At 39.8% G+C, this 144179-nt stretch overlaps 2 protein-coding genes across 9 annotated transcripts; one reads left to right on the top strand and one right to left on the bottom strand.

Annotated features, from left to right (window-relative positions):
- Positions 1-11759: 11759 nt before the first annotated feature.
- ENPP3 (ectonucleotide pyrophosphatase/phosphodiesterase 3) lies at positions 11760-53766 on the bottom strand. 2 transcript variants are annotated; one of them, XM_050894664.1, is made up of 25 exons: positions 53450-53766; positions 50522-50600; positions 47182-47304; positions 46033-46158; positions 44530-44590; positions 42092-42189; positions 39428-39507; positions 38736-38855; positions 37176-37285; positions 35745-35810; positions 34786-34858; positions 33304-33412; positions 33012-33140; positions 31579-31610; positions 28532-28659; positions 26615-26681; positions 24900-24987; positions 24057-24226; positions 23895-23946; positions 22983-23137; positions 18348-18483; positions 17777-17854; positions 16270-16402; positions 14434-14590; positions 11760-12869 (listed from the first exon to the last, which is right to left on the bottom strand). In XM_050894664.1, exons 1-25 carry the CDS (start codon positions 53603-53605, stop codon positions 12696-12698), a joined length of 2700 nt encoding a protein of 899 aa, XP_050750621.1. In that variant the 5' UTR covers positions 53606-53766; the 3' UTR covers positions 11760-12695. The 2 variants fall into 2 exon arrangements, with proteins under 2 accessions (XP_050750621.1, XP_050750622.1); XM_050894665.1 differs by lacking the exons at positions 11760-12869; positions 16270-16402 and having other exon boundaries at positions 14530-14590.
- Positions 53767-59920: 6154 nt separating this feature from the next.
- On the top strand, positions 59921-101917 carry MED23 (mediator complex subunit 23). Of its 7 annotated transcripts, none has more exons than XM_050893131.1 (30): positions 59921-59994; positions 63270-63301; positions 63411-63498; positions 64281-64405; positions 64551-64662; positions 66190-66288; positions 66855-66956; positions 67930-67999; positions 69633-69745; positions 70989-71084; positions 71657-71674; positions 78327-78527; positions 80005-80148; positions 81685-81830; positions 82391-82636; positions 82821-82963; positions 83569-83743; positions 85425-85588; positions 86714-86838; positions 87333-87538; positions 89103-89283; positions 90249-90419; positions 91677-91893; positions 92734-92970; positions 94378-94543; positions 95510-95582; positions 96683-96897; positions 97769-97889; positions 99934-100065; positions 100797-101917. In XM_050893131.1, exons 1-30 carry the CDS (start codon positions 59935-59937, stop codon positions 100968-100970), a joined length of 4152 nt encoding a protein of 1383 aa, XP_050749088.1. In that variant the 5' UTR covers positions 59921-59934; the 3' UTR covers positions 100971-101917. The 7 variants fall into 7 exon arrangements, with proteins under 7 accessions (XP_050749088.1, XP_050749092.1, XP_050749089.1 ...); XM_050893135.1 differs by having other exon boundaries at positions 78486-78527; XM_050893132.1 differs by lacking the exon at positions 71657-71674.
- Positions 101918-144179: the final 42262 nt, after the last annotated feature.

Below are 144179 nucleotides of genomic sequence, written 5' to 3' on the forward strand. Positions count from 1 at the left end.
TATTTTTTTTTCAACTACTCTGGAAGTCTGCAAATGATGAAACAGGCAGGTCTTTCCACTGTCCAGCATCCTAGGATAACAACAGCTGAGTAGTCTTCTGTCACTAATGAAATAATGATACTGATGAATAGTGATCAACAGCTGCATCCTGTATCCAAAACAATAAAGAGGCAGGGACCCAGCTATTATGATAGTCATGTAATAGTCACTCAGTCAATCAGCTCTCACATCTAGATAATTTAATACATTTCATTGCCTTTGGCCTCCTGCATTTCTTCTCCATCTTCTGACTGACTCTGCTCTCAGTGGATATAAATGGGAATGACCTGCAAGGCAACTTCCCTGCAATGGAAGCTTCTGAGCAGATCCAGTAACTTCCACATCCTCTGTCATGTGTCTGGGCTCTTTTTAGCCAGGCTGCCTTGCCCCAGTCTCTGTATATGTTCCAACTAAAATTCATGTATCTTTTTCTTATGAGGAGTTGGAATAGGATTTTGGCAAAGAAAGCAAGGACAACAGCATGAGTTTTGGATGTGCTGATGAGGAGAGTCATGGCAGAAATGCTGTGCTGGAAAAAATTTCCTGTCCTCGGGGAATTTTTAGGACTTCAGAAACTCTCATATTCTGCACCAGGTCAGAGCCATCTTTCAGATGGGGAGAGCAGTCAGACAGAAAGGCAACAAAACAACTAGCAGGTTGGTTGTTAAGGCACTCAGTCAAGTTGTACGAAATCCAGCATCAAGCTTGTGCCTGCAGGCTGCTCCAACTATGGATTTTATCAGCTCAGCCGGCCATGGAGCAATATGGCTGTCAGCCAGGACTCAATGAGTTCAGGTTGTTTGTCAGCTCGGGAGAAGCCTGAAAAAAAAGTCATGGAGATGATATGTTGGCATCTAACCTTGTTCTGAAAATTGTTTGGCTGACAAGGTTGTGTTGGGACACCACTGAAAGCAAATTCAGACTCTGCAAAATTATTTCATTTCAGTGAGCTGACTAATTCATACCAAAAAAAAACCCAAACCCCCAAAAAATTAAGTTTTATTAAACTTTTTCTGACCAACTCTATCCATGCCCTTTTTCCCCTAACTAGTCAAAGGCACTTTGTACAGACATTTTCTGGCTCAGCATGACATCTCTTGTCGTTACATTTCAGAGAGGCACTCTCTCACACGTTCTTGCAGATGTTGTGCAAAACAGTCAATAAAGTCAATGCAGGAAGGAGGTATTGATGAGTTGCATTACAACTCCACCCTTGGAATAAAGAACCCCTCCACTCCCCCACTGCCTTTTCCTTCAGTCATCCACACACATACTTCCCAACCTCACAAACACAGCTGGAAGTAAAGCAAGTAGGGAAGAGTTTTCCTTTCCAAGTGTTCCGGAAGATGATTCACAAGCAGTGAAAGCAGAGCAGGAGCTAGGACTGCTGAAATGGCAGCACAAGCAGTGCTCATACAAATCCTGGCAACACAGATACTTTTTATTTAAATTGCAGTAAACCCAGGTAAGTTTCTCAGGTTCCTGGCCATAAGGACTTCCAGTGTTAATCTCTGTTAAATATCCTTGAGCACTGTCTCAATCAAACAGATCTTGCATTACCTTTCTACAGTAAAAATGCCTTTTTTTGTCTTTCACTTAATCGTTATTCATTGAGGCAAAGAACACAGATCCAATTGACTCATTGAGGCAGTTGCCTGTTATCATGGTTAACTGTGTAATTCATAGGTTGACCAAGCTCTTTCTTAAAAGTATTTTTGTTTATCCCCTGCAATTTCCATTGAGTAGCTGTTCCAGAAGCTTACTGGTGAGAATCTGTCTTCCAATTTCCAGCTGGAATCTACTGCTAGCAAATTTATATATCATTCTAATGATTTGGTGCCAGCATTGTTCTATACCATAGATAGCTCTGATTTTCTTGCTCTGCTGTTCATCACTACTATCACTCCTAGCAATACAGCTAGAAAGAGTGGTTTATCTCCTCTCAGGTTCTGGGTTTGCTCTGCTAAACAAGACAAGCTTTTAAAATCTCTTATTGTTTGGGAAGAGATTAAAGTAGGTAAGAATATAGGGACTTAATTTTCCGTATCATAGCAGGAGCCTTCCTTCACTCCTGCTCCAAATTGAAATCACCTCTTCAGTAACTGGAATTACAATGTTTCCTTACAGTTTGAAGCCCCCTTCACATACTAAACAGCAACAAAAATGTATCATCAATGCGCATTAGCCAGCCTTACATCAGCTCTACTCTGTCTCTATCTACAACAGCTACCTCTGGAGACCATGTGGTCAACTATTTGACAAGCTGCTTAGCTACTGACAACTAGCAATCCAAGACGAGGAGGTGTCACCAGTGAGAGTCACACCCTTTTTCACTTTGAAGCAAGCTTTTGGTTAGGTAAGAGACTGCTGCAGCTCTGGGTGAACTCTGTACAGGTTTCAGAATGACTAAGACCACTTTCTTGGAAGTTTCACTGCCACTGATGGTCATTCCAGGTCTACAACACAATCCTTGTGCCATCTAGTCTGAGCTGGCCAAACCTGTAAGTAGCCATATGTGAAACCACTCAGAATTAATATCTAAAGAAGAAATTATGCAGTTCTTTGTTTCCTCTCCTCTACTTGGCCATTAGGGCATCACTGCAGTTGTTACTCAGTCCAGCCAAGCCCATGTGGCTATATAAACACCAATACGCATACATCTCATTTGTATTCAAAGTGATACATAGAAGTTGACAGCAGTTCACAAATGACATCAAGTAGTTAAAAAGCAGATGGATTATCAGAGACCAGGAGGAAATAACTGGTTTCTTCAGTTTAACCTCAAACCTCAGTAAACAATCCAAGATGTCACATAGGAAAATCCCTGAGCATAAACACCACACTGGTGCATCATGTCCCATATATCATTATCCCGTGCTATAGCTGTCCAGAATGCTGTGCAGCTTTGTTGGACAAGAAGTAGACTGTGGATTCAGTGATTCATAAAGCAGAAGCTTTAGCCAGAACATACAAAGTTTGTCAGTGGTGTTTTTCTCTGCAGTTACTCTGCACTAATCACAGTATAGAATCATATCACAGAAAGTAGAAAATCAGTTCCTATAAAGAAATATAATCTTTCTTACAGCAAGTTTAATGAAATTCCTGAGATATTCCAGAAATCAGTTGGACAACTTCCCTTTTGACTTTATGTCATTCATCACTTGTGTTTCACCAGGACCCGTTTTTTACAGCAGTCAATCAGCAAATTTGTCAAGCAATATTACAGCAATCTGTCCATGGTTGTATTAGGTTGTTCATGACTGGAAAAGAGGGAGCTTTCTATAACTGCACTAACAGCAGGTATCAATTTCTGCCTGCTACTTTGAAATATACACTGCTTGTCTTTGTGCGAGATGATACAAAAGTCTTTTATTCTATTTTTATTTCTATTTCTAGAAAGCTTTCACATTGCTTTTATGCACATCTTTTAACATTTGGTAGCCTTTAATAACTAGAACATTTGGTAGTACCACTGACAACATTTCCACTAGATTATTTCTCTTAAACATTTTGCATGTGAGGAAGATATTGAAAGAAAGACTATATATACTTCTGTAACCCATACAGTTTTACAGCATTTCTCATACAATGATGTTTACTTAGAAGTTCTCACAAGTCATTCAGACCAACAGAAATTTTCTATCTAAGGGTCTTTACACCAGCACATTAAATGAAATCAGTACCTCAAGAGAACAGTTATAATGACATACATGTTATCATAAAATGTTAAAGTCTTTTGTTATTGAAAATGCTTATTTCTGGACTTCTCATAGCTCATCCTATTCCTTTGGCAGAAGCCATGTGATTTTAATGACTAAATTCATCACTTCTACACTAAGCTTTCTGGAAGTCCTGAGTTGCAGAAGCAGCATGATTTCTAGTCTGAGAAAGTACGGGTGGCAGTGATCACAGTCACAAAGTCCAAGCAGGGAGCTAGTTTACATACTGGTTTTATTCCAAATTAATTGTTTAGGGAGTAAGGTTGGCACATGAATAGTTGGGCCAAATGCTAAGGGCCAAGTTGGAGAAAGGAATGGGGACTCTTTTCATTGCAAGTGGCAACAGCTGGAGAAGCCAAAGACCACATTGAGCCACAGGTGCTGGGGAGAAACATGACTGGGGCTGGGAAGAGAAAGACACACATTAGAGTAAGAGAAATTATAAGCAGGAACCATGGGAAAAGGAAGATGCTGGACAGCAGATACAGCCAGTGACACACTACACAAAAAATAGAAACTGATGTCATTGCTTCTTATACCCAATGTTGTGGGTCAACTACAAAGAGGGGTCACTGGCCAGTCCTTGTGTCCTCCACAGACCACGGTCTCCTAAGGAAACATTACCAGTCCTTTTTGAAACATGCCTCACTGCCATCTCCTTCTCTTTTCTCATTCCTCTGCTTTGCTACCAGACAGTGTCCTGTTTGCTGTCACTCCATCTGACTGTGCCTTTAGGAACCAGGATTATAGGGAATTATTTGCTGCCAAACCACCAGAAGCATGTTTGATACACCAAACAAAGCCTGAAAGTTGTTGGCAATGTTCATAAATAAAAATTTACTAAAACAAATACAAGATCATATCATGTGTGTTTCCTAAGCCTATGCAGCTAAACTGTTTCCAAAACTATGTACTACTTATAAGATTAAGTTATATACCACATAAAATGTGATCTAACTCATAACTTAGGAAAGGAAATGAGGCAAGATTTCTCGTTCTGTGGAAAGAATTAGAGTAAGCAACAGTTTGAACTCACCTTTCCCATGGGTCTGCAGTTAAGCTTTTAAAAATGCCAAGGAACAAAAACTTCAATATTCTATTTTTTCTGCATTCAGACAGTGCTTTTTTTCTGCCCTTCTTCCTCCTTGTAACTGAAGACTGATCTGAAATGCTTAACGGTGCTAGGGAGATATGCAGCATCTGTAATCTCAACAAAAAATTTAGAAGAATATAAACTGGTGAGATGAAAAGATGTGGACAATGCCCCTTAGGGAAGACTGGAAAGGAGGGCTGCAAACTAATCTCTTTGGAATTTGCTGCTGCATGAAAATGTGCACGCAGATACAGAAAAGGCATCCTTTTGCCTAAAATGGAGGAGAAATTCATAAGGAGAAATTAAAACCAACTATCATTTCTGAAGCACGTTTTGCATTCTTGGCTGATGGGAATATCCTTCAAATGTTCTAGAGATGATAGAAATGGTATTCACAGCTGTAGTTTTGGTAGTTAGACACAAATCTATCAGCTTTTCTCCTGAAAACAAATAGCAATGGGAAAAAAAAAAATCCAAACCAGAACAGCTGAATAGATGGAAATTACATTCACTGGCTTGCCTGCAAAGCAAAAGGAGCATTCCTTTCCAAAATGCTTTTTCTCAGCCATTCCCCGTCAGTCCTCTTTCTTCCCCTGGAGAGCTGGTTACTCCTGAGATTCGAGAGAGAATTCTGTGGCATGTCCTGCATATGATAATAACAGAAGGACAGAAAGATTGTTAGTTCCCATAGTTACTACGAAAAGTTTTTTTGGTTGATCAAATTGAGTGTTTTATATTTATAGCTGACTGATTCAGCTTCCATCTGTGCTGATGAGTGTTAAGCTGCTCATACAAAAAAGTCTGGCATATCTGAAATGCAGGACTTTGAGAAAACTCTTTTATCCTGCCTACAGAATAACAGGCTTGTATTCTGCCACTAAGAAAATTTCATAACAATAAATAAAACCGCTGGCTTCAAAAAGCATTCCTGAAAAAGCACAATGATTAGCCTTGCAACCTTTGCGGCATTCCCATTGCTGAGTAGTCACTAGCAGTCTGTACCGGGTCCAATAGTGTTCAACAACTTTATTAATCATCTGGATGATGAGGCAGAGTGAGCCCTCAGCAAGTTTGCTGATGACACCAAACTGGGAAGAGTAGCAGCCAGAGGGTCGTGCTGCCATCCAGAGGGACCTCAACAGGCTGGAGAAAGGGGCTGACAGGAACCTTCAACAAGGGGAAGTGCAAAGTTCTGCACCTGGGGACCAGGACATGCTACGTGTTGGCCGGCTGGAAAACAGCTTGGCAAAAAAGGACCTGGGGGTCCTGGCAGACGACAAGCTGAACATAAGCCAGCAATGTGCCCTTGTGACAAAGGTGGCCAATGGTATCCTGGGCTGCACTAGGAGGACTGTTGCCAGCAGGTGGAGGGAGGTGATCCTTCCCCTCTATACGGCACTTGTGAGGCCACACCTGGACTGCTGGGTCCGGTTCTGGGCCCCCAGTACAAGAGAGACATGGACATACTGGAGCCAGTCCAGTGAAGGGCCACAAAGATAATTAAGTGACTGGAGCATCTCTTCTACGAGGAACGGCTGAGAGAGCTGGGACTGATCAGCCTGGAGAAGAGAAGTCTCAGGGGGATCTTATCAATGTGTACACATATCTGAAGGGAGGGTGCAAAGAGAAGGGAGCGAGGCTCTTCTCAGTGGTGGCCAGAGACAGGACAAGAGGCAATGGGCATGAACTGAAACACAGGAAATTCAACTTAAATATAAGAAAAAACTTCTTTGGTGTATTAAGATCCACTACGTTTGCAATGATCTAGAAAAAGCATCTAGACTAACCTTCAAGTTACGAGTCTTTTCAGGTTTTTCCTCCATCTTACTCTATAAGTGTTCCTTGTAGGCACTCAGAGATCCTCCTGAATTACTGTGGATATCCTGCCTTGACCCTGCTTAGAAGAACATAGGTTGCTAAAGGGCAGAATTAGGGAAAAAAAAGCTGGGGGTTTTGTTTTTAAGGAAATGAAAGAACTTAACTTTGGCTTATCATGCCCCTGTCAAAGTGTGCAGCCTAACCAATAGCTCATTTCTCTTTCAGCTACACGGCACTACAGACAGTCATGCAAATGATTAAGAAGCCCTCAGCTGCCTTTTCTGTATGCCTTGCAAGCCCAGCTGGAGTTGGTGTGGTTGGCATATCTGTTTGTGAACTGTTGATCTCACTGAAGTCACAATGTGGTCAAAATCCACTTGTCCAGTCATGGCTCTCCTAAGAGAGTGGTTTCTAAACCATCTCCTGCTGTCATTGTAACTGTGAACAACATCTCTTGTTGAGGTACAACCAGCCAGAGAAATGACTTCCTTACTGCCAAATATCAGATTAGTTGAGCCTCTTCTTTGGTAGGAAGGAAAAACTGTGCCCACCATCTGCCCAGATGAGACCACTCTGCCTCTTAGCTTGTAACACCACTCTCTACAGTCCCTAATCTTACGCAAAACTACAGATGCCTTTGGTGAGTTGTTCCGTCTTTTGGGCAGCAGTCTGACTCAGTGATAAAAGGCAAGCTAGACAGCAAACAAAACTCTGCAAGTTTGCCTGTCCTTGGAGAGCCTCTGGAAAACCGGAGTCCTCTTCTCCCCAGCCACGTTTCTCTCACATGGAGTAAGACCTGGAGATCTGCCCTGCCTTGCAGCCAGTCTTGGGAAGCACTTGATCTCCTTCCAACTTCCAAGCATTACAGGCAAAGCAGGCTGCGGCTGAGCTTCCTGGACAGTGGGCAGTTTGGTTTATGTGCCACATCAGTTGCCAGGTCTCCTTAATATACATTCATAAGTAATTTGGGTCCTTGGCAAAAGACTCCTCCCACTTCATGTCTGGTTGATCTCAAACCCAAAGCTGTCCTAAGCCCTGACCCTGGCTGATACCAAATCACATTCCACCCACCACTTTTCGTCCTTCTGAGGACACTCCTGTTCTTTGGTTCCTGCTCCAGGGACTGGGAGGGATTCAAATTTCCTGCTACTTCCAGACTACGGGAAAGAAAGTCATTCCAGTAGTCTTCACTTCCCCCTCCCCAGGGGAAATGTGATGGGGCAGGGAAGTGCTGCTTGATTAAGAGGACCTTCTGAACCTCCACTTTTGCCAAGACATCAGGTCCAGAGGCATGACAGATTTGCCTGCCTCCTTATTGACAGCTCTTCACCCAGGGGCAGGAACTCCCCACACTGCACAGAAATGGCACAGTTAGGGTAGAAAAAATCTGTGTTTATAAACACAATTGCACATTTTGCATATGAAAAATCCCATCATCCTATGTACAAACATAGCAGGACCAGTGTGGGAGGTAATTTGAAAAAACAGCCCTTTCTGTATCCATTAATACTATTTTCCTTAAGGAAGAATGTTCAAGGTAGGAGTCAAGGGTATTCCGTGCCATTTAAATGTCTGCACTCAACTTTGAAGGTAGCCTTCAGTGAGGTACTGAGAAAAAGCCAGTGGTCTCTATAATAAATATTAAGCAAAAAAAAATGTTTGTTTTATATGGTGACAGTCTCACGGAGCCAGGGTGTGGTGTTAGGGAAACAGTAGCACTTGTTAAAAAAAAAATCAGTTAAGCTTTTCCTTGCTCTGGCTGTAGGATTTTCTGGAGCAGGGTAGGCTGCGTTTCCCTTGCCTGCTCTCTTTTGTTATTACTCTGCCTTGATACAGAGACAAGACTAGCTATAGGTAGTGCCAAATTTCTATATTTGCTTACAGGTTTGGTTCTAATACTCTAAAAGTCAAAAAAACCCCAAGCATAAGAGAGGGAAACAGCCAGATCCTCCCGAGTTCAGATTTTCAATGGCTACAGGAGTGCTGTTTCTCAGCTTCAATAGTGGTGTATGGAAAATCATGTTTTACAGAATTTACCTTTTTAATTCTCACACATAAGGTGGGTACGAGAGCTGGGACTCGGCAACATCTGCTTTTACAGTCAGCAGATTGATTTACGCCTGTTCCACTCCAGCTTCATACTTAGGGGTCCCAAAACTGGCTGAAAACCACAGAAACAAAGGGCTTGCCTTTTTTGGGAAGTTAGACCCATATCCCCTAGGAAATAGGAGAATTTTGAAACTGTCAGAAACAGCGTTATTTCTTAGTTCTCAGGACAAAGCAGAGTGTTATCAAAGGAGGAGTATGTTTTTAAATTAAATATTTGCCATATGCTGGTTTTACTATGTGTCATTGTCTATTTATTGTTACTTTTACTGTTTCTTTATTTTAACTTCTGAATTTCTCAGCATTTCTGAGTAAAAAAAGTAATCAATTTTATACATTCAGTCAACTGTTCTTTTGTCCTGCTTTTCTGTAGTAAGGAACGTGTCCCAAGTAGACTTCTTACAATGTCTCATACAGTTTCATTGCCTTTGAACTGCAAGATAGAACTTATTCCCCTCCTACTCTCCTCTACATACCAGAACTTCCGTATATTTGATAACTGTAATGAAGAATAAGTATTCTTTGCTTTTGAAATGCAAACCAGGACAACCAGTTGAGAGTCTTGAAACATAAGTGGCCGAAATGTTCCAGGTCAATGTTATTTGAATAATTTTTTTACATTCTCAGAATGACTGTGCTGTAGTTTGTAGCTTTGGTGGCACATGAATTCTGTTTGAGGCAGCTGTTCATTTCCATCTCTGTGCAAATTGCAGAAGTTACTCTATTTCAAAAAGGAAAAGATCTGTACAAATGTCTTAGGGAACTGCGTAAGTTTCAGGCTATATCTCTACTGGTAATGCAACCATATGTACACAGTATTGAGTGTTTTCTTATGAACTGGCAAGATTTTTTTATTTTTTTATTTCTATAAATGGATAAGGCATTATATTTATTTTCAAATTTAAACAAAAATGCCTGTGCAAGCCTATGAACCTGTCAAAAATTTTAGATAAGGTCACCAAAGCGCAAACACTAATGAATTTCCCTTGCATAAATCTCCAGGGTTTGAAAGCTGCACTTCCTCCCATAGGCAGCTTTAATTATGTGATACAAGGGTGCTACACAGAGCCAAATCTGTCCCCTAATCATTCTATCAATCAACTTCACTAATCATTCTCCCAATCTCCAATGCAGGCACTGGCTCGTGTAACTAGGGAAGGCAAAGCAAGAAAACTTGGTCCACAGTTTTCCACCAAATCAGTCAGAAATCCAGACGCGTTCTAAAGCAGCCGATGACCAGGCTCCCTGGTTGAACTTAGTAGTGATGGGGGAAAGAAAACTGCTCGTCATTGTTCCTGTAAGTAAGAAAAACTGCAACAGGTTTAAGGAGGCCTGTGAAACCACAAGATCAACTAACAGATGGACATTACAGCCTCTGGGGAGAAGGAAAGGGAACACAATGCTGCCAGAAGCAGTTTATGGCAGAGTTCATGTCACGGGGTGTGACAGAAGCTGTATGATACTGCATAGAGAATTGGCACTGAGAAAGCTGGAGACCCTGCAACATGAAGAGAGTACCCAGGCATCAGTGCCATGGGAAGAATAAAGGGCTAAGAACCAAGTCCTTTACTCACAGAAAATTTTCAGTTAGATATTCCTATGCAATCTCCATACTTCTATCTGTAAATGACCCACTACACTTTTGAGCGCTAGATATTATGACAGCTGAACGAATAGTAGGGGAAATAAACATGACTATAGCAAAAACACTTCATATTTGCTTTCTTAGAGTAACTGCAACTTCAGACTCCATTACCACAAAAGTTTTGTGTAAAACCTAAATATGTGATCAAGATCCTCTTGTGTTAGATGCTATACAAATACTGAACGAGAAATACAGTTTTTGTCAGCCAGATGGGCAGGGATCTTTACGCAGAAGGGCCAACTTTTATCAGCAGGGTGGGGTGCTTTTGTGGGGGGAGGCTCGACATTTTGATAAAGAAGAATATTAAAGAATATTGTGAAGGAGGACAGCGAATTAATTTTGCTGCTATTTAAGTCCAGTACCTGTCGTGTGTGAGAACAGGGATGAAATTAATTTTCAGAAGTCTGAGCACACTTCAAAGACATTATTTCATCATGCAGGTACCCAGAGATATATATAATTCAAGCATGAATGTAACTGTTCACAAAGGCATATCTACACCAGATAAGCAGAAGAAATTTGCTTTCATAATTGAACTAGAGTATTGGCCTGAAGCTTGTATTGCTGCCATGGTTGGTGATACAGGGGTTAATTCAAATTTAAATATATAAAGTCAAAACAACATCACATCAGTCAAGCTAGTTCTACTTTAAATTGCTAATGTGGACATACCAAATATTATACACTTAAGAAACTGTTTCTTCTTATCTCTGAAATTAATTTTCTGATTCTAGACTAGTTAATTTACATGCTTAAATTAGTATGTGTTATGTAGATTCATTGACTAGAGTTAGGGTATGATTTACTATGCAGTGAAAAATCAGTTGTATTCTTAATTGAGGCAGTTTAGCAGAAGTCTCCAGATGGTCTGGAGTCTTTAGATGGACAGACTTAGATGCCGCAGTGTTGCAGGGTGAAATACAATTCCGTGTTCAAGAGGATGGTGTAATGGCTTAACCAAAGATATAAATCTTGACATTCAGCTTGGTCCCACATCTTGATGTAAGATAAATATTGCTAAGCTGTGTTTGGAGTGTATGTGCATACACTGATCATCTAAGACGTGGGGAAAAAAATGTCCTGTGGTGGTTTTGTTTTTTTGTATAGGCTTTTAAAGTTTCCTTTTTTAAACAGACATATCTCCTTCAGTCCACAGTTAGTTACAGGTTGAAACACTCTTTGACATGTTTCTTTAAAACTCCCCCGCTGTGCCTATAAATCAGACAAATGGTCAATTGTCTGCTGTTATTCATACGTGTGCTTAGCAGCATTTTCAGTGGAGAAAATCAGCTCAACACTCAATTAATGCATGACATTTCTGTAATAGCAGAATCTGGGGATTTCCACTGCCTTGTCCCACTTACCTGCCCTCAGAAGTAATTTGTGTACAGCACAGTGTGAGTTAGAGAGTATCTGTATATAAAATCACTACGGAAAGGAACACTGACTATTTTTCAGATGTCACCATTAATTTTGTGCTCTAATCTCAGGTTTAACTATTTAAAAATAGACACAAACATTTAGGTATTGCCAGGCATTTGGAAATCGTTGCAAATACAGGTAAATATCCAGACAAAATTCTTCTGGCTAGAGTGTTTCTTTTACCTCTTCATGTTCAGAATGCTTTAAGATTTCTGAAGGGTACCGAATATAGCTCATTTACTCTAACTTCACTTCACTTGTTAATAGCGTAATGAATTAACCCGAGTAGAAAACACAGGGGATGACCATAGAAGACACTTCTGCTATATACAAACTTTTTGCGAGTCTGAATGTTTTTTAAATATATAGCAGTTTCCATATGAATTAATAGGTGAGAAAGAGAAATTCAGAACATTTCAGGACATACTAGTATTAGATAACCATAACCTCTCTGATAAACACAAGGGAAAAAACACACACACTCCTCTCAAACTGTTTCACTTTCCAGCTCCATTATAGAAATATTTTCTACACAGTTTACAATTCTGGGGTCTCTCTACTATGAAACTTGTTCCTTTTGCAGGTTTTTTTCAAACCACTAATAATAAAACATTCTTTATTTTGAAAGCCTGCCTTAGCAATGATGATTTCATTTACGTTAGGTGATTTTTATTCAGTTGGCACAAAACACTTGACCAAAGAACATGACTTTGAAAAAAGAAATTAGCTCCTCTAAGTGTGTTTTCCTATAGAAGAGCTGTAGTAATGTTTCTTACATACTTTAGCGAGGAAAAAAGTTAAATCACTTTTAAATTTGCTTTCTTCCAAGCACTGACACTTTTTTAACAGATACTTAGTTAATTTCAGTCTCAAATATTGGCAAAAATGTCTTTAGCTGTAAGATCTCGGAGATGGGTTCCTTTCTTTCCTGGTAAAAGTCAAGCCCAGTTAGTAGCTCCACATCCCGAACACGTGCAGAATGAGCCTGAACTCTTTCTTCAACCCATTCGGAAAGTGTTTTATTTTCCTGCCAAAACAAACAAGAACAATGTTCAAACACATAAAAGGCACTCTGTTGTTTGGTGGTGGTGTTAGACAACAACTACTGTTTGAACTGGTTTGACAGACTAAAGGCCTCCAGTTGGTAGAACTTCTTTCAGGTTTTCCTAGACATCTTTACAGCCTTGCATTTAGGGATCTCATTTAAACAGAATCAAATGGATGTCCCCTCTCCCCATCTCCAAAGTAACAGAGAAGCAAAATTATGCTGAAATGGCAAGTGTGACTTTTAACTACAAAGTACAGTTGAGTTGTGTGTACTTACACACAAGTAAGGATAGTTTTAGTTACAGTATAAATTAGCTGCAGTGCTCAGGCTAGCCAAACAACAGGCACCTGACAACCTGAACAAAGTCCTTACAGCAGCTCAGTCTTGATTGTTGGACAGCAATAATAATTGCTAGATAGACAGGGAAAACAATGGAAATGTAAGCACTAATCAATCAAAAATGTTATTGTTCGATTCTTTTACTAAAAAGTTTTTTTGCAAACAGATGGTAATTTGCTTTTCCGTTAACAATATCTGCTTCTGACACAGATGGTTCACTAAATTTACGTCACTGCAAGACACAACGAATATAAAGTGCAACAATATTTGGGGTTTGTTGCTAAACTTTAGAAATAATAGATGTTAATTTCTAAAGTATAAAGACTAATTCATTCAAATTATTTATTTTGTATATTTAGTCAACTCTCAACTACCAGAAAAATCACTGGGCAGTTGTGGATTATCCACACCACAAATGAGGAGACACCCAAGTTGTTTCTAAGCAGCGCAAGCTTGCACCTGTCTGGAGTTATGAGTTCAAAGTTATGAATAAACTAAATAAACACAATTGTATTGCTTTGAGGGCCAGTTCAAGTCTGTGCAGCTATACTTGTGGGTGGGGAGACTCTGTAATACGCACACTGAGCTAAGGAACCTTCTGCATCCCAGAGGTTATGGAATAGACACTCAGCTGGCTCAACAATACATATTACACTCAGCTAATTTATTTTGTTTGCTACAAAACATGAGATTTACACTGTTAGTGGTAAGCATAGATTTTATTTAATTCAAGTATGAATTTCAACTGCAGAACCACCCACCTAAGTGCCTACTGTCTAATTTCTGATAAAGGTGGAACCAAGGATTGAAGTAATTCTTCTAGCTACACTGAAGGGAGTAACAGTCAAAGTCCTCTGATATCTCTGGAGTAAGTTTATCCTGCAGCCTTCCATAAAGCTATCTTATCACCCTGTTGGCTGTGCTGCTGTTCTCAGCCCTTCTCAGGTGACAGCATTTCCAAGTCCTCTTATCAAACCCTCCTTTCTTCTTCTTCCTTGCTTCCTATCAACTCATTCGTTTCCAGCTACCACTCCTGGAGCTTCTTGCTCTCCTAGTCATCGCTTTAGCTCTCAACTCACTCTCAACTCATGGGAAATGAATTAATTAAGCACTTAGACTTCTAAAGATTCTCCAGATGACTGGATCCCACTGGGAATGAGTTCACAAAGCTCATTGGCACGCAGGAACATAGAACTATACTTACAGCACAGCTTTCAGTGTTGTCAGGTCGATGAGGAATGATAAAAGACAAAGCATCCAAGGAGCCTGAACAGTTCAGTGGAGTATAGGACTTGTTCTTGCAGCTAGTCAGAACCACAAAGTAATGGGTTGGGACAGGGATCTCTGTATTGTTTACATGCCTACAAAACAAACATTAATTATGGGATTTATCTAGATGTCAAGTATTAAAACCACTCATGCCATTAGTAATTTATAGAACTTATCTCAGCATAGATCTTTCACTACTATATGACTTTTATTTATTTTATAATTGAAATAAATACCTGATGGGATAGACAGCCTCACTATCTGTTTCATGAACAGCCAAACACACATGGATTAGTCCTTTTGCTACAAGCAATCACACTGAAACCAACAGGATTGCTTACATGGTCAACACTATTTTGCCAAAGCCAAAAATCTCTACATCTGGAAGAGGCAGGATAGAGCATCTTATTTGACCTTCATTACATTAAGAATTTCAACCACATGAAACTGAATTGGAGAAGAGTAACAAGAAAATTAGCTTCTGGTTCCTTGCCAGCAAGAAATGCCAGAATGATGACTCGTGGCCATGTGCTATAGAAACCAGTTTAGGATACCTGATTGAAAATGCCTTTGCCTCCCTTTTCTGGCTATTCTGTGAACATGGTCACTTCTGTGTATAAACTTATGAGGAGCTGAATGCTTCCCAAATTTGCTGTACATTTTCAGTATTCAACACACCACCATCACTGAAATCATTATACTGCTTCATATGACTGACTAACCATGCTGAATAAAACATGCTTATTGCAAACTGTAGACAACATTATGTGGTCAACTGGATATTACAGCATTCTGCTTGGAAGGAAGTTCTAGTCTCTCCTCCCTTCCACCCTCCTACTTCGTGGCAGAGCTGATTTTCCCATTCTCAAACCATTTTTGACAGATGTGGTATTAAGTCTAGCCTTGAATAAAACATCTCCAGTGACAGATTCAGCTGTGCAGATTTCCCAGCACTTTTCTGCTACAGAAGTGTTCTTACCGTCACAAGGCATTTTCCCTATATATTGAACCATCTAAGTTGTTTGTTCTCATTCTGTTTTTTCCTCCTTCTGTCCTCATTCACTAACATAAATAATTGGTCTTTATCTTTTATAATTCTCTTTTACAGAATTTTTTTTATGTAAGTCTTCTCTTATTCCTGTTTCTACACACAGTGAATTTTAAATGTATTTTGTCATGCTACCAGAGCTCACTAAAATGTCCCTAGAACTTGTCAGACCTTCAAGTGACCCGTGTAAGCCATAGCTCTGCAAAGGTACCACTCAGGAACGTTACATTTTACATTCCCAGTTACATGATTCCGTGAAGGCAAACACAGAAATCTGATCTTTGATAAAACACATCAGTTTGAGACAACAGGGAGAAACAACAAACGAGTGAGCGCAACATGAAAGTGAGAAAATTCTGCTTAAGCACATCTTCTGCATATTTAGATGTCATATATTCTCCCAGTATTTCTGTTGCAGAGGCCCAAAAATCTAGGCATAAGCTTGGGAAACAAATTACTGGTCTGTATCTGTGCAAGTGTACATAGATACACATGTAGCTGCAAAGCTTTTTTCTCTTTACTGGAACTTCAACTTCTACAGTACTGTATCTGTTTGCAAGAGTATTTGCTGTTGTATGAGTAACAGCGGATGTAGTATTATAAAGGGAATGCTCCATTCTCTGTGATACTTGTTTCTTGTTCTTTTTGAATGGAAGTTTGTCTGTGTGGAAATACAGTGGGAAATAATCTGGAATTTGACTTCTGGCTTTTACATGTACTTACTGCTTAATTTCATCAGGAGTATCAAAATGGCCATCATAATTGTAATCAAACACTGGTCCACTGATAACATTTACTCCATTCCTTTCTCTAGCATACTCCTGAAGAAGCACATTATGGAAATAGTCCCATATGTCTGTCATTAAAAGAAAATATAAGCATATTTAACATAAATTTGAAGTTATTTCACCACTAAAGAAAAAGAACATATTTCCCTTTTCACTATAGATGAATAAAAAAAAGTTCCAAACTAAACTGCCTGTAAAATCAGGCCTCTGCAAGGGCCATTGCACTCCTGGCGATAATGTGTTTGATCTGAAGCTGAAACTACAATTCTAGAACTGAGAAGTCATTCATTTCTGGCCTATCTGCTAGCACCTGCAACTGTGCCAATCAGTAGGAACTGAGATAATGGCTTTGTGAGAGGAATATTCACCACCTGAGTTAGTCTAACTCTACAGAACTCATGTCAAATATCACTAGACAATTTGGCTTATTTCACAGATGTTATCTGAGAAAATACAATTTGTAAGATATAAGCTAGTGAGACTATTCGAATTATTTACAGCTATCATGGCAAAAAAAAACCCCAGATGGGTTTGGGGGTTGAGGGCATCCCCTACTGATTTATCTCTTGCTTATGGTCTAGAGTAACTTCTTGTAAGTTTAAATCTCTTGTACAGTTTTCCTCGGAAAACAGGATTTTTCATAATGTCTTTGATTTACTTGGAAGATTAAAGCCACTTAAGTTTTCTGGATCTCTGTTTTTTATATGACATGAGTGAATGAATAAATGAGGTCTGAATGCATTAGAAAGGTAGTTACCTCATTGCTTTTCCTCCAGCTTTTTCCTTACGCAATTCCTCTTTCTATCCTTTGTCTAAGAAAATGAGCCTAGGTCTAAGAGTAAAACAGGACAATATGCAGTTGTGGAAAATTTCTTATCAATGATTATGAACAAATGTGAGTCAGGCTGGATGGAAAGAGTTAATGTAGCTTACTGCACTTGTATAATAGAAATATCTGCGTGAAATAAATATTCCAAGATCAGTATTGTCTGGTTTGAGTTTCTGCTTGATGAAACAGGCACTGTATCAGGGCATTGTTTACAAACTTCGTCCTGTCTTACCTTGAGACCTTGCAAAAGGAAAGAAAAAGTGCCATTTTCATTCACCTTGAGCATTTCCCCAAGGGCATATTTTCATGAGAGTTTCATAGCTAGCATTTCATGTTAGGACCGCACACAGGAGATGAAGAGAAAATTCAAAAGTGAACAGGTACACCTAAGCAGAGGTCAGACAGGACTATACACAGAAAAAAATTTAACTTGCATAAGTGCATTTTAAAATTTCAAACATCTACTTATAAAAAGTTTTAAATACCTTTGCATAAGATCTGGATATACTGCAGGCCATGCATTAATGTTTTTAAGTCCTTGTCATAGCTTTATCAAATCCAGAACCATAATTATAGAAAATTAATCAAAATTAATCAAAACTTTGCAACCTACCTCTGAAAGCACTATACATGGGAACAATATTGCTGGTGAGTAAGGCATCATACTGTTCAAGAGCAGATGAATTGAAGTCTGTATAAAAGAACAAAGTATAAATTAATGAAATAGTATACAAAGATGAATAAATTGCAGGTACATGTAATTCAATTACATTTTACATTTGAGCGTGAGTGTATGATCCTACTGCAAATGTATCTCCAAATTTGTTTGTACAATCTGTTCAATAAAGTAATTATCAAATTTGACAATAGGAAATGAATATTCATACAGAGGAAGTGGGACAGCCCTTCACTCCAACTCTTTACATCTTTCCAACCAGTTTTCATCACATTCAAGTTGTTCCATTTTTTAAAGAAAAACTTAAATGTTCTAAACTGAAAATATTTAGATACAAGTAGCAGTTGCCCTGCTTTTGGTCAGTCTACAAACACTGGAAACCTTTTTCTGCCCAACGTGCTGATCCGAAGAAGTTTGGTTTGGTGTTTGGGCATATGTTTAAACATAAACCCACATCCAGCTGATTAAGCCTTTCTAAGCTCTAGCTATAAAAAGAACCATTGCTCACTGGGAGGATAGAGGAAACTGCGGGTGAAGGTCAGTCCTTCTGGGTAGTTGGAACAATTTTGGCTCCGAGCAACAGGGATTCTAACATCAGCCCGCAGACAGTCTGAAACAGTGGGAGGAAGAGGAGATGTGTTTTCCTATGAAAAGGGAAAAAAAAAAATATTACACCCACAGCTGTGGCAAACCCAATGCTTTGTATGGTTTTAACTTTCTAGAACAGACCTCATTGAATCTTCTCCTATTTTCATAGTGAATCAGGTCAATGCAAGTAATGGACACTGATGTTTTCTGCCTAGTGTTTTTCCTCTACTTCTGTTTTTAGGTAATTCAGGGAAATCCTTATGCAGCATGTAAAATTGTAGTAGCAAGATAAGGTTATACCTTAGGCAAAAACAGGTGACAAGTTTGGCTCATTCGTCACTTTTACATATTTCTGGAAACACAAACTTGATGTCACATCCTCCTGGAAAGCAGCTAGTATATAAAGATGACACTATCCTCAGCATCTGAGGATGCTATCTCCATAATAAGAGTCAGTGCTGCTGAAGAGTTAAAGCTAAATAAATTCATAGTAAATTCAGTACATTTTACTGGCTATCTTCACTAACTTCACTGAGACATGTTAACATGCAGACTAGCTAAGATCTAGCCAAAAGTGATTCTCATGAGTATAATTGTTTCTATAACCTTTACTTTATTTTCTAAAACCTCTTCTATAACCTTTATTGTAATTTTACAATAGCATTAACTAAAACATCAGAATATGCTTTTCTGTGTTTAACTGCATTTTTTTTTCATACTCATTTATATGTAATTTATTTTCATTTTGGTAAGAATGGAACATATTTATTTGCTTTATACCTTTATAAATGGTAGTTAAACAACTAAATTGATTTTCAGTACATTGTTTATTTTGATTGGTTAAAACCAAGCAGAAATAAACTGGAATGTTCTTCTTGTGCCTCTTTGTACTCCTTGATTTAATTTCCTTACTTACTTTTATGAGAATTCCTGTAGATGCCCATATTATGGTCAGGCTGTATACTAATGGAAAATATGTATACCACATGGAGTGAAATATAAAAGACAAAAGACTGCCTTTGCCACCTGAGCAGATAAGCTGTCATTGTCAAGCAGATGTAAATCCCAATACAAAACTGACAACCAATTCATTTGAGCAATTTGTCCTTTTTAGTATCCAAATCAATAAGGCAGGGTTAATGGATCAGGGTCACTGAATAAACCAATATTTTAAACTTAATAATTGAGCTGTGATACTCAACAATGGCTTCAACTTCTTTATGGTTTCTGAAAGGAAACCTGAATCAAAGTAACAAAGATCTGAGTAAACATGCCAAGGCCTGTCCTGAAGAGAACTTCATTCTTCTCACTAAATACAGTGGTCACACCTAATGTTATCCAAATACAGCAGGGAATCTACTTTTGACCTACATCATGAATCTGGGTTATTAATAGCATTCACATTTTATTCAACTTGAAGCGATGAGGAAACCACTCAACTCTCTTCTCATTATTTCACATTTCTTGAAGCTAACTATATGACCTATGAGCTCTAATCCAAGTGCCAAGGCAGGAGGACAGTGTTTTAGAGCTGCCTGTCCATCACACATGTAATACACCATATAACCTGTATTTTCACGAACACTCCCATACATTTAGGAGATGAAGGCTGCTCATGGCTATTTCCATTGGACATCACAGGAGAAAATTCTCCAAGGGAAGAAATGAGAATTCATAATGAACCTACAAACTCTCAAAATACTAAAAAAGCAACCACTCAAGAATATTTCAGCTTGTTTTTTCAAGGATCTACAAGTCAGCAAGTAAACAATATCAAAAGCTGTTGAAAGATGAGAATGGCTATGTCTGTGTCACCTTTTAGTACGAGATCAACAGTTAATGCAACCCCAGATTGCAAGCTGTATTGCTAATGCTCTGTGAACTAATACACTCACTCTGCTACAACCTCTCTTCATTTCTTTTCCTCAAAATAGAGGGATAAGCTATTTTTAAACAGATTGTCTATCAATAAGAATAGAATGATTCTCAAAGAAGCTGTTGAAAGTGCTCATTTATTAAGAAATGAGAACTTGACAGTGATAGCCACTGCCTCAAAACTTCAGAATCAGAAAAAAACGTTCATCACCAATTCAACAGCTGTAGCCCTTTGGCTCCTTGTCTTTCAGGTCAAAGAACCATAACGTCTTCTGAATAAAACAGTTACAACTAAAAAATGGCCTTGCCTATCATATTATGCATTAACTTTTCTGATGCAGGTTATTGTCTTTTGACGAGCTAGTAATTAATGTTGAGAAGCATGAGTTATTTGCATTACATGACAGACTTTAAGCATCTGCTGTGGTCTGTCATGTCAACTTCAGCCACCTCCAGGAATCTTTTTTCAGTAGTCAAGAAGAAAAAATACTAAACCGCAAAACCCAACACTCCCATAATCCGCAGCGCACTGAACTTTAGTTGCAAAAATCCCAGTGATTTATACAAGTCTCATTGCTGTTTTCATCCCATTGCAGGATAGATAAGATTGTTATACATTTTAATATATTTTTATAGTAAACTTCAGTGATTCTACATAGCAAAGCTATTTAAATTCCACAGGTGTGTGCAGGCAGGTGGAGGGACTATCTTTTTGCAAGAAAATCTGCCTTCCTCCCTGGCAGATGAGTATAAAATCGCAAGAAAATAAATGTCCTTCAATCTTAAATTTTCCTTTGACTGAGAATACTAAGTAACCAAAACTCTATCTGACACCCTTTATTTAAGATCTGTAACTATATATTATTCATAATATCCCTGATTCTGATATCACATGCAGGTGCAATAATACTGTGCAGGCTCGATCAGCCAGTCCAGTTTCAAAACTTCCAAATCACACAAAACCAGCAAAACTCCAGCCTGCATCATCTATTTTACTGTTTAAGCCCTTCTTTATAGCTACCTAATGTCAAGAAATGCCCCACCTTACAAATTGCTGAAATTACTGCACAGGTTTTATCCACAACATAAATAACCTAGGATGTAATAAAAATTCTGTAGAAATTGCAATTTTCTGTTGTTCCCAGGTATTGTAGCCAAAGCTTACAGTCAAAGGCATTAGCTCTATCCCTCTGTCCTTCCACTGCTGTTATAATTTATAAAGCTTTTTTCTCTTGACTAGTACATGTAATAAAAAATCATGATGTCAGCTTACTGTGTAAGGTAAGTCAGTGAGTGAGCTCTTACACTTACAGCCTTTCACCATTGTGTCTCTGAGAGTATTACAGAGGAAATTTATTCTTTCCTATTCTTTCTGTAGAAAACATACATCATTGTATTAGAGTCTGCTGTGAACCATACTCTCCAATACTTCTGTCTCAATCATTTGCTGCTTCCCACAATGTTGCATAAACCACTATAAGAAACTCCCACAAATATGTATTTCTGTTGATTTAGATGTTATATTGGGCAAGAACTTTCTTTATACACTTCTTTTCCAACTGAGCACTTGGTTTTCAACAAAGGAAAATGTCTGAAAAGTTATTTGCTTTTTTTGAGCTTTTTGCTGCTGGTGCTGAAACATTAAAAAGACTCCAGCTCTGGTGGGACTTTTTAATCGTTTTAAAGCAAAATCAGAAAAAAAATCTGCCCACAATTAACTGGTTTTCATCAGGGTAATGCACTTTCATAGTAAGGTATAAAAGCAGATCTTCAAATATGATGAAGTAAAAACAATCTTTGTTGAAATGCACATTTGTTTCACTAGACTTTAAGCCTTCTTAGGGTTGGATTTGTGATCCTTCACCCAGATTGTGAAAAATCAGTAGAAAGTATGGAGGAAAACTTTCTGAAATATTAACATTCTAGCAATGTATATTTGATTAAAATAATTTCTCCATATTTGTACTGATAAAATAGGAAATCACGTAGACATCAATAACAGTTCTCTTCAGACAGAAAAATCAGTGTAAAAGTTATTTCCTCAGGGCAACTGAGAAAAAGAGTCAAATTATAGGGGGAATTAAGCCCATGAATGTCCACTAGCTTACTGACCCTGAAAACTCAAACAATTTATTCCAGAGCCACATACCCTTGAACTCTCAGAGGTTCATTCAGCTATAATTATATTTTTCAGAAATTACATAATGTAATAGAGAGCAAATAAACAGAACATATAGAAATATGCAGTAGTACAAACTGTCTTGCAGAGTTGTACAAAGGTTTGTTAATAGGAAGAAGATCATGATATTCATAGGAAAGCTTAAAAGCTTCTGATTTTGGAAATCACAGCCTGCTTTTCCTCAGGAATTGACAGGCAAGTTGGAGCACTGTCTCAGCAGCTTATCCCTTTTACAGAACAGGCTTAATGGAACCAGCTTACCAGCAGCTCTGTTTTTCTATATCTTTTGTGTCCCTAACAGATGGCCATTCCCACTTTTTTAAACAATTTTTAAGATAGTTGAAAATTAAAAGATATCAAAGACATTTTTTCTTTTTCAGACGCAAGGGCCTTAGTCACATGATATCCATCAGTCCTTAACCAGGATTTCTGATGAATGAACCACATTTGCAATCCATTATATTACATATTTAAGAATAGTACAGATATTTGATAACCTACAGGCTTATTCACAGTGTATGCAGTCCACAGTGGCATCCAGATATCATAGCTGTATCCGCTCACATACTGATGATGGGAAAGGAGGCAGTAGACATTTTTCTTCTGAAGAACTTTGGGTCTCCCATATGGCAAATGATATGAGTTTGCCTTCTTTACTAGAATTTAAACAATAATTATTGATTCATTCTTCTATAACATTTCACATGGCACAAAGGTTTAAGAGAGCAGAGAAAAAAATGTAAATTAAAACATTAATAAATCCAAATAAAACCAACAGTAAACATGGGTGTGTGTTCCTTTAAGCTCTTAGCTTACGAGTGGAATAAAAAAATGTAGAAAATAGTTTTCATGCTATGTTTAACGTACAAAAGTCAATGTAATATATCAGACTTGCAAATTCTTGTTTCTTTGCAATTTCATACCAATATAAATCTTTTGAACATATCTTGCCAGTGGAGTGAAATTTACATCTTATTTGGCTAGGAAGCATTACAATGCTTCCTAAAATTTCCAGAAACCCCATAAAAAAGCACACAAAAATATCTATGGGAATTTTTGATCAGAGAAAGGCAAAGTTATGATTACAAGGTGGGGAACAAGAGTTATGGCATATAGCCTGGAAGTGTTTAGGCTTTCTCCAAAGACCACTGAAACCTGTGTGGTTTTTTCCAAGATTTTAATGGGATTCAGATCTGATTCCTACGCATAAATGTTGCTATAACAGTATCAATTAGCATTTTTTAAAGAAATGTAAAGAAAAAAGAAACAAAGTTATGGTTCTGACTTGGCTTTCCTATTTCACTTTAAATTGTAATTAACATTGCAAAAATTCTCACTGAAACTAATAATATAAAATCTAAACCAGGCACAGATTTAAAAATATTGCTGTCCTTTTCATTTCTTGCTACTTACTTTCTTCTGTGGTGAGATTTAACCTCTCGTTTAGTACTGAAACATTTGATATCTGTAAAATATAAAAGAATCATTCAGAATGAATCCATAGTTTAGAAAAACCAAAGAAAAGAGAAGAGACTTGACAAACATGATTAAAAGATCCCAGAAGCCCCTACTTACATGCATGCATGTGCATCCCAGTTCATCTACGGGAGTCAGACGGGAAACTGGACATGAAGAAGGAGATGAGTCTTCTTTTGCATGTGAAGGATTGTAAAAAGGTTTTTTTAGGAGGTGATTCAAGCTGCCATGTGTTCCATTGTTTGGTGCTGGTGTAATATGCAGCAAATCTGTTGAAACATTTGAAATTTGTAAACAGAAGCAGAAGAACTAGCTTATTCCATTATCTAAACTATTATGGTAACTACTACCATGAACTTGCAATTTTCTAGGTATGAAGATTCGTTGCTGTCTTCCACTGCATCAAGATTTGGTAATTATGTATTTAAGTACTGTTGATACAGTTTTATACATTGCCATAACATTAATAAGATTAGATGATTTAATGCAAAGTACAAATGTGACTGCAAATGCATCACATTGTGAAGCGTACTAGCCTATTGCATTTTTGTGTGATGCCTCAATCCATATTTTCTGAGGCACATACTTCCTAATTGCTCACTGCCGGGACTGCCATGGTCTGTCTTAAGTTATGAGCAAGAGCAGTAACTCTCTACAAGATTCTTATCCCACAGGCATCATTTCAACAGCAAGCCCACATGGCAGGAGCGCTTCTCTCTGATTCTTTAGTGGAGTCCTTCTGCAATAAGAAACAACCTTCAAAGCAGAACCATTTTTGGCAGAAGGCAAAAGAGCATGGCTTCAGTGGGTTTTTTGTGTGAAAAACCTAGCTTCTGAATTAATTCACTCAATTTTTAGTTACTCTTCTTTTAGCTCTTACAACACTGGTATTTGAAAACACTATTGGTTTATCATCTAAAGTACTGGATTGTTTCTACTCACCACACATAAGGTTGTAAACCTCGATGTTTTCAAAAGCATCCACTTCTGTTTTGTCTTTAAAGCTTGGGCCATATGCTAAGAATATAGCCTAGATTGTAATAAAACAAAAGTTACTATCTAAAGGAATCCAAATTCAAAAACAATTCAGTTGCATTTTACAGAAACAGGGACACCAGAACAAAATACAGTCTTTTCACAGTCATAAAAGTTAAAATACAGGATTGTTCTGGTAAAGAAGGCAAATTTTGCCCATTGCATATAATTCGAAGAAAAATGCAAAACATAAATTAATTTCTCAGGATACTTTAAACTATATAATGAATCGGGGGGGGTGTCTAATATTTTGATGCATACTTACAAAAATTAGTTTGCTATGTTTCAAATTCACACCTTTTTATGTTTTCATTGCAACAGCCAGTAACAATGCCATTTCAACAAATGCAGAGTTATGACACTCACAGTTCCTATCTAAAGGCTAATATTGAGCCAGAAATATAAGCATTGGGGGGGTTGGGGTTTGTTTCTTTGAATACACGTTGCATTCTCTAAAGTCTTTGGGTCACTTAAGAGCCTATAGCCATGGCTAAAGCAAGGAGCAGGGAATTGTGGAGACCCACCCCAAGCTCAGCACAGACCTGCATCAGTACCACCAATGGTACAATGTAGTGCTGGGCGGCCCTTGCTGGGGTCTGCAAGCATTGTAGCAGACCACTGATACTAGTTATAGTCTCACATTAGTTTCTACTCCTTTATAAGCCTCCTGAGCTGCCTGCCATAACATACAGGAAACATGACTAAACAGGACAATGATCTGTTCTAAAATAAGATTCTTACATTCCTGTAACAGAAAAGGAATTTTTAATTTATTTTAAAAAGACAATGTTAAGACACTTTGCTCCTTTATAATGAAAAAAATTTTCCTCATTGTGCCACCAGCATAAGGTTATCTATGATTAAGGTTTCCATGGTAACCAGAATTTACCTTTTCTTTCCATACAAATATACAGCATCATTCTGATCAGTATATTGACAATGGTTTTAATATAGTTGCGAAGATCTGGAAGAATCTAAGTCTTAGGCACAGAATATGGGACTAGTAGTGGCATGCTTGACCTTACTTAAAGGTTCATATCACAGAAAGTACATGAAAAACTAAAAGCTCAAGACCTCAAAATATTTTCACTGTAACCAGAAGTGAACATGAGATGAAAATGCAATACAGGCTATACTAATATACAGGTTATACTAATGACTTTTTTGCTCTGATGATGTGATTAAGTCTTGTAAGATAAGCAGAGACAAAGAGATTTAGTTTATTTGAGCACACAGGCTTTCAGGTGCTCAACTGAACTCCCAGAGCCTATGGAGATTTTTCAGTCATTGCTTCAGTAGAAGAATGAAAGAATGAAAGAATTCAGTGTCCCAGAGCTAGACATGGTATGCTTGGTTTACTGTAGTCTATCTGGCTCCATGGAGCTAAGGTGAGCCCAGACAAGTTTTACTACAGGATCCCAAGGAAGCAGGCCTTGTACACATCGATGAAAGGCAATATGAATATGTGGACCCAGTATGTGTTCACAGTTTAAATATCTGGGTGACACGGAAGAAAAAGCACACTGCAAAAACTATCATATATTCTATATTCTGGTGGTTCACCTAGCACATCATGATTTTCTATATACAAAGGTGCAAGACTTGAATAGAAATCATCTTACCTCCATACTTTTAAATTTGTTGTTATAGCCATGGTTACCCCCATCACAATATGTGTAATTTCCATCCCTAAGGAGAAACCATCATATAGTGTAAATAAAAATGGCACAAATAGAACCAGTTAATAACAGTCATCCTGACTCACTGGACTCTGGATCATGTCTTAAGAACTGACTCTGGCATAATATTGTAGCACTTTTTGTACAATCCAGCGTTCACTTTTATGAAGATCTCTTTCTCCTGTAACAGAGATTGCTATGGACAGAAATAAATTATCCTAGGTAGCTACTGAGTGTACAGTGAATCAATGTTTTCAAAATAAATTGGAAAAACGGCTATTTTTGAACTGAGGCCTTCACCTAGCTACAAGTTTCAGAACAAGTGTAATCTGCTTAGGAAGAATTCCTCAATCATATTCTGTGGTATCTGCATTTTAACAGAAAACTTACAATTGGGAGAACTCTGCTGTTAGCCTCTGTGGAACAGTATAAATAAGACTGTAAGGGATTTTGCCTTACAAGGCAGTGCATTTTCATCATGGATTCTAAAGGGTGAAGGAGAGATGTGGATGTGTGTGTGTGGGTTATAGAATTAATAACATGTCAGAATAGTCTGACTTACAATGACTAACACTTGTTTTAATTTACCCGTTGCTGAGATACATGGAAAGATAGAGATAGTCATCCCATACTGATTCAATGCACAGTTGTCAAGCACATGTATCCTGTTTTCAGAGGCACAAGAACATTTGAGCACAGTTTAAAAAAGAGTGAATATGAGATTTTTCAGTGGGCATTTCTTTTTCTATGTCCAGGACAATTATTTGGTTGCATCAGAGCAAACATATACTGATATATACTGATGATATACTGTCATATACTGATCAGGCATTTTCTACTATTTGAATAGTCTTGAAATTCCAGGTCAGCTCATGCTTCTCCTACTGCAACACTGTAGCTCAGTAAATACAGTATTGCTACTAACACCACAGGCTTTGTAATGAGTTTTCAAAGCCTCAGGACTAAGGCTTGTCTGAATTGCTCTTGACTTGCTCAGAGCTATTTTTTTATTGTTTAGCTCTAATAACAATTTTTTGTAATGACAAGGTGGTTATGTCTAATTTGTTACCTTATCATCTTATCTTTGCATGGCAAAGACGTAGTTTTTATACAGATAGCAGTAACAATTAGTTATTCTGTGTAGAATGGAGATCCCAAGGCTAGAAACAAATCACTGATGGTCAATTAAGGAAATGCAGATCTGGAACAGAGCAAAACCAGACTCAGAGGTAAGAAAGAGAATAAAGAACAAATATCTAACACAGGTAGAATGCACCATATCTAGTGAACTGAGATGTAATGCTAACTTGCAGGCCAGGGAAGAATGAGCAAGCTGTAGTGTTAGCATACATATAGGAAGGACCCCATTCGGATCACCGAGTGAGGAAGAAGAAACATCAACATCATATTCCTCCTGATGAAGGACTCATAATGCTGATTACTGGCTGTATCCACACATGCACCAGACTGGAGCCATCAACCTTAGGACCCAGAAGGGCAGTGGAGGGTGACTGTAACGCCAGGAAAAGGGCTAGATACTAGGAAGGCTTTGTATAACAATTTTAACTGCATTATTTTTGAGACTTTTTCTGTGTAGTAGTATTCATTTCTTTATTTTATTCTTTCTTCCTTTTTTTCCTGTGAAAATTTGATCTGGAGTAATGATGATTCTTTTACTAGACTGAAGATTTGAATCGTACTAATAATACATTCTTGGCTTTATGTATAAGGCACGTTTCCTTTTTACACATAGTAAGATTTTAAATGTAACAAACATGGAAATGAGGCATCTGTGAAGGAAATTAAAAGGATGAGAATGGGATGAAAAAGATAAGGTAACAGTCACACAAATTATGTTACCTCACAGCCAGCCACTGTCGATCCACCAAAAGATGAACTTTATCAATACGAATGTTGTTAGCATAGTGGAATCGTTTTGGCAAGTGAGGTGTCAGATAAGGCTTGAAGTGCTGAGGGGATCTTTTGCACTGTGCAAGAGGAAAGAGCCCAGTCATGAGTTTTGCCCAGTATCAAAAATAAACCCATCATTCAAAATTATCACAAACATCTTAGTGACAGGAATGTAAGCACAAAGCACGTTATTCACAGATAGCTTCTCAGATAACCTGCAGATCTCATTTTTGGCCCAAGAAGCAATGGAAGGAAAAGCAGCTTTTTTTGGAACTCTTTGAAAATATACTGCTATAATATGTATAGCAAGTTCACAAATACTGTGGTAGAAGTACTCCTAAGGCTGAAGGACCTTTAGTAGCAATGTTTAGTCTATATGTCCATACTAATGTCACTGGTATCTAGTACGTAAGACTACACTCTACAAGAGAAAGTTCCCTGGCAGTTTATTTCTGCCACCTTCTATTACTTTACCATTCAATAAATAACAAAGAAAACCAAGTATACATAACATAGCACAGTCTAGAGTTTTAGTTGCAAGACTGAACATGTACTCTCATGCCAGGTAAATGTCCAGAGCTTAGGTGTTAGCTGAAGGACTTAGCTTTTACATCCACATTTAATGTGTTAATGTAACTGTTGTGTTAGCAGGCATGCCATGAATGAGTTTGGCATTGAGAGCCTAATGACAACCATATGACAAACTGTAGAGATTTAACTACATATGGCCATCAGGAGCCTTTCCAGCTGGCTACAAGCATCATGGCAATGTTTCAGAAGTGTTGCTCCTGATCAGGAATCCAGCACTGGGACAACACAGAACATCTAAAATGCTGAAGGAAGAGCTGCTAGGAAGCTGGGTCAGCCAGAGAAGAGGACCTGTTTTACCACACAGGCAGATGCTTGGAGTCTGATCTGACATCTTCACCTCTAAGTACTAGAATTGTATATTCTGCACAGAATGACATTAATGTGAAATGAGAATAAGTGTGCCTGGGGTAGTCATCAAAGAAGCATAGTGAAATCCAGGAACATGAAAAATAAGGATTCAATGGGTTTGCTAGCCCAGGGAGAGGAGGTCATTCTACAAAGGATAGTCTAATTAAAGGGAAAAATAGAGGAAATCAACATATAATATGACTTTATGTCTATTGATTAGCAATTAACATACAACACACAACTCCCTTCTCTGCCCAAAACCCTCGTTCTAAGAACTTGAAAGGGACAAAATACACTAACTATTTATGAACAGAAAAGGAATGAGGAACTATCCTGATACCAGGCTATTCCTATAAGGCAGAGATGTCACATCTCTGTACCTATTAGCAGTTGCAGTTTCAACTGGCGTTGAGAACATGCAAATTGTGCTACTCCCCTCACACTAACGCTCTTTGATATGACAGGCTCCACATCATACAATGGGGTAAGGGACATAGCACTGAAAAAGCTCCTTCTGCTATTCCCAACCATTGATATCCTACTCCCGCATCTGCTTTGGATGCTGGGGAATAAAGGACGTGTTCTTAGGTATTCAGAATCAAGAAAAAATTAAACAGGAACGTTCACTGTCCTTTGGACTTCAGTGGCAGGCAAAAGCTACATGTAATACTGCACAACTGAGTTGTTCAACAGGTTAAAGGAAGACCTCTAGTGGTGATTTAGCAGAAATATACCCAGCTGAGAGCCCAGAATTTTTCCAAGCTGAGAGCATTTATTCTAAAAGTATCAGAATATCTGTCTACTGCTTGGACTAGGACTAGTCACAGAATAGAAAACAAACTGGCAATGAAGGAAAGAAGGGAAAATTATGACAATACATAGAGAGCAAGCAGTTTAAATGTTTAACTCACTGTAAATTATAAATGCAAAGAAATACAAAAATACAACTTTCCTACAAGCATTTTAGTTTGTCCACCACATTCATCCCACATATATTAATATATATCTTGACCACTAAAAAAGGCAGTGAATTATCTATCTAAAAAAGTATAAGGAAAAACATGCGCTGTCACATCTTACCACCTTTCAGTAAAAGAAATAGGCTTGGTCTTCCCTTGTTTTGCACTCTGTTGTGCACTCCTTTGTTTGCACCCTTCAGAGCTCAGCTGTCACAGAGTGTACCCACAAGGAGCAATGGTCTACATGGGAGACACGGACAAGCTTGGACCTGCCCTGAAGTGCTACGTCCACACAGTATGGCAGAGACCCAAGCAGAACTATCAAGCAGTATGGGGCCCAGTGGTAGTGCAGCATGCCTAAAAGCACTGCAAGTACTTAAGTGATGTCATAACAGATCCTAAAAGAGCCATACTGCATCATGCCAAAGGTCCATCTTGCCTAGTACACTGTTTCCAATCAGATCTCCAGAATTTCCAGAATGAGATACTTAGAGAAAGTGTGTAAGAACAAGTCAAGTATTGAATGAACCTTCTTTCTTGTACCTGCTCAGTTTCTTCTGGGCTTCAGGGATTTCTTAAGTCAGAGGTTGCTTGTGGATCATGTTTACTAGCCCTTACAGGCCTGTCCTCCATTAATTTGTCTAAAATCCTCCCTTCCTATTTATATTTCCAGCCTCTACAACACCCTGTGGCAATGTGCTCTACAGTGTCATCATCCGTTGTGTGGAAAAGTTGCTTTAACCTAGCCTGGGTGCAACACTTGTGGTCCAGAGCTAACAGATGTCTATTACCTAAAGCATTTCTGTGTTGTATTCTGTTCTATAATGAAGATATACCCTACTTTCTCCACATGAAGTCACCCACTTCTTCTCTTTCAGAGTGAAGTACAGAAAACTCTTTTGCTCTGAATAGTGATCCCCCATGGCAAATCTTTGTGCACCACCTTTGAACAACTTCCAGAACTGCCTCCTATGGTACACTGGAGTCAGTACACTATTTAAACTGGCACTGTAGTCTCAGTTTTTCACAAACTGTGCTTTTTGATCAGATTCCTATCAAGAGGAACTATGAGGAAAAATTATGAAAATATTTACTCACTGTGAGATTTTTAACAATTCCTTCTGAGTCAACTGTTAAAAAGAAAAGATGAATTAACATACATTCAAACAGCTGAAGGTCCAAAGCCTCATGAGAAAAATTTCAACATGCTTTTTGTCTGTAAAATAGTATTTCTTTATTAGCCTGTGAAGATTATGGTAACCATAACCTTCTACAGGTAGGAACGTTATGTTTCCAAGGGTAACTGTCTGTAAGTGTGGTAGTCTGTGGAAGTACCTAGCACTTTGGGTACATCAAGACAGACTGTAGAAAACTGCCATGGTGATGACTGCCTACACCTAAAGCTGACACATCACCAGAACCAAATTTTCTTTTCCCACCTAACCTCTGTTTGAAGTATAACATTTTTTACATTGAACTGGACCTGGAGCACTTGTCTTGTATTCCACTTCCAGCAGCAGTCACAGAGAAAAATCCAGTCTGTCTTAGTACTTTCACCTTCCACATTTTCAAAGAGTAACTTTAACCTTTTGTCATTAGCTTTCTAAAAAATAAATCTGAGCACTTTACAGAAGAAAAATTCCTTCAGAAAAAGTAAGACCATTAGAGGAAATGAGCCAACAAATATATTGAGATTAAGACACATACAAAACATCATTATTCTCTCCTCTGCTTATTACTCTGGTCCTGTCTGACTTAGAGTGTCTTCTACTTAAACCAAGGAAAGTCTGCTTTATGTTGTATAAATATTGTGCCTACAAATGTAAATAAAATTAGAAAAGATAAATAAAAAGTACAATGGGATCCCAGCTCTTATTTGAGATCTGCAAGAATTATGCATTTTAGAATACTTTATGAATTCTATAAGCTTACTAGTTAGAGCACTTCCATGGTTTTATCTCTCTCCATTCTTTTCCCTAATAAAGTTTTGGGATTTTTTTTTTTCAGTCTGGTAGCATGGTATCTATTCCGAGTCAGAGTCAGCTCACATGGTTTCAATTTTGTGTTCTTTTGTGATACTAGCTAAAGGGCTCAACCAAGGCTTAGATCCCACTGTGCTAAGATTCAGATTTCGTAACTGCACACACAGTTAGAAATAGTCACAGCTTGAAAAAGACTGACTCTCTCAATGTTGCACAAGAAATCTGTGAAGAGCAATGCACTTACGAAAGACCTGAAGTTCCAGTTCAAAACAATAAAACTATCTTTACTTCATTTTTCCACGTGCCAAGAAAATGCAAATCAGCATCTGCAAGAAGCTTTTATAGCCTTCAATTTCATCTAAAGGGGTTGTTCTTGCAAAAAAAAAACCCAACCCAACAACTTCCATGGATTTTTAAGCCAGATGAAGTGAAACAAAAAGCTGTTCACTCTGCTGATTACTACTGATTATCCATTTTCCCTATTTTTTTTAAATTTTATTTATTTACTGTTATATTGATTGTGCAATCCCAGGATTGGTCCACACTTACAGGAAAAATAGTCCTTTGGAACATTTCTTGCTCGAATGCGAGGTGCAGGCCCAGCATATATGTAGAAATCAATCTGTTTGAAGTAATTAGTCATATATTCTAACTGTGTGCAATAGGTCATCTCCATCCCTAAAGGACAATATAGAAACAGTTATTTTTTATATACAATATATGGCAAGGAAGATAAAGTGAATTACAAAATAGATTAAAACTAGTAAGCACACACATTACACAGAGGAAGAAAACAATGACCCAGTAAAATTTAGATTGAACAAAGAACTATATACATTACCATGATCAGCTAAAACAATGAGGTTTACACATTTGTGCAGGTTTCTTTGTTTAAGTCCATCCATTAGCATCCCCAGTGCTTGATCTGCTACCTGTAAGGCTTTGATTACCTGTGAGATAAACCAGTTTCATTAGAATTTTTCTGATTTCAAGTTCTCACTTAAATATAATCATCCAAGTCTGAAGAAAGTGAGCTTTTCTGTCAGTTTTCAGGTTCTTAATGTTGCTTCTTCTTTTCTTTTTCCATCACCACTAGAGTATAGATGTGCAGAATTCCACTACCCTACCACAGAATATGCAACTTCAAAAAAGACTCGCAATTAATTTTTTTCTATTACCTTCGAAAAATTGAGCTTTAAAATACGTTTATTGAAAGAAAAAAATTAACACATTCAGATCAAATTTGTTCCTCAGTCCCAAAATTATATAAAATATCAGATTTCTAACATTAAATACAATTTTTGTTGTAGTATGAGCATGTCATTGTATTAAGAACAAGCAGTGTTTCAAAAATATTTACACACACGTATTATCCATAAGTCCAGTGTAGCATCCAAGAAGGCATAGTGCCCTTCTCTCATATATACCGTCCCTTTAAACTTCCTACAGAAAACCACTGACCACCACCGAAGTAATATGGGAGAAATCCAGCACAACCCACCCTGCAGCCCTTCACAGAGGATAGCTCTTCCCTAGTTGGCGCAGCTGACTTACAGTCTTCCTGTAAGTCCTCCAGTAAGGATGATATCCGACTGAGTCTGAGGACTCCATGGCTGAGCACTTGCAGCCTTCTTGTTCCCCTAACTCTGCTGCACTCTCTTGAATGTCTTGCATGCACGGACAACGTACACATATACAATTACACATACAGTAACGGGTTTTTAAGCCCTTTATGTACAAAGAGAAATGGAGTTCCCTTTCCAATTAGGGAGCCTAAAACTATCCTACAAAGATCAATTTTTCTGTCCTTGTCCACTACAACAAGGCCTTTTGCTGAAGACCATTTTCAAATATATTAAACAAGACCATTCCAGGAAGGAGCTGATATGATAAGTCCTAAGCTCCTTAAAGACTGAACTTTTTGCCTACATGCAAATAAAAATGTAGTATTTTGGGGTTACAAATTAACAAACATTGAAGTACAGTGTTAGGAATAAATAAAAGACAATTCTGATGATTTGCCAGGCCACATGCTTCCAAATATTACTTGGCAATAAAATTAAAGTTCAGTCTAAATACAACTATTAATATTATTTTTAGTAGTACGATCTGAAATGATTTGCTGCCGGTCTGTTTGGTTTACAGCTCTTTTGAATCATAACAATGGGCTCAACCACAAGCAAGAGTTCTTAATAAAAACTCATAAAACAGTCATGGTAATTTTTGATCTACTATCCTTTCCAAGTTTATAGGTTTGTTAAGTTCATAGTACAGCACCATTTTTAGTGTGATTTAGTCTAAGAAAACCACAAAAACTACTTACACCACCACTAACTGGTCCAAATGAATGTCCAGAAGAATCTGGTTCTTCAATATATAAAGTGTAGAAATCAGGCCTCGAGTTAGAAATAAATAAGAATGGAATATTATGAGAATTTGGAGACAGCATTTCATAAGAACATTTTCATTTTAAAAAATTATTAAATGAAACTTAAAACGGAATTATAAATAACTTCTTTAAATCTTAATAAAAGTCCATACAGCAAATATAATCATTCAGCTTCCTCTGAGTTTTGTAATTAATCAACATGGACTATTTGAAGTTACAATTTCAGAAACAGTATCCAGTGCCTTTAATTGGTATCCAGAAATCACTCTGAAAAACTTCAAGATCTCAGACAGCAGAGCAAGCTGTTCCTTCTTGAGATGTAAGTGGAACTACCACCTAAAGGATCTCTTCCTGATTAAGCAGCGAGGCTCTAGAGAGCACCTCCTAACTGCAAATATATTAGGAATCTGTTAACAAATTATCATATAAAAGATTTCACTTGTTTACATGTCACAAAGTTGAGCACCACAATCAGCACTGACATCTACTTTTCATCCTGAATTACTGCTTGCAATTACTTTCAGATATTTAACCTTTCTTGTGCAGTATCTTTCATATAACATCTTTCATCCATATACTTAGAACAGAAACTGAATGTTTCACATTTCCTCTAGGCCATGCACCAAAAAAAAAGACACAACAATAAAAGAAAACTTATACAACAGTACATCCCATTCCGATATATTTTCACTTTTTCATCTTTTGTATCTACAGTCTTATCCTGAAAATTAGTAGCTATACTTATAGAACAGGCTTAAGTTCAGCAAATTGTCATTTGAGATGGTGAGGAAGATTCCATGTTTCACAAACACCAATAGAAATTTCAACTGCTAAGCATTAAAACCTTTCAAAGCTATAGTCTCACAAACCAGCTAGATATTACTAAGTGTTACCTCTCAGATTTGGTATAATCAAGCCATTTCAATATTCCTGAAATTCTCTGTTCATATGTAACTGAACTGCGGGAAAAAAAAAAAAAAAAAAAGATGTTAACAAGGCTTTTCTGAAAAGCCCTTCTAATTCCAAGATACAGAGAAAGTGTCCACCCTCTAGTCATATATTAAAGTCACAGATTTGGATTTCAAGAATAATGCATCTTAACAAGGTACCAGCAATCAGTTTTATTATTCTCATTTTTGATTGAATGTAACTCACTTTTAATGGTAAATTAGACAGATCCTGATCTTGCAAACACAAACATGTGATGTTGGTGGGAGTACTCATATATTTATAATTAAATACATGCAAAAAAAGAGATTTCAAGTTCAGGACATAAACCTGAAGTACAAGTCAGAATAATTTTTATTCTTTCCCGCATGTATAAACCTTGGACTTTCATACTTGAAAAGCAAGTAATGTCCCCAGCAAAATCTTTGTGAGGTCATGCTTTGTCTCCTATGAAGGAATTCACCCATTAATAGCTTTGCTTTCCCTCAAAGTCATGCACAAGCTTTATGTTAGTTACCTACAGTACTTGGATGTTTTCTTAGTACCAATCCTACACATCACTGCAAAACCTTTGTTATCTATAGAGACTTACAGTTATATACTTGCTCTAGATTATCTTTGTAAATGTGAAGAATCGTGGGAGATTTACTGCAATCATCATGAAAATTTAGAAATAATTTACTGATATCAATACCTTCCATAATGAAAAAAATACTATGAAGGTAATTGCTATATTTTCACGTGTAACCTGTGAATTAACTAGACAAAACATACAGAACTATAATTCAGCAGCAGTGTGCACATTATCACACACGCAAGCAAGACCAGAAGGAATTGATCTAGAGCCCATCTTCCTTCAGTAGCTTCCCTATCCAGCATCCTCTCTTCAATTAGTTTCTGCCTCCTATAGCCTCTTGCCATGGCTTCCAAATTTGTGTTCATTATCTTAGGGTATAGGTTATCAGAAAGCTTATTCTCAAGTACAAGTATTTTTAAAGGGCTACATAGCATGTGTAGATTTTATGTGTGGAAATATGGTAATCATTGGTATAGCTTAGCAGTGGCTACTGATCAGTTATAGGATGCTTTCCTAGTGGGAGATCAGTGGTTTGCAGTTGGCTGAAACTTTCAAAACTGTTTAGGAGAGCAGAACATACAGTACCCTTTGACTTTCTCATTGTGAATCCCCTAACTGGTTTTGAAAATTTCAACTATTATTGGTAGTTCCATGGCAAAACCAGGACAATGTGACATGGCACTTATCTCTCAGACTGTTGTTTAAAAATCTTATATTTCATTTCCTTCAACTGTCAGATGGCAATTTGGATATTTGGAGTAATTTACAGGAATTTAGTACAAGCCCTATAAAAACTTACCTGTTGAATACATTGTACAAAGTGGGGTATGTTCCATTAATCGGAACATCAGAGCCTGGCCAAAAGAAGGTGCCTGCTTTCAAATTTTGGTACATTGCTGTCAGCCAGACCTATGGGTAAAGATACCAACAAATGATTCTATGGCATTTACACCACTGGAGGACCTCAGATCACCAAAGTAAAAATATATAATTGGATCAGAAATATGGGCTGCAAGCATGCATTTCTCTTTCTTCTTTCACACATCACGCAGTTGCCTAATGACCATATCTGATTTGAAGTTTGTTTTCTACATACACATTCTGAAGAAAAATTAGTAGCATGGAAGCCAGGATGTTGTCACTTCTTGGGTATTCTCAGCATAGAAAAAAATCATATAGGTATTTCCATAATTGGCAACAGGTAGTGATCTTTTTTCCTGTGGCAAATGCCAGTGGAATGGATCATGAAGATGGAAGAATGGTTGTAAGCCGCATCAGGGATGTTCAGACTTGACATTAGGAAGCATTTCTTTACTGAGAGGGTGGTCAAACACCGGAACAGGCTTCCTAGAGAGCTGGTCGATGCCCCAAGCCTCTCAGTGTTTAAGAGGCATTTGGACAATGCCCTTAACAACATGCTTTAACTTTTGGTCAGCCCTGAATTGGTCAGGCAGTGGGACTAGACGATTGCTGTAAGTCCCTTCCAACTGAAATATCCTATTCTATTCTATTCTAAGATATGGATTCTAGTTATATGACTTTATTATAAAAGGGCATATTTCTATTCATCTTAAAGAGTGCAGCTGGGGTTCTGTTACAAACCCGATAGAATCCTTCATGAAACAATTGCACCAAAACCTGGGTACTTGAGTATACTATAAACATGACTACATAGACACATATATACACACACATGTAAATAAATACATAAATGTATATAAGTAGATATAGTACATACCACATGTGTATTTTTTATATTTTTGCACTGTTATTACAGCTTGATATTTCTAGTAAATGAATAATATTAATCATAACCGTAGGTACAGTCAGGGTGGGTTTTTTTTATGAAATGTGCCATACGTTATATGTAAGTGTTCATTTTGCTGGAAATTAAGCTTTTTGCTATTCTCTTCCTTGCTTTTATATGTCTGGACTTTGTATGTGTATTTATAAATGGATATAATTTGGAAGCAGATTTTCAGATTTCATTTTGTCGCTAGTTGTCAAAAGACAAACAAAAAAATAACCCACAATAAAACCATTATCAAAAATATACTGTGTCTTCCTGTGGCAAGAGATCCATTCCAATACTAGCCAAAATATTTAAGTCATTTTTACTAACAACTACCACATTAAGTGAAATTTTTAAGTCTCAGAATTAACATTTTAAGAGTTCTTTTACTTTCATAAAAAGCAAACTGTTTTGTAGGCAGCCTATAATACGAAGCCTACAGGATATTTAGCACGTACTGCAAATATATCACACAGCTTTGCATTTTATTCTCTTTGTTTTGTTTTATAATATGGCACATGAGCCGCTCTAGACATAAAGGAATTCCATGATGACAAATAAACCTACTGGCTGCCCCTTCCACCATGATGGTTTGAATTTTTCCGTTCCCGAAAGCGAGAAATGCTTGTTCAAGTCTACGTCATACATGTTGTTATCAATAATACCATGAGATTCTGGATACAATCCCTGCAAAATGAAAACAAACAAAAAACCCCACTGAATCTTGAAATCAAATGGAGCCTAAACTATGTTGCAATGCACACTGTTGCAGTGTTGCAATTATTTTTAGGGCTGTTTTATCACAGAAACAGAACACGGTTTCCTAACTCACACAGATCATCAGATTCCTGCCAATGAATTCAGCGTGCCTGTCAAGTTCCCTTGTGTTTCCCTATTTTCTCCCCAGCCCAATTAAGACCTGATGTGCTATAGATTAAGTACCATACATGTCATGTGGCTGTATATCAGCTGCCAAACCCATCCTAACACACACTCTCATCAAATGGCTGTGTCCTTACCCATACTCACCCGTATCCAATTAGACTGACAAAGATCAGGAATAACTGGTTCACAGGCCAGAATCAGATAGCATACATATATAGCCACATAGATCATGCCTGCACGTACTATCTCGGCATCTCTCTCTCTCTTTTACTCCTATAGCTTGAGCTCCCATGTCCCACAAAAAGATTCGCACCACAAAATCCTTTCTATGTCACCCAGATTATGAAAAGGAAAAACAGCAAATTCTCACTTACTGTGACAATAGTATAGTGGTTTGGAAAGGTTTTTGTGGGGTAAACAGCTCTCATGTATTTTGAATGTGTGCCACATGTTTCTGCAACAGATCATGGAATTAATATAAATTCGCTTATAATTTTTTTTGATTGAAAACTAACAGTCTTAAAAACAAACAAAAAAATCCCCACAGTCAGTTGCTGTGGTATTAGAGGGGAAATGTGACTCCAAATTAAGACGCATACACTCTGGTGTCTCCTTGTGAGCTAGGCCTACCGTCCCATTGCAGTCAATGGACCCTGGACACTCAATTCAGCTGCCTAAAGCCTAGATGCCTAGCGCCATTTGAGACGTCTTTAATGATCCTGCCTGGCCTTCAGATGCTGCTCCTACATCCTGTCTGCCAACCCAAATAAGTGTCTCAGATACTTCCGAGATCCAAAATGGCACTAGACATATATGTTTACACAATGAGACTGAAGCCTCAGGTCAGCCCAGGCAAGATATTCTGCAGAGCTGCCTGGTGACCAGATGCATGGGAAGGACTCAGTTACTTAAGCACTGGAGTCCGGTGCCATTTGAGATACCCTCAGATATCCAAGACATCTGCATGAAAGTTGGTAGTTTTGATGCAAGATCACCGGGAGATCTGTGTCCTCCTGACACAGCTGCTGAAGGCCACCCAGGATACGCCACAGCACTCTGAAGTATACTAGAACCACAGGTTAAGGCAACAAAGTGTCCTGTGGCACCCTCTGTCTGTCCGTTGAGCTGACTTGCTCTCTAGGCTCTTGCACTGCGCTGCACAGACTGCACTAACCATAAACATGCAGACACCTCCAAGAATATATCTAAATGTAGGTGTCCTGCTCTGGAGTGAATCCCACCCCAGGTGTCCTACCTTTATCTCCAAACATTGCATCACTTTTCAGCAATCTAAGACACTTACCACACCTGAACATCTATAATATCTAAATCCACTGTAGTATCCAAATTACTTACCCACAAAACAAAGGTGTGAAGACTGGAAGATGCCTTAATGCCATTTTTTAATCTAACTCATGCGGAGAAACAGTTCTGTATTAAGCTGTAGTGAGATGATTATTTGATTCACATTCAAACACACTTTATTCTTTGATGTACAGCATTTCAGTCAAAGAACAGAAACTGATTTTAACAGTGTACGTTAAACAACCTCTGAATAATTGACAAATACATGAGAATCAGCATAATTTTTTACGGATTTCTCTTGAACAGTAAAGGAGCTACATGATAGCTATAGCTATCATACTATGATACATATTCATAGTATACATATTCTGTAACAACTAGCTTGATTAGCTCTACTGAAAATCCTAGGTTAATGGAGTTAATAGAGAGGAAATATTTTATGCTACAAATCAGCGTTACATTTTTTCTTTTGCAAAGAAAGGAATTTCTCTTTCCTTTCCACTACAGATTTCTGAGAAGTATAAGCATGAATGTGCATAAGCAATTGTTAAAATTGACCACAGATATGAGTAATGCTGAATTAGATCTGTTCTTGTTTGAAAGGATTTCTTGGAAACATACATGTAGCATGGTTTTCATGCCTTTTGTCAATTTGGCATTTCCTTTTCACCTGTTTCAAAAGACTGGAACTGAACACTGACTTCTGCATGCATGATTTCTTCACTGATTCAAGTTCCTTCCAAAGTCAGAATGACATGAAAGAACAAAATATTTGCACAAGAAGTCAGGTTTGCACACTGCTTCAAGTTCAGGTTTCTGGATACCTTCATTATCCACAAACAAGATTGTTCACTATTCAGTAAAATGTAGTACTTTGTAACATCCATGTGAAGTTTTCAAATTAGCACAATAGAAACAGAATATGATATATTCAGAACAGATACAAATGCTGTCAATTTAGACTATTACTGCTGAGAAGAAATTAATAAATATGCAGACATTTTGTCCAGGTACAAAGTACCTTGAGAGCTGAGCTCTAAAATATTCAGGAAATTTTAACAAAGTGTGTACTAATGGATCCCACTTTTTAGAGCCCTTTACAGCACAAGCTAAAGATCTTCAACTTAGTCTTTCTCCCAATATGCAGAAATACTGGGAAACAGTTACTTGAACCTTACTGCAATCATATCAATATATTAAATAATACAATATGTAAATTACATTGCATTTAAGTCTAATATAATAATATTCACTGACATACTTTTAAATATGCAGCTTCTCTTTAATATTTTAAAATATCTGACTTGAAAAAGTACATCTTTAAGGAAAATTTCTCAATAACCCAATGCATTTTCTCTTCATATTATACTTCAATGATGATCTCCTTATTAGCTAGAATTTTTCAGTGGAGTACAGATAATGCAGGAAATCCTTCTCTGGAACTTCTTTTCAGTTTTAAACTGTATTTGAATGTATATTTGAAACTATTTATTTAATAAAAAGCTGCTGACAAGTATGAGAGGCCTTGTTAAAAAAAGTCATGTTTGCTGTGCACTCAAATACAAGAATTAATGTAGAACATATAATAATGAAAATATACAACTGCTGAGGGAGACCTGATTTGTGATTTTCTTATTGCTGAACAACACATATGCATGATAGCAGCAAAAGGGACTGGAGAGGTTGCACACAGACTTTTGAAGAAAATAGTCAAAGCACTCTTGGTAACTTACTGAGTTTTTCAATATTTGGCAGCAAAGAACTCCAAGTTTGCAAGTATTCTGCTCTAAACCCATCCATTGAAAAAAGGATAAGTGGTGGTAGATCAAACCTACAAGAAAATATGAGTTTGTCATCGTAAAGGAGTTTGGAGAGTTAGTGACTTGTTAAGATCTTTAACAATATAAATTCTAAATTCTACTTTGAAAAGCAGGATCTGGAATTTGCATGTACTTCCCAGAATTAATATCACAGTGTGAGATAAACAAATAGTTAAATTTTGAGAGCAAATACACAATCCTCCTAAAAAAAAAAACACTGGAAGAATAAAATAGAAGCTACTCAGTAGATACAGAACCTAGAAAAAGAAATTGGGTTTTGTTAATTTTTTAATTACAAATACAAATAAATACAAATGCTGCAGACTAGCATCCAAATACAAATCCAGAGTACAGAACAGCCGAAGTACCTCTGTACATAGTAATGGGTTGAACTCTGTCTCTTGTCTCTTAACACATCTTAAAAAATCTTTCAGGGCAGCTGCGCAAGGACTGTAAAAGTACAGCAGTCACTCAGCAAGCAGTTAGGGTCAAGTGGCCTCAGTGCTGAGCAGCGTAATCTCTTCACAATGCCAGGTTTATGCTAACCCCTTACTTTACCACATTTCCTTTGTGAAGACATCACTAAGCAGTCCATGTTCTTTGTGGATTATATCTTTCAAGTTTCCCAGCTCTCATGGAGCTGGAGAACACTGCCACAAGGCCCCTGACAAACTGAACACAAAGCTACAAAAGGAATGCAGCAGGTGCTAATGTGCTTAGGTTAAGACTTTATGGAAAGAAACAAGGATAAAAGCCTCAGATCTGATTTCATACAGTAGGTATGATAAAACAGGCACAAACTGCAGCTGATCTCCAGAACAGTGTTTAAATTCTTGTTATAAAAATTCTAACTAGGAGGTGCTAGCTGTGAAAATAAACTTCAAAGTTACTAAACAACCTAAAAGGACTCCTAAAGAAAAACGCATTAGCAGTTATGAAGTGCTGCTGCTATAGCACCTTTTCTCACAACACCAAGTGACAAAATCAGTAGGATCAAGTCATCTAGTTCTGCAAACTCGGTCTTTTTGTTAACCATCACAATATATTCCACAGTCTCCTTAGAAACATATAAAGAAACATAAAAATTGTAAACGTAAAATTAAATTAAAAGTGTAGTCTGAAGTAGGCTTCACTACACATAGTATCTAAAAAAAACGCAACTATTTGTAATTTATAGGAATGGTTCACTATATAAGCCTGGAAAATATTGGGGGAGAAAATGAGTGATAAAATGCAGTTACTGATAACTGACTCCAAATCATTTTTTGGAGTAATAATTTGGGTGACAACTATTAAAAAAAAGTTATATATTCACATCAGGCAGTAATCACTATCCCAGTTTGTTTCTCATTCACAATGGTCTTTCCAAAACACAGAAGTACACTGGCATCAACAGTTTGTATAAAAACAGTTTGTATAAAACAGCTTCCTAATCTGAATCTGAAATTAAATGGAGCTTTATATAGCAATGCTGTTTACAGCACTTAAAGAAGCCCTCCTCCACTAGTTTCCAAGCTGTAGCCTATGAAACTGTGTTAACTCAGCAAATTATTTGTTAACCTAAAGAGTGTATTTTTATACCTATGTTGGGAGGCGCATGCAGGAACCCATGAGGAGGCCACAATACTAAAGATATTATTGTTATAATTAAACTAAATTGGCAGTAAAATGGAACAATGGATAACATCACAAATACCATAACTGAACCAGAAAAGAATCCATTTTACTTTGAGAACAACTTTTAAACTGTGTTTCTGCCTAGCCTCTACCTATGATTCTGCAATACTGCACAAATAGCAAAATATCTACAGGTGGACATCAGAATTACCATGTTTCAGCATTTGTAGATATACGGCTACTTTCATAGCTTCCCTTTTAACACACTTTTCTTCCCGCAGATAATTCAAGTAAAAAAACCCCCTGTTACTTAGATAAAGAATTGCAATCACAGATTCTAACAGTTATTACAGCTTGCATAAGGTGATTTATCCGAATTATCACAGATACAATATGGTAACATAAAATGGACTATGAACAGTTTGAGATACATGAACCTTGAGATAACTCTAAGAATTTTTCCAGCTCTTTGCAAACTGACTTTCAATCTGGATTTGAACTCCTGTACTCTGCTCTAAACTGTAAATGATAAATGAATGTGCGACAAAATTACAAAGGTTTTAGAAAGAAAAATATCGCTAGCCACAAACCGCTTCTATAGAATATTCCTCAGGGCTGGAAACTTATTCTTGGTAAATATGAAAACCTCATGAAGACTTGCTTCAGGCCACTGGAGTATTTCTGACCATCACAATGATTTTATTTGCTATGAAGACAAAATTATTTTATCCTACCCAGCTGGACACTGAGGAGTTTCAAGTGATACACATGGTTCTTCTACCCAAGGTATTTCGCCTAAAAGGACAAAAGAAAATACTGAGTCAGCATTAAAAAACCCCACAGAAACAACAAAGAAGTTTCCTGCTTGATCTTTTTAGAGCTCTTCCTGGTACTTTTTCTGCTTCAATACAGAAATACAGGAACGTAGGGATAAAGATACCTTTAGAAATCATTTAGTGCAACCTATTAGGCCCTCAAACCCTGAAAGGGCTAATGCTTACAACTGTAAGTTAAAAACAAAGCACATATACTACATAGACAAGCAAACAAACAAAATGGAGAAGAAATCACTATGAAAGCTTAGCCCAAATTTTATCTGGTTTTAAATGGAAAACATTTAAACTGTATCCTTTCCACACTGGATTACTGCCTTCTTTTTTTCCAGATACCACTTACACATTTAGAGATGATTGCCAGGGCTCCCTTTAGCCTTTTTTTTTTTTTTTCTGTAAAGAGCCCAAACTCCTCCAATCTTTCCTTGTTGACCATGGCTTCCAAACTTCAAGTAGTTCTTTCTGTTCTCCTTTGAATATTCTCCACCTGCTTCACAGCTATACTCATTTATGATAATGTTTGCCCATCTCTTTGGAAGAAATAAGGGAGGTCAATAAAAGAAGAAAGAAGGAAAGCATCCGAAAAGGAAAAAATATAAAGAAAAGAGAAGAAGCAGTGGCTGTTGAAGTTCTCAGCTCACCACAGAAAGCTTCTCTCCCAGTAAGCAGCCAAAGGCAGGGATGTACAGTGACCTTAACTACGTCAGCTCAATCAATTTAGCACCTAGTCAAACGCCTGACTGCTTTTAGCTTTAATTTGCATTTAGGTGACAAATATAATTTTGCAGGAGTTGCCTTAAATCTCTGCCACCTCACAATACAAAGGAGTTCTGATAACAGATACCACGTTTTATGCCACCAGTATACTCCTCGGGTATCATTCCTGTAATCTGATTTTACCAGTGCTATTCTTTATGTGTTTAGCCAGAGTCTGTATGAAACAATCAGCCATGAACAAAGATATTCAGAAATAAGTAAAACATAAGAAACCCAATCTGAAAATTAATTTCTAATAAAAAGGATGGGAAATTTTAAATCAGGGATGATTACTACAATATGTACTTTGGATTGCATGAAGTTTGAAGCAGAAAACATGTCTCCATCTATTTTTGGAAAAAAAAAAGAAAAGAAACAACCCAAAACCCCCACATTTGGTATACTGCTGCAATATTGAAAACATTCTTTCTTATGAATGACACACATTCACATTGTTCTCCAGAAACCATCTTTTTCCCAGTCAAAAATATCAAAAGCTTCACCTCAAAACATCTTCATTTTCCAAAATGTCACTGTAAGACTCTAATCTTGAGAAACAAATGCATCTACCTTTATATTTGTCATGTTTGCCCATTTATTTATTTCACAGGACAATTTATACATAAATCTTTTCGACTTTTGATTTACCTTTGCAAACACTGTTGTAGTTTACACAGCAGTCTTTTTTCTGCAAGCAGTCATCAGAACAAGAACAGTAACTTCCAGGTATCCGTGTCTCACCACAACGGAAATTAGTGCACCTCCAAGATCGGGCTGAAAATTGGAAGAAAAAGATTATGATTCAGTTCATAGAACCTTATGTAAACTCCTTTATGTGGAAATTCCCCAAACAGGTGAAGAAAAAAAAAGAGTTTTTGTTAAACTATAATTTACAAGTCCTGCTTGAGTTGCTTTAGAAGTTTTACCTGAAAGGAAAACTCAAGATTTTATTTAACACATAAAGCCTATTTCTGCAGCCATTGAATGGTAACACAAAGTCATAGAATAATTTATTTTACAAAGGTGTCTCCAAAGTCACCCTCTTCAATGCCTTCCACCCTTCCAGGAAGATCTAAAAAAAAATAATCAAACCCATATTTCTCCTACAGAAGAGAAAGAGAAGGAAATGGATCTTTTTCGTGCTCTTGCATGTGATTCCCAGCAGACAGCAAAAAAAGAGATGTAAAAGGGCTGAAGCAGGCAGAAAAAACGATAAGGATGAAGAAACATCTGAGCAGCTGCCAGGAGAGCAGAGAGAGTAACTGGAGAGGAGTCTGGCCTCAATGCAGAGCCGGGCCGGTCCCCTGGAAGACGAGTGCACTCCTCCAACCCCAGGCCCCGACTGAGTGCTGCATGAGGCTGGAGATGCACCTGACCAGGAAACACCCGTTCATTTTCGAAAGTGCAAGAGGTGCCAGCACAGAGGCATCGTTTGTGGGCCCCGATCAACGATAACCTACGATTTCTGCTCATGCTCATCCACAGCTTTATCTGGGCCAGGAAATACGAACTGCAAATGCTTTGGTTATCCATGGGGGACAAAAATACAGGGATCTGATTTGAGAAAGGCACAGGAAGATTTCATGTCCTGCCAGATCACCAAGTTGTGGCCCTCTAGCCATCTGAGTGCAGAAGCAGCTCGACACCGCCACATCCTTCCTTCCCCGAGGGAGTGTGACATAACTTCTGTATATCTGCATAAATACAAGAACTCATCCTTTTCCTATTACTGTCACGTGAGAAAACAAACCCAAAATAAAATGGAAACCAGTGAGCATTGCCTGTAAGGGAACATACTTGGCTCCACGCAGGTGTCCTCGTAGTCCCAGCAGCAGTCCCGACGCTCCTTGCAGCCGCTGTCGCACCAGCAGCCGGGCACCTCTTCCCTGTGCGGCTCGTTGCACTTGTGTCTGCAGCTGACTGTAAGGAGAAGGCAGCGAGTCTGAGCGCGCGGATAACCCTGTCCCAGACAGGTCAGTTAAATGGATCACGGACACGGGCTGTGGGGAGAAATGTGCTGAATAATTTCCCAAAGCTATTTCCCGAGTCATTTTCCAGTTCGGTCGCTAGCACACCAGTCAGCAAGGCGAAACGAAAGCTGTAGGAAGTCCTCTGGATGTTGAAGGTCCTGGTGAGTGTTTGGGCCATGCTCGCCCAGAGCCTGTGGCAGGACTGTTTCTGCAGCAGGTCTCCCCAGGACCAGTGGCACAGGAGGCAATGCCCGGGCATCCCACCCTCCCAGCATGAGGAGGGGGAAACTGGCATCTCCTGTGCTCACTTCTGGGTCCGGGATGCAAGAGGAAGAGCAACTCCCACTTTGGATGTTGCCTAATGTACCTGCCAGGGAGCTGCGTGGGACGGGGGCTCCCTCAGGGCCGGGCACCCAGAGCCATGGGGGCTCCCTGGGGCGGCTGAGCAGGGCCTGGCAGCCAGGGTCCATCCCACCGCCCCAGCGAGGAGCAGGGCAGCCAGAGGGGCACCAGGGCAGCCCTACCCCAGGCACTGGGCACTTCCCTGGGGACAGGGACAGGCCAAGGCCAAGCTGTTGGCCTGTGGGTGGGCCTGGCTCAGTGGGACCCATGGCCGCACAGGGTCCTAGAGACCAGCCTTGCTGTGGCATTGCTGGGGCAGGGGCTGATGGCTCCGGGGGGCTGAAATGGGGTCCTGGGCAGTGGGCAGGGTGGGGACAGCCCTGGAGAGCTGGGCAGGGCCCATAAGGCTTATTAGTGCTCTTGGGACTCTGACCATACCTCTCCCACTTAATCGTTAAAACATCCCTTAAAAATCTTCAGGTTTGGTTGTTTTGATCGAAAGAAAGAAAAGGGTCTAAATGAGGGTCCTCTTGTTGGAAGTGGAGACATGTATTTCCTCACCACAGCTCTGACACCTTGGTGCAGGGCAAACGGAGAGCTCTGGCTCTCCTGAGGACACCCGAGGACAACCCCAAATCTCCAAACATCACCTGTGGCTCCACACTAGCCTCCACAAGGACAAGCCTTGTGTCCACATTCTCTGTACCACAGAAATACTGTTTGAACCACTCTGAGCACCTACATTTCCAGCTTTCTTGTCCACTCACGCCGTTAGACAGGGATAGGTATAACTACTCAGATTTGCTGGTGCAATTCTACTATAGTTGCCAAAATGTTCATGCTTTTGCAGGGTGCGCTGCCTACAAAATTTGGGCTTTAATATCCACTGTGTAGAAACCATGTAGAGCTAAAATGATTTTTTTCAAGCTAGCCAGCTTGTTTCACATGTAGAAAGTTCTCATGTTGTACCTTGCGCTTTAAGTGTTTACATCGACAACTACTGTTCAATGCACGAAAGCTTTGCAAATAATTAGAATAACAAACAATATATGTAATGAGCATAAATGGATCTGTGAAAAGTAGAGATGGAAAGAAGTAATTGAGGGTTAAGTGTTTTATGACTGGAGTCTGGTCTGTCAAGAAAGAGCTATGATTTTTCACAAATGCACATAAACACATGCAAATAGTTTTTCTGTGCTTTTTTGGCTGAAGTTTAGAGTATTTCATTTAATTTTTCCTCTATCCATTGGCTTTTGAACACCTCAAAGTTGTTCAGATGGTCTACCTGATTTAAAATTACATACAATGGTGAGTCTAAGTCAGAAAAAATACAAACAGAAAAATATAAACCTCTTCCTTTTTCTGTAATGGAACTGTTCATACCCCTCGTAATTTGCAACCCGGGCTTCTAATTTCTTTACAATATACATAGCTGTCTGAGGTCAGGAATTTAGTATTTCATTAACTTTTGTTTGGAATAGTCAGTACAATTACAGGAGCTATAAGGAAATTTACCTTGAGTATATAAATAGAATCAATTGTACTATCACCAAATGCAAACTCTGTGCTAATTTTTAAACATACAGAATGGCAGGTCCTCCTGACTCCTTTCCAAGCCCCTTCTCCGGAGATCACAAGCCCCCAGCACCCGGCTCGACCGCGACTCTTTTTGCTCCTGAACAGCAACACTCTTTCCCACTGCCCTCATAGCAAATGCAACTGCACAAAGGTGTGTGCCGCTTGGGGCTGAGGCTTCACCTCCCACTCCACAGTGTCATACTGTATGTTGCTAATTCATCTTTCCCAAGTAGGTCTGGTTATGAAAGTAGCAAACAAAGTTAGTCAGTCCCTATTTAGGGTTGCTCTGTAACACCTGCAGTCAGAGGTACCAAAATGCTAACATGCTGATTTGGTGCCATCTTTCACTTACTACAACTATGACCAAGTTCCTCAGGTAAATGTCAGTGAAGACTCAAGCTGTGGGGTATCTACATATTTTACACAGAAAGTTGTAATACAACATACGCGTCATCAAAAAGCAATTACAGTTCCATCTCATCCTATTTGCTAGGCCCATAGTATTGAAAGATCTCAGAAGGAGCTAAGACTTGATAAGTAGGTAAACAAGTTCAGTATGTGTTGATTAGGAATGAGAAAGAGACTGTGCTTCCTTGAACTCCTCCAGTATGAGATTATTATTGTTTTGATTCTAAAGGAAGTGTTTTGTTTAATTCACCATGTGGTGTGTTTGTTTGTTCTCATCTGGCTTGACCCCCTGACATCAAAATGCTACTTTGTTTTTCTAACTAAAAAATAACATTCCACCAAATCAAACCATTATCCCCTTTTTACCATAGCTTTAGAGAAATTGAAGTTTTTAGAGAAAATTCATAATCAGTTTTAATGTTAGCCACCTGAACTGTGTCAAACGTACCCAAAGCGTGAGTCCCGAAGATGGTCCAATGATATCTCTTCCACAAAACATATTGCTTAAATAATTGCAAGATATTATATGCAATAAGATAACTCCTATCTCAAATTTCGTAAAAGTACTAATATAATAAAATTTCCAAACCTGTTGTGAACTAGGTTTAACAATTCTGGAAAGAGAAGGAAGGCACTGAGTCGTTTAGGATAGGTTTTTTGTGTATAGATTGTGAGCATACAGTTTTTATACAATCCAATTTGAAAAATGCAAGAACTTTCTTTTCACAGGTGGTAAGTGTTCACAGAGCATTTACATTATGCTATAAAAGAGCCTCTGCTGAAGACCTTTAGCAGATCTAGCTTCAGTGGTAATTATGCTGAAAGTATCATAAACATACCTTGCTCCTGGTCTCCTCGGTTCAGTCCTAGTCCTAAACCTAGTCCCAGGGATACAACCACCAAAGCACACAGCAGAACCTGTCACATAGACACAGGAAAATTAAAGTTCACAATTGTGATAAACTGTTATGTTTATTAGAAATTAACTGTGTGATTATTTCTATAAATGTATGACTTCTTATGAACTAATCATTCCTCTGAAGTCATTCATCAAAAAATTGGAAACATTCAGAGCCTGAAGATAGGAAAGGCACAAGAATGATAATGTTGTAAACTGCTTACAAGCCAACGCCTTAATACTGCACTTTTAACCTATGGCCAGTTGCATGTTGTAATCGGGGAAGTCTTTGCTGGGCAAAAGACAGTAGGAAGTAATCAATATATTTACCTGTTTTGCAAATTCTTTATCTGTGTAAAGAGAAGGTAATTCCTTTTATTTAGCTCCTGTATTTTCCTTAAATGCTCACAGGGATTTCTTAAGAGACTCAGCTGGATTGAGGCTGCAAGTGTAAAATTTTCATCCACGTGCCAGTTTCTCGTAATAAGTCACCCCTTTAGCGAGGTTAGAGGAAACTGGAAAGAGACAAACAGCCCAAGGAAACCCCAGAACAGAAAGCAGGATGACGTTTGGGAGATTGAGGAAGGGCTGAGGAGGCCTCTGTCTAACTACCCTAACTGTGGGTCTGGAGCAGCACATATCTCTTCCTCTGGACAGATACAGTCTGAGGGGCTCCTTCCAGACCCCACGCTTTCTCCTCCTGCTGCTATGCTCCCTGCGACCGTGCTCAAGAATTTCCTGTTTCTCCCTTGCTGCCCACCCGCTCCAGCCTCATGTCACTGATTTCTTCCCAAGCAACACCAAACACCAGCAACGCCAAAGTTACTTCCTTCACACTTTCTCTCTCCCACCTTTACTTTCTTCCTGCTGCTCACTCCCTGGTTTTTGTACAGGAGAAATACCCCAAAAGTAGGAATGGAAATGGAATTGGTGAGACAACTGGGTAAGAGAGACAGATGGGATAAACGTGTTTGGAAAGATTGCCCAAAGTGGCAGAAATGCTGAAGTCTCTCGAAGAGAGACCCCGGGTGTGAAGGCAGCAGTTTAATCCTACATCCAGTCAGCAAGGACTGAGAATCAGCAGGCACATTTGGGCTAGAACAGCGGCCGCTCTTTCTGGGCAGGGAAGATAACACTGCCAGGGTAACCTAACAGGTCTTGTTTCACTGAGTACAGATAAGCCCAATCACCAGGGCATGCACTCTTCACCTTAAAGTTCACCATGGTTTTACCCTCCATTTTCATTAAAACTCACATTTGTAATTGAAATAAATAGACGATACTAAATTGAAAGTACAGCTATTACAGCAGCAAACATTCCCACTGCTGCGAGCAATGAGAGAGCTGAAGTAAAAACCAAAAACTCACAGCAGGTATACAGATGAGCTGCTGCATTTATTATAGCATTTACACAAAGACCCTTCATTTGGGGACGTTCATCCTTAAGGTGAAATAACATTGGTAGCACCTCTTCAAATCCTCAGACTTTCCACAGCTAACTTCTATGTCTAAATTCAGGACTACGGCTACTTATTCATAAAAAAGTTGTTCCTAATGCATATGCTCTGTTCTCTGGAGGACTTATCAGACAGTGTGACTACTATTTGTGAGTACACAATTCTCTGCCTAAGCTTTCAGGAAAAAGTTACTAAGGAAGTACTTCATGCATATAGTTTATCAAAACCGTAGATAAATGGTATAGAATATTAACAGTTTACACCTCCAATATTTAGACTTTTTTTTTTCATATAGGCAGGCATTTGAAAAATAGTGCATTTGAAAGAATGAATATGTTTTAGGATACTTAAATTTCTCACTTTACTCTTCCAAGTACCTCTTGAAAGTATAATTTACTTTCCTTCATAGTTAAGCATTTTTCCCACATTGTTTCTCATGATTCATTTATTTTTACTGAAGACTTAAGGAAAAAATCTCTGTTATTTTAACTTCTCTTTTTTTCTCAATTTCCAATATACCCCTCATATTTTATGCAATCCTTGCACAATACAGCATTAAATAGAAAGTTGTACTACGTGAAATTGTTCTCATGACATAGAGTATCATAACTTGACTCTCTTTTTCATAGAGCTGTTTTCAAAATTAAGTTTTGAGTCTTTCTGAAATCAGTGTCATTTTCTCTAAATCCCAATTTACAGATGCAAGAGCTTGTGCAAACATATACACATACACATATATATATTTAATGTTTGTTTCTTTTGTGGTCACAAACAGAAGCTTAAAACTGTGTATTAGCTACAACAAAAGATTTAAAAAACTTAACAAAACCCCTACACATTATTATTTACAAGGCAGCTGCATGACTCTTAAAGCCCTGGGGAAGAGGGAAAGAGCTGACATGATATTTGAGATGTTGGACTGACAATACTGTACGAAATGGTTCATTAGTCTTTTCCCATGCCTTGCTTCCTGAGTGTTTTTCACCAACACCTTGCCTACAGGTTCTGTTTTGTTAATGACAAATCCAAAGATAAAAAAGTAAGCAAAAAGGAACTGTGGCTCCTTTGGCCACAAACACATCTGTTTTAATTAAACAGATTTAAAACATTTAAACAAATGTATAAAATAAAGTATTGAAGCAATGTGTTTGCTGTGCAAAAGAACTGACAGGTTATCGTAGTAAAACAAAAAGTGCAGTTAACTGCCAGAAAAAAACAAATTTGCTTGATAAGTACCAGAAGAACTTTAGAAATCTGCCAGTGAAGTTAGTGCATTCATGCAGTAAAACTTGAAGCATCAATTACCAAGCTACCATACCCTGAATGATTATATTAATACAATGAAACTTGTAAAAATTCTGCAGATTTGAGAACTGTTAAACTAGCAGCCCTGAAGAACGGCACCTACTTACAGCACAGATGGCTTTGTATTTCAGGAGGGTTTTCTTCTTCACATACTCTGTTGGTTTTAAAGACACCTCATCCAAATGTCCGCTTTGGTGCTTGATGATATCATCCTGAAGCTCCATTTTGTCGAGATCTGCCTCTCGGCTGCGCGTATGCTGCATTCCTCAGTCTCCCCAGCTGGGTTAAGTGTGACTAAGATGCTACTCCTGCTTCAAGTGTGTATGCACTTAGTTCATAGGTTTTTTATGAGATCCTAGCTTTTGCATGAGTGATAGGTTTGCAGGAAGCCAAAGTATGCAGGAAAACGACTCAGAAAGGTCAAAGGCTGAAAAGCATTATCTGTGTACAGAGAACTTGTCTGTCACATTTCAAGATAAGGAGACGACATTAAGTAAACTCTTAATTGGAGATTAGGAGTAATATGTTGCTAAGCGATAAAATGCAAAAATGACACAAATCCACGTACCCAACTATTTGGTTAAAAACTCGTCATCCAGAGTATTTGTTATCTTCAAAGGAAGTGTTAAACACATTAAACAAAAACAACATGAAAGTAGACAGTTTCTTAACTCCTGCTCTGTGTCACGCCTATGTTTTCAGGCCCCTCCCCTTATTTAGCACCAGAGGATTCCTCCCATTTAGTTTCAATCCATCTTTGTCACATACTTCTTTCAGCTTGTGACATGTTTTTTCAGTAGTGATAGATTGTTAAAAACAAATGGTATACAGCCAAATAAAATTCAATAAAAAATAAAAAGGTTTTGTTTAAGTATAATTTGAAATCTGTTTGTTTTTCAGTTTGGTGGTTAATGGAAGGGTTGTTTGTTATGAAAATGTACCTTCAGAGCCTACTAGGGCTGTGTAATGTAACTATTCAAATGTTGATCTGATTCTAAAGTTGAGTACCTCATGAGTTGTAATTTATAATAAATAAATTTATAATATTTATGATTATAAAGGAAATCCAAAACATAGTACTATACGAGCTGGTATGAAGAAAACTAACTCCATCGCAGCCCAAACCAGTACAATCTCTACCCCTTATTCTATACCATTTGTGTCATGCTCAGGTCCCACATTATCCAATACATTCCCATTAATCACCCCCTTCCCCCCGCCCATCCTTTGATATATAGACAGATATCGTTCCCTTAGTCTATGGGCCACCCCTGTAAAATGTCCATAAAATGTCCATTGAGTTCATTTCTTCCACGACCAGGGTTCCATCTGTTACGGTGGTTGCTCAGGACAGGAGAGGCAGTGTGTTGTGTGGAGTTATTGGCTGCCAAAACCTATTCAGGTTGGGTCACACTTCCAGGGCTTCTTGTGAGGCTTGTCCTCTGTTCAGGTGGTTTCTGCTATAGTACTTCCTATAACACACAACTCAAACAATGGGTTACAACAATTTAAAGTTATATCCATTACAATCTCCACACCTGGTCCCTTTGAACCAGGCTATAAGGTTTAATATTGCAATGAACTCCTCCCCTTGCCCATGCTCCAGTATGGATTTATCCATGGGCTGCAGTCCCTTCCCTTGGCTGGAAAGCTGCCCGGTGGAAATGGACTTGGGGGCGTTGGCTGACAGCTGGCTGAATATGAGCCAGCAGTGTGCCCAGGTGGCCAAGAAGGCCAACAGCATCCTGGCTTGTATCAGAAATAGTGTGGCCAGCAGGATTAAGGAAGTGATGGTCCTCCTGTACTTGGCACTGGTGAGGCCGCACCTCGAATACTGTGTTCAGTTTTGGGCCCCTGACTACAAGAAAGACATTGAGGTGCTGGAGCATGTCCAAAGAAGGGCAATGAAGCTGGTGAAGGGTCTAAAGCACAAGTCTTATGAGGAGCGGCTGAGGGAACTGGGATTATTTAGTCTGGAGAAAAGGAGGCTCAGGGGAGACCTTATCGCTCTCTACAACTACCTGAAAGGAGGTTGTAGCGAGGTGGGGGTTGGACTCTTTTCCCAAGTAACAAGTGATGATAGGACAAGAGGAAATGGCCTCAAGCTGCACCAGGGGACGTTTAGATTGGATATTAGGAAAAATTTCTTCACCAAAAGGGTTCTCAAGCATTGGAACAGGCTGCCCAGGCAAGTGGTGGAGTCACCATCCCTGGAGGTATTTAAAAGACGTGTAGGTGTGGTGCTTAGGGCCATGGTTTAGTGGCGGACTTGGAAGTGCTAGGTTTACGGTTGGACTCGATGATCTTAAAGGTCTTTTCCAACCCAAATGATTCTATGATTCTATGATTCAGGGGTGTACCTGCTCCACTGTGGAACTATCCACAGCCACAGATGCTTTGGGGTATATCTGCTCCAGCATGGAGTTACTCACAGGTCACAGACCCTTCAACTGCAGTTCAGACTGTAGTTACAGCATGCCTACTACAGCAGTACAGGAATAGCAGCAATGCCCTGGCCATATGCCACCCCAGGCATGTGGCCAGTGCTGTTATTGAAATGTTCCCTGGCACAGCAAAGTGAGATGATAAGCACTACAGCAAATAGCAGCCACTAACAATCACTAGATTCTAATATACAGCAAAGCAAGCAAGTCCCGTGGCAAGCAGAGGAGCCTCCCAATTAATAGCTAAACAGCTGTACCAGCTATAAATCTGCTCTAGCACATTCCGATCAAATCTGTTGTTATCTTGAATCCCTCTGGCCCCACAATGGGTGTCAAAGCACTCTTGGTGGGTTAACCCGAGTGGGCGTCTCAGCCCCACACAGCTGCTCGCTCACTCCCCCGCAGTGGGATGGTGGGGAGAATCAGAACGGTAAAAGTAAGAAAACTTGTGACTTGAGATAAAGACAGTTTAATAAGTAAAGCAAAGCTGCGCACGCAAGCAAAGCGAAATCAGGAATTCATCACTACTTCCCATCGGCAGGCAGGTGTTCAGCCACTTCCAGGAAAGCAAGGCTCCACCATGGGTACTTGGGAAGACAAATGCCATAGCTCCAACCATCCCCCCTTCCTCCTTTTTTTCCCCAAGGTTTTATTGCTGAGCATGACGTCATATGGTGTGGGTCATCCCTTTGGGCAGCTGGGGTCAGCTGTCCCAGCTGTGCCCCCTCCCAACCTCTTGTGCACCCCCAGCCTACTCGCAGAGAAGGCCTTGAGGCTGTGTAAGCACCGCTCAGCAATAGCTAAAACGGGGGGGGTTATCAACAAATCCAAAACATAGCACCATACAAGCTGCTATGAAGAAAATTAACTCCATCCCAGCCAAAACCAATACATAAATTTACAGAAGTAGCAAATTTGACCTTTGAGAGTATGAATCATCAGTGTAGGCACCCAGGGTGAATTTCTGCTCCTATTGATATAAAAGAAAATAATTTAGCAAATGGAACAGGATGTGATGTCATATATTTGATTTTGCTACTTTTACCTAATCATTGCTCTAATTTCACAAACATTACTGCCCACATGATGAATTTCTATGAGATTTCTCACTGATAAAATAAGAATATAAAACTTCATGAACATTGACCAAGAATCCAAACTTTTCTGTTTAAAGATCAAGGGCCTCACATGTTTAAAAATACTTCTTTTCATCCCTACCAAAAGACAATTCACATAAAAAAAGCAATCCATATGATCAATACTTGAGTAAAGAAAACAACAGAGAAGAAGGACATAATAATCAATTATCCTTTCTGTTCTCAGTTACTGAATCATAAATTTAAGTGACCGCTCTGCGTACAGTCCAACACTATAGAAATGCATGGCTAGGGTACAGACAAACCCATTCCCCTATAGTCAAATTGCAGTCCTCAGTTCATCTGGCACTTCCAGAAATGGCAAGATGGTTTCAAAGAACACAGGCAGGACTTCTCTGCCATATATATCTTAACAAGCACCTTGGGGAAATAGGGAGAGACATTTCCGAATAGCATTGTGTTGTAGCCGCTTTCAATTTTCACTAAAATTCCTGTAGTTTTAAGCTACTAATATAAAGCAGCTGCAAGTCCTCTAAGGCCATCAAGAACTAGACAGGCCTTACATATCATCAATTAAAAGACACCTTTATACTCATTTGTCATCCATCTTCTAAAATGAATGGCACTCACTTAGGAAAAAAAACTCCAAAGCTTAACCATTTTTCTCATAAATGTTTATCATCCTTAAACAAATGGTCATTTTGATGAAGGTTTTTTGCCAGAGTAACATGATATTTACAATCATTTTGAAAAGTGCATTTCCTTTTCTGTCTCTGGATAAAGAGGGTAATTTCTTCCTCATGCAAATGCCACTTTTCTTCCTTGTTTGGTGAGGCTTGCGGCTCTGTGTTACCTAATACACAGAGTCTGACAGGGCTTTGTGCCTTGGCAGAGACTCCTGGGTGCAATCCCTGCACGTAAGATCTGTACTGTTCCTCCTCTTGGACATTCTGTTCCCTTAGGCAAAGCAGGATGACCATCGCTTAGGCCTGACCTGCTGTGGCAACCCTGGCCCTCAGCTCCACCCCAATGACCAGATTCTCTGCCAAAGGTAGGATCATAGGTAGTTCAGTTTTGTTAAAATGAGATCTGGTTAGACGAGGGGTTAATTTAGGAGATAAATCACCATTGAGACCTCTTAGGGGGTTCAAGGCTATCACGCAGTCCAGTTTTAAAACTCAGAATCGGGTATAGTAGTTGGGCCAAGTTGTGGACCAGGACCCTAGTTAAGGTTAGACCAAGTCTGTCTAATAAAGGTGACCAGTTAGATTTGGGCTGGCATGGTAAGTACAGTTTAGAATGATGTTGTTAATGACCTAAAATCAAGATAAAGTCATATTAGGCACAAAGTTGTGGACAGATTGTGGCTTGGTACCTATTAAGGTTGGATCAAGATCTGGAGCCCAAGGCACGGTTAGGAATGGCTGTTAGCCTGTGAGTGTGACAGAGCAGTAAGGCAGATAAAAGTAAGAATAGCAGACTGATCCTCAAAACAAGGATAAGACACAATGATGAGTAAAACAACCTCTTTCGGGCTCCATTTCCAGTCCCGTTATGGGTCACTAGGGGAATGGATTAGGAGCTTGGCATAGAATTAGAGTAGACGCCTATCCTGGGCATTGCCATTTTGATAAAATACGAGCCGGTCTGCCCAGGGTGGGCAAGTACTGACACTAGATGTTCACGGGACATCCAAGGGCATGTCAGATCGTACTGCAACACACTTTAAATAAGCACACAGTGAGGAGTATAATCAACATTTTTTACAGCATAAATAGCTTTTAAGACTGAGGGCAAACCAATTATAAGAGCAACACAAGCAAGTACAAATGGACCTTCAATTATATCCTCTGTTTCCAATGATCATTCGTTACATGTATATGTAGGTAAATAATATACAGGTAAGCTTTATTTGTTTCCCAACCAGGTATTTCCCATTACTGACAAGAATGCACTGACTTCAATCACGTGTAGCCTGTGGGCTACAGCACCTATCTCCGCTAGCTGTGCAAGTGCTGGTGCCCCGCCTATCACAATTTCCCAGGGTGCTTTTTAAATTTATTTATAACATTTCTCATTGCTTATGTTATGTATTCTTCTAGGCCTGTTTACACAAAAGCTGTTTACATTTACAACAAATAATCCGCTATCCATGTGAGCCTTTCCCCTATGGGTACACCCTGTTATTTTCCATTCAACTCCAAGCCTGGAAATGGTTCATTTCTCGCTGCTCTGAGGCCTTCATCTATCAGCTAGAATTTGGGATGATCAGCTTTATTTTTGTGCTGTAGACATAAGTTTGTATCTAGTCACTAGCACTAGATGAATTTAGCTTCACGGCCAAACAGCCACAGACAGCTCAGAAAATACAGTGTCAGTGTCAAAGAACCACAACATTTTAAAACTGTCTTGATTTGACATTTTACATTTATTTTTAATCTAAAACCCACTGCACATATAAAAAGTATCCTCAGATGTTTTCAGATAAATGCATTTTCAGTTAATTTTATCTTTATGAGTTTTTATGGGAATAATTCTAACTTTATAGTAATTACAGCAAACTATAGTCCCATAATAACGTAAGGGGTTTTTACTGTAAGAACCAGAACATGCATTTTGTCAAATTATTCTAAGAACAGATTATTCAAAAAACAAGCCTAAGCAAATATTTTCGTACAAAAAAAAACCAACTCCCAAATTTTAAATGGCTGTTGCTTTCCCCGCCTTCACCCTCGGTTCACGCTTCTCCCCGCCCCCCCGAAGCGCTCCCGGGCCGTCAGCCGCCGGGCCCGCAGCCGCCGGGGCCCGCAGCCGCCGGGGCCCGCAGCCGCCGGGGCCCGCAGCCGCCGGGGCCCGGACCGGGCAGGGAGAGGCGGGCGCCGCCGCCCGGAACGCTGCGGCCACCGGAACGGCCGGGTCGAGCAGTCGCTTCCCGGGGGGCGGGACCAGGAACGGAGCTTCCGGCGGGGGACCGGGGGCCGCGCCGCCGTCTCCGCCTGACAAAGGGCCCGGCGGGCGCCGCCGCTCGGCTGCGGGGCTCGGCCCGGCACCATGGCGATCCCCATGGTGCCTATGGAGACGCAGTTACAGAGCATCTTCGAGGAGGTGGTGGTGAGTCCGTCCTCGGAGCGCCGCCGCGGAGGCGGGGGGAAGCGTTGTGGGCGGGCCGGCCCGGGCCCAGGGCTTGTCCGGGGCCCTGCGGCCCGCCGCGCTCTCCTTAGGGGCCTGTGGGGAGGCATCCTGAAGAAGATAAAAAACAGGGGAAGAGGAGGGTTTTGATTTTCCTGGCGCGCTTCGTGCGTTGAAGCCCCGGGGGTGTGAAACACCGCCGTCCTCCTCGGCGGTGGTTCGCGCTGTTCGCAGCGGCGGGCCCCTCGCGAGGTGCGGCCGGGAGATCGGTGGAAGGGAGGTGGTTTCTCAGACCTGAAATCTTCCGTCTGCTGAGTTTTTGTAAGGAAGCTGGCGCAGAGTAGGACTGGGCATAAAACAAGAGGAAGTAGATTGCTTACCCAAATGCGAATTATAGTGTGCAGAGTTTACTGTAGAAGAAGCAGTTTAAGGAGACGTTGCAAAGGAGAGTATGAGAAGGTGACTGTCTTGAGGAGACGTTTTTATTTAGCCAGCATAATGGCGTGAGCAAATCGTGGAAATACACCCGCACAATGGTACCTGCAAAATGAAGCGTAGTTTGGCAGGTCATTACAATATAATAGAATAGACATTTCGGTTGGAAGGGACCTACAATGATCATCTGGTCCAACTGCCTCACCAATTCAGGGCTGACCAAAAGTTAAAGCATGTTATTAAGGGCATTGTCCCAGCGCCTCTTAAACACTGACAAGCTTGGGGCATCGACCACCTCTCTAGGAAGCCTGTTCCAGTGTTTGACCACCTTCTCATTAAAGAAATGCTTCCTGATGTCCAGTCTAAACCTCCCCTGGCACAGCTTTGGACCATTCCCACGCGTCCTATCACTGGATACCAGGGAGAAGAGATCAGCATCTCCCTCTCCACGTCCCCTCGTCAGGAAGCCGTAAGAGAGCAATGAGGTCGCCCCTCAGCCTCCTTTTCTCCAAACTAGGCAAGTCCAAAGTCCTTAGCCGCTCCTCATAGGACATTCCTTCTAGCCCTTTCACCAGCTTTGTTGTTCTCCTCTGGGCTCATTCAAGGACCTTCACATCCTTCTTAAATTGTGGGGCCCAGAACTGCCCACAGTATTCAAGGTGAGGCCGCACCAACGCTGAATACAGCGGGATAATCACCTCTTTTGACCAGCTGCTTATGCTGTGTTGGATGCACCCCGGGATGCGGTTTGCCCTCTTGGCTGCCAGGGCACGCTGCTGAGTCATATTGAGCCTGCTGTCGACCAGCACCCCCAGATCCCTTTCTGCAGGGCTGCTCTCCAGCCACTCGTCTCCCAATTTATACTTGTGCATGGCATTACTCCATCCTAGGTGCAGGATCCGGCATTTGGACTTGTTAAATTTCATCCCGTTAATCAAAGCCCAGTGCTCCAATGTATCCAGATCCCTCTGCAAGGCCTCTTGGCCTTTGAGAGAGTCAACAACACTTCCCAGTTTGGTATCATCAGCAAACTTGCTAATGGTGCGTTCAGCTCCTGCATCCAGATTGATGATAAATATGTTGAACAGGACTGCCCCTAGAATTGAGCCCTGAGGAACACAGTTGGTGACCGGTCACTAGCTAGATGCAGCCCTGTTCACTACAGCCCTTTGAGCTCTGGCCTTCAGCCAGTTCTTCACCCAGCACACCATGAACCCGCTCATCCTGCAGTTAGGCAACTTGTCTAGAAGGATACCATGAGGGACAGTATCAAAAGCCTTACTAAAATCCAGAAAAACTACATCCACTGTCTTCCCTTCATCCACTAGGCAGATGACCTTATCGTAGAAGGATATCAAATTAGTTAAACAGGAGTTTCCCTTTGTGAACCCAAGTCATTGGGTCATTAAGTCATTGTTTGGTAGAGCATAAATGAATGAGCTTCTTGGTAGATATGAGCACTTCATGGTCAGAAACATGGGGGTGACAGTGGCTGATAAGGTTCTGAACAGGACTGATGTTTCAGACAGAAGAGGCTGGTCGAATTGTCTGAACTGGAAAGAATATGTAGGTCTTATAGAGAAGTGTAATTGAAAATGATGTCCATATGATGAATTTCAGTAGAGGGAAGGTTGAGTTTTTCTTTCTGTTTTAAGTTTGCATTATAAAACGCACAATGTACTTTCCTTTGAATGGTGTTAAGTTGCTCGTAGTGTGTTAATTGCCCATACCTGATTGATTTCTTGTTTTGGCACTGTCATTCAGATTATGTTTCATGTTTAACGTTGTGATTTGACTGTGTTGTCACATTGCCTGTTTTTAAGTAATGCTACTTGCCTAAAATTTTTATGGAACAAAAAAAAAAGGCCCTCACAAAATTTCATTGCATTTTTGAAGCCATAACTGAGAAAATAGCAGGTTGTTATTTTCACTGCTGCTATTACCAACTTGGTGGACAGCAGTGAAACTTACCTAAGTTTCTATGCAGAACAGATGATTATCAGTTTCTCTTTTGCTTCTTGAGAAAGCTATGAGTAGCAGACACAGGGAGTTCTAGGCTGTATGATTGAAAGGAATCACCAGAAAGATTGTCTTTTATATGCTTTTATTTCTACAATACAAAAATGAAAATACATAGTGGTCAGTTATAGATCACATCTGAGTATAATATGAAATTCTTATAGAAGGTAGAAAAAGTTGTAGGATAGTGTTTTCCAGAACTTCTTTGCTGATGTATTAGAATAATGATGTAGAAGCCTTTGAGCAAAATGGAGTTTAAAAAAAAAAAGGGAGGAGCGGGGGGACGGAATGTTTTAGAGAGAAATTGGATATTCATATATAGTCTTTCACCTAGTACAAGACCGTATAACCATTCAATGGAATTTAAAAAGCAATGAATCTAAACTCAGATGAGAAAGTAACTGTGTATAGTTGATTTGTGTAATGGAGTGTCATGGAACATAAGTGGGACAAAAACTTAATGGGATTCAAAAATATTAATTTTTTCAAAGTATGAAAAAAGAGCTGCAATAACAGAACTGGACAATTTCTCCACCTTTGGGAAGTAAATTAATCTCTAGGTGTTTAGAAGAAAAACAAAACAAAACAAAGAGCCTTAATCTGGATCCACAAGGTATGTTGTTTATACGTTTATATGAAAACAAAGCAATCTCAACTTTGAAAGAGTCTAGCGTAGCAGGAGTACATCTTTCTCTGATGCAGCCCCCTAATGGTACGACTTATTCTTTTGTGCTTCATCCTGGTGGTGTGATACTCACAGAAAAACTTTTCACAATAGCTCACTCGGGGTTTTTCTCTTGCAGAAAACAGAAGTAATTGAAGAAGCTTTTCCTGGGTGAGTGTAATGTTAGTTTATTTGTGCAAGACTTTCTGTATAAATGTATTTTTCTACTTGTGCTCTTTCGTTGGGTACTGCTAATAACTAATGTTCTTATTTGCATTAGTATGTTTATGGACACTCCTGAAGATGAGAGAACCAAACTGATCAGCTGCCTGGGCGCTTTTAGACAGTTCTGGAGCAGTCTTTCCCAGGTTAACATTTAATTTGTTGCTTACGTGTACTTTATATACTTTTTTAATACAGCGATACCTTGTCTAGTAGACAGACACTTAAGCTATAAAGTCTGTGTCCAGTGATTCAGAATCTGGTTTCAGATATGGTGCAGTAAAGAATATAGGAAGACTTTGCAAGAAAAAAGATTAGTTTTGACATTTATAAGGTAATATAGTTGTTCAGCAGAGGTTGGTGTGCAGTTCAAATAAAGATAAATAAATGGAAGTATAACAGTAAAGAAATAAACAAAAAAAGGTAGTTTGTTACAGGATTTCTGGTAGACGTGAATAAGTAGGGGGAAAAAAAAAAAGAAAACAGATGTTTATGTTCAAAAATTACCTTCCAAAAGTTAGATACCTCTAGGCACTCTTCTGTAATTGGAGACCTGGTCATCTTTGTTTTCACTGAATTTAATTATAACTGTGAAAATGAAAGAATAATATAGAACAGTTCTATTTTATTCTATTCTGTGCTAACTTATATGTGAAAAACAAAGTTGACTATAGAAATCAATGTTTCAGTTAGGAGGTGTTTCCAGTACTGGACAACTGGACAGCTTCCATTGGACAACTGGACTTCTTCAAAATAAGATCAAAAGACTTGTAGGAAAAACTGTGTGTTGGACAACTGGACAATTTCTACCATTTATAATCATGTTCTTGTGTTAGTTTCATTTCTTCATGGTAGGATACTATATGAATTTTACAGTTTGTTTCACTGCCTGTAAATACGTTCTTTCTCCCCTCTACTGCTTTTTCAGGAATCCCATGAACAGTGCGTCCAGTGGATTGTAAGATTCATTCATAGCCAACATAGTCCTAAAAGAATTTCTTTTCTTTATGACTGTTTAGCAATGGCAGTAGAAACTGGACTTTTGCCACCCAGGTAAGCTATGTCGGAATGAATCGATAAATAGCATACATGGAAGTTGTAATATTGGAGGTTATTTTATGATGACATTTTAAAATTACTGCTGGAGAACACGTGCTTATTATCTGTCATTCATTCTTGCATTGTCTCCTTCTGCTAGGATGGTTTGTGAATCTCTGATAAACTCCGATACGCTTGAATGGGAAAGGACACAGTTGTGGGCATTAACATTTAAATTGGTCCGGAAGATTATTGGAGGTGTAGACTACAAGGTATCTTCCACCCGTTCCTTTCTTTGTGCTAAGACACGTTATTTTCTGGGTTTGTTTTTATGATTTTATGTCAGAGACATCCAGTGTTTCAAAGTCTGCTTTGACTTGAGGCAATCCCAAGCATAAATACAGGCTGGGCAATGAGGGGATTGAGGGCAGCCCTGAGGAGAAGGACTTGGGCATATTAGTGGATGAAAAACTGAATATGAGCCAGCAGCATGTACTCACAGCCCAGAAAGCCAATCGCATCCTGGGCTGCATCAAAAGAAGCATGACCAGCAGGTCGAGGGAGGTGATTCTCCCCCTCTGCTCTCATGAGACCCCACCTGGCGTACTGCGTTCAGCTCTGGGACCCCCAGCATAAGAAGGACATGGACCTGCTCAAGCGAGTCCAGAGGAGGGCCACGAAGATGATCAGAGGGCTGGAGCACCTCTCCTGTGAAGACAGGCTGAGAGAGTTGGGGTTGTTCAGCCTGGAGAAGAGAAGGCTCTGCGGACACCTTATTGCAGCCTTCCAGTACTTAAAGGGGGCCTACAGGAAAGACAGGGAGGGACTTTTTACAAGGGCATAGTGATAGGACAAGGGGTAATGGCTTTAAACTGAAAGAGGGAAGATTTAGATTACATGTAAGGAAGAAGCTCTTTACTGTGAGGGTGGTGAGGCACTGGAGCTGGTTGCCCAGAGAAGTTTTGGATGCCCCCTCCCTGGAAGGAGGGCCTTCAAGGCCAGGTTGGACAGGACTTTGAGCAACCTGATCTAGTGGAAGGTGTCCCTGCCCATGGCAGGGGGTTTGGAACTAGATGATCTTTAAGGTCCCTTCCAACCCAAACCATTCTATGATTCTATGAGTATGAAAGAAAAAAATAATTCAGTGACACCACTTTTAATGCTTTTTCATAGTTGAGCTTTACCTTAATAAGTAATTCTGTATGGACAATGTAACTCTTCCTACTCTTCTCTATTAGACAGTCATATTTCATCCCTCTTTCAGTTACAAGCTAAAGAACCCTAATGGACTTGCAGAAGTGGTACACATAAGAAAGTAATACTATCAAGCATTAAGGCTGAAGTTCTGTCATCTGCTCTGACCCCTGTTGCTACATAGGAAAAAGGTCCTGAAAGCTGAGTCTTTGCCAGCGTACAGCTCTAACAGAAGGAGTAGGAAACCATGCATCTCTTGCAGAGAATCACCTCACCAGCGTTCATGAGCCTGTTAGAGCAAAAAACATAAAATACAACATTATACTTTGGTCAGCCTGGACAAGCCATTGTAGGTTGGATGTCTCTGGATGCACATCAAAATTTCAACAGTTACTTTCTTGTCTGGGATATCCTGAGATTGAGAACTTCCATGAGGAGTCTATTGTCATTAGCATTCACATTCTCAGTAGTAGTCTGTCTTTTGACACTTAGCAACAAACAACTAATTTGTCTGTCAAAGTATTATCTGACCATATTGATTGTGTAACCTTTCTGCCAGAAATAAAGAATATCTGGGAATGTTAATTTTGTGTGCTTTCTTTTAGGGTGTGCGCGATCTATTGAAAGTGATCCTAGAGAAAATCTTAACAATTCCGAACACTGTGAGCTCAGCTGTTGTACAGCAGCTTTTAGCAGCAAGAGAGGTAACTATCTGAATTTTATATGTTATCACTATAGAGGAAGATAGGCCTCATTCTTCTGTTATTAGTGAGTAGCTAATAGCTGGGATGGCTCTCTGAGAGTTGGTACAGTTCAACAGCAAAGACTTACTCTTTGTGCTCTAATTCTTTTCTGTAATTGCATTTTATACAGTAAACAAAGAGCTTTTGGGGCATATTGTAGATAAGCACTAAAATCCCTAACAGGAGAGTCAGGCCCAATGTTTGACTTTCCTAAGGTAAGATGTATGAGATATAATATTGAGATTAATTTCTTTATTTTTTTCTTAGTGAATAAAAATAGTAATTGTTTTCAATACTTTGTAGGCAGACATAGAGGCATAGTTTTACTTAGGCTTAAACAGTCCAACTTACACTTGTACAATTAAAAACAGGTTTTAAACTAATGTAGTACTATCAGAATACAACTTAAGAAAAAGTATTTTAATTCTTATATCTATTTTCATGGGCTGCCTCAGACTAGCAGACAGACTACACCTCTGTTTACCTTATCCAAAGTCTTTTACACTGATGTATTTTTTTATTCGTAGGTGGTAGCCTACATTTTGGAAAGAAATGCGTGTTTGTTACCTGCCTACTTTGCAGTTACAGAAATCAGAAAACTATATCCTGAAGGAAAGCTTCCCCATTGGGTAATGATATGATATCAAATCATGTAATCTGGAGTTTTGTTCTACACAAAATGATTTTTATTTTTTTAAAACAAAGTTTAAATGAAGATTTAAAATCTTCTGTTCAACAGTAAGCTCTGTATTTAGGCATGTAAATTAAGATACAGGCTTGATGTGATTGCAGCAGCAGCTCCCTGTGTTCTTGCATGAAATTGATAACATAGTTTTGACCTATGGCCTGATGTTTGAAACTCTTGAAGCACTGAGTGGGATTTGTTGAATACATTTGGAAATGCAGGTCATGCTTACCTACCAGTTTGTGCTTTCTCTATGGCTTCAAGATAAGAAAAATTGCTTGAGTAGCTGACTAGTGTTTTCTTTTTGTTTAAATTCAGTTATGCAAAAATATTTGGGGCTCTGGTGCAATCAAAATGGTCATTGTTTCCAAAAAGAATGTAATGTTGATCCAGTTTTTAATTTTGTATTCTGTTAAAATAACTAGGTGTCAGGAAAAGGATAAAATCCCAACTCCCCTGAATTAATGGGAAAACTGTTCCTGACTTCTTTTGAGCCAAGATTTAATCCAGAGTGTACTAATCTAGGTCCTTTGTCTTTGTGGAATTGTTATTCAGAGGCAAACAGAGATTTGTTATGAACAGAAATTCTAAAGCTTGTCTTAAATCATCCGTTACTAGACGGTGTGCACTGCAATAAGATGGTATGCATAGGAGAAACAGTTACTATATAAACTCTTATTCGAGTGCAAACGGAGAATAGTGCTTCCTGCCCCTTCTTTATAAGGTCACATTTTTCCTTTTGTGGTTTTGGGTTCTGGATGATTTTTCCGACTTGTTGAGACATGTAGGAAGCTAGTTATTTTAGTAGATTCCTGTATATTTTATTAGAATGTATAAACTATTTTTAAGTCTTAAGTATTCCCTATCAGTATCTGAAACTTAAACCCTTAACTTATTTTTTTTCTCTTCTCACCCAGTTACTAGGTAATTTAGTATCGGATTTTGTGGATACCTTCAGACCTACAGCAAGAATAAATTCCATTTGTGGTAAGAGAATGACTTAACGAATGACTTCAAAATTAATTTATTTTGAACTATTCTGTTTCTTATAACCTTTTGGGGCATATGTTCATCTAAGCAAAATGATTCAGAGCTTATGTTTCATGTAGTATCTTTACTCTTGTCAGTTTGTTCTCAAACTTGCTTCTCTTCAGTTTTTGCTTTGAGGGGGAAAATGCATATTGATGAGACCAAAATAATTTTTTGCTACAAGCTGGTAGTGGAAGTGTACTGCTTGTTACATGGCCACATAGTTTCTAACTACAGTAGACGTTAAGAAAATCGTAGGTTTTCTATGCTCAAGGATTTTGAGTTAATACAGATCCACTGGTATGTTAGTCACGGAGTGTTTTCTGACTTCAATTTCCATTGGAGCTTTTGTAGCTGCTCAGCCTTATCCCTGTTGTTGCAGGCTTCTGTGTGAACATTTCCTAATTCAGATGAGTACTGGCTCTCCTTTTCTGTGAAAGAAAAACTCACCTTCATTTATTGCTAGAAATCTGAAGATTAAAATTTGGCTGTTTTAATTGTGATGCCTGTTGCATTTTTCTTCAAAAAGATAAAAATGTCTTCTGTTTGCTTGGAGAATTAAGTCGTTTAATAACAGCTGCATTATTTCTTAGGTCTGACCAAGATTTATTGCAACCGAGTTTCTTCAGTGCAGGGATTAAGAATGTAAATTCATCTGTAATGCTCCAAAGCATTTTCTGTTTCAGAAGCATGTAGTTATTGTTCTATTAAACGTGTGGCATAGCTTTTATGCATATGACTCACAGGGATCACAAACAAATTTTTACAAGTCTTGTATGTGTAAATGACGTGTATAGATATGGTTGAAGGGAAGAAAGAAATATTTACTTCTTGTTTTATCTGATAGTAATATGGCCAGTCTGGACAATAGAAGTCATGGAATTTGAACTGACAGTGAGATTTAGGTCAAAGTCGAGGCACCTAAGTTTAGATGCTGATATACAGGTGCGGTAGGGGCTCAGTTCAGATGCCTATGTTTAAGCAACTGAAATAAATCCCAGGTGTCTAATCTACACTGACTAACAAGTCTAAATTTACCATACAAAAAACTCTTCGCGTGTGATCAGCTGAATCACATTGGCCTACGCTGACTGCATTGACTAGATCTCCATTGACTGTTGTTGGAGTACAGACGCTTGTATTTGACTAGTTTACTGAACAGAATCCTGCCCACAGTTTGTCTTACAGGGTGAATGAAGGAAAATTGAAAAACTGGATTATATACTCAGATTAGTAATACCATTTTCTCTGTGGAAAGGGTCAGTGTACCAAAATTAAATCCTTAGGTCAAGCAATGGCAATGGAACAGTCTTCCGGTAACCTAAAAGGGCGCTTTTATATTAATATTTGCAAATACGTTTATTTTCGGGGTACCCAATCTGAATAAATGGGGATTTTACTCCTTAGATAGTTTATTAGTTGAAAATCAGTTAGAAAAATAAAATCAGCCTGAAGCAATCCTATGGTAAAAAGCTTTAAACAGTGGAAATTTAAGGAAAGCATAAAAGTGGCTGAGGCCAGTTTTTGCATCAGAATGATTAAACAATAGACCAGTTTCACTGTTTTAGAATTTATGTTTCGTTGCATGTAGGTCGCTGTAGTCTTCTTCCTGTGGTAAATAACTCAGGTGCCATGTGTAACTCATGGAAGCTGGATCCTACAACCCTTCGTTTTCCTTTGAAAGGTCTCTTACCATATGATAAGGTATGCCTTATTAAGCTTCTTAAACATGTTATATTTAATAAATACAAAGCTTTTATATCATTAGGGGGAAAAAAATAATTTCCACTGTGAATATCCGATTGTTCCTGCTAGGCTAACATTGAAGACGTAGATGTTTTTTTTCACTGTGTTATGTATTTCAATGATTTCAAGCTATATGTGGAGGACCTTTAAAGTAGCATGTGGTATAACTGCTGCCTAGGATGCTGAAGAACATGAGATGTTTAATGTGCTTTGTGGGTGTGTGCGTGTGAAAGAGGAAGTGGTTGCAGATAATTGATTGGAAAATTAGTTTAGCAGTGGGGAGATGAAAGAGAATGGGAAGGTAATTTCTTCTTTTCTGTGCTCTTTGTTATTCCATAGGAAAGATAATTTTGCAATTCAAACTTAAATGTAAGTTAGTTTATTTAAACTTAAAACTCTGAGTGTGAAATAGTGGTGTACTGAAAGAATTTAAAAACTGTAAAGGATCAGGACAACAATCCACATTGTCCAGCATCCCATTCCCCGTATCCTAGGTGTCTAAGGAAGGATATAAAGATAGTATATCTAATAACGCATATGGTGTTCACACTCCACAGCCATTATCATTTTGGGTGTTTCCTGAGACAGATTTGGTTTCTGTATATTTAGTAAACCTTCCTCTTCCAAATATTTGTTCAGTCTCCTCTTGAGCCCGTGTAAGCTTTTGGCATACTCAACATCCCTTTGACAAGGAGTTCCACATTTCAGCTTCATGTTGCATAAAGGAATCAGCTCCTTCTGTTCATTTTGAATCTAGCTTCAGATAACGTTTTTCTTTAAAGTGATTCAGCTATTGGAAGATACAGTGAGCAGTTGTTCCATATCTGCTTTCTTCACGCTACTCATGATTTTTATGCATCTTGGTCATGTGCTTTCTCAGTTGTCTTACCTGGCTTCCTTTGAGTTTTTGACCGTCTTCCTGTATTTCAAGGCTGTTCCAGAAAGTGTGCCATCCTTTTATTGGATGAAGAATGTTCTTCTACTTGGTCCCCATAAAAACTGTTACTTCTTAAGAGCTGTGATTATTTCTTCCCTTCTTTTGGGTATCAGAGAGCAAAAAGATTTGCCAGATAATACATATCTGCATAAATTAAGCATTCATTCTTACATTGTTTAACTCAGTTAAACATAAACTCAGTATTAAACATAATCTTGAGGCAATACATGTTTGTATGTGATTGCTTTTTTTTTTTTTCCCAAGGATCTGTTTGAGCCACAGACTGCTTTGTTGAGATATGTGCTGGAACAACCGTATTCAAGGGATATGGTCTGCAATATGCTAGGTCTGAATAAGCAGGTACTGTACTATGCTGTAACACGTGATTTAATTCTGCATAGAATCTGCACTATTCTTTTTCTCTTTTCTTTGCTATAGCTAACTAAGCAAAACAGTTTAGGTCCAGAGAGTGAATTTTTTTTATTTTTTTTTTTTATGAGATCATATTAGGTTAATTGGACACTGTTGCTCCTATCATTTGTATATTGCTTTACGAATGTTAAATTGAAAAGTAGAGATTTAAAATATGATTTTTTTTTTTGCATTGCTTTTTTTTTCCTATAAGGCCAGCCTCAAGTACACCTTTGACAGACAGTAGGAGACTGCTAGCTCAAACAATAAAAATGGTTATTGTTCATTAGTTTTTAAAGCATTGTTGTACTCTATTATATTGGCATGTTATAGTACTAGAATAGTGAAAAGCTGGGTTTTATTTTGTTACATTTTTTCTTTTTATACCTTAGAATGGGAGGGCTTAGTCTGACTTGGGGATCCTTGAGGCTGGCCTCATAGTCACTGTTTTGTCTTTTCTTTTTTTCTTCCTTTATTTTTGTTCTGTCCTGTCTTGTCCTGCCCATCCTCCAATGCTCTAGACCTTGAACATTGCTCAGGTATGTTCACAACCTTACTGTTGTATTGTGACTAACGATACGCTGGCCGCTTTGTAGCCACTGATTCCAGTTAGAGAATACATGTACAGTCAGGGCTTGAAATTGGCAGGACCATTAGCCAAGGGCAAATTCTCACTACAAATCTCTACAGATATGAGAGATGTAGCATAAAGCTGACAGTCAGTGGTCCTTTGGTCCTAAAATTTTCGTTGGAATGGACTGTTACCGTTTCCCTTATGAGTCATAAGAACTTTTATTTTGTCTGCTGGAATTTTCAGATGAGGAGAGATTCTTAGTTCAAAATTTCTTTCCTTATGCAGGTGGAAAAACATCCACTGCACTTGAGTGTAAAAATATAAAGCTGTAAATACATTGTTTTTAAAAAAAGGAAAAAAAAAAAAAAAGCTTTACTAGTGGAATTTTCTTATCATTAGGAAGCCTCTGTAACAAACTTCCGAACAGGCAATTATAATATTCTTCAAGCTAGCTGAAAGAAAGGTAGTGCAGAATACCATGTGAAAAGTAGTTCCTTAAAATTTGACTACTTGTTTAAATAAACAAATGCCTGAGCAAATCAACCAAGTGGACTTCTGCTTGAAATTTGAAATTACAAGTATTATATTTACAGTTGATCCCTTGTTACAATAATCAATTCCACATCTACTTTAAAAAACATTGTTTAAGATTTATAAAATAGCGTTGCTGTTTGCAATACTATAGTGAAGGTTGTGTCAGTGTTTCCATTTAAGAAACTTTTTTCAGACTTGTAACTTGACTATAAAATTTACATGATCCTGAAACCTTGTGTATATTTCCCATTGTAAGTGAAACACACCAGTGCTCTTTCTGGACTGGGACAGTGTTTTGGAATGCGCAGATTCCTACGTCTTGGCAAACAGTATTCTGTGTTGTATATGACAATCTTTTGTATTTGAGACTTAAAGCAGCTGAAATGTTAAACCTTGGAAATGAGCTGCTAGGGTTAGTGTTGAAATGAGTAGTATTTGTATTCTGTGTCTATTTCTGTGTCTACATTCAGTTAATAAATCAAACTATTCCTCTATGCATCTTGTAGCTGATAAATAATACAAGATCTAGACAAAAAAATATATTGAACCCATTTTATTCTTCTAACTATGGATGGTCTGTGCCTTCAGTTCAAAAAACATTGATGTTAAAAATGCTGGTATTTAACTCCTGCTTTACTGTCCTCTAAAAGTAATCGAAGAAAATTTAAATGAAGTAATGAAATATATTGAACTATACTTCTTAAAATTTGTTTACTAGTATAGGAATTCCTACACAAAGTTTCAACCTGGCGTGAATTTTTATGGCCAAGGAACAAACTTGAAGAACGTAGCTTATAAAGGAAATGCTGACAGAACATGAACTATAGCTGTGCTACTAGAGTTACACCAGTGTAAAGATGTTTGGGCTGTTGAAAATTTGTGAGTTAAAAATGTAAATATAGAGTAGGGTGGTATAGTGGTATAGAACAGGAAATAATGTTCCATTTAAACATTAATATACTCTATTTAAAAATGTGGAAAACATTAAAATTTTACTTGCTTTTAGGTACAAATTAACTTCATGTTATAGTTTAATTCCTTAATGTAGCCACCTGACAAAAAACAGTAGCATGCTTTTCAAAAGTTGTGTAACTATATCGATGCTTTCAGTAAAATGGCTGATAATTTTGTACTTTATTATTAGATCTGAACTACCCTGCAGAAATGAATTGTCAGTATAATAGGAGACACTTAGTAATGCAAATAGTGCCAAGTTTGTTTCAAAATAAATACAGAAACACCTCAAAGCAATGATCATTATTTATTTATGATCATTAATTTTTTATGTGAAGCTGCTTGTATGCCCTGTCAACTATTTACACAGATCCAGTTGCAGGATTGGAGCCTTCATTTGAATCTTTTGGCATCACAAACTAGGTATGGTTCAGCCAAATTTGTCCTAGTTCTCAAATATTCTTGAAGATGAACAATGAAATTTTCCAGTTCAATCTTAACTAAGCCGATCTATGTTGGAAAACTGTTCACTCAAGCTATCTCTGAGTTGTGTTTAAAAAAAAAAAAAAAAAAGTACAAATCCAGCTGTCCTGTTAACGTTGCAGAGAGAAAAATGAAGGTAAAATTTGATACATTTTTATAGATTGATATGTTCCTTTCAGGATTCTAAGTTTTGCTGTGGGATGAGGTTTTCTAATACCTTTATCAAGTATATGGCTTTAAGTCCAGATGTAATAATACAGACTTCAAAATGTTCCTTCTCTTGGAGTCTGGGTATTTTTATTTTTTGCTACTGTGTACTTTGGTGTGGGACAGTACCTTCTCTTCTATACCTGTTTGAACTGGTCTATAGGAAGTAGAGATTTAAATTGTATTTTATCATGTATGTTATTATGGTTTACGGTTGGACTTGATGATCTTAAGGGTCTTTTCCAACCTAAATGATTCTGTGATTCTATGTCAATTTATATTCTGCTGTTATCTGGGGTGATGTTCCCAATACTTAATTATATTTTAAATAATTTGTTGAGGTATGTAACAATCTGTTTTTTGGAAAATGATTAACAGTTCAAGGTGTTTTAATACACTGATGCCAAATTATGGTTCAGGTTAGGGATCCTACAGTTGGCTCTTAAAAATAGAGTTTTAGTAATGTCTTAAGGACATGAAGTCACTTTGAACGTTTCGATTTATATCTTTACCTTCTCTGTATGTACAGACTTGCATGAAGAATAAAATGCCATTTTTGCTTGCATAATTGCAGTCAGGATTGTATTGCAGTCCTCTGAATAATGAAAAACTTTGTTAAACTTTGATTTCTCTGGGTTGGGGAATATTTGAAAGAGGAGGTAATTTTCAGGTGTCTTGTTTCTGTAATGTTACACAAACTGTTAATTAGCAGCTATTGTATTTATGATTTTGCTCTTTAGGTAGTATATTTGGCTGGTCACCTTTTAAACCAGCAGTGGTGATCTGCAGCTTTGAGTAGGAAATTATCTATGCCATACTCTGTTCAGGTGAATGTGTAGTTGTATACGCTCGAGCTACAAACCAGGATAGTTTGCTTGGGGAAGATGTTGTTTATTTCATGTCTGTCCATGCATTGTGTAAGCAGAATCATTAAGTGAAAGGAATGACATAATGCAATATTCAAAAATTGACTTTCCTTTCCCTTTTATTTTTAAAATATTGTAGGTTGATACTGGGAACTTATTATCCAGTATTACTAGTGTTAACATGGCAAAGTACTTAAATTAAGGAGTGTGATTGTTTTTTATATATTTCTGATTGTAAGAGTGTGCATTGAGGATGCTTGAGTGCAACTTCCTTGTTGAAACTTACTCCATTTTTTAATGAGGAAAACTTGAGAATGCCTACCGAACTTGACAGAAATAGAATCAGGCATAATATAAACAACAAGCTATAAGGTTTTCTGTCTTGGTAGCGTACAGGTTTTGGAAAATGGAAGTGAGAGGGGAAGCTATAGTTCTGTCTTGTATTAACTACTTCAGGCATTTAACTTACACATTTTGAACTGGACTTTTGTAGACACCATTTACTCTTGCAGGGATCCTGGGCTCTGCGGTTTGGTCTTCTGAATCCATTTCTTAAGTGTAGATATTTATTAAATGTTTTTGAGCTAAATGTTTTTTGCTTAAAATACTCGAAAAGTATAATAGCTTGCAGCTAGCCTTACTGACTTCTTAAAATACTTTTCTTTTAGGGAACACTTTTAATGCTACCTGCCCCGGCCTGCCCCCCGCACCCCCCCCACCCCCCCCCCCCAAAACCCCAACCAATCGGGGAAAAAAAAAAACCAAACCCAATTGAAGCTTTGATCCACTTAAAAAAGTACCACTAGTTCATCAGAGGCCTGGTCTCGAGAAACTTTAGTATCAAGTTGTCATGGTAGCACTTTTTTCCCCCCTGTATTTCTTCATGGTTTAATAATGTTTTCAATGAGATTATGTATTTGTCAGATCTTTAAATAGTATTTTCAGGGCAAAATGGAGAATATGTATTTATATAACCAAATTATAAAAATTTGAAAAGTGTTTTCTTTAGGAAAAAAGCATAGTGGTTTTGAATGCTATATTTTTCCATATATAATCCAAAACAGTGTTTGGGGTTTTTTTTGTTGTTTGTTTTGTTTAAGCCATACTAAAACATGAATTCCTATTTATTTGTGAGGGAAATCAACTCTCACCTATATTTTTATTCATCTCAGTATATACTGAGATGTTCTTTCAGTTATGAGAAATTAATAAAACAAGGCCCCAATCCTGCAAATTCTTATGCAGCACAGTGTTTTATTTCTGAGTGCTCCAAAACTATAGATACAAAATTTGTGCAAAACTGTATATTCACTGAAAATACAGAAAAAAAAATGCCAGAAAATTAAACTAATGAAGATAGAATTTGAAGTACTGCTATATTTCTTATTGAAAACTGTTCTTAAAGCAATAAAAGCATGATTTTCAGAATAAAAGAGTGAATCTGTTTTTTTAATTTCCTGGGTCCTAAACTTTTCCCAATCTTAGAATTATTCAGAATAGTGAAAATTCCTACTGGAAATTCTGGCTTTCTTTTTAACAGTAATATTTTCCTGTTGTATTCTTTGAATAACTTTATTCTAAATTAATATAGCCTAACATGATTAGGCTTTTGGACATTAACCCAGTGCTTAGCAAACTATTAAATTTCAAGCCCTGTACATAGTAGTTTTGCATGCTGGATTATAAACTAGTCTGTAGTGTTGTCTGTTGCACCCTGCTCTGCTTCATAATTAGTTGCTATGGGAGGGGGAAAAAAACAAACCACAAAAAACCCAAAGTATTCTCAGCTGGTGGTGTTAATACTGCTCTCTGTAAACCTGTAACGTGGTTGATCTGTGATAATGGCATTGCGTACTGGAAGAGAAGGTGAAACTGTAATCGATGCTTTCTGTTTTAGTTAGAGGATTGTGTTAAGCATGCTTCAAGAAAGCACAGCTGGAATTGTAGCTTTCTGCAGTTTTGAGCTGGCGAAGAGCATGCAACAGGGGATGCTGTTCACTGTATCTTGTCAACTTTTCCCATTCTTGCATTTTATTTTTAATTGAAGAGAATCTCTTTTTTTTTTCATGGCAAAAGACTACCATCGATGAAGGTAGAGCAAGCATCTCCTTTCAGCATCTCTCTTTCCTTTTATTATTTCTTTCTTTCTTAATTAAAAGGGGTTTTTTAGGCTGCCTGGCTAGTAAGTCAAAGAACTCATCTAAGGCATCCCTAAAATGTTTTATGAGTATTTGGGTGATCTTTTTACACTTTTTTACATACACCTTTTTGCCTCTAGAAAGGGATACTGCATTTTCATGATTAGTGTTTGAGCAGCTCAGTTCCTTTTCTTTTGTATCATTAAAGAAATAATGTTTTCTTTAAGGCTGCATTATGTTACAGGCATCAGGTGTAAAAAAGAAAACAAAACAAAAAACCAAAAAAGTGACCATTCCTGAATATGGATTGTAATGAAACAAAGGTTAGATTATTTCCGAAGTGCTAGCACTGTCTGAAATAAGTTAAATTCCACACAGCTTTTTGTCCTTAGTAATAGTCCTTTGTACGAGTGTAACTATACAAATGCAGGGTAATAAAAGGTTGTTGCACTAAAGAACTTGTGATGTGTAACATTATAGTTGATGGTCTTAAACTGAAGATTTATAATCTTGAGTTGCAAAGCACTGGTAGTGGGCCTGCTTTACATACATCTGTATTAACATATGTATCTGAATATGTAATGCATTCCTTACTTGATTGTTATTAAAAGTCATCAGGGAAGGTGTGTATTTTAAATGATTTCTGTGTTTGCATAGCTCACTGTGGAGATTGTGGCAGTCTAAATCTAACATCTAAAGAGCTCATCACTATGATATGTAATTTCTGTTCCATTTGCAGTATGTAGAACATACCACTTTTATCAGACTCATTTTCAAGTCTTTTTGATCTTGTCTTGTACCAGCTGGTGCAGTCAGTAGGACAGCACCTAATTATAGGGGTATTAACCAGATGTTAATTCTGCTGCTAGTTGTAGGTGACCCCAAAATGAGCATGAAAAAGAGAATAGTCTTTGAACACCTATATCGTGTATTGAGATGTTTCCTCTGGGTTTGGTGGTATAATTGATATATTTTTTTCTTTATGGTGATCCCTACTTTTGAAATGGACTTAAAGGAGAAAAGAAGGAAGGGGGGGAAAAAAAACCCACAACAGAAAACCCCAAAACAAACAAAAGAACCCCCACCAGTGTGTTAAAAGAATGGACTTTGTTTTCCATGAATGCAAGATCAGAGAAATAACATTCTGCATGAATTTATTAAAAAACACAAACAAAAACCTCAGATGTTACTTGTACATTGATGTTCTGTGTTTTGGAACTGAACAGGGAATTATGTAATGTGATAAAATGTAAAAATCATTGTGACCTGTAACATAGTGCGGCTTTAATGCACTGGCTTATCCTTAACTTAAGTTCAGACTTCATTTCATGCTTCCCAGCCTTCTGTCAAAATACTGTACTGTAACTGCAACTGAACAAGTTCTGAAGTTAATGGCAAGGCTTTTGGAATACTGTATCTGATCTCTGCCTTACAGCACAAGCAGCGCTGCCCTGTGCTGGAGGACCAGCTGGTGGATCTTGTGGTGTATGCCATGGAACGGTCTGAGACTGAAGAGAAATTTGATGATGGTGGAACCAGTCAGCTTCTGTGGCAGCATCTCTCCAGCCAGCTCATTTTCTTTGTGCTCTTTCAGTTTGCAAGTTTTCCTCATATGGTCCTGTCACTCCATCAAAAGGTAAATTGTTTGTATCGCTCCCATGTGGTAAGAGAGATTTTAAAAACAAAACAAGTTTTTTTTTTTTTAAAAAAAAAGGTCACTCATCCCTGCAAGAAGTACCTTATGTGTAAGAATTAAATTTTTGATCGTTGTGCTCTGTAGAAGTAAGTCAAATTCTCAAGTTACGTTCCTGTGAGCTAGGTCTGTTTCCAGTGTATTCAGTTACAGGATGTTGCATTATATTTGGTTTCAAAATGTGCTAGTAACTAGAATAAAGAGATAAACTGGCGTAATTTAGAAGATCCGAGTACTGTGCTGTTGCATCCAGTTTACAACCAAGCTTCAAACAGAGCAAACGCCCTGTTCAGTTTGTGACCTAAAGAAACATGCCACGTAAATGTGTGCAAGAACTTTGTTTGTCTAATCAGTCTAATCAAAGCAATCTAATCAAAGATCATTTGTCCAATTACAGTGACATTGGCAATCACAGTCCAAAGTTATTATTACTTCCTAATAATAATTCTGTTAAAACTGATACACTTTCTAGTATTTACCCTTTTCTCTGGTGCTCAATGCCTCTCTGAATTCTAAGGGTGGTGGTGCTAGTCCTCTATAAGAAAGGAGAGGAGGGGTTACAGTAAGTCAGCAACATCCTGAGCTCTTTGCTGAGAGAAAGTATGGTGTTGATGGTAGGAAAGGGCTGTTCTTTCTCTTCACTATAGGATTAGCTTGTGGCTATTTAGATGCAGTTTCTAACATGCACTACACATTGCTCCGTCTTCATTTGTCAGTTCCATGTTACATCAAAATTTACTATGTAAGTTATGTTTTACTTGTGATGGATTCTAGTTCTCTGCTGTCTTTGGTATCCCTGAAATTAGTTTTACCAGGGTTGCATTCCTTTAATTACTGTTAATGAACCATTGAAACAAGGCACTATAGAACACAATTGCACAAATCTAATCTAAAACTAAAGCAAGCTAGATAAGAGTAGAGTTTAAGAGTAGAGTACTGGTTATTAAGGAATTGCTGTTACAGGTAAAGAAGTTAAATAACAAAAAAGTAAATCCAGATGGGTCTAGATGAAGCAAGCCCAAGTTCTGGTTCAGAGACTTTCTTTATAGATAGAGTTAATGTAAAACCTGTGGCCTGCTGCTAGCAATGGCAATACTGTACTTGGCTACAGGTGACAATTCAAGTCCAATATTTAAGAGTTGCTAATTTTTCAAAACAGTGATCCTCAAGAGCTAAATACATCTTAAATATTACCATTAATTGTTGTGGCCCTCCCAGAGTCTGTTTCTGTGTTACAACTGACGTACCTGTTTGCCATCTTTCTGAAAACATGGCCTACATTTCTGCCTAAGTCCTGCTATAAAATTCCCAGTAATCTATGCTAGAACTGTTTTAGTCTGCCCTTCTGCTTTTATAGGAATCTTTGCAGTGATTTTTCTTCTGCGTGCAGTTTTTGTCTGTTACTGAGTGTTTTTGACAGTTGGCAGGCCGTGGTCTCATTAAAGGAAGAGACCATCTGATGTGGGTGCTACTCCAGTTCATCTCTGGCAGCATCCAGAAGAATGCACTGGCTGACTTCCTCCCAGTTATGAAGCTTTTTGACCTCCTGTATCCTGAGAAAGAAGTAAGTCATCTCTCTGAAATTAGAAGTTTTCATTTTTAATTCAACTTGAGACCTTCATGTGTCAATATTACTATCATTCTTGAGTCACTGTTACAGCAGTGCGCTGCATAGTTGGAGAGAGAGGTTTCATAACTAAATGCAAATTTTCAGGATTTCCTAGCTATGTTTTTCCAGTAACCATGTTTCTCCAGTGTTTTTAGAGGCGAAAAAGAAAGCTCCACTCTTCCTTGACTTTGGTTTGACTAAGGTGTTGAGGAGTTTGTTAAAGCACTGAGGATACTATTAAGGAATAATGTGGAATTTTATTGTTACATCTGGGCTGTAACAGAATAATACACAGAGACACACTTTCAGGGGCAAAGAACTGAACAAGACACTTTAAATTTGTTTTGTCTTAATAGTTACTTAAAATTCATTCTGCGGTAGCAAATCAAATCCTAGTCATGCTTTGTACATTCCTCTAGAATGAAGGTTCCTGAGGAAGGGGGAGTTAGGCGAAGCTCTTAAACTTCCATCATGACAGTGTTGTCAGCGTGAAGTCCTGATTACTTGCTGTTATCATAGTGCCTTCTATTTTGGGTCAGTAGATATGTTAACACAAATTTGTGGTGTACCAAACTGATATGTAGCAATTTTCCCCCCTCTTAAGTTAGTTTTGACCCACAGAAATTCTTCAGTACGGTTTGTTTCATGAGCTCGCAATTGCTTTTTGTCAGCACAAAATACGGGAAGAGTGTTGGGACTGTTTACTTTAACTGTAGTGATGGCCTCTGAGTTACACTTGTTTAAAGTGTTTGTGGGACTAGGGCATTTCTGAGGATTCAATTTCACAAGCAGTTTAAATGTTATCTATGGCTGTTGCTCTTAAGAGGATGTGTCGTCTTATACCCTTGATTATGTGTTGCTCCTGTCTCACCTGTGCTATCAGTGGTGCTTGTGCAGTAGTAACTGTACCAAAGGGAAAGAAACGCGGATGTTGGCAAAAGGAGAGATCCAGAGTGCCTTTTCCAATGGCAGTAATATACCTGAGTCTGTAGCCAAAACCTTTTGAATTTTGGGGTGTGTCTGTTCCTTTTCATAGGAAGTGTATTAATCTTTAAGTATAATGGTGATGCTAGACAAGTTAGATTTTTCAGAAAATATTGGTGAACCACAGAGTACCTACTATGGAACCACATACCATAACTGATTTCTGAATAATATATAAGTGTGAGGCTGAGAGTAAAAGTACATGCTTTGTAACTATGTATGTCTTGAATTTGTATACTCTCAGCATGAGCTTCCATTTGCTGAGGTCTTAGATTATTTGTTTGTTTTGGGTTTTTTTCAGAATAATTACTGAGGTCCAGGTCTCTTCCAGAGCTCTTGATTTAAAATTGCATACACAGATGAGGTAGAATCTCTTCTTTAGAAATGTTGCTTATGGCGTTGCAAGTCAGAAAAAGAAAAACTTGACCTTGTGAATGCTGGATATCTAAGTTGGTTTTCTGTACATTAATACATGCAATATGTCACATTCATGTGTTCTTTCTTTAGTGTATTCCTGTACCTGATATTAACAAACCCCAGTCAACTCATGCTTTTGCAATGACCTGTATTTGGATTCATCTGAATCGGAAGGCTCATAGTGACAACTCCAAGTTGCAGATTCCCATTCCTCATTCTCTTAAACTTCACCATGAGTGAGTTTTGGGGGTTTTGTTATGTTTTGATTTGTCTCTAGACATAATGGAATAGGAAGCTCCAAGTCTGTATTCAGAATGTAGTGTGTGATGGGATGCTGTATAAGGGTTATCAAAAGAATGAAGCAGGACTAAGAAAGAGCTCAAAGTCAAAATATGCTCTTACCATACAGCTAACAGAAATAATAGTTTACATCTAAGATTAATAAATCTTTTTTACTGATGGAGAATCTGAAAGCAAATTGACTATTTTGTTTTATTATGCTGTGGTTTGGAAAGTGTGGGTAAGCAGTACATTGGGTTAAGTTTTGTTCAGAAAGGTGATTTTTAAAGTTTATTTTTGTCCTGAGGTGTTTCTCTGATACAGGAAAATCGTAACACAGTGAAACTGTGGCATAAGATGTAGTCATTTTGATGTGGTGCAATTAGTAAATATTTTGGTTTTTCTACTATTTTGTAATGGATTTTTGATTGGGGTTATTGTGGCTGTAATCCTGGAATGCAGGTATATTCTTCTGCTTGTTTCTTTCTACTTAATGTTTAATCTCTTTGGCACACAGGTTTTTGCAACAGAGTTTAAGAAATAAAAGCTTACAGATGAATGACTACAAGATTGCCTTGTTGTGCAATGCTTATTCAACCAATTCAGAGTGTTTCACTTTGCCAATGGGTGTACTAGTAGAGACTATTTATGGAAATGGCAACATGAGGATACCTCTTCCAGGGACTAATTGCATGGCATCAGGGTCTATTACCCCATTGCCAATGAACCTCTTGGACTCACTCACAGTTCATGCCAAAATGAGGTACAGTATGCAGCTAGCTTTTTTTTTTTTTTTTTAACCTGTAAATCTGTGTGTAACTAATTATCATCAGGAAAGCTTTCCTGTGTTTGGATATGTCATGTATAGATCTGTTTGTTTACTTACTAAATTCCTTAACTTTCAAGTCCTTGTTTTTGATTGAAAAATACTTTGTCTCTTTCCTCAGTCTGATTCATAGCATAGCTACAAGGGTAATTAAGTTGGCTCATGCAAAATCTAGTCTGGCCTTGGCTCCTGCTCTCGTGGAAACCTATAGTCGCCTGTTGGTTTATATGGAAATAGAGTCCTTGGGCATCAAAGGCTTTATCAGTAAGAAAGAAAACCTTTTTTTTTTCCCTGCCCCGCCCCCCGTCCCATCCCATCCCATCCCATCCCATCCCATCCCATCCTGTCCCCCCCCACGTTCAGTAGCATTTTCTCTTAATGGCAACTAGAGACCATAGTAAAAATGAAAATCTAATGATGCAGCATGTTGAATACATGTATAAATTATTTTAATATAGAAGAAATTTTAATAGTTATCTTAGTGCTGCAGTAAATTTCAGATGAGTGTGCTGCTGTCCCTTTATGCCATCACTTGTAGGTCAGGACCTTCCTAGTTATGCTGAGTTGTGCAAAAATATGCTTAATGGAAAATTGTAAGCAAAGTTACTTAATTAGATGCAAATGGTACTTAATTGCACTTGTTAAAATAATTTGCATGTCTGCTCTATATGTTCATTCAAAAGATTATTGAGCTCTACACATTGACAGCATTTTCAGACAGTGATGGCACACACACTCTTTGGAGAGAATTTTCAAATCAAATATCTGACTTGCAACCTAATATAACTGTCTATCCACAGTATACTCTGTAGTTGTATTTTAAAGTGTAATCACTTGGAAAACTTACTTTACAAACTCTTTTTCATAAGGTCAGCTCCTGCCAACAGTGTTCAAATCTCACGCATGGGGAATTTTGCACACTCTGCTAGAAATGTTTAGCTATCGGATGCATCACATCCAGCCTCATTACAGAGTCCAGCTGCTCAGCCATCTTCATTCCTTGGCTGCTGTGCCACAGACTAATCAGAACCAGCTTCATCTGTGGTGAGTGATGGTTACCATATTTAACTGTAAACTCAGATTCCTCCTTCATCATATGTTGAAAGCTGCGTGAGAACTATGTTTAAATGGGACATAAGTACTTCCCAGTCTTAGTTCTGTGGCTAAATTGTTTTGTGGTATCTCAGCAGGTCATGTTTCAGAAATACAGTTAGATGTTAGTAGTAGTACTCTGCAGAGTTGCATGAGGCAGCCTCTTGCACAGACATGGCAGCAGTGTCACAGGTCAGAACGCAGGAATGCGCACCAGAACCGTCATGTCAGGAAGTGTCAGACAGCTGTTGAGCTCCTTGCACTGGAGGTAAAGGGCAACGCCTGCTACTTGTAGTCACAGTGACTGGTTTGTCTGCCAGTGGGACTGTGCTTGCTTACTCCTGTAGAGGATGTTTAATTCCATTACAAGAGTTAAGTTGGTTCCACTGAATTCTTTAGTGAATTTTAATTTTCAGTCATGTCAGAGAAATAATCTGATTCGTCCTGCAGCTGTAAAGGAGTTGGTTCAAAGCTATGGTGGCTGTATGTGAACTTGAGTGGAGAAAAAAGTGTCACTTCCATCGTATGGTGTGTGTCTTTATATCAGCGTAAACCACGCATAAAACAACGTCTGATTTGGATACAAGAAAGATGGAAAAGCTGGTTAAAGAAGCTCTGGAGTTGATATGCAGATAATTCTAGGGAAAAGCTTTGAGTTTAACTTACTGTTAACAAAGTTGAAGGGAATGAGGTACAGTTTGTATGTAGAATCTGGGGTTTGTTGTAGAAAAGTTGGGGAAAAGAGCGTCCATTCACTCTTAGAGTAGAATACTTCTTGTGGGGGTATGTGAGAGAGACAGAGCAACCTCATTGTTATCATTTCATATCAAGGAAGTCTAATTACACAGCAATTTCTTAGTCCAAATTCAAATTGCTCAGTTGCTTATTCTTTATCAAGAATAAAGAGAACAAGTGAAGACAAGTTTCTCCTTAAATTCAAGGTCTTGCTCTTTTTGTTCACCTAAATCTTGTTTTGTCATCTTAGTCTGTGAAATATGGACGTTAATCAGTCACTTTTGATAAGCACTGCATGCAACTAGATTGGAGTAAACTAGCCTATGGCTTTGACATTTCAAAGACACAATGTTATAAAAGTCTTTTAAATTACTTCAAACTACCTGGTGTGAAAAGTGCTTCCAACTAGAGCACTGGAAAATAAAGTGCTTTTAATCAAAAGCAGTACTTCCTCATTTCTTTAATAAGGACAATTTAGTACTGTCTGCTTCAAGGTGATAGTTAGCTTTGAAACTTCCCATGCATTATTCATGCCTTTTTATTCTGTTTTTGCATATATTTATTTATCTATGTATCCTTGTTTAGACAAAGATGTTCAACAGATAACAGAAGGGGGGGCTCTAAATTGGAGACACTTGGGGCTCTTTTTCAGGGGCTCTGCACCTGGACTTTCCACTAAATCAACTTTTGAGAGCTTTGTTTGAAAATTAAATAGTTGATAGCAAATTTATTAAACAGTGGAAAAAGCAAACTTTTCCAAAAGGTTAAGACCATCACTTTCAAAACAAATGTTTTTGTATTATTTGAAGCAGAAAATGGAGGAAACCTAGGTATTTTTGGAATCTTAGAAGCAGCAGTATAAGCGTTATTTGCTAACTGGACTGTTTCCTTCTTTCAGTGTTGAGAGTACTGCTTTAAGGCTAATCACAGCTTTGGGCAGCTCGGAAGTCCAACCACAGTTTACACGGTTCCTCAGTGATCCCAAAACAGTTCTTTCAGCAGAATCAGAAGAACTCAACAGGGCTTTGATCTTAACTCTAGCAAGGGCAACGCATGTGACAGGTAATAGCAGTACTGTGAGATAACATCTAGGTGAAAGCTGTAGACAAGCCATTTCTCTAAAATACTGTTTAATAGAATATCATGGAAATGACCCAGTCATAAAACTCATCCCATACACTTGTGGTTTTGAAAAAAATTTAATTTTAATTTCCAACTACTTCTTTTTAGGCAAAAAGCTATTATTAAAGCAGTAGTGAAATCAGACATCGTTTAAAAGTTTATTTTTATACAGAGATACGGTGTGACTAGTTTTTTTTACTGTCTTATTTTCAGTTTCATTATTTTAAATTTAAATGTTTGGATTGATTACTGATACATGCCATTTAAAAAAAACATGCAATGTTCACAGCAAGTATGTTGCTCATGTGGAAGCCACCCCCCTCTACAGCTTACCTTTAAGAAAAAGTAGTGTGTGTTTTGGGTTTGCTTTCTTGGGGAAGGGAGAGGGGGAAGCTTTTATTGTGTGTTTTAACAATGTGCAATGACATGGGTCGAGTTTTTGTTAGCTTTGAGGGGGATGCTTTCTATATCTCCTTTTTTATGGTTCTAGTCTGGTGTCTTGCTGGAGAGTTAGAACGACTGATTCCACAAAAACTGGTGGAGGTGATTTGAAAGAGAAAGGGCTTCTTTGTGTTAGGTTTTTTATTTTTTAACCTTTGCTCAACCTTTCATGTTAAATCAACACGGGTTGGGGGGATGAGGCTTGTGTTTCATTTCTACAGCTTAATTGGGAAAGGTACTGCTGAGCAGCCTTTTTAAAGCAATATAAAATGGTATCTGGCAATTTCATCATCATTATCTTCCTCAGGAATTTTTTTTAAGTCTAATCAGTTAATCAGCAAAAGCTTGTCTTACTGTCATTACAGGAAATTAAATATAAAATCTTAAAATCATTATTGCTTTATTTCTAGCTCAAAACCTAAAAATAATTTTGTTATTGTTAAAAAGATAATATCCAGCTTGTTCTATAGAGTAAATAAGATTCAAAGGAAGGGGATGGGAGAAGTGGGCCAAAAAGGAAACCCTGTTGAACTAGCAAAGCCTTGATGCATGTGACTACAAAAGGAATACCAATAAGAAATGTTTTTTTGTGTGAAATTCTAATATCATCAATCCATTTTCTAGACTTTTTCACAGGCTCTGATTCAATTCAGGGAACTTGGTGCAAGGATATATTGCAGACTATCATGAGTTTTACTCCACATAACTGGGCATCACATACACTAAGCTGTTTTCCAGCTCCGCTGCAGGTAATATTTTCAAACTGATGATTTTATAATTTGAAATACAGAGAATTTACTGTCTTAACGAGATCCTTTGCCTTTTGCTAGTTGGTGAGATTATTCCCCTGTCCAGACTATATTAATCTCAAGTCCCTAAAGAATGCAGCATGATTGTAACATTGCTATTTCTTCAGAAATGCATTAGCTTCTCCTGGAGTATTCTAAGGCCAGGTTTGGCCAACTGATACTTACAGTGGAAGGTAAATCAGATCTTTTAAAAATTAAAAAATAAAATAAAATAAAAAGTTGGAGAAGCCTTTTTTTCTTGTGGCAATTTGTCATTTAGCTTTGTTAGTGACAAAACAGTCATTGTGGCGTCACAGTGAAGCAACAACCCTACCTAGTAGGTTTGTATTGTACAAGGAAGTAGGAACTCATAAGGTGCGAAGTCAGGCAAAAGTTTGCCTATTCAAATGTTTTATTCTAGGGTCTCAATCACAGCAAAGCCTACTTTATTTCAGGTATTCTTCAAGCAGAATAATGTACCTCAGGAAAGCCGTTTTAACTTGAAGAAGAATGTGGAAGAAGAATACCGGAAGTGGAAGTCTATGACCAATGAGAATGATATAATCACACACTTTTCTATGCAAGGTTCACCTCCACTTTTCCTTTGTCTCCTATGGAAGATGTTGTTAGAGACTGATCACATTAATCAAATTGGCTACAGGTGAGCTTAAAAGATGTGCTATTTCAAAGTTATTACAGCAACACCCTCAGTTCTGAGGACATAGGCCTTGTGCATTAACAGCTTGATTTGTACTTTTTTTGTTAATTCAGAGCATGCAGAGCATGGAAAAAAGGATTGGAGCTAGGTGTTAGCAAGCATATCATAATAATTGTGCAGTGTTTAAGATTGGTTATACTACACAGTGGTCTGCAATGCATATTCTTCCTGATAAGAGGCAAGGATGTGAGGTGCTTGAATTAAGCAGTTTACTTGTAATGGCAGTGTTTCAGGCAATCTGAAATAGTAAGCAGAAAATATTAAGCATTTATTTACTTGGCCTTTTGTCCTGGTTTTGGCTGGGACAGAGTTAACTCTCTTCTTAGTAGCTGGTACAGTGCTGTGTTTTGGATTTAGTGTGAGAATGATGTTGATAACACTCCGATGTTTTAGTTGTTGCTAAGTAGCACTTATCTTAAGCCAAGGACTTTTCAGTTTCCCATGCTCTGCCAGCAAGCAGGTGTGCAAGAAGCTGGGAGGGAGCATAGCCGGGGCAGCTGACCTGAACTAGCCAAAGGGGTATTCCATACCATAGAACGTCATGCCCAGTATATAAACGGGGAGTTGGCCGGGAAGGGTGGATCACGGTTCGGGAACTAACTGAGCATCGGTCAGCGGGCGGTGAGCAACTGCATTGTGCATCACTGTTTTTTTTCTTCCCCCCCCTTCCTTTTTTCATTACTATTACTATTATTATATTTCATTATTACTATTGTTAGCATTATATTTCACTTTAGTTATTAAACTGTTCTTATCTCAACCCACGAGTTTTACTTTTTTTTCCTTTCCTCCTCCTCACCCCAGTGGGAGGGGGAAGGGGGAAGTGGCTGCGTGGTGCTTAGTTGCTGACTGGGGTTAAACCATGACACCTTTATACATTAATAAAGGCCAAATATTTTTCCTTTTAAAAACAAATGTTGAATTAGGATGAAAATTGATTATAGAAGTAGTAGTCCTACAATTTTTTTACTTGTTCTCAGTAGTAACAGCATCAGCTCCAGCCGTGAAAAATAGATTCTTTCTTTTCAGTCCTTGATAGGTCTGTTGAAACAATATTTATGATAGCATGTGTTACTCTTCTGTGCAATGAGGAAATACCAGCATTTTAATGCTATGGTTATATTAAAACGTATACTGCAGGAAAATAAAGTTGAGTTGCAGAAGATTGTCCTAAGAGGTGTATAACTAAAAATGTGTAACTAAAGCATGGGTTCTGAGCAGAATACTGTACCTAAGAATTGCTGAACTTGAAGCATTTCTTCTGATTAGTATCCAGACTTTGGAATTCTGTTGCTCTAAGGGTTTTTTTTTTTTTGCTTTGCTTTGGGGTTTTCTTCATTTAATAAAGGGAGGGGTTTTGTCTTTTTTTTTGTAAGACAATTGTATTAAAAACCCACTAACTCTTAGTTAACTTAGACCAGTTAAAAATGTATTAAGAACAGTAACAATTGCATGTTGCCCTTTTTTTTTTTTTTTTTTTTCTCCTCCTTTTCTTCTTCCCTGCTAGAGTGTTAGAAAGAATTGGGGCCAGAGCTCTGGTTGCACATGTCAGGACATTTGCAGATTTCTTGGTGTATGAATTCTCTACCTCTGCAGGAGGCCAGCAGCTCAATAAATGTATTGAAATTCTCAATGACATGGTGTGGAAATACAACATTGTAACACTGGATAGGTTGATACTGTGTTTGGTAAGTATTGCCTTAGAGGGTAAGATGCCAGTTCTTCATGGAGAGTCTGCTTTCTGAGTCACTTTTCTAGGAGTAATCTTTTTAAAAATGCATTGGTTTTAAATAGTGACTATTTGCTAACCCAATAATCAAGTAACATAACAGATTATTTCTGTAAGCAACATAAAACTGAAAGTCTTACAGTTCTCTGAATCTTCAGGGGAAGCTTTTCTTGATTATTTAGTGGCAACCATTGAATTGGTATTATTAAATGTTGTTATTAGTGCTTTGGGTCTCTGACCTCAGAGCTATGCAATTATTTCTGCAGCCTGAAAAGGTAGAAGGGTATGGCATGCCATGATTCAGAAACAAATGGAAAATCTCGTACGCATTAGGGTATGCTTTCTTTGCTTAGAATTCAGCCTGTTTCATCAGAAAAGTAAGAGAGAAATAGCATTCTCTGTCTTTCCAGGTTATCCTACAAAATAAAGCAGAACTCGCCTAGAGAGAATTAAATTTTCCTTCAGTAATTATCCTTTACTTATATTTTTAAAATCTCAGCTTCATGTCAAGCTGGTTGTTTGAATTTTAGTTTGGTTTTCAAACTGAAGTCCAAACATGTCAGTGTGGCCAGAAGCTTGAAGCAATCTTAACTTCATTATCATTGATTGATTATTTTCAGTGAGAAAGCTGACAGCTAAAAGAGAGCTAGAATTCTTGGAGAACGTGCTATCACTGGGGAGTTTGTAAGACTTTCTGCCTATGGAATAAAAACTGTGATGAGTACTTTTCACAGGAGGTGATTGAACCTGCCTCTGTTCTGTGTCTTCCATTTAAAAATAGAGTTGAAAGACAATATGTTCAGTGTGAATTTGTGTGCTGATGTACCTAACGTGCAGCCAAATTTGCTAGCCAATGTTTAGGGGTTATAAAGCAGACAGCAGCGTCAACTGTAATTCCATGTTTTCTGATCCATTTTCTTTAAGGCTATGCGTAGTCATGAAGGAAATGAAGCTCAAGTCTGTTACTTCATAATTCAGTTACTCTTACTGAAGCCTAACGATTTCAGAAACAGAGTGAGTGATTTTGTGAAGGAGAATTCTCCAGAGCACTGGCTGCAGAATGACTGGCATACAAAGCATATGAGTTATCACAAGGTATCAAAGCTAATAAAATTCTTTTATTGTAATACTTTCTGTGGAGTTGGGATCAGCCAGAGAGTCTTTTGTCCTGTAAATGACAGAACAGCTCTGTCAGTTTTTGGAGTTACTTAGTAAGTTGTGATTTATTTGGGCTAGTATAAAAAAAAAATTACTATGTTTATGTAATAACGTTAAAATTATAATGCAGTAATATTCAAAGATAGACGCAGCTGAAGAGTTGGTTGGAGATTCATTCTTGTTCATCTGAATCCAATCATTTTAAAATCTTGATTTTACTGAAGTTCATTTAGAACAGAGTTTTTGTGCATCAGGGAGAAGTCATTTCTTTCTGGTGTTTTATGACTATAGCAATAGTTAAACCTACGTTTTCTCCTAATTATTAAAGCTTCTTCCATCTCCTGTGTGGCAAGAAATGATATCCTTATATGTTAGGGAAGAGAATTGCTGAGATTTTAATGCTACTATAAACATAGTGGCTTCTGCTGGCTGGAAAAGGATGTACCAATGAAGTGTTCTGTCAAAAGAGAAATCAACATTGAGATGAAATAGATACAAGCAAACTCTCATGTCGCTAAACACATACAATCTAGTTCTGATCCAGAAGCTGTTTGGTCTGTGTTAGCCCTCTGTTTTAGCTGTACAGTGTCTTAACAGTGCCTAAAAGTGTAAGGGTAGCAGGGAAGCAAATTATATTAGCCTGGGAAGTGCTCTGATATGGCTGCACAGTTACTAAATCCAGTCTGGCATATAGAAATTTCAGTCATGGGTAAAACACTATAAACTTCAGCCTTCAGCTGTACTCATCTGGTATTTGAGTACACTCCAGTTCTTTCCCAGGGAGTTATTACATGCATATTACTTCTAGTGTTCTAATTCAGTATATGATGCAGAAATTTTCAGTAGTGCTGACTTCCCCTAGGTTTTCTCTTAAAATACTTGACAAGGGACACATAAGCACTGACTGCTTTCAGCTTTGCCTTGGGATGCTTAATGTTCTCTTATGCTCACTTTGAGTGGTGGTGAAACTTTGTTTTGTTTTTCCTGAAGAAGTTGTTATCTACTAATCTAATAACTAAATAATTTCAGAGTTGAATTTTCTTCAGTAAGCTTTACAGTGAAATCATCTCACTGCATTCATATGTGATAATGAGGGTTATGAAGTGTCTTTTTAAAGCAATGTAGATGCTGAATGTTTAATGCACTGCTTTTAAAGAAAGAGCTTTTGATTTTGTTGGATTTCTTTCCCCCCAGAAATATCCTGAAAAGCTGTATTTTGAAGGCTTGGCAGAGCAAGTCAATCCCCCAGTTCAGATCCAGCCCCAGTACCTACCAATTTATTTTGGAAATGTATGCCTGCGCTTTCTGCCGGTGTTTGACATTGTAATCCATAGATTTCTGGAATTGCTTCCAGTGTCCAAATCACTAGAAACTTTATTGGATCATCTGGGAGGTTTATACAAATTCCATGGTAAGTTATCTGTGAATACAGACTTTTATTCCTGTTGCAATTGTTCTATTCTCCTTCATCTCCTTCATTCATAATTTTCATCTACGAGCACAGCAGTGTTTTAATCCTTTCCTATTCTGTAAGCCCTGTGTACATTTCCACAGAGAAGTACAATCCCTATTTAGTGAATTTCAGCCTACTGACAGTGAACTTGCCTTTATTCAGGTAGCTCTTGCTAATTTGTGCTTCCTTCACACCTTTCCCCTTTCATTCCCTTCTAGTAGTAAGTATTTGGACCTGTGTCCTAACAAACTTTCTGTTACCAAGACTGAAACAGCTAAAAAGCAGTTCCTCCATCTGTTCTTGTTTAAGATTGAAATAACTTAACCTGATTTTTTTTTTTTAACACTTCTATAACTACACTTTTATAGTAAGTTTTTGTATAGATGTCATTGCTATGTTATGCCCAGACAATTTACGATATTCTTTCTTTACTGTGACTTCATACCTGGATTCTTCCTATTTAGTACCTTTTATGCGAAGAGATGATTTAGATGGTTTACTTTACAAATATATTAGTATTATCATTAAGATACGAACTGTTAGTAATACTGACTTTCTTTGTTCGACTTCTACCCTTCTGCACACACATTAAAGTGTATGTACAAGGCAAAGGAAAATCAGTGTTGTACAGTATAGTGAAATAAAGAACGTGAATCAATTCCATATGCACAGTTTTTAAATACATACACCTGAGTCTTGTAGAGCTCTTGATTTTAATTTTATGTTTGCCACCATAAACATAATAGTGATGCTAGAAGGTATTTCTGGTTTTTGTTGTTTTCCTTTTCTTCTTGGCAGACCGTCCAGTGACTTACCTGTACAACACTCTGCACTATTATGAGAGGCATCTCAGAGAGCGCACAAACCTCAAGAGAAAACTTGTTCATGCCATAATTGGCTCTCTCAAAGATAATCGCCCACTAGGCTGGTGTCTAAGTGATACTTATCTCAAATGTGCTATGAATGCCCGAGAAGACAATCCATGGATTCCTGATGACACTTATTATTGCAAGCTCATTGGAAGACTAGTAGACAATATCCTTCTTAAAGTTTGCATTAATTAAGCTGTGCCAATGTCTTATAGCTTCATTTCATCAAGCTATAAAGTTCAATTTCTGTTTATTCAGATATGAAATAAAGCTTGGAGTCTTTATTTGGCTGCATATATCAGTCTAAATTCATATGAGATTACTTCAGTGTACTTTTTTAAATTATTATTCTACACAGGGAGTGTGCTGCCCTAATAACATCTTGAAAGATATGGTGAAAACTAAGTACAGCTGTATAAATATTTCACTGTTTAATGCATCGCATATAAATACAAATACTGATGTTTATGCATTCTGAATTGAATTCTAATTGCCACATAAAATCAGCTTGATACAAAGCATGAGTATTTAAAAAAAAAATTTAGAAAATGAGGTTACTTTTTTTCTAATACCATTAGCAATATTACTAAGAATAAAATATTCTAATCAGTGCCACATTTAAGATGGTCTATAACTAGCTGTGTCTAGTTGAAGATCGGTATATGTGCTGTTAGCAACTGCTAAGAATCTGGTTTTTAGGAGGGAAAATCTATAAGTTATATTTTTAACACAAACCTACATTTTCTTAATTGCTGCCTTTTATTAGTTTTTACAGTTATGACTACAGCTGATATAAATTTCTGTGGAAATAGCTGGTGAACCCATGCAGCTATGTTCTAGAGAATAGCGCTAGTGGAATCTCCCTGGACATTGTCTTCTTTCTGGGTCAGCTTTAGGGGAGTTGACCAATTTTCAGGATGTTATGTGTCTTCCTTCACTCCTCTTCCTGAACTTGCCTTTCTTTTATGTGTAACTTGAAAGAAGTTTATTAGGTCTCTCTGAATAAAGCTAAAATTATATAAAACCCTGCTTTTATGCAAATGTTAACAGTGTGTTTCGAGATCTTTTCTGTATGTAGCTCAAATGAGTTAGTCTTGGTTGGGAAAGTGGAATATTTTCAGAGACTAAGCAGGTGCTCATTTTGCATAAACTGTCACCCTAGAAGTCTGCTAGAAGATCTTATACTGAAGCAAATTAATGGTTTCAGATTATGCAGAGCAGAAAATTCTTGTTATTTTCATTTTTTTGCCTTGGAAGCAGATGGTGAATGAGATGATTGGTGGTGTTTTGTTCCACCTCTTAATCAGCGAAATTTATCCTCTGCGTGACCTTGTGTGTGTAGTATATTTATAGCTATGTATTAATGCAGTCCTTCAGTGATTGAGTATCATTGCCTTATATTCACACTTCTGTCCATATGTCTTATTTTTATGAAATGTGGTTGTTATATTTGTTCTCAGTAACTTCAATTCAATTCAACTTAGTATGTGTGGTATATACATATATTTTTAAGCAGTGTGCTGCTTACACTTGTCTGTGTTGGGGCAGCTTTTTTTTCCTTAATCATTGTCACCTATGGCAGGCAAATCACCCGGTCCATTTCCAAATTGTGACTGGAGATTCAACGAGTTTCCTAACCCAGCTGCCCATGCTCTCCATGTTACCTGTGTTGAGCTCATGGCTCTGGCTGTTCCAGGGAAGGATGTGGGCAATGCATTACTGAATGTTGTGCTGAAGAGGTATGTTGGCTCTCTGAAACTGTTTTCTGCAATATATAATACATAATTAGAGATAGCTAAGGTAGTCTGTGATACTCATTTTTGTAGGTGTTTATAAATTTTTAATGAAGTATAAATACTTCAAGTTTTATATATGAAGTATTTTTGGAGGACAAACAAGGCTATAGGCATCAAGCAGAAAAAATAATGTGTTGGATTTCTGTGCTGTAGTGGATTGTGTGTCCTTCAGGAACAGTTAATTCAGCATGATCCCCTTTAAAAGAGAGAGGGAAGACCTCGCACAGGCAAAGAACTTATCTAGTGGGTTCAGTGGCAGAGAGGCTGGAAAAAGTCTGTTGTTCTTTCAGCTGTGCTGGGAGGAGGACACTTCATCAGTTAATATCACAGGATCTTTGAACGCAAAGAAAGGGCAGGAAGCATTGGCAGGACTCCGAATCCTCCTGATGCTAATGTAAAATCAGAGGTACTTTGAAACAGAGTGGTGTGCCAAGGCTAGCCTTTTGTCACAATGCATTAAGTTTGACCCATAGCTCTGTTTCTTGCTCAGCCACTGTGAAAAGAACTGAAGTGAAAGAAAGGACCTAGTATTCTTGCAGTGATTCAGATGTCATCTTGGAGCAGTGACAAACTGAAATGATTGGTTTTCGGCCTCATTCAGCTTAGTAATATATTATTGTTAGCTCTATTTGGGGCGCATGGAGGAGTCAATAAAACCTATTTGGTAGGAAGAACAGTGTGATAACAGCCTTTGAAGCTACTAATGCAAAATCATGCCTGAACAAAGTTTTGCAAGCAACATCACAATGGCATTTATACTGTCTGTTGGCTCTCCTAAATACCTGTATGTGTATAGTTCTCTCAACTTGAGAAATATTCTTTGCATAAGTATACCTTGTCTGCAGCACAAGAAGCACAAATTGCAATTGTGAATTTCAGAGCTTCAGTTTTCTTTTTCTCTGTCTCTAGTCAGCCGTTGGTGCCAAGAGAGAATATCACAGCTTGGATGAATGCGATTGGACTAATTATCACAGCCTTACCAGTGAGTCAATATGTTGTATTTTAAAATAAAAAAATCTCTTCTTCCATGTAAGGCTTATCATCTTTCTAGAGTGTGTTGTAAGAACTTCTGCAGTTTGCAATGTGATAGCCAACATCTGTAGATTCCACAGAGAGCTATTCAGAAGTCTACTTGCATGTTTGCAAAACACCTACTCATCCAGCATGGAAGAATTGACCACATTTTCTGTTTTTCTATTATGTTTTGAGGCTAGGGTGAAAAGAAGTAAATGACTCCAGTTTAAAAACAGTTAAATGCCACGTGTGTAGTATTAATTGAGAACTGGAACTATGAAATAAGAAGGTCTATAAGGGTTCTGATGCAAAGCTAATTTTCTATTAATGCTTGCACTTGCACATCCCCTGTCTCTTAAACCATGTAAGTGAGATGTGCCTACAACTGCAGAAGCAAATGTATGCAGTATTAGAGTTCGTGTATCAGTAGAAACTTTGATTTTCTGAATATAACAACTCTTGGTACCTGGCCAGGACTGCCCAAATAATTTTGATCTTGCTTATCTGTTGCTTATATGTGCAACAGTTATCCTTTCCTTGCGACTTCTCTTTCCCAACAAAATGGTTCCTTTTCTTGGAAGAAAGCCAACATGGATTTAATCCTTATTATTTTTGTAATGCTTCTTATTATTCTTCCTGTTCCGTCTCCTTGCATCTTCATCTATATTCTTTGACTTTTGTACCTTTTTTTTGTTTCATGTTTCCTTCTTGGATTTTTGGTCTGTTTGTGCCTGTACTCAGAAAACTCTGAAAATTCTCAGTCTCCTTCCATTAAGGCTTTTTGCCTCTGTTCTGCTTCTTTTGGAGACCTTTATATTAGCTAACTAAATAGTTAAATTCATGAAATATGTCTTGATAATGCCCCACCCTCGAGTGTACCACATCCACTAACATGGATGCTTTCTGTATTGTGCTTCTTAATTTTCATGTTTGTCAGACAGGGTTATGAACTACCATGTAGTTGAAAACATTTCAGAAATGCAATAATAGTAGAAAGAGTTGAGGAAGCATTGTCTTAGATGCTATTCTTTTCAGAAGCAATTCTGACTTTTTTGGGTTTTTTTCCAGGAGCCATACTGGATTGTTCTCCATGATCGCATTGTGAGTGTTATCAACAGTCCCAGCTTGACGTCAGAGACAGAGTGGGTTGGTTACCCATTCCAGCTCTTTGACTTCACAGCGTGTCACCAGTCTTATTCTGAGATGAGTTGTAGCTACACTTTGGCTTTGGCACATGCTGTCTGGCATCATTCTAGCATTGGACAGCTTTCTCTCATTCCTAAGTAGGTGTAATGATATTTGATGATTTAATTTCTCTTTTAAATTCCATGCATATTGTAGATAACAAAGCTGTACCTGTAGCACTTATACCAGCAAATATGTACAGGGGAGCTCCAAAACTCACCAAATAGATCACAATTTTTTTTCCAGCTCCCTCTTCCACTGACATAATGCTTGTTATCTGTAAGCTTCAGGGCTTTTGTCTAGAGTATGACTACCTTTAGTTAGCCTTTTTAATCTTGATTAGCTTTTATGCTTTTATGAATTTAAATTTTTCTTAAACCATTGACTGTAGCATATTCCTAAAGCATTAGCTGTAATCAGTAAATGTATCCTTAATTCTAGCAGGTACCCTTTACTGCAAGTTGAGATGCTTTGCTGTCTGAAGGATGTGGTAGTGGTCCACTTAATCATTAAAGCAAGTAAAAAATACCACTGCATTAAAAAGCTGATTAGACTTTCCCCAGTGCCGTGTTAATGAGAGAACTAACAGACTTCACTTACTAAGTCTTAAAATATTGCACAAAAATGAAGGTGGTATGATGTGTTCCTTTCCATTAATCCTGAACCTTGATTTAAGGCTAGTATTAAAACATCAGAGGACAGCTTTTTGACTGTGTATAGTGTTCTGCTGAGCTTAGAATTGTTACCTGTTCTAGTCCAGTAATAATGGCTGGAAATGTTCTAGATCTTCACTGAAATAACTAATGTTTGAAATAACTAATATTTGCAGAGCTACACTGTATTTTCTGAAATGAAGGCCCAAATCTGTGAGAGAGAATGTGATGTTTTGGCTAGAATTTGGGGTAGGGGAAAGAAGTGGGGGGGTGTGGAAATTCCAGTTGAAGTAGTAAGTGTCTTGAAATCCTACAGGTTCCTCACAGAAGTATTGATACCCATAGTGAAAACAGAGTTCCAGTTACTCTATGTTTACCACCTTGTTGGTCCTTTTCTACAACGGTTCCAGCAGGAGAGGACACGATGCATGATAGAGGTAAAGTGTAGCTCTTGGTCTACTTTATACAGTATATACTATTTTAGCTTTGGGACCATATTACAAAGCAGAATCTGTTAGAGATCTTTGATAAACATTCAGAATTAAGATCTATACAAATTAAACAGTATTTTCAAGGATCTGAATTGCTGAGTTGGTATTCAGCTACCCAGTTAACTGAGGTCTTGTCAGCTTGGTTCAGGATAAAACACCTAGCACTTTTTTTTTTTTTTTTTTTTTTTTTAAAAACAAAAAAAGAAGTACAACCCCCAAAATAGCAAGTAATACATGCTTTCTTTGGCTCTCAAACTGCATGCAAAATATGCATCAGACTTACTGCATGTTTTAAAAGTTTCTATGCAGGGCGAGGAAGTATGCAAGAGCTGAATTGTGAGGATGGAGGAGCACAAGCTGTTGCTTACATTCGTATCAGTGTGGATAAGGGTAGGGGAGGAGAAAAGAGATGGAGCTGGCCAGTAGGCAGACAAGCTGAAAAATGGCAGGTAGCAGAGACCCTTCTAGAAAGAAGAGCTTAACTTGGGAATCCTAAGTCTTTAAATATCTGTGCTGCCGGTAAATATACACAAAGCCTGTATGTCAAGTATGCATCTTGTCTTCCTCTAGAGTCTGACCAACATAACATAGAGGTCTACCACCACTACTGATTACTTTTTCATCCCCAGTTACCAATGTCTGTGATAGGGACTTCACTCTTAACCTTCTTAGGTCCCCATTAGCTCCTGTGCTGCAACTCTCCCCCGCCCAGTTCTTTCTAAAATACTTAGTTTGCATACATTGTTTTGTGAAGAAGTCAAAAAGTGTAGGGATGCATACACAGTGGGAGAAGAGTTTTGTAACTTTTGTTCCTGTATTTTTGGATATATCATGAACACAGGATACTGTAAGAAACTGTATCAGGTAGTTAAATAATCACATGGCAGTGTTTCTGTATACTTGTTTACATATTTCCTTCAGTTTTACCCCTGAGTTACAGCCTTTTCGGGTTCTTTTTAAGTATGCTTTGGAAGTGTGAAACAAAAAATACATATATAATTCTTTATGAATGCTTCCCCCCCCCCTTTTTTTTCTTTTTTTTTTTTTTTTTGTCTTAAAGCTACAATAAAAGTAACTCCAAAAAGTTTTTTCATAAAGCAGTGCTAACTGAAAGTACTGGAGAGCAACAGAAAGTACTATTTAGGCATGGATCAGTATCATTTTATAGATTCCTGTATAATACTCTAAATTGCTAGTAAGTATTGCTTTGACTGGTTCCTTCCTTCCTGTGTCAGGAAGGAATTTTTTTCTGTGCCTGCATTCTCTGTATTGAACCAAAATACAAGTTAAAAAGCTGTCGTCTTTCCATGATTCTTAACATTCCCATACCACTCCTTTTTATTTGCGAGGAGGCGATTGGGGAAATCGTGAGGAGTTGCTACCCTCAGAGTAGGCAGCAACTATCCTGTGACTTAAATGACCAAGCACAAAGTTCAAGTTTCACATTGCCATCTTTAAGTGGTTGTAGGCACTCATATGTTTGCACACAACACTTCCTTAATAAGTATATTCAAACACTGTAGTTGTAAACTCTTTGTAGAGAATGCTTGAACCGTTAAAATGCACTGTATGCATTTGCTGAAGACCTTGCTGGAGTCCAGATACGAGCTGAATGCAGTAAACTGTAATGTCTTCTCTCTAGAAGACTCAAAACTTTTCCTGGTTGTTTACTAAGGTCTACTTTTGCAAATTTTGTAGGCACTTACTCAAACCACATTGCCGTTAATGATGTTTAAGCACTAATTATGTAGCATGTACCAAAATACCGTCATTGCACTCACTGGAAGTTAATTTGGGAAAATGGGATCATTTAGTTAAGCATAATGGGATGAGTTAGACCTGCCCTTTTGTCCTTGTAAGAAAGTAAATAGGAATCACAGATACTTAAACAGAAGTACATATGTTTATTACGCTGTTTAACTGTATTTCTACTCTAAAGCATTTTAAAACGTGTTTTCATTTGGGGTGCTTTTTGTGTCTGTGGAAACAGATTGGAGTGGCATTTTATGAAATGCTCCTGAATGCAGATAGGTACAGCTCACACCTGAACTACATGGATCCTATATGTGACTTCTTGTATCATATGAAGTATATGTTTACAGGTGACAGTGTGAAAGACCAAGTAAGTAAACAGTAGATATTGATACTTTAATTATCTTTCTTCCCATATAGCAATTTAATCTTTTTATGAATTATTTTCATAGGTAGCAGTACAACAAAATGCTTAACAGTTGACTAGTCTCTATATGCAAATTAGGTAGTTGGTGCACTTCTTCACATTTAAAAGTTTTAGATGCAGTAGACTAGGTATCTCAGTTTTCAAGATTAATTTCTGTAGTCTGAAATTTAAGATATAGCTTGAGGGTGCTTCAAGTACTATTATTAAAGCAATCCCTAGAAATAAAGCTGTCGGATGTTTCATAACTTTTCCTCATTTCAATCTATACCTTTTAAGTTTTTACCTAATATCTGATTCATTAATGTAACTTGACATGTGACAAAAGCAAGAATGCATCCATGTTCAGTGAAAAATCATTCACCCAATTTAAGTTTAGTTTATACCAGTATGCACTTTTAAAAGTGTCAGTTGTGTGAGTTGTTTTGCAAAGCTTTGCTGTGCAACTCTTACATTGGGGAGGGTTTTTTTAAGGTTAGTTATCAGAAGAGGTCCAAAAGTTAACATTGTAAATAAAATATTAACATAAATACCACTATTTACTATATCTTTTTTCCTTTTTTCGTTGTGCTAATGTGATGTTTGTGTACAGTAGTGGCATATGTCAAAATACTCCTGTTTTACCAAATGCATTTCTGGTTTTTTTTACATTTTATTTCTTAATTTTTTTTTAATAGGTTGAGAAAATAATTTGTAATTTAAGGCCAGCTTTGAAACTTCGGTTACGCTTCATAACACACATCAGCAAAATGGAACCAGCTGCTGTTCCACAACAACCTCTCAATAATGGGTCACCAGCACAACAGCCTAGCCAAGTGCCTGTTAATGTTGCTTTGCCAGTAACACAGTGAAATGAAGTGTTTGGCTGGCCTTGATGTGAAGGCTTCCTTCTGTTACTGATCAAGGTGAAACATTATCTGATCTGAAATCTGGTATGCTGTGTAAAAGGAGAGAACCACGTACAGATTTCTGCTTCGTTTTCTTTTGCGTAATGAAGCTGTCTAACTATGCATGCCAGTCTTCTTACCTATTTATATCAGACACTAGATGAGGTATATGTTGCCTTTCTCTGAAAGCACTGAGTAAAGATTCTCTGCAAGCAAATACATGGATTTCTGAAGAGTTTACAATATCCTGCTCCCTGTCCTGGTTTGAGTCACCTGGATTTTTCCTTTCTTTCTGTCTGTGATGTGAAAGGACACTCAGTGTATGTAGCCTGGTAGAAAATGGCCTTTTTAAATTTGGGTTCCGCCTTATTAAAAATTTTTATTCTTTTTGTCCAACAGAAGAATTTAAATTCTTTTTGTTTGGGCAGACAAGTTAAGCTCTTATACAGAAACGCTCCTAGACGGAGAGATTGCATCAGTTGTGTTGAGTTAATTGTAACATCTTTCCAAAGATTAAGAATGAGCCTTTGAAAATATTTGTGAATTCTGTATGTACAGTTTACATTCAACAGATGAGCAATGGGTTTGATCTAGCATTAATTACTAGACTGTTACATTACTACCCAGAGGCTGTCTCCAGTGAATCTATTGGAAGTCTGCATATTCAGTTCAAGCTGTGCTGGTTCATATTTTATCTTTCCTATTTGGGAAATGGTGTAGTTTTTATTAAGTCAATCACATGAATTTTATGGATATCTTACTATATTTTAGATTTGTATAGTATTCTATTTTAAGTTTTATGTGTACTGTATTCAGCAGGTTTTGATAACAATTGAAAGGCTCAATGTTTTGTAAATACTCATCTTGTCTGACAAACTTTTTTAATTAAAAAACCACTTTAAAAGACTGTATTAGTATTGTTAAGCTATTTATTTTCGATACCCATTACCTTAAAAATAAGGATTGACCATAGCAAGTATACTTCCATGTCCCAAGTTCTGTATCAGCTTTACAATAATGCCAATTTCAACCTGTTACAAATAGAGTCCAGATTAGTAAGGTCAGGTTTGATTCATATCTCTCTGTAAAAATCTAACAGTTATGAAAAGGAGTTGTTGATTCAATGGGTGGAAGTTTTGTCTGTTTTTGAAGGACAGCAAACCTGGACTGCTGGTAACTGCTGTCATTTGTATTGTACTTGGATCCTAAATTCTGCCAAGTGTAATCTGAGTAACAGAGAACTGTGAGTGCTCTTCATTGAATTTGTAGTCTGATCGAAAAACCTGTTTGCCTATCATATGCTGTATGTTTGGTTTAAAAGGTCTTGTATTCCGTTCCAGAGTCAGGTGACTGTAATACCATTGGGCTCCATTTTGATAACAAGATGAACATAGTTGGTCTCCAAAAATCCAGTGGACCATTCTCTACAGACCTTCCTGTAGGCTTTCTGGGGCAGACCTGAGAAGCAAAATTCTGGTCGTAGATTTGTAGACTTCTGTTGGCAGTGAAACTGTGTTAAGACTACTTCTCTTCCTAAACAGTTTTTGGAGCACACAAATAGAAAAGCCTGCAGAAACAGCATGTTTCATGCCTGTTCTGCATGCATCTTCTAACTGAGCTAATGCTAACACCACAAGCATCTTTCTGAATTGTCTTATTTCATGTTGAAATAGTTTTGGTGCTTGATGTGGGACCCAGAGTGTCCCTTTTAATATTTAAACTAGCACCTGTTTTCAGTCACTGGGATTTCAGAGATAGTGTCGAGGAAGTTGGATAACTGTCTTCAGAAGCAAATCATGAGAGCTGTTGGAATTCTTTAAAGCTTTGGGTGTTTTTAGTTTTGGTTTGTTTTTGTTTCCTTTCTTTTGTGGGTCTGGAAAATTAAATTCTTAGGTGCTATGGCAGGCAACAGTGGTGTACAGAAACAGCTCCCTCATTCAGCTGTCTGTCTTCACAACACGTGCAGTTATGTTAAGAAGCTGACTGCAACACGCTGGCCTGGCGCTATGTGGAGGTGTTTTGCCACAGCTGGGCTGGCACTAGCAAATCACTGAAAAACTTGTGTTTCATCAATACTGGACTGCATTTGAACTTTTGACTTAGAGCGTAAAGGCTGTATATCCCACTAACAGTGCTACGAATCAGGACCCTGAGCCCTTGCTTACCTAGTAGAATTAGTGATTTACATGGTTTACATGTTACAAAATGCAAAGGGAAGACTGTCTCTTCCTCTTGAGCATGCACACTCGTTCACTGTGAAACTCAGCAGGTTTCTGAAGGTGCTAAACCCTCACTAGTTGGAATAAGGTATCTGTTTTGCTAGAATCTACACTTGCATCTTCAGCAGTACTGGTCTAAAAATTAATTCTTAACGTTGCTTTCTTTGAGTTAAATAACTTACCCTTTAAAATCCAGCTAACCAAATTCACTTTCTAAAGTACTAGCACAACAAGACAAAATTCCAGTGGAATTTCAGACATATGTTTGTAATTGATTATCACTGTCATATGGCTGCTTTTTAAAATTCAAAATACTGCATTTGGCCCTCTGCTGGAACTCACAGCAGTTGTGAGCAGTGAGGGGAAACTTAAGTCTGAGGTTTTGGTTTTGGCTTTTGGGTTTTTTTTGTATTCCAAATTACAGGTAGCCAGTACAGAATGGACACAATAGTACTAGGCTTCCCCCACCTTGTTTGACTTTTATAGAGAATATTTATTTAGTAAGACTTGAACAGTCTATTACAATATGGCTGGCTGAGTCAACAGATGGTTAGAAAAAATTTGAATTCCCTCTTCAACCACCAGAGGGAGATTTCTTCAAAAAATTTAATCTGATCTTCAGCTGATGGTGTGTGTATAATGCAACATCCTGAACACTCAGATCTTCCTTGGATCTACCAACTTTTTGATCCAAGATTTAACAGCTTAGAAGCCATATTACACTGTTGTCCTTGATGTTTAAAATACGCTTTGTTGTTTCTGTTCCTCATAAACAAGTTTGCTGGAGGACTCCCTAGAGCTATGGGATTTGCAGAATCTTCCAAACAAATACAAAGATTTTTAATCTTTCAAAATTGTCACAGATTTTTTTTTTTTAAATACCTAGTCACTTGATGCATGCAACAGTTACCAGAATTGATGAGAGATTTTTGTACTTAATCACCTCAAAAAATAAGCAATAGATAAGAACAGCATATTTGACTTTGATTTTTAGTACTAAGACTTTTTAGGACATAAATGAATACTTGTGGCTTGGCAGACTATACCTGAAATCATGCAGCCTTTTCTGAAGGTGCACCAAACGAGGATAATATCATTGTAAATGGCTGCTTTGACTCTTGAATTCATTTATTCCTGTGACTCTCCACAAGATGGGCTTACCCCCACCATGCCTACTGCTGAAAGTAATCTTACAATAGTGAATGAATGTTTTAATAAAAATGATCACGCAATATTTAACTTGCAGTACCCTCTGCAACTCCAAAAGGTAGAGAACGTTTTTGGTTTCCGCTGTGCCTGTGTTCCTTCAGCAAATACAAGCGCAGTAAGGCACAAACTTCTTTTTTTGGTTTAGGATCCAGAAACCCCACACGGAGAGGTTCCTGTCCAACCCCCCTATTTCTTCATTTATACATCTGCTATTGGCAGTGGTCAGAGAGACACCGCTGTGTTTCTGCATCCTTTCTTCTAATCATTTGAATCGAAAGAAAGGTCTTTTTTTTTTTTCTTTTTCTTTTTCCTTCCCTCCCCCAGATGTCTGTTCTGTATAAGCTCTTTTGAATTGTAGTGGTGTTCAGGTCTGGTCCTTCACCTCATTAGCGTTTCACACAGAGACCACTCTATGACTTGGTGGTGTGCATCTGATGTCAGATTTAATAGGAGCGAGTTGTTTTAAAGATAAGTGGGCACCTTCTAATATTTTTCTGCTGAATGTGAGGGAATCCTGTCTGTGTCCTGGTGAGAGGAACGCAGTGGGTTCCTGTCAGCCATCAAAGACAGAGGATCTATAGTTCTACCCTAACCCTGTTTCAGCACTGAGCAGGCCCAGGCTACTTTAGTTTAACTTTCAATTAAAAATCTGACGTGCCCCCACACCTAATTGCCCCCACATCAGTGCTGCATGGGAAATTTTCAAAGCAATGCAGATGCCTTTGAAGCAAAAGGCTGAGCTGCATGAAGAAGGAGAGACTGAGGGAGGCCGTGCAGGCACAGGGAAAAAACCCAACATTATTAAATAGTTCCTAGGTACATAATTTCATCCACATTGTGCAGGGCTCTGATCCTTTCATATCTTTGTTCTATAAATAAATTGGAAGATTGATGTTCCAGATTTAAGGTGGGGCTCCATTAATGATTTTTGCTCATGAGAAGATCTGTGTAGACTAATGTAAAGCTTTGTTTGGGTCAGAATTGTTTATTGTGGTGAAGACTTGAGGGGATGAGATTTATGTTTGGAAAGTGAAAGCAGAAAATATTGATGCGATAGCAAATTGCAGTTGGTGACATTAGGATTCAAGAAAGAAATTTGAAAAGAAAAAAAACTCATTTCACTGTAGTAAAGCTGCTGCTTTTTATTAGAGTTGCATCTGTAAGCCCTACCTGGGGACTTAAATACAGCTGTGGTGCTGGAAGCCCACAAATGCAAAGTGATCCTCTTTCATTGTAGGCTGAGCTGAGGCCAATCAGCCTGCACGTCAACAAGAGCCATTCTCAGTTACTGCCTCTCAGATGCAATCTCTTCATCACATGTATGAACCAAGATTCATATGCTTTATATTTTTATAATCCCCACGAGTATGGATTTTGGACACCTCTGCCTCTTTAATGCAGGTGTCTGTAATGTGGGGGGACTGGGAGGGAATATTGTTCTATCTGTGGCGCTGGGAAGGGATAGGCTAAGGCTTGCATTGCATTCCCTGGAAAATATATGATAAAACAAGGCTGCGGGTGACCTTACTCTTGGATTAGCTATTAGAGCATCCGTTCATCCTCTCCAGTACTGGACGTAAGGCACAAGGCAGATGAATGAGAGTGAATTGGTTAGTTGGTTGGTATTGTATTAAAGAGGCAATCAGGAAGGTGAGTAATGCTGGGGTCCCTCCGGAGCCAGAAGAGAGATGGCTGCGAGCCTCTGCAGTTCGGTTCTTGCTCTGAACTGGCCTCTGGGAAGAGGCCTGCCACTTTCCGTTGGCTGCTCATCGAGTCAAGGGAGGCTGGCTGGCCAAGCTAGGTGCTGGATGCTGGATTGGGTGAATGCCATCCAGTCTAGTGCTGACAGGATGTAATACCTAGTGATCTCTAGGACACGTTAAATACAGCAGGACAAGCAAGGAGAGGACGTACAAGTGTCGGTGAGTTCCATGATCACATCATTACAAATAGATAACTGATGGCTACAAACAGTGAAAAATGAGCAGACAGATAACAGTCTGATGGTCCTTCTGTATAACACTTGTACTGAGATACAAGACTTGCAGAGGCCTGTTCCACACGGATGTGAAGAATGTATCTGTCACGACTTTTTTTTTTTTTTTTTTTTTTTTTTTTTTTTGGGGATGAAGCACTTTTTCCCAATGCTGCTCTTGAAAGCAACGGCACATACATTTAAAATTAGTAAAGTTCTACTGAAGGTTGTATGAAACACAGTTAGCATGTTCAATGTGAAACAACAGCATAGCATTATCTGTATGATTGCACTGGAGTTGAGAAATTCAGTGTTGATTCCCACTGCAGCCATAACTCAGGCATGCCATTATTTATTAAATACTGTCAAGTAAAGAGCACAAAACAAGGTCCTGAATGAGCCAGTCCCTGCACTGAAGAACTTACAACCTGTAAATGAAGGTGTGCAGAAAGAGAACAACTGTATAGTTGAGAAAAAAATAATAACTTGTTGGGTTTTCTTATTAGCATATCAATTTTCCTGTGAGTGCTGCAAAAGCAGGATGCATGTGTGATATCTTTGAATGACTTTATGTAGGTGTTTGGCAAACGGAGAAGGGCCTTAAGAGGTGAGGACAAGATAAACAAATGGGAACGGAAATTGTTGATGTTCTCAGAAGGGTTGTGAGGTTGAATTCTCTAAGAAAATCCCTGTAGGCTCCTTCCTTCCTTGCTGCTGTTTCTGCTGAGACATAATTTAGCAGAAAGGAGACCTGGCCGTAGCTTATCACATCAGTATCTTTTCTGTTGTTTTTTTGTATTATCAAGCCCCAGCTGAACCAGCCTTTAAAGGCCCTTACAGGAGTAAATCCCCTCTTTTTTTATGTGCTTTCTTTAAAAGGGTGGATGAAATGGTTAGAGGAGTGTAGACTGACTCCACGCACGGCAGTAGAGGCAGATCATCGTCCGCCTTCAGCTGGCATGTAGCCTCTTTTAATCAACAGCAGTGCTCTGACTATGGATAAAAAGGGGAAAGACAGAGAATGTATACCCTCTACCACTGCAGAATTAGCCTTGCTCCAGGAGCAAAAGCCACGTTAAAATATGTGATAAAAAGAGTTCAGCAGCAATACTGGCTTCCACTTCTCCCTTCCCACCTATTCTACTCATTCTTGCCCCACCTCCCTAATTGCAGAACTGCCCTGTGAAAATAAAAATTACTTTTCCCTATGGGACCAGATCCCGACTGGGAGCTGGCGTGGGAGAGGCTGGGTGGGCACCAGGGCCTGGGGGCAGTTTGGCATCGTGAGCATCTCCCAGCCTCCGTGCTGCAGGTAGCTGATGCAACTTGTGGTGAACGTGGTAGTGGAGGGCTATCAGCATGGAATGAAGTCATAAGTGTTGAACAGGTACGTTTGGGCTACTTAGTGGCTTTAGAAGTGGATCAGTGATGGGGGAAGCTCTGCGAGGTTGGAAAGAAAGATTTGGGGTGCAGTTCTCATCTAACTAAGCCACGGCACAGACTCTTGTTGCTGGTCGAATTGCAAAGGACCAAGCCCACGCCAGTAATGGGTCTCTAGACCTGGGTGCACCCACACTTTGGAAGTGCAGGTCACACAGCAACCACGTCACCTCCTCTTCTTTGGTGGCTTTGTGCTCACTTTTCTCATGAGAGCGTGGCTGGAGAATCAGATTTTTCCGGAGAAATGCCTTTTTCGGAGATGTTGAGTGCAAACGCTTAGAGCAGCTGAAAACAGGGCCCTTACAGTCTCTTTCCTACCTACGATCTCAGATTAAGACCTGTGATGCCTTGGGAGTATCCTGGCCTTCCTGAGGACAGGATGGAGAGGATTTCACCTCTCCTGCTACCTCCTGGCTTGTTGGCCCGTCGCCGGCTTGTCCCTCTGAGGGCCCTCGCCGTAGGTGCAGGGAGGAGAGCGCTGAGGGCTCACACGTTGCAACTCAAGCTGAATTTTGACAGTGTGCAAATCAACACGCACAATAAAGGCTTTCTGAGCCTTCCACCTCTGTAATTAAAGGAACAACTGAGAGAAGTCTGAACAGCACCCAGACATTGGCATTATGGTCTGGAGCCTACAGGCCTGAAATTTCACGTCAGAAGCACTGTATGTGCTGTATCTAGTTGAAAAAGTAGCCTCAAATAAGTTTGTTTATTATGTTAAGGCAGCTGTGTGCCAGTCTCTCCACTCTTCAAGATAGCATTAGGATGAGTAAAGCTCCCACGCTACAGATGCAAGAGAACAACCACCATAGTAATTTCATTTTAACTCTCCCCTTTTTCTTAATAAAAAGGCACCTTTTAATATTTAGACTCAGTTTTACACATTTTAATAGCTGGTTTTGAGCTCTGCAAAGTTCAGGGTTTGGAGAAATAGGCCAAAAGAGGGGGGTGAGATGTGACACTGCTGAGGGGCCCAATCGCTCCAAACACTGGACAAAATTAACTTCTGATTTTCCCCAAACAACTTCTGTGTTAAGTTCAAAACAAAGACGACAAATGTCAATCCTGAAAGCAACATTCATGAAAACTCCTTTTCCTCCTCAGTAGAAAAAAGTGTGGCTAAGAGTTTTCTGTATTTTCTGTGAAGCTCCTTTTTTTGCACAAAATGAATGAACAGCCTTGAAGAAAGGTCACAGTTGGTGGCAACTTCATCATTCAGAGCCTCTCACGCTCTGAGCAAAAGTGTTTCTAGATTGGTCTGATAAAAGCCAGAGATGCTATTTACCTGTCCCTTTGAAAGAGGAGCTCCAATTATTCCAGCTCACGGCTTCAACTTGACACTCATTATGACACCTGCAACAGACGTGAAGTTAGTTTAAGGAGGAGATTTGTTTTTCTTTCCATCCACAGGAAAAAACAAATGGACAAACCCAGCAGCAGCAGTTACTGCTTTCTTGTCCTTGAGCCTCTTGCAAGGCAGTAATCATTTTACTGTTTTCTTAGACTGTTAATTTGCAGTTTTCCATATGACTAAAATGCCACTTCAGCAGTTTTTAGGAAATACATGTTTCCATGACGTACAATGCTAGGCAGCACCTCTTGGGTATCTTTGAAAGACAAAGCTTTCACAGAATACATCCTATCTTATGTTGCTATTTATAATTTAGGTAATTTTTTTTTTATCCCCCCGCTTCATTTTACTGTAGACAAAGGCATTTGCTTTAAAAGGATGGATAACCCTTGACCGATAATAACTCTGTCACCTCTGCACTCTCGCAACTATTTCAAATTCCCTTTGAGATTTCCTCGGGTTTTTTCCTATCATCTTTTTTTTACTCAGCATTTTCTGAAGGAAAAGACAGACAAATCAAGGCCAGAGGATTTTCATGATTCCCCACAGTGCATTGCCAATTTCAGAGAAAAATTCCTGTGCTTCAGTGTTTGCGAGAATCTCTACCCCAAATGCAGGGCACAACTGGGCAAGCACATACGGGGAGGGCCTTGCAGAGTGGGGACACGCGGCACCTTTCCATGCCTGCGTTCCTGGGCTCCACCACGTTCGGCTCTTGCACCCCTGAGCTTTCTCCTCTCTCACCGAGTGAGCAAATGGAGAGATTTCAGACCGGCCCATGAAGGTGGCCCCATCATGAACCACTGCAGTGCAGTTTCTTGGTTTTCCTCAGTCTCCATGCTGGCATTATCCCATTTCTGTCACTTTTCCATGCTCCCGCTCTCACTGCTGTCATCACAGCTTTCCTCTGCAGAACCTCAGTGGCCACCGGCCACAACTTCCACTGCATTCAGCCTCCCCCAGTTCTGAGCTCCTCACGCCTGCGAGCAAGTGAAGCAGCCAAGAGCAGAGCACACATATTGCAAATAGAAGTAACCATTTGGTGAAGACACGGGACTTTTTGTCTTTAAGAGAACAAAAGAAATTATAATAATCAAGAAAATAATAAGCACATTCACTATAATTTCTCATTATTATTTTCAGAGGAAATCTAAAAAAGCCCTTGAGAATTCTGGAAAATGCAATGAACCCTATTTGCTACGCAGCTTTGATGAAAATTATTTATTTAGGGTTTTTTTCTCTCAGTCACCCTAACACGGGAGCATGATTAGGTTATTTGCCACTGGCAAAGGAATGTCACTACGTAATTTTATTTTCCATAGCTTTCTGAGAGATGGGCTATAACATCAGCTGTGGCAACGGTCCAACCTCCCAGCCTGCAAAGAGTTTTATTGAGCTTGTTGATGGTACTCTTGCCTCTCTCTGAGGCAGTTTGGGCCACCACTTTCTTCTCTTCAAAATGAGAGCTCTAGCCAAAATGAAAATAATAGGGTGTTATAATTATATTCTCTTTTTCTCTTGGTGCATGAAATCAACATTCAAGAAGATGTTGGCTTGATAACATTTCCAGCCAGTGTACAAGCAGAACCTGCGGCACTGCAAGCTGTGAAATGGATTTTTATATACACATTCCTCGTCGGGGCCTTATTTACATTAGAAACTGTATGTAGTGTATTCAAGCTGTCATGCACAGGAGGCTTTTCTAGTGTTGTATCCCAAAATACCAGTACAGCCCTTAGGATAGTCCCTGCTCTAGGCACCTTCCCAATATTTTGGCTCATGTAAGAAAGCCTTAAAACGGAGAGGTTGCTCAGACATGTTCCTTCGGGTCCTCTGTCAAACCTTGGTGAAGCCCAGGGGAACCTTGTCATCACTTCACTGTGATTTGGATCTGGGATTTGGCCTTCTTTGGGACTGGCACACGCACCCCAGCTGCCAGGTTTCCCCGGTGGGGTTGTTCAGCAGCCAGCCGCAAGCAAGCGATGGCCCAAAGCAGGTTACGTGACACGAACGCTCCTACCATTTAACTTGTGCATGTGTATATACCTATTTTTTCAGATTAAGATGTTGGAACATATGGTGTTCAGCTAACTTGAGGAAAATGCAGGATGGATAGTTGTATCGATTAAAAATAGAGACAGTCATCTGGAGCACGTGCAATGCTCCTGAAGTGGCATCCTGTGTCAACCCTGTCAGAGAAAAAAAGCCCTTCGAAATGGATGGGACACCATAAAAATCCAATTTCTGTGATCCATCAGCAAACTATTTCTTCTGCTCCAGTAGATGACAAACTGACAAAGCTTGTTTTAAAGAACATTTTCAACTTGCTTAATAAATTCTAAAAGGCAGCTTGCAAATGGCATATTTCATTTGCAGTGACATAAATCCCAAACAGATTTTTCAGTAGTGTTACGAATTGTATAAAGTGATTTATAGGTTTCCTTGGCATCAGTTGTCTGTCTTTCTCCCAGAAATTAGACAAGCTAAAAGACAGAAAAGTAGGACAGCATTAAAAAAGCATTAGGATGAAACATTACAGAGTGGGAGTATTTGAGAAATTAAAACATGAAATGCTGACAAACCACCAAGGAATGATGGGCTTGTGGCTGAGGGTACAAGAAGGGACTGCAAGAACCTAGATTCGTGCTTCTTCTCTGACACAGTCTTCCCAAGTGACCTTAGGCAAAGCTCTGAGATTCATTCTGCCTTTATTGTCCATCAGTAAAACATGGCAAATAAGGCTTCCCTACCTCCCAGTTGGGCTATGGCGACTGTAAAGTACTCATATATACACAGCGACAATCAGGGCCATGTGATGGCCATAGGGAAATAACAGGAAAAATCATGAACTAAACTGCTAAGAACATCCTTTCCCTTGAGCCTGGTACTGTCCACTTTGTCTTCTGCAGCGGTTCCCAAACTTGTTGTGCTGCTGTGCTGTCACCATTGTCACTGTCGTCAGCTGCTGCCCTGGTTTCTGTGTGTTGAAGAAAATTTTCAGTTGTTTGGTCAGCATCTGTAGGATCTGAAATAATAGTTTATGTGCCCCATACCAAATCTACCACAATATGGGAATCCCAGGTCAAAATATAGAATGATGATTAAGATGGAGGTGGATTTTGTTTTCCCCAGAGAAAGGAGGGTAGAAAAGGAAGTTTCAGATAGAGAGCATTCAAGGGACAGGGTCCTATTTATCCTATAGTTTTTTTTTTTTTTTTAAATGAGCAGTTCTACACACCCCTTGTTTATCTGAGTGGGTGACATTTCCTGCTGAAATCACTGTCCACAATCCTAATTATCACCCCAGGACATGTGCCACGCTCCCTGGACTCAGGCCTTAACAAGGAGCCTCCCTCAGCAAGAGGAGCAGTACAATGGCTCTTTTACTCCGGAGTTCTTCATCCTGCAGCCAGGTGACAGAGGGAGGACAAAAAAAACATTAACGAAGGTATGGGAAGACTGTTGACAACCCCCCTAGAGCCAAACAATTAAATTCATCCCTGTAGTAACTTAGTCAAGCCCCTCAATTTGAAACTGTCAGAAGGTATTAGTCCAGAAGAGAACTAAGAGCTTGTTTATAGCAGAGCTTGTATTGTTCAGCCAGGCTTGTGTGTTAGAGTGGTGCAACTCCATAGCGTATATAGTGGCCGATACATGGTGCCCCTCATTAAGCTCTTCCACCTCGCAGTGAGGTTTTTGTGCTTGTCCTTCTACCTGTTGTGCCAAGGCGTTTTTAAGCTTCTTTCACCTTCTTGTTTACAAAGTGGTGAAGCAACATCACAGCTGTAAATGAGGGAAAATTCGACTCTCATCATTTGCTCAGCTGCGTATCAAGCTGTTTTTCCTGTAAACAGCACCCCTGTGGTACTACCAGGAGTCCAGTGAATAGGATAGACAAGCGAGCAGATACGAACTGTGAGCACGGGCAGGCTGTGACTTAACACCGCTCTGCAATCCCTGCCTGGTGTCAGGCATGGGGCAGTGTGACGGCTCCTGCTGCCGCCGAACCAGGCACAACTGGGCAACACGGACAGCTAGTTTTCTTTCAATGGGAAAATACACTTTTATGGATAATAGTAGTCCTTGTTTTCTCATCTTAAATACATGATGTAGACAAGGGTATGCAGGGGAGGATTTCTCTACCTGAACCTAAGTGGTAGCAGGGATCACTCTTTAGGTTGCACTGTCCCTGTTTCTCAAAGCAGTGTTTTTTCTGGGCAAGTACTTCCCAGCTGAGCCCTGGAAAAAGAGAAGGCAAACTTAGGCACTTAGTTACCCTTTCAAGTGAAAGGTGGGATGGGGGCTCTTCCCCTTCCCTTTTTCCTTCCCCTTCCCATTCCCCTTCTCGTTCCCCTCCCCTTCCCCTTCCCTTTCCCCTTCCCCCTCCCCACTGCCCCATACGGGGCATCAGGCCCTGGGCTGAACACTGGTCACTCCATCCTGGTCCCCAGGCAGCCGAGGACGGCCGCGGCAGCGCTGCTTGCACTCGATGCACTGAATTTTGGGATACCCCTCCACGTTGCCATCGTGGCCGTTGCCAGACTGACAGGCCTCATGCAGGGCCGGCGAGGGTGCGAGGAGGAGGGTAGGACAGGGGTGCCCGTGCCCACTGCCCCCACGACAGCAGCACCCTGAGCTCTTCTCTCAGGAGCCTGATGCTCTGAGAACAAAGCAATCCAGACAAACAGGTGACAGCAGGAATACAGCCCCGACTTTTGTGGTCACAGGGAGGTTTTCATGGAATAAAATGAAAGCTGAGATGTTTCTCCATCCCTGCGAGGTCCCAAGAGTGTGGAAAGCAGCACCCTACTGAGACGTGGGGAACTCAGCCCGGGCTTTCACTCAGAAGCATATGTAAATCCAATTACTGTAGGTTTATACATATAGATCCTAAGCTTGCAATAGTGTGCCTAACTTAATGCACTGCAGCTAATCTCATTGCCTTCAGCACTTCAGATTAATATATTGAGTTTATGCAGCCGTAACCGAGAACCAGAAGCGACAGTCTTATCAGTGACAGCAAACTTCAAACCCTTCAGGCAGCTAGAGCTTGTGTTTTTCCCACATGCAAATACGCAAGACCACAGTGACCTGAAAAACTTCTGATCACATGAAGAGGTGGGATGTGATTTCCCCAGTGTTTACAAATTGCCTTCTCATCTCAGTTGTTCAGAAACAGGTATCAATTGGAATTTCTTGTGTCAGAAACTCTGGTGCAGAGAAACTTTCTCTTCTGTCACGTTAGCTCTCCTCCTCCTCCTTTCATCCTCTCCCTTTCATAACAAAGACATTTCCGTTATTTTTCTGAACCTTCAGAAGCAGAGCTCATCCTCTGAATGCAGCAGAGCCTTGCCAAAGTTACTGCTTCCAATCCAGCAGCTGCTTGTATCAGCAGGCAGTGAAGGGAAAAAAGGTTTGGGTGGTGTCATGCAAACTTTGTGTGGAGGTTCAGGAGTGTGTGAAGGAAGACAGATAACATACGGATGCTTTAGAAGTCCCAGTAGTCACACAGAAAGATTACACTCAGCTTTGCTATTCCCCTCAGTTTTCAAGCAAAATATTAAACTATCTTTCAACTTCAACTGATGCTCATACTTAATGTGATCATTTTACAAATTCCCTACATATTTAGTGTGTTTGTGTATTGTGTCTCATCACATACAAGGTTTAAAGTTCCCTGGGACAGAAACTCTATTTCTTATTGCATCTGTTCTCAGTAACTTATAAAACAGAGCTTTAATTCCCCTCAGCAGGGCTTTTAGGCACAGCTGTGCTGCAGCATTAGGTTCTCTGAAGCCCCAGACCTTCAAAGATGTAGAAATCTGCCAATTCTGACATTTACTTTTCCTTGAGATGTCTATGCAGCGCCTCTCAAGAGCTTTGCTTGTCCTGCTGGGAATGCTGTGAAATAGTCCTCTGCTGTTCATATTTTTGGCTAAGATCCTTGAAACCAAAACAATAAATGGCAATTCAGAAGAATCTTTTATGAGTTCCTGAGGAGGGGGGACTGAATGTAGGTATTTATACTAGTATTATAACCTTAAGCATAATTATAATGCTGCTACTTCAATAAAAATTCCTGACTTCCAGGGGAATTGGATTTTGCCTCACTAAGAATATTTTAAAAAAGAATGAAACTGGGTACATGCTCCATTTCAGAATGCATGCTCTTTCAAAGTATTGTACCCTTGTCATATAAACTCCCAGCAGATTATAGATGGCAATTTAGTCATGTTTTTGTTTTATGCATTCCAAAGATCACTCATGCAGGCTTGGCTGTTCGTCTTGTACACTGAGTAGTGCTGTAGCCATTATAAACCTTGATGTGATAGTGCTTCAAAACCACATGGAATTGATTTTAGCAAAGCAGAAATGTTGCAAGGTATTCAGTAATATGCAGAATTGCAATTTTGTGCATTAGAGTAAATGAGAGAATAAAAAAGCCCCACAAAACTAACAAATGCAAACCTGGAGTTCACTCAAACAACCCAATTACAAAGGAGGAAAGTCAGACGCATGTATTGAACAGCAGTCAAATTGTCACACAAATGCAAATCCTACATTAAAGATAAGAAAGTGTATCACATGCAAGTTTTTATACTCATCAGTTGTTTTTCTTGGTTTTATTTTAGCAATAAAGATCAGTGATATTACTTCATTATTTGTCAGCTAGAGAAAGATTATTATAATTTTTCCAACTCCTAAAACACTGCGATAGCACAGTGGGGGATTCACAAGTGCTTTGATTAGGACATAAAATTGCAAGGAAATTAAAAAAAAAAAAGAAAAGCAGAAGGCAGCTCTTTGTAAGTGTGGTTTAAAATGAAACAGAAAGGAAGGTAAGATGCACTCCAGTGTTTTCTCGCTGTGCAGAGACCTTCCCTGTGGTGGCTGGGGGTCAGGAGAGCAAGGTGAGTAGAGCAGACCTTGCAGTGTGCTGGAGATGCTGTGGGTTAGTCTGCAGCCCACCTGAACAATGTCGGGTCTGCATAGCCTAAAGAATTTCTCAGGCCCAATGGGCTGCAAGTAGGCAAAAACATGTCTTCAGGTGACACAGGCAGAGGCATAGGCAGTGCCTACCAGTCTCCCCAACCTAAAACAAGCACGATGAGATGGCACCAGCAGACCTGGGGCGAGGGAGGGACCCTCAGGGCGAGGGAGGCTTAAAAAGAGCTGAGTTTGGTGCTGGCTGCCCCCACTGCCGTTCCTTGCAGATCTAACCTGCCTCTGAGAGGCAGGCTGAAACACCATGTCATGCATGGTAGTGCAGGACAGGCAAACGTGCGCTGCAGCAAATGCAGAGGCAGTGTCTATTCATGTTCCTGTGACCCACTGCACTTAGGGTCAGTCAACAACCACACGGCACATTGCCTAGTCCTTCTGAGCAGCGTAGCCACAGTGCCGCGCTCAGCCTATACTGTGTGAGTTTAACCTAGCCCATATTCCCTGCAATATCCCCTATATGAACCAGGAACTTTTACCTTTTGCTCTGACAAATGCAATATGGCTTTACCAGGAGCCTTTTCTGCTACAAAGCCATTGCTACATTTCCTATTTCTGCAAACACTTCAATTTCCCATCAAAATAAAAGCTATGGAAGGCAGACTACTGAAAAGCTTTTGAAGGGCAAGAGAAATTTCTGGATTTTGAAGATCTTGTGGTAATATAGCAGGCCACAAGACAGTGCCAGAAAAGCAAAAGCCATGAAATGGTGGAGTTCAAGATCCTTAGGGCAGCGAGGAGGGCGCACAGCAAGCTCGCTACCCTGGACTTCTGGAGAGCAGACTTTGGCCTCTTCAGGGATCTGCTTGGTAGAGGACCATGGGATACAGCCCTGGAGGGAAGAGGGGCCCAAGAAAGCTGGTTAATATTCAAGGATCACCTCCTCCAAGCTCAGGAGCGATGCATCCCAACAAAGAGGAAGTCAGGCAAAAACACCAGGAGGCCTGCGTGGATGAACAAGGAGCTCCTGGACAAACTCCAACACAAGAAGGAAGCCTACAGAGGGTAGAAGCAAGGACAGGTAGCCTGGGAGGAATACAGAGAAATTGTCCGAGCAGCCAGGGTTAGGAAAGCCAAAGCCCTGATTGAATTAAATCTGGCCAGGGATGTCAAGGGCAACAAGAAAAGCTTCTATAGGTACATTGGTGATAAACGGAAGACCAGGGAAAATGTGGGCCCTCTCTGGAAGGAAACGGGAGACCTGGTTACCTGGGATATGGAGAAGGCTGAGGTACTCAATGACTTTTTTGCCTCAGTCTTCACCAGCAAGTGCTCCAGCCACACCACCCAAGACGCAGAAGGCAAAGGCAGGGACTGGGAGAATGAAGAACCACCCACCGTAGGAGAAGATCAGGTTCAAGACCATCTAAGGGACCTGAAGGTGCACAAGTCCATGGGACGTGATGAGATGTATCCACAGGTCCTGAGGGAACTGGCGGATGAAGCGGCTAAGCCACTATCCACCATATTTGAGAAGTCATGGCAGTCTGGGGAAGTTCCCACTGACTGGAAAAGGGGAAACATAAGCCCCATTTTTAAGAATGGAAAAAAGGAAGACCCGGGGAACTACAGACCAGTCAGTCTCACTCCTGTGCCCGGCGAGATCATGGAGTAAGTCCTCCTGGAAACCATGCTAAGGCACAAGGAAAATCAGGAGGTGATTAGTGACAGCCACCATGGCTTCACTAAGGGCAAATCGTGCCTGACAAATTTGGTGGCCTTCTACGATGGGGTTATAGCGTTGGTGGATAAGGGAAGAGCAACGGACGTCATCTGCCTGGACTTGTGCAAAGCATTTGACACTGTCCCACATGACATCCTTGTCTCTAAATTGGAGAGACATGGATTTGACGGATGGACCACTTGGTGGATAAGGAATTGGCTGGATGGTCGCACTCAAAGAGTTGCAGTCAACGGCTCCATGTCGGAGTGAAGAGCAGTGACGAGTGGCGTTCCTCAGGGGTTGGTATTGGGACCGGCACTGTTTAACATCTTTGTCGGCGACATGGACAGTGGGATTGAGCGCACCCTCAGCAAGTTTGCCGACGACACCAAGCTGCGTGGTGTGGTTGACGTGCTGGAGGGAAGGGATGCCATCCAGAGGGAGCTTGACAGGCTTGAGAGGTGGGCCCATGCGAACCTCATGAAGTTCAACAAGGCCAAGTGCAAGGTCCTGCACATGGGTCGGGTCAATCCCAAGCACAAATACAGGCTGGGCGATGAGTGGATTGAGATCAGCCCTGAGGAGAAGGACTTGGGGATATTAGTGGATGAAATACTGAATATGAGCCAGCAATGTGTGTTCGCAGCCCAGAAAGCCAATCGCATCCTGGGCTGCATCAAAAGAAGCATGACCAGCAGGTCAAGGGAGGTGATTCTCCCCCTCTGCTCCACTCTCATGAGACCCCACCTGGAGTACCGCATTCAGCTCTGGGGGCCCCAGCATAAGAAAGACATGGACCTGCTCAAGCAGGTCCAGAGGAGGGCCATGAAGATGATCAGGGGGCTGGAGCCCCCTCCCCTATGACGACAGGCTGAAAGAGTTGAGGTTGTTTAGCCAGGAGAAGAGAAGGCACTGGGGACACCTTATAGTGGCCTTCCAGTACTTAAAGGGGGCCTACAGGAAAGAAGGGGAGGGACTCTTTATCAGGGAGTGAAGTGATAGGACGAGAGGTAGCAGATTTAAACTGAAAGAGGGCAGATTTAGATTGCATATTAGGAAGAGATTCTTTACTGTGAGGGTGGTGAGGCACTGGAACAGGTTGCCCAGAGAGGTTGTGGATGCTCCATCCCTGGAAGTGTTCAAGGCCAGGTTGAATGGAGCTCTGAGCAACCTGAGCTAGTGGAAGGTGTCCCTGCCCATGGCAGGGGGTTTGGAACTAGATGATCTTGAAGGTCCCTTCCAACCCAAACCATTCTATGATTCCGTGATTCTATGATTTACATTTCAGCCACTGCCTGGACTAAAGCATCTGAGCTGAAAGGCAATAGATCAGATTTTAGGACACTCTCTGAAGAGCAGAGGGGCGGCTTGCCCGTGCCCGACGGTGTGGTGCAACAGGGCTGCCAGCATCAGTTCTGCCTCCCTGCCCCCTGCAGCCCTGCTCGTTTGACACGGTCAACACCTGCCCTGATGCATAAAATGCATTCAGCTTTCTCTGGAAAACATCAAGAGATGGCAAATCCTTCATTTTTGTAAGTAACTTGTCCGACTAAGTGCTCTTACTGGTAAGAATGTGATCCTAATTGCTGATTGAATTCCTCTGGATTTACCTTCCAGGAAGGCTTTTAAATTTTTTTTATTTTTGATAGACTAAAGAAGCTTTTTGTATCTTTTATTTTCCACCTAGAAAGATACATACATGCTGCAATCAGGCCACTGTTCATCACCTGATAACTGAAATGGACTGAACAAATTCTATCAGCAGTGATTCTCCATTTTTATTTTCCATCATTATTTTTCCTAGGGTTTGTGGCAGGCTGCTGTATCCATATATTACATTGTTCACACTGATAGTCTTTTAAAAACTGTTGGCACTAAATTATCACTGTTCCACGTCATCTGGAACTTCTGTGCTGTTAATGGGGAAAAGTCTTCTCAGCCAAATCTTTTAGGAGTTGGGAATAGACTGGTTACATCTACTGAATTGAATTTGAATATTCCCTGAATTTGCTTAGCCTCCTTAGGAGTTACTAGTGTCATCCTAATAGGCTACAGGTAGCTTAACCTATTTCCAAATACAGAACAAAACCTGTATTGAACATGCAGGATTTTTAGATTATTCATAGAAGTGAAACGTTTGATTAATTGTCAAGGGGATTCACAGGCATGTGCAACCACTTTTCTTAATAAGTTCCTCTACTTTTTGGTATTAGGTGGAAATTTCAAACGCAGACAGAGAGCTTAAAATCACTAATTTTACTGAACACCATCAATGGGATTTGTGTCTCTTTGAGCAACAGAGCCAGCGCATGGGAGACCAAGCAGAAGTGATGCTACTGCAGCTGAGAGAGCCTAAGGGCCATCAGCACAATGTGCTCGGAAAAGAGAAAAACTCATTTACAGCCACATTTCTCTGGGAGATGAGGCTTACGTTGCTGACCTGCGGACAGCATCCCTTGCCAGCAAAGTAGTCCTGCTGTAGCTGCTGAGCCAAATACTGGCACTTGTGGATCTCAGTCTTACGGCTGGTTTGCAACAATTAGGTATGCCACAGCGGCGGTGAATGCATCAAATGTCAGAGGGATGGTCCGTGGGGAGAGGCCAGCTATGAATGGCATGAGAAACATTTGTTAGTGAGAACTGTCTGCTGGTTTTTAGCTGCAGGAAAAACACTCTGGGAGATCTCGTAGCCAGCAGCACTGTGTGAGGTGATATCCGTGGCCATTGATGTGGTGGTTGCTATGGGAAGTATGTTTTGAGAACAGCATAAAAGCAGTGGGGGGGAAATCTCATTAGAAGGAAGTGTGAGCTGGCTGCACGCAGGGGAAGGCAAGGTCACCAAACCAGAGGGTGCAGTGCAGCCGGGCTGCGGTCGGCGGCATTCAGATGGCTCAAGAAACAGACATGGAAAATCCCGTGAGGAAAAAATTGGGGCCTTATGAAACCAAACCTGAATGTATGAGTTAGTTACCCTCCCCGTGAGGGCCGCACTTCAGGGTGTATCACTGGCCCTACCAGGTATGTCAGTGGCAAAGCTGAGGGTGCTGTCCCGTAGGAGGCACCTCCAGCTTCTCTGGCTTGGCAATGGGGCTGCCCCTCCCAGGAGACAGCCTTCCTGGACAGCCCCAGCCAGCCGATTACAGTGCATGGCAGGGGAATGGATAAAAAATGAGCCATCTTGTCTGAATAAAATCTGGAAGAAAAAAAAAAAAACAGAGCAAGAAACGAAGGAAAGAAAATAGGCAGGCAAGAGGGAAGGAAGACAGTTTGAAAGAAAGGAAGGAAGAGAAAGAAAGGATGGAAGAAATCAAGACAGAAATTATATTATAAAAAACCCAACAAGCAGAGCTAGTTTCTAAAACCATGACTTTAATAAATAACTATATAGTGTTTGTAATACATTTTTAGTTTAGTAAACAAATCTATTTATAATCAATTTTCTTTTAAAACAAAAAATACTTTAAAAATAGTAAGATTATTTTATAACAAATGGATCCCATCTGCAAGAGCACACAGAGAGGTGTGTACTTACAGACACAGCCCATGCTGAACACTCCAGCTTGGCTGAATGTGAGGCAGGTCCAATCTGGACACCATGTAAACAAATTTGGTCTGGTGGCTCATTTGTTCAGTCACAGCTCTGCAGCTTCTAGCCTTCAGGCAGCTTGTGTCCTACCAGTCTAGAGCATGAACACAAAATAAGCATACAGATTTGCCCATTAACACAAACCTTCAGTATGCTGTCTCAGTCTTGCTTCAGTCACTTATCTGGACTGAAGTTGGATTTTTTTGGCTTTAATCGCAAAGATCTAAACCAGAATGTGTTATTGCATCATTCATTAACTCAGCCTATTTCTTTGATAATAATAGGAATCTGGACCCAATGTGAGGACTGATAAACTGAAGAGATCCTATTGACAGTAAGAGTCAATCAGGCTTTTAGCAATTTCATTGATATATTTCAAGATCATATTTAACAACTGTCGTGGTTTAACCCCAGCCGGCAGCTAAGCACCACGCAGCCGCTCGCTCACTGCCCCCCCACCCCTGGGATGGGGGAGAGAATCAGGAAAAAAAAAAAAACCTCGTGAGTTGAGATAAAGACAGTTTAATAGGACAGAAAGGAATGAAAAACAATGATAATGATAATAATAATATGACAATAGTAATACTAAAAGAATTAAACTATACAAAGCAAGTGGTGCACAATGCAATTGCTCATCACTTGCCGACCAATGCCCAGTTAGTTCCCGAGCCGCGATCCCCCCTCCCAGCCAGCTCCCCCAGTTTATATACTGGGCATGATCTCATATGGTATGGAATAGCTCTTTGGCCAGTTGGGGTCAGCTGTCCTGGCGGTGTCCCCTCCCAGCTTCTTGTGCCCCTCCAGCCTTCTTGCTGGCTGGGCACGAGAAGCTGAAAAATCCTTGACTTAGTATAAACACTACTTAGCAACAACTGAAAACATCAGTGTGTTATCAACATTATTTTCCTACTAAATCCAAAACACAGCACTATACCAGCTACTAGGAAGAAAATTAACTCTGTCCTAGCCGAAACCAGGACAACAACATAAAAGGAGAGACAGATCTTTGAATACGCATGTCTCTGTTAGACCAAACCATTGCTTTGGGCATGAGAAGGAAAATATTGCAAGCACAACAAGTTTCAGGAACACTGTGCAAATGGCTTCCTTTGGATTTTTTTTTCCCCTGGTCTGTTTTACACATTAGAAAAGCTATGCAAGGCTTGCCTAATATTTACACAATTGTATAGTTGAATAGCACATGGCAAGTAATATAAAGACTGTATATTCAGGAAGGGAAGGCTTTTTCAGTTGTTACGGGTATCATGTAATCTAAATACACAGCAGTCAGATTTTTCTAATCTTTCACTAACATCGTTTCTATCCTGCAAGTGGAAAGAAAATGCGTTTTGCCAGGAGTGCTCCCAGCTCTTTCTGTGAGCAGGTGACACCACAGGCATAGAAAATGCTCAGAACTTCCTAGAAGCAGTCCTATTATTAGAAACCTCCTCCCATGCTGTCCGTTCTCCCAGATATGTAGCTTTTACACCTCTGAAAGATGTGTAAGGTTCAAAGCCTGGAGAAGAGACACACCAGAGTTCCATATAACTAGCAGGCAGAGCAGAGAAGCCTGCTCTCTTGGCAAGTGGAGAGGGGATGCCAGGAATAGGAGCAAAGAGCCACATCCAGCATCTCTATTAGACAGTGGGAGTGTGGAAGAAAGAGATGCAGTTGCTGTTTTTCCAGTTGACCCCTGATGGTTCATTAGCCTACTCCCACAGCACAATTAGATCAGTTGGGCCAGTTTTCTAAAGCACTCCAGATGATTGAATTAGCCAAGAATTGGTCAGATTATTTCTGCCTTACTGCCATCATTATGGTGCCATAAACATATCAATTAAAAGAGTTTGCTCTGACAGGATTCCTGCTGCTACTAATTCAATGTCTCCTATTGTAAAGAAAAACCACTTTGGTGGTAGCCCTGAGGAGACTGTGGCAGTTGAGTGTGGTGGGATGCCCCGGCTTGGGAGTGGAGGAATATCTCTCCTTGTCCTGGGCAGAGTGCACGTGGCTGGGTGTGATGTAGTGGAAGGGGTGCTACGGGGCCAAGGCCCCACGTTTGGGTGGCAAAGCACTTGTTTACCCAAGTAAAAAAATTTAGTTGAGCTTGCTCTTGGGACCCTGCAGACTCCTGAGGAGTTTGGGGGCATTGCCCATCACCCCAGGCTTGTCTCCTCCTACCCCAGTTAGATCAGTCCCTTTGACCATACTGAAGCCTGCTGCCATGGCCCCCTCCCAGGCTGGGATTTACTGTCCAGCTCTTTTTCCTGGACACTCCAGCCGTATGCTGTATGTTGCAAAGATGCAATCATACAATAACCATGGTGTTCATTGGGCTTTTGGGATTTAACCATGATGACCATTTGGTCTTCAAATCTTATATTTTGCAGGAAAAAAAAATGATGCCTTTAGACTGAAAAAGCCTCATCTATTTCCTGAAAGCAATAACAAGATCAATGCTGTGGGACAGCAGTGCTAACATAAAAGCATTACGTACTCAAGAACTGGAGAGCATTTCCAAATACTACTTTCCAAAGACTTGTAGTTAAGCTGCAGATCTGTGCTCTGACCTTGGGATTATGACATATTAAAGCTTTCCCATCAGTCACAACACCTCAGGAATACTTTGTGTGGGTTAGCTATGATTATGGTAATTTGCAAAACCAAATGCTGGGTGGAATTCTTAAGTTCTGAATACACCATTTATTTGCATCAAATACATACCTCTCTTAAAGCATGCTAGGAGTTTTTGCATGGACCTGCAGAGTGGGTGGATCTTTTTCCTGATGCCTGAAAACTGAAATTCACAAAGCAATACTCAGATGAAGTCATTATCAGCATTACATGGCTGACCCCTTAAAAATTGTGGCAAGAGACCTCTTATAAAAGGGTGACTGCTGTAGCCAGGGGAGGTCTGGGCTTGCTATCCCTGGCTGACTCCACCTGATGCCTTGCCAGTTCATTGATGCAGCACAAGAAAGCACTGCCGCACAGCTTTGTCCATCCAGCTTGAAATTGTCACTGCTCGTACATCCTGGCTACATGGGTCACATTTATGACTTAAAGAGTACTCCTGCCTATCATATTGCCCTTCCTTGCAAAGCTTCCTCTCTCTTTGCTCACTCTGCTTGTGCTCAGAATCAGTCTGCTTTTATATTAGATATTTCTGCTACCTTTTTTCAGTGCACTATGCCAACACAATGCTGGAGCATGAACCCAAGGTTACGTTTCTCAGAACAGACCTGTCTGGTTGTGTTATCCCTGTTCTTCTGCACACTGCAGGCCTGGGGCTTTCAGTTGGGCTGTGCAACCCCTTTGTGTCACTGCATCACTTCATCCTCCTGCAGTGGCACGAGAGAAGCCCTTGCTGCAGTACTCACTTTTTTGCTAGCATTAGGTGTGACAGAGACCACCAGTGGCTGCCTAGCACTTGCAGTACTATTAATGTCGGACAGTATAACCTCTGTTGCTCATTAACAGCAGAAGCACCTGAGGGAGAAGGACATGTACTCATGAGTTGGGAACAGATGTTGGGAACATCGAGGCGTGTTGAAGGAGGACGCTGACAGGAGGAGTAGCAAGGAAGAAGTCGCAACTGCAACTGAGATAGAGAAAAGTATCTTCGTACCTATGGGACAAAGGTCATAATCACAGGATAAAATCCATGTGTGAAAATAGCAAAATAATAAATACCAAACTGGCAAATATAAAATGCAAAAGGATATTATGTAGAGCTCTCTCTAAGGGGTGATTTGACTTCCACTCTCTTCTCTAAACCTAAGAGGGAGGAGCGATCCTACTAAAAGACAGTTCACGAAAGTCTTTTCTTCACAAGCTGAAGGTTCCCAGGGCACTTATTGTCTAGGAAAGTGATAATAAAAAGAAGAAATCTCTAATTCATATACATGAAGATCTTCTATTCACCTTCAGAAGAAGGGCAGGAACATCCACAGGCAGGCACCTTGAACATCTCCAGCTTTGTTAATCGGTTCATTTCTGCTGTGACCATGCTCTGGAGTCTGAGTCAGCATTGAAGTTCATGTTCATCAGATTGCTCCTGCCCTCATCATGGCCCAAAGGGAAAAAGGTACGGCTCAGGCCACCATGAAAATCAGATCCAAAGGCTGTTTTAAAAACTGTCACTTTAAATTGGAGTTATAAGTAAAGAGATTTAACATTTGTCAAGACACATCTACAGCTTTCAGAGTCCTTTTTGCTCAAGAATGTCTGCTACAGTCTTACATTTCCTCATGTTTTCAGTATTTCTGCTCACCACCAAGGTGGCTGCAGACAGCTGTGAATGAGGAGGAGGAGGGAGGGACAGAGCAGGGCCTGAGGGAGCCATGGAGGCCAGAAAGCTCCATCCCCTGGCTGGGGACAAGAAACCCAGCTGTAAACTCTGACAAAAAGAAAGCCCCATTCAGGCTCTGGAGAGGTGGCCTCTGTGGCCTGCCCCCTTCCCGAAGGGAAAGCCATGGCTGCCACAACCCATGTGGTGAGGATGCAGGGCACCCCAGAAAGGCGATCTCACACAGCCCCCCCTCGGGGACCAGGCAGGTTGTGCAGTGTGCTACATCACTAATTAGAGGCTTTTGAGGAATGCAAACCTACAGAGTCTAATTACTGCTAATTTATTGCAGCGATCATTTAAAATCAAAGGGTCAAAGGGGAAAAAGATACAATTTTTTTTCTGCAAGTGGGAAAGTATTGAATTAAACAGATCCCGTCTCTCACCATTACTCTCTAATCATGCTGTTTGTGTAGGTTTAGCTGGAAGTGTTTTCTAGAGGCAGGAAGACAACGGAACAAGTACCTGTGAAAATTTTTTTTTTTTTTTGGTCCTTGCCTAGAGTGCCACATGTTACGGCTGTTATTTGTGCTCTATTGGAAGGAGAACACAGCCAACATGTTCTGAAAACAAAAATATGGAATCATAGAATTATTTAGGTTGGAAAAGTCTCGTAAGATCATTGAGTCCAACTGTAAACCTAACACTTCCAAGTCCACCACTAAATCATGTCCCTAAGCACCACACCTACACATCTTTTAAATACCTCCAGGGATGGTGACTCCACCACTTGCCTGGGCAGCCTGTTCCAACGCTTGATAACCCTTTTCATGAAGAAATTTTTCCTAATATCCAATCTAAACCTCCCCTGGAGCAACTTGAGGCCGTTTCCTCTAGTCCTATCACTTGCTACTTGGGAAAAGAGACCAACACCCACCTGCTACAACCTCCTTTCAGGTAGTTGTAGAGAGCGATAAGGTCTCCCCTGAGTCTCCTTTTCTCCAGGCTAAACAACCCCAGTTCCCTCAGCTGCTCCTCATAAGACTTGTGCTCTAGACCCTTCACCAGCTTTGTTGCTCTTCTTTGGACGCGCTCCAACACAGTATTCAAGGTGCAGCCTCACCAGTGCAGAGCACAGGGGGACAATCACTTCCCTAGTCCTGCTGGCCACGCTATTTCTGATACAAGCCAGGATGCTGTTGGCCTTCTTGGCCACCTGGGCACACTGCTGGCTCATATTCAGCCAGCTGTCGACCAACACCCCCAAGTCTATTATTTCCACCAGGCAGCTTTCCAGCCACTCTTCCCTGAGCCTGTAGCGTTGCATGGGGTTGTTGAGACCCAAGTGCGGGACCTGGTGCTTCAAGTCCTAACCCTTCACTGCAAGAGTCAAGTGACCTGCTCACAAATGAACATTCAAGACAGAACCAAAAATTTGGTTACTGCACTCAGAGACCATCCCAATGTCAGACAACAGGGAGTACTTTCTGAAGGAGAGACTTTAGCTTGCATTGTGTGAGCACTCTTCAGGGGCGAGTGGCTTTTCAAACATGATCCCTGCACTTCAGAAGGCAGAGCGAGCTTCACGTTTACCCCAGTGCTAACTGGGACCATTACACAGAGCAAAGTGCTAGTGAGCTTTGTCTTCTCTCGCGTACGGCACTGTAAATATTAAAGACCATCCACTTACTCCAGACATCTCTCACCACTGAAGTGGGAGCAGGTGGTGGGAGCCATAGCCTTTTTTATCTCTTGCCTCCTCTCCTTTGGAAGCATAAAATTTCATCCTCTCTTGAAGATGCATCTCAGTGCTTTCATCGGTGACACCAGCCCTTTCCTTCCCTCATACCATGTCACTGCAATTTCACAGCAAGCAACTGAGAAAAAAACATATTACTGGCTCTCAGTTCATAGGCAGGCTCTGCCGTGCTGGAGCAGCAATGCTATAAAAGGGCTAATTGCAGATAGGAGGCCTGCTGAGTTACACATGCTGAACATGAGGCTCATTTCTTGTGCCTTTCCCTTGCACTTCCTTGCTGCGGTGCCTGTCTAGTCCATTCCAGCAGCACTAACACAGAGATTTTTGTGAAGGAACAGATGGGGTGGGAGCAAGGGTCTCACTCTGCCCAAACCCTGTGGTGAATGTTTCCCTCCGGTGAAGTACTTCCCCTTTGTTTGTTCAGGTCAGGCTGCTTGGCTGGACAACCTGCCTTTTGGCTAAATATCACATTTTAAATACAAGATTCCCAAATCTGCAGATGAAGGGTATCCTTAGTTCTCACTAGACCTTCCCACATAGAAAGTAATTTGAATTTTAATCAGGGTAGAAAATATAGTGTATATGCAACAAAGCTACTGAACACAGGCTGAGAAAACATAAATGAGCTTCATTTTTGTTGCTTTCAAGTTGCTTCTGTACAATTTCTTCAGTTCTTATTTACTGTAATCAACATCCATCTGATGGCAATTTGTTGGTAATTGTGCATTACAGTTTGTTCAACATTCACAGAAAAACTGCACGTTTCTGAAACCTGAGGTAAAACCCCTGCAAACGCTAGAACTCCAGATAGAAGATGAAAAGGTCTTAGACCAGGATGCTCATTGTTCTGCTCCAGAAAAAGGTACGAGGAAGAACAAACAGGCACCAGTGACTCCAAGCAGCTTTTTACATCAAGATTACCAAAGACAAAAAAGTTCAAAATAGATTCAGTTCTTCAACCCCTGTGGGCTCTCTCAGGCCAAGTCGCATGGTTTCAGCATCTCCCACATACAAATGGGAGACATTGGAGAAGTTTTCTCTTGAGCCCCTTCCTCTTCCCCGGCCACCCCTCTCAGCCTCCGGGTTGGTGATGGAGAAACCTATACTGCTGTGAGAGCAGGTGTGGTGTGAGGAGAGCAGGTAGCACCTGTGGGTGGCTGTTCGGGTGTCCCGATGAACTGAAGCAACACAAGAATTTTGACCAATTTGCTCAGCTGCAAATGCTGTGGAAGGCGCCTCGCTTGGCATCACTGCTTCTGTCCACACTTCTTTCACTTCTCATTGCAGCCTCCTTCATGCAAAGCCAGGTTTTGTTGCAGGAAGGATAATGGAGGTGGAAAATGCCTGGTGTTGAGCGTTCTGCTGCTTCAATTTTTCAACGTTGCCATTTCAAGTGTTGAATTGGCTTTTATTTCTGGTGATACCAGGTGAGAGTGGCACTAGTTTGAGCTCTGCCAGGCTGAGATCAATAAAGTCACCTACATCCTTACACATGTGGCTTCTCTCTGATCATGCTTGAATAGCTCGTTAACCTTGATCCAACTATTCTCCTGGCACAGCACTTTTTAAACTGATATGGTCCTTCCTTGGAACAGGAACAATGTATTTATGTTTGTAAAACGTTATGTAAATTTATAGGGCTACCTCAGTGGTGAGCAATAATAAACGTATCAAAGGTCAGCGCAGCTGCCAGACTCCATGTGGCTGTGAGCGATAAGCCCGGTATGAAAAAACTATTGGAGTTATACACAGATAACGTAATCCTCTCGGGCAAATCCAGTGAGATGCTATCCTGGGAAGAAAATGGAGCAGCCAGTGTGAAACAGCAATTTATAGGGGCTGAGCAGCATGTGCACATCTTAGGCAGTGGCTGCAATTCAAGAAGAGCATTTTCCCTGCAGCTCTTGTCATTGCTGAAAACTGTAGGGGACTGAACAGGTTTAAGATCTTGGGGCAGGCTGTGACCTAATTGTTCTCTGCCTCCATGTAAAAGGTACTTAATTTCTGTGCAGAGTTGTTATCCTGGAGCACAGGCCTTCCTTTAGATTTAGGAGATGATCGGGGAAAGCACTTTTTTGTGGTAAGCCTGAAGCATGACTGATTTAATTTTGAATAAACTGTTCTTATCAGACAGATCAGCTATTGCCTCTGCCCTGGGCTGACAACCAGGTCCTTTTGCTTTGCAGCCAATAATGTTTTAAAGCTTCTTTAATACCTGAAATGCCTAGATCCTTGCATAAACAAACCAACAAAGCTAGTTTGTGGGAAGTCAAATTCTCCATGGAGGTCTAAACACTCTGCAGCTGAGAGACACATATGAAAGCTGCTTTGGAATAGCTAAACCCATTTAAATCCATTAAAAAGCCTCACAATTAAATTTGCATGCAGCCAGTGACTGCTTTGTCTCTCCTGAGTAACAGTGAGCTTAGCAGGCTGGAGAAAATCAGGGCCACATTTTCACCACCTGAATCCCAGTGTCTTTTCCAGACGGGCTGTGGGAAAAGGGCGCTGCTGCTGAAGTGCCTTGGTGGGAAGTTGACAGGGAAAATTCAAAGCAAGCAAAGTACAAACAGACCCCCCAAAAAAGCAAAAAGTAACCTGTCCCTGAAGAAGTGAACTGCTGAGCAAGAGATGGTGAGGGTCAGGCATGGCTCGGAGCCTCTGGTCTCCCTCCCAGCCCAGGGCACGAGGGTGGATAGGCTGCAGCATGCCTACAGGGCTGGCGGGCACCCGGCACTTTGGGTGGCACAGTGCTGATGGAGAGAGAGTGTTTCTGGGGCGGGAGCAGCACAGACAAGTGGAGAAGGCAGCAGGTCAAGTACCAAAGAGCAGAACTTTGCTGATGAGCAATGGTACGGGTTTGGGGGCAGAAAAGGCCAGATGTTAACTGGGCTCCCAAAGCACCTCCAGCAATCACTGCTCCTCATTAAAAGGCTGATGATGGCAGAAGTATCACTTGACAGCTTTCTGTCTTAAGAGACAGAGTGGAAACGTTAGCTTTGCCATGCAGATTTAGGGTCCCACCTGTCCTTGGGTGCAGATGATCCTTATTGAAACAGATGGCTGCTGTGGATGGACAAATTGCCAAGGGCTTGTCTGTCGGGGTTAGAAAAAGCACATCTTCCCACAGCCACACAGAAATCCTGGGATTGGTTAAACAGGCTTTTCTGTCTGCTTTCAAATATGGGCCAGTGCCATGTGTAATGGCAGCTGTGTGTTCCCAAAACATTTCCACGCAATTAGGTTGCAGGGAGACAAAAACACCCAGCCCGACTCGCTTCTCCCTTACTCTGCTCCAGCCTCAGGGACTTTGTGCTGACACCAGCCTCAGCAGAGATGCTGCCCGTGAGGCTTTCAGCATTTTCTGATTGAACCTTGCTTCCTAACTCCTGGAGCAGGGAAGGCATCCCTGTCCCTGTCCCCTCCCCCCCTTTTCCTGCTAGCTTCCCCAAGAAGTCCATCAGGGGGTCACTGAGCATGGATTTGTTTACTAGCTATTAGGAGCATATTCATAGCAGGTTATTCTGGGTTTCATTCAGGGAGAAAAAGTAAAAGACAAATACGACACTGTTTCAGTCTGAAAAACACTAATGAGTAAGGAAAGCTCAGTGACACAGTCTGTATTCAGAAAAATCTGTGAATTTTAAAAGTTGTTTTCACAAGATCAAGATGTAACAAGTCGTCTTTTTGAGAAACAAGACTAACCCCACCTTGACCTATCCGATATGTGTCAGAAAGTATTTTATGCTTTTATCCAAGGACATCAAAGTGCTGCTGCACTCCGTACGGTACACTGTATTCCCTTCAATCTCTTGAATGCCCTTTGTCCCCCTGCATTGCAAGTCCTGCTGCTCCAAGTAGATGTGAGCTGATGTGCAGAGCTGGCTGCCGAATGTGTGCCTTGCTGACAATTCATACAGCAAAAATACTGTTTGGGCTTTGCAGGGTGAGGTGTTCTGCTCACGCCAGCCGGGTGCAGCTCCCTCCCCTCTCGCTTGGCCAGCGCAGACTTCATGGAGAGCAACGGGATGCAAGAGGATGATGGAGGAGGAATATAAGCTGGCAGCTAGAGGTGACAAAGACTGTCACCAGCTGGTGGCCCTTAGTGAGCTAAGAGCAGCTAAAGGGAAAGAGAAGCAAAATTACTGAATATCAATTGCCTCAAAAGCTTAGATAATTGCAGGTGCTGAAGCTTTAGGTATGATCCTGCTTAGATGTTTGGTGTTTCTTTTCCCACTGTAGGAGGCAATAATATAAACCTTTGCCTTTTTAGTTGGTTCTGTATTTTCAAATAGTCGTAAGAGATCCTTCAAGAGCTTTTTCTTTTAAGAGGATTAAAATTAAACAGAGGTAGAATATGTATCCTTTTTTGGTCTCCATTTCCTGCCCACTTCTTTTTTCAGATAAGCATAGAAGGGTTTTTTATAAATTATTGCAAAGGAGTTATAATGCTGGAGCATGTTCATCCACACAGCCTAAAGTGCAGATTGCTGTGGAGAAAAGATTCAGCAGTGGAGGTGTTAAATTTCTTTCAATAAACTGAAGCAATGATTATTAATCCTCCAGCTGTTCAGAAATGCTGTCAGAACATACAGTTTTAGCAGAAGAGAGCAAAGAAAGTGTGTGCTTGCATGTTTATTTGCTACGTTGTTCCTTCAAATTCTCCAGGCATGAAATCATTACATGTCTAATGAAGTGGCAATTACAAAAGCAACAGTCTCTATTAGTCCCTTTGGCACTAAGGATATTTCTAGATGTTTTTCATCCCACCTTTCACAGATTCCACTGAAATTCAAGGTGAATTTCTGAAGTTTTTCCACTGACTTCAAAGGAATCAGCATTACCTCCAGTGGGGCGATGGCCAGGATGAATTCTGCACACCGGTTTCTAAGAGGCTGCGTGTTTAACTGCCTCGTGAGTGGTAATAACACTGGCACCGCGGATACAATTTGTGGAATATATTACCAAAGTAGTGTGAAAAAAATACTCTTAGGTTTTGCAAATTGATACACTAGAGCTTTCAACTGGGATGGGGAGGGGTCAATTTACACTTCAAAAAACAAACCGTGCCCCTGGATATATTTGCCAAGCTCCTTCAAAAGTTAATAAGGACCGTGAAATTAAAGGAGATACAATTTAGCTTAACTGTGTCTTTCTAACTACGCTATTTAGATGGCTAATCCCTTTTACTGTGCCTATTTTGTATCTTCCACAACTCAGTTTTTCAAATGAGTTTCTGAATGTTCAAGCTGAGGCATCTTAAGGAGAGGAGGCAGTCTGCGGGCTTCTCCAACAAAAGTCTCTTAAAATAATAGATACCAACAAATTAAACAATCCTCAAATCTCCAGATTCTTCAGATTCTTCAGAGACTGAGAAGAGGGTTTATGTATCCAAAACCTCATTTTTTTCCAGCTAAGCTACTTCATTCAATAAAAAGATCAACTCTACCTACAAACCTTGTCTTATCAACATGCCGTAAACTACTTCTTTTTATGATATGACTCTTCTCTAAAATGTTCCTGATTGAAAGTCATCAGTTTTGTGTGGAGTGAAGTTTTCTCTCTGTGTCTTACTACTTCCTTCTTTTTTAAAACAATATTGTGACTGAACATAACAAACTCTTCATTGTTAACAGACTGGCAAGATTTTTAACATAAACACAAATCTAAAATAAGTTTGATGTTTTAATTAATCTTCTCATATCAATAAAAAGAGCAGTGGAAAATGATGACTGAAGTATTCCTTTTTCATTTCAACCCTTTCCATACAATGAAGTAATTTAGGGTGGGTGTCAGATATTTCTAAACTCCTGGAATCACGTGGCAGGCTGTGCTCAGCTGTGAAACAGGGAGAATGGGTTTCTCTTCTTAATTCAACTGAATTCCAGTGAAGTATTTTCTAAAGCAGTAGCAGGTCTAACCTTATTAAAAACAATTATGGGTACTTCTTTAATCAATCTGTCTCAGGACAATTACATTGGCTTATACTGGCATACTGAATAGACTGAGGTCAGTTTAGCTTTGTCTACACTAACTAAATAGAAAAGTCCACATTAAAAGAAATCAATTTGATGATCTGACATGAACTGAGAGTGCAGGAAGGTGCCAAAGCAGAACCACGGTGTTATCTTTCTTCGTCCTGCCTTGCTCTGGAAACAGCTGTGTGGGACATTGGCACACACACTATGGAGGCTTCTGTAATGTTTGGAGGGATTAGAGTGGGGCAGAAACAAGAGCAGGAGCTCAATTCCCATTATTTTTTAAACAGATCTGATCAGAGAAAACATTTTTTTAAAGAAACTTTTGCTGTTGTTTTCTTTTAGACATTTTTTACCATGATGATAATGCACCACTTATTCCTCTCCTTCTCCTCTGCCCTTCTCTGCCTTGGTTTTTGGGGATTTGAGAAGCTGCTGCTGCCACAAACCTTGCAATGAAGAGGATGCAGAACAACTCTGAGGGCCTTCCTTGTGGCATGGGAAGCGGGAAGAAACAAGCATGACATACATTCAAAGGTATAGTTGGAACTATATAGATAGTTCTATACTATAACTATAATTATACTATAACTATAAAGCACTTTTACAGTGCTTGGATGCTTAAGCAACCTTCCGGCTGCCACTCACTGCTGCTGGCTGCACCTTCCCATTAGTGTTTTCTGGAAGCTGAGTTGTCATTGCTGCCTCTTGGCTTCTCTTTCCCCTTATGTGCAAGGACCACCACCGTGACTGTTTGCCTATGTCCTCTCACAGTACAGCCACCTCTGCTGAGAAGCTGTGTGACGATGAGGATCAGAGTAAGATTTTGAGTACAGCCCTAATGGACTTCGCCTTGCACCACTTTAAAGCCTAAGACAGATGAATGTGACAGCAATGATAAGGTTAGAATTTTAGGGGGGCATTCTTGGTGCCAGAAGAGAGAAATAAAATAACCAATTTTCAGCTTCTCTGCTTCTAAACAAACTCCAGTCATTTGATGTATTCCAGGGCAGCCCAAAAATGTGCAATAAAGAAAGAAATGAGATTTCTGGATATTAAACTTGTATAAAACTGAACACTTTAATACCAGGAACAGAACAGGAGAGGAAAGGTGGGGTTTTTTAAGTTTTTAGGCAGGTCAGACATTCATTCGTCTTGTTGAAGGTGAGTGAGAAATGTCACCAAAGTGACATTCTATTCTAAAGTGCAATTGAGTAGGTCTGCAAATGTCTTAGGTGGGAAAAATACTTCTCATATATACAAAGATACCTGATCATTGATTATCTGAGTTTCAGAAGCAGCAATAGGACCCATACTAGATCTTGGCTTCACAGGGCTTGTTCCTACGCATCTATCCACTAAGGCATTGTGTCTACCAGTGCAGCTTGCCAGCTCAGCCCATGATCATGCAATCGACTCACAGTGATTTTCCTCTGTGCAAAGTCAATAAAAAAATTTCCAGCTCTATAAAGACCCCAAGGCTAAAGGTACATATATATTCTAAAAGAGGAACAGTAGGGGCAGATGGAATATATAAGATATGTAATACAACCTTTGACACATAACAAAAAAGCACTTCAGGAATCCACCATGAACCTGGTGGAGCTTGGTGCTGCTAGACTGTAGCCAAGCTGTGAACTGTCCTTAGTAGCACAGAAGGAAAATCATGACTTCTTTTTGTCAAAACGAGTGAAAGAAGTCTAGTCAGTTCACATCTATTGCTTAATTATACTCAGTAAAGCTGTTGCTTTTCCCCTAAGGGTTTTCCAGCAAATCCAAATACTAAGACCACTGATTTGCTATTGTCTTGCCAAAATACTAATTCACGTTTACTTAGTCTAGTGTAATAGTACCCAGCATTGCATCTCAGTGAAGAGCCATAAAATGTATACACAGAAAAATGTGAACAAAAGCTTGTTCTCTTAGAGGAAAATACAGTATGGGATACGTCCTTTTAGAAAGCCATACTGTGAAGTTTTCCTTTTAATGGTGTTGCTAATTGACAGTTCCTTTCTGGAAGTAGGAACACTGTCACCTTTCAGAGTTCACGTCAGTATCTATAACCATAGAGATCATAACAACGTCTCCTTACAAATAATTTATCTATTTTTATCTGCTATCTACTTATTATCCTGAGCTATTGGGTTACAGAACAATTTAACGTGGAAGGGGTCCCTGGAGCAGTGTAGCTTAGATCAGGTTGTTCAGAGCCTTGTGTGGTCTAGTTGTGAATATCTCCAAGGATGGGAAGTCCACAACCCTTCTCCGCAACAGATTAACTGATGATCTGAATCTAAAGAGGACTAGGTAAAATTTTGTGTTGTTGTTTATCATTTGCCCTCAGCTGCACCCTGCCTGTTCCCATGGCTTTGTCCGTGTGATGTGCAGCTTTACATTAATGTGTTTTACCTTTCCTCCGTGGTCCTGTAGCCCAGGGCTTGGACAAGCCACCATGTAATGTAGACACCCTGGAGCATCTTCACTGTTCTCTGTCCTCCTCACATGCCATTGGGTGCAGTGGTGCCAAGGCTCTGGGCAGCACCTGGGAGCAGCGGGGCACACAGACCTGGCCCGATCCCTTTCCTCCCCATGCTCCTGTGCTAAACTGAGCCATTTCAGCTAGGAGATTCAGTGCAAAGGGAGGCTGAAACTGAAAATGAACTGTGGAGTTTTTTCCCAGGCCATGAGAAAACTTGACTTTGTTTTTAATTCCTTAATATCTGAATCTACTTCTCAGCCTTGCTGGACCGCAGGCTGCAGATCTGAGATGTCCGTTGCAGTTGCAACCCTGTGGTCCGACACGCTCCGGCTAGGAGGAGTAGCTCCTCCACAGAAACATTAATGTGTATTGCTGGCAGTGTTTGACAGCTGTAGGAAGTAAATCTATGGTTGCTGCAGAATATTTGCTTCCTGAATAAAGTGACAATAGATATAAGAAATCCCACTGTGCTTTAATAATCCCATGGTTCAGGAAAGCCACCTGGATCTTGTGATTAAAATACTGATGAGCCTGGTGAATTAATGCAGTGATGGTACAGCATTGCCTTTCAGCATTTAGCTTGACTGCTGTGTCTGGTGTATTTACAGTGGGCTAATCCCCAGACTTACAAATGAAACTGAATTCCCTAGGGCAGTGTGTGTGTGATTTTTTTTTTAATGAGAGATGCTGGATGTGATGAAAACAGCCGGCTGTACCTATAGACTGGGGAGGCACACAGTGCTTTTATTTACTCTCCAGGTGTGAGCAGCTTGCAGCCAGCATGGCCAGGGGGGTTCTTGTTAACTGACATCCGTCACTATGTGTTATGAATGCAACAGTGGAAGAAGCTTCATTACATGCAAAACTTGAATCCACAGCAGGCTGAAGCCTGCGTTGGTGTATCTGGTACCATAAAGCTGACTTCCCGGGGGAGAGCTGGACCTCTTCCAAGAAAGACTTCAGTAACGCGGGAAATGGAAGGAAGGATAAGAAATAAAACAGTGCTGAGAGCAGACTGTAGAAGATAGATCATCAGATAGTGTAAATTCTGCTGGCACCATGGATGTCAATGGCTCATCAGGACCTTTTCTTCCTCCAGACCCAGCTAGAACAGAATATTGATTGCTTTACAGTAAGTTCTTGTTTACTGCAGGCTAGATTGAATCACAGAGCTGAATGATAATGTGGAAGTGGAGTCAGAAGTTTTCTAGACATGAAAAACCACATTTTTTTCATAGGCTCCAATTCCATACAGTCAGCCCATAAACTATTCCATTTCTAAGGCATAGGCCAGAGCAAAGAAGAGGAAAAAGATACAAGATGTCCTTGTTTACCATCAACACAATTAATCCTGGATGCAGTGTTGAAAATGACCTTAGGTCTTACATAGGATGCAGATAGTTCAAGGGAAAAAATCTTTCAGATTATCACTACTTTGTTCTCCCTTCTTCCCATCTCCCACCCCCAAAAAAATTCAGAAAAGTCACTGAGATTTCTGGTGCTTCTGTCCCCATGTAATAAACCATTACTTAACCATAAAGTAATGGTACAATAACCCATTACTTTAAAAGCTCCAGAGACTAGTGCTATAACTTCAGGAGCAGACCTGCAAAACTGGCACTGTGTCACGCACATCAGATGGTTGAAAATGCATCAGTCTGTGTGCCCGGCAGCACGTGGCAGTTGTCAGAACCAGGATGCTGTTTGTGTGCCTACAAGCTTTCTTTTCCATTTGCCTTTTTGACACCTGAAGGGGTGAGCAGAAACTGGGACTCAGGGCAATGGCCTTAGTATAAGGCGAGGAACCTCTTTGATGCCTCAGTTTACCCATCTTTATGTGCAGCTAGGTAAAATAATGCTACTTCAAGGTACTATTGTAAGAACTGAAGCACCTAAAGTATTTGTGCATTTCTGGATGTAAAGTGCCACTGAGAACACATTTCGTGACAGTATTCACAGTCAGTGCTCATCCTTTTTTCTGATGACAGGCCTCTGCGTAACGGAAATGGTCCCAAAACATCCTTGATAGCAGAGCATACCCCACTGTGTACTACCTGACTTGCCGGTCCAGGCATATTCTATGCACCTGAGAAATGATATGCCATTCAATTTGCTATTTCTGTTTTCTCCCTCCTGAATTTTTAGTTGGCTCGGGGCACTTCAATGTTATCCAGAGTCATACAAACAAGAAGTTGTGCATTGAATCAGGAACCTCTGAAGCTCAACTTTCAACAAAACATATAGATAAGCCAATAAAAAAATGGAAAGAAAAGCCTTTAGAAAGGTCAGTAAGCTGCTTTTATGCAGCTAGGAGTAGAATTTTAACCACAATTATTTTTTTCTCCATGAATTATTAACGTGTGCCATAAAAACGCATAAGCAGAGGACGAACAGGACATTCTGAGAGAATTTCAGAGTCTTGATATTTTCACCTAGAAACCAGAAAAAACCCACCCTCTTCCATGATACAGCTGTTAAAATAAGGCCAACCATAAAAGCTGTGAAACAGAGTTTTACTCTCCTATGGCTACCTCAAAAGCCCAAAGAGACTGAAACATACCTGCTCCTTATGTACTAGCGACAAAGTTTGTCATTTTACTGTCATGACCAAGAAATTAAGATGAGTACTCAAGAAAGTAATCAGACAAACTGTTTTGTTATATAAATGTCTTCTCCTGAATCTACTTTTCTAAGATACTGAAAGAATACAGCTCTGCCAGAGATCAACATTTTTCTTCTTACAAAATTAACTCCTGTCATAAATACTTCTCAGGAAGAAAAAATGAAACCTTTCCTGGAAAATCATTTCAAGACATGTTTTCTGAACCTCAAAATCAACAGCAGTGGTCTTGCTTTGCCTTGTTGTTTTCTAATAAGCTGAGCGACACAGCCGTTGTTAGCTTCATCTTGGTACAGAAATTGTTTTAAAGAGGTCATGTACGGATGACTTAGGTGTTCTGTAATGTTTCCAGGTTTGCCTGACTCTAGGGCAAAACATAAATAACCCCAACAATAACCTGGAGTAATTAAAGGGGGAACTGTTCCTTGCTCCAGCACACAAAGGATTCTGGCTCTTGGAAGTAGCATGGGGAATCTTCCCCTGGCCAGCCCTGCCCAGAAGCAATCTGGCTTCCCCAGGATGCAGGTTTCCTAACTCCCAGTTAGAAGAAATCCTAACCTAGCCTGAGTAACACACTGAGGAACAGCAAGAAAGGAAGAGAACAAAACCCATGGCTAATACTGCCAGCTCCTTTCCTCCTGTAAACTCCAGTTTATCTAAATGCCAACAATGACTTTTGTTCTTGAGGCTATTGATTTTCCAGCACTAATCAGTACCCTGCCCTCAAGTTCATCCAGGCAGAGAATTACACTTGAGAAAAGAGAGAAGAGATGGGCTGTAATTGAAGGCAGCCGCCTTCATAACCTCTCAGGTTCTGCAGACTTGAGCAAACATCCTCAGTTAGTTACCAGATTTTAGAGGACATGAGCAGCTATGAAGAGTGCAGGTGTGCGTATTTGGTGAGGCCATTAGTCTTCTTTCCCCATGGGGTTCAACCCTAAATTTGTGATCAGCTTACAGACCCATCCCTGAGGTACACCATGGGACTCAGTCTGCAAAAGGTGAGAAAAGGCTTTGGACCTAAGCCATGCCAGCCTTCTTCCTAGCTCAGCCTCCTGCACAGTGAGGTCCCCCGCTGGGGGACTGGAAGCTTTGGCTTGCTTGATTCAAACACCAGATAAAACCCTAGCCCTAAGCTGAATGACAGCCCACAGACCCCCACAAAGGCGCATGCAACAAAACTCCTCAGTTATCACCATCAGCCACACTCCTGGTGGTGGTCAAAGTCCTACTAAATTCATGGAAAATTTTCTGGGCTTTGCGCCATTTTTTTATAACCCTCACAGAAACCATAACTTGGCACAAACTCTACTGAAAAAGAAAAGCAAAGCCCTTGCCCCCTAATATAACAAGCTGCTTCCCACCCCCTGGGCATGGGAGACTGCACCCCCAAGCCATGGCAGGGGCTGCCTCCTCCAGGCCATAGCACAGAGCAGAGCCAAACATCTTTAGCATCTTGCAGAGGGAATAACTGTGACTAGGTTTCCCGTGAAGTCTACAGAAAAAGTACTCCCAAGAGCAAAGAAAAGAGTGGGTGACACTGCAAGTTGGGCCATGGCCAGGCATCTGGTCTGCCCAGGCTGTCATTGAGGTTCTGTTTGGTCTTAGCGTTAGGGTTAGGAGACGGAAGAATGGCAGAAGGCTGCAAGGTGATGTAAGAAGAAAGCCGGGGTTGATGAAAGCCGAGGGCTTTGCCCACCTTGCAGGACAGGGCCCACTTCCTATACCTGGGAAGATGACCAAACCGATTTCCTCCTAGGGCTGGAGAGGGTGGAGAAGGTACATGGACATGTTAGCCTAGGCCTTTCCATTGCTTGATTTTGTGGAAGGTCTCTGCAGGTTGTGGCTGAGCTGTGCCTAGTGGTGGCATTAGGCTTAGAGTAGGACGTGGAACGTATTTCTAAAAGACAGGTGGGGATCTTCTTCTTCAGGATAAAGTGAATGATGAAGAGGTCTGGTACTTTTGGACCCGAAGTTTATTGCCTGAACACTAGTCATACAAAAAGTCAGAAGAGTATACCTTGACATTTTTGCACTGTTCTGACTCCAATGGTTTAGAATAATTAGAACTGATGGGTATATCGAGTAGAAAAGTAACACATCTGTGTGCTGCACAGGCTGAATATACCATGGATGTAATTAAAAGCTCAGCACCTGCTGCTTAAGTGATTGTATTAATTTGGTACAAGCAACGTTAGAGCGGTTAACAGAGGTGCCCAGGGCAGGGGATTTCTAAAGGCAATGCTTGCCAGGAGTAGCGGTAGGTGCAGGAGTGGAGACAGCTCTGTGCTGAGCCGGGCAGGTGGGCAGGAGAAGGTGGCCAGACGCAAGCCAAACACCCATGGCCTCTTGTGGGGAAGGGGGAGACACTGCTTTCCAGAGAGGGTTTCAAGGCACCTGGAGTATGGGGGCTGTCTAAACCGGTGGTCTCCAAAGCGAGGTGTGTGCACGTTAAGGCTGTGCAAGACAAGCCATTGGGCTGCGGGAAGAAAACACCTTTTGTACGATTAATTAATTAAATTTAAAATTAAAATAAAAATAGCATTTGTTTCACCTTTATCTCATCCTATTTTAATTTCTATTTTTATGTATGTTTTATAACGTTCATACTATAGTAGTACAGTCGTACATGTATATAATTTATAAATAAATAAATATACATATATTGGGGGTGCGTGCTCAAAATTTTTTTACTGATAGGGGTGCACAATCAAAAAAGTTTGGACACCACTGGTCTAACTTCCCACCAAAAAATACTAGGGGAGGGAGGTCCTAAACTCCTGCTTCTCCCCTAACTCCAGCCATGCACTAGCAGCTTATGTGAGACGGAAAACCATGTCTTCTTTGTTCGGGTCCTAGCTTGCTGCTGTGGCTACAGCAACCTCTTTGCTTGTCAAATGGCGTCTCTTAAGATATCACCTTCTGTTTCATTGCATGTGGAAGTTTACAAATGACCTGAAAGAGGACATAATTTTCTGCTCGCTTCAGTTCCCCCGTGAGGCTTCTCTGCTTTGCAGTGCGGGCTCCTGGCTGGCTGCTCCACTTTCTCACTCATAAAACCAACCCTGACAGCAAACATAAAATATGAGGCTCCTGTGATGGCATAAGCAGCATCCATATTTTACAACAAATGTTATAGAAATAGGCATGTGACCTGCTGCTGACAAATCCATGATATCCATAACTGGTATTGCAATGGGTCACTATTTCCATGATTTACACCCTCTGAAAGCTCTGCACCAGGTGCTGCATAGAGTGAAGGCACTCTCTGCATGTATGTGAGGAACATCGTGGGAAAGACAGCCACAACGACAAAACCCACATGTCAAAACTTGAAAGACATTTGAGAAAAATTCTAGCTAACACCGGAGATTAAAAATTGGTAAGTGTATCATTGGGAGAGCAGGGTCATTTTCTGCAGGGGATGGATGTACACCGACTGCAGCCATGGGAGCTGCAGCGGGGAGAGCCCAGCTGCCGGGACCCGCTCGTGGACCGGTGAGCCACAGTCAGAGCCTTCACAAATCCACAGTGCCAGTGGAAAAACAACAAACTTGTTTTTATATTTGTATGGATGACCATGGCAGTAGGGCTGCATAATGAAATGCTTCTTGCAGCATTGCAGCATTTTGTCTTGCCGGCCCTTTCACCACTGTTAGCAATTCCTCCATCTTTTCCTACAGCGATATTGAGGGTATTAATTCAGTTGTCTGTGGTGTGTCAGTCTGTGTCAGTATTTCTCTCCGAAATGAGAAAAACTAACTACAGACTTCTCCTTTGCCTCTTTCACGCCCATCAGCCCGATGTTTATGTCTCTGTGAAACACATTTTTACACTGTTTCTGATGAAAGCTCTTCACTTTTCTGCTCTTCAGCTGGAAAAAAATACGAGTGCAATTCCAGCAACTTCAGTGAAATTAAACCAGCTATGACTAGTTCATGAGCTAGCTATGCATTTTTGTACTCCACATTGCAGTCCTCATCTCACAACTGCTGTTGCCACGCAAGCATCTCATTTATAATTTTGTTATCATCAGATGAATCTCCACAAGGGCTCCCTCTCTTATTCCACCTTTCCCAGCAGATGAAATGCAGACGAACTTCAGTACCTGATTTATACATTTTATTCTCTCTGTGAACCCAGAAAACAGTAGTCATATATATGAATGTCTCAAGATGGTACAGAAGAATCAAAAATGTGCTGCCCAGTTTCATAGGATTTAAATCTTCAGTCACTGTATTTAATTTAAGAAATAAATAGTTTTTACCTAGCTTTCTTCTGTTCATAATAGCAACCACAGAAACATCTCACAGTCCTGTCTAGAAAAATTAAATTAAGGCTTTTCAATTGAAGTAGATGATGCTTACAGTACAGAAATAGACTGTTTCTAGTCAGCAGGATTAAAGGAAAGAAAAGCTCAGCAAGAATGAAGTTGCATTGCAGAGTTATCTCTATCTAGGCAGCAGATTGTAATTTCCACAAACTAAAGAGAAAATTCTCTTCTCATCACTGCTTTGCAGGTCAAAGACCCATTTTTAAATTCCCTTATCTTCTCTTTCTTTTCCTTAATTCCCTCACTGCCTCCTCTTCTGTGCTTTATTTGAGAATTGAAGAACAGTGAAGTGTAGCAAAACAGACTCGACGATTTTATAGTCTATTTAGTTGTCTCTATAATACTGTATTTTGCAAGTGCAAATCGAACAGAGGGGGGGGAGGAAATGCCCTTTAACAGTACTACCTATTGCAAGCCATGCTCTGCAAGGGTGTTATTGTCTCTTGGTCACTTAAAATCAATATGTGAGCTGTTTTTTTACTAAAATGATCAGTCCTGTAGACCTCACTGCCTTCCTCTCACTCTCCTTACTGCCTCCTTTGAGCCAACATTACCTTTGCCCAGCCAGCTGCTGAAAATTAACCTGTCAATGGCAGTTACAAAAGTGAAGATTAGCTTTGAGCCAGATGATAAACTGTGGGATCCAGCTCATTGCATGGCCATGTGAACACTGGTACCCGTTTGAGGGACACCACAACAACATGCGGCCAGTGGCAGGCTGAAAGGTGACCGAGGGAAGATAAAACCACCTCTTTTGACACTAGCCCAACCTTAAATCAGCTTTAAAAGATGGCAGAGCAGAACCTTGAGCCAAGAAACATGAGCTAGTCATGGAGCTTCCCCGTCAAAGCCATGGCTTACACTATGTTGTTTCCTATACAGCATGTTGTAATGCGTGTCTGAGCTAACTGAGGCAATCACTCGTCCTGAACATAGTAAGAGAAGAAAGCACCATTAATGAAATACTGAAATTATAAAATAGTGCCACTGATTTCTCTAGTCTTTGATTCAAAATCTCAAGATGAGGAAACTTAAAAATTAAGGAGTAAAATCTTGGATCTTTCACAGCCTATGAAAGTACCAAGACAGAGTCAGGTTTACACCCCTGTTTGAAGTAGTGGTGTGAACACGGACAATGCAAGGTATGAATCTCATGGCTTGTCAAAAATCCACTGAGATTAACCAGAAACTGTAGGAGATGAAACTTTTCTCCCTAAAGTAAAGTTGCAGGAGGAAGTCCTGGCAAAGCAGAGCCTGCCACTGGCTTCCTT

This window comes from Gymnogyps californianus, chromosome 3 (genome assembly GCF_018139145.2).
Source record: "Gymnogyps californianus isolate 813 chromosome 3, ASM1813914v2, whole genome shotgun sequence".
Classification (NCBI taxonomy): Eukaryota; Metazoa; Chordata; class Aves; order Accipitriformes; family Cathartidae; genus Gymnogyps; species Gymnogyps californianus.

Bases quoted from the DNA above. Each gene is read 5' to 3' on its own strand.
- ENPP3 (XM_050894664.1), bottom strand. From the start codon at position 53,605: ATGCAGCATACGCGCAGCCGAGAGGCAGATCTCGACAAAATGGAGCTT. The intron at 35,811-37,175 runs GTAAGTTTTTAT...TTTTTCCCGCAG, and splicing joins TTGTACAATGTATTCAACAG to TTCAGTTACATATGAACAGA. The intron at 12,870-14,433 runs GTAAGTATAGTT...TTGTTTTGGCAG, and splicing joins ACAACACTGAAAGCTGTGCT to GAAAATAAAACACTTTCCGA.
- MED23 (XM_050893131.1), top strand. From the start codon at position 59,935: ATGGCGATCCCCATGGTGCCTATGGAGACGCAGTTACAGAGCATCTTC. The intron at 85,589-86,713 runs GTAATAGCAGTA...TCCATTTTCTAG, and splicing joins AAGGGCAACGCATGTGACAG to ACTTTTTCACAGGCTCTGAT. The intron at 91,894-92,733 runs GTAAGTTATCTG...TCTTCTTGGCAG, and splicing joins AGGTTTATACAAATTCCATG to ACCGTCCAGTGACTTACCTG.